Source organism: Oryza sativa, chromosome 3 (genome assembly GCF_034140825.1).
Source record: "Oryza sativa Japonica Group chromosome 3, ASM3414082v1".
Taxonomy (NCBI): Eukaryota; Viridiplantae; Streptophyta; class Magnoliopsida; order Poales; family Poaceae; genus Oryza; species Oryza sativa.
Window position 1 is genome coordinate 24,985,026 of NC_089037.1, and position 117,709 is coordinate 25,102,734.

General features: G+C 43.1%; 9 protein-coding genes and 2 pseudogenes across 16 annotated transcripts; 3 read left to right on the top strand and 8 right to left on the bottom strand.

The window, feature by feature from the left end:
- Positions 1 to 5,089: 5,089 nt before the first annotated feature.
- On the bottom strand, positions 5,090 to 5,668 carry LOC136355668 (uncharacterized). The gene has a single exon (XM_066308498.1). It carries the CDS (start codon positions 5,666 to 5,668, stop codon positions 5,090 to 5,092), a length of 579 nt encoding a protein of 192 aa, XP_066164595.1.
- Positions 5,669 to 7,683: 2,015 nt separating this feature from the next.
- On the bottom strand, positions 7,684 to 11,376 carry LOC136355669 (uncharacterized; annotated as a pseudogene).
- A 22,126-nt stretch (positions 11,377 to 33,502) lies between these two features.
- LOC136355670 (uncharacterized) lies at positions 33,503 to 35,050 on the top strand (annotated as a pseudogene).
- Positions 35,051 to 46,458: 11,408 nt separating this feature from the next.
- LOC107278290 (uncharacterized) lies at positions 46,459 to 48,817 on the bottom strand. Of its 3 annotated transcripts, none has more exons than XM_026024449.2 (3): positions 48,675 to 48,817; positions 47,713 to 47,744; positions 46,459 to 47,625 (listed from the first exon to the last, which is right to left on the bottom strand). In XM_026024449.2, exon 3 carries the CDS (start codon positions 47,548 to 47,550, stop codon positions 46,876 to 46,878), a length of 675 nt encoding a protein of 224 aa, XP_025880234.1. In that variant the 5' UTR covers positions 47,551 to 47,625; positions 47,713 to 47,744; positions 48,675 to 48,817; the 3' UTR covers positions 46,459 to 46,875. The 3 variants fall into 3 exon arrangements, with proteins under 3 accessions (XP_025880234.1, XP_066165010.1, XP_066165009.1); XM_066308913.1 differs by having other exon boundaries at positions 47,713 to 47,792; positions 48,675 to 48,749; XM_066308912.1 differs by having other exon boundaries at positions 46,459 to 47,744; positions 48,675 to 48,781.
- Positions 48,818 to 52,118: 3,301 nt separating this feature from the next.
- LOC9271374 (E3 ubiquitin protein ligase DRIP2) lies at positions 52,119 to 58,258 on the bottom strand. The gene is made up of 7 exons (XM_015777789.3): positions 57,755 to 58,258; positions 56,381 to 56,480; positions 55,204 to 55,534; positions 54,629 to 55,044; positions 54,463 to 54,513; positions 53,696 to 53,768; positions 52,119 to 52,687 (listed from the first exon to the last, which is right to left on the bottom strand). The coding sequence occupies exons 1-7, from the start codon at positions 58,140 to 58,142 to the stop codon at positions 52,514 to 52,516; spliced, it is 1,533 nt and encodes a 510-aa protein (XP_015633275.1). The 5' UTR covers positions 58,143 to 58,258; the 3' UTR covers positions 52,119 to 52,513.
- A 9,257-nt stretch (positions 58,259 to 67,515) lies between these two features.
- On the top strand, positions 67,516 to 75,204 carry LOC4333510 (F-box/LRR-repeat protein 17-like). Of its 6 annotated transcripts, none has more exons than NR_184571.1 (12): positions 67,516 to 68,236; positions 70,417 to 70,518; positions 71,018 to 71,162; positions 71,243 to 71,427; positions 71,562 to 71,666; positions 71,793 to 71,890; positions 72,000 to 72,235; positions 72,313 to 72,379; positions 72,465 to 72,550; positions 73,488 to 73,570; positions 74,681 to 74,779; positions 74,856 to 75,204. NR_184571.1 is itself a non-coding variant. In NM_001417733.1 (11 exons), the coding sequence occupies exons 1-11, from the start codon at positions 67,620 to 67,622 to the stop codon at positions 74,916 to 74,918; spliced, it is 1,803 nt and encodes a 600-aa protein (NP_001404662.1). In that variant the 5' UTR covers positions 67,516 to 67,619; the 3' UTR covers positions 74,919 to 75,199. The 6 variants fall into 6 exon arrangements, 4 of the variants coding, with proteins under 4 accessions (NP_001404662.1, XP_066164260.1, XP_066164261.1 ...); XR_010739777.1 differs by having other exon boundaries at positions 67,557 to 68,236; positions 74,703 to 74,779; positions 74,865 to 75,013; NM_001417733.1 differs by lacking the exon at positions 73,488 to 73,570 and having other exon boundaries at positions 74,856 to 75,199.
- A 578-nt stretch (positions 75,205 to 75,782) lies between these two features.
- LOC4333511 (auxin-responsive protein IAA11) lies at positions 75,783 to 80,113 on the bottom strand. The gene is made up of 5 exons (NM_001417717.1): positions 79,527 to 80,113; positions 77,846 to 78,039; positions 77,353 to 77,473; positions 76,872 to 76,933; positions 75,783 to 76,753 (listed from the first exon to the last, which is right to left on the bottom strand). Exons 1-5 carry the CDS (start codon positions 79,817 to 79,819, stop codon positions 76,722 to 76,724), a joined length of 702 nt encoding a protein of 233 aa, NP_001404646.1. The 5' UTR covers positions 79,820 to 80,113; the 3' UTR covers positions 75,783 to 76,721.
- A 10,233-nt stretch (positions 80,114 to 90,346) lies between these two features.
- Positions 90,347 to 91,711, top strand: LOC4333512 (auxin-responsive protein IAA12-like). Its single transcript, NM_001417732.1, has 3 exons — positions 90,347 to 90,689; positions 90,792 to 91,181; positions 91,291 to 91,711. The coding sequence occupies exons 1-3, from the start codon at positions 90,487 to 90,489 to the stop codon at positions 91,376 to 91,378; spliced, it is 681 nt and encodes a 226-aa protein (NP_001404661.1). The 5' UTR covers positions 90,347 to 90,486; the 3' UTR covers positions 91,379 to 91,711.
- Positions 91,712 to 93,023: 1,312 nt separating this feature from the next.
- Positions 93,024 to 97,242, bottom strand: LOC4333513 (protein OSB2, chloroplastic). Its single transcript, NM_001417725.1, has 5 exons — positions 96,849 to 97,242; positions 96,004 to 96,142; positions 95,839 to 95,920; positions 95,022 to 95,173; positions 93,024 to 93,613 (listed from the first exon to the last, which is right to left on the bottom strand). The coding sequence occupies exons 1-5, from the start codon at positions 97,199 to 97,201 to the stop codon at positions 93,404 to 93,406; spliced, it is 936 nt and encodes a 311-aa protein (NP_001404654.1). The 5' UTR covers positions 97,202 to 97,242; the 3' UTR covers positions 93,024 to 93,403.
- Positions 97,243 to 97,865: 623 nt separating this feature from the next.
- LOC112936010 (sec-independent protein translocase protein TATA, chloroplastic-like) lies at positions 97,866 to 100,074 on the bottom strand. Its single transcript, XM_026024266.2, has 2 exons — positions 99,628 to 100,074; positions 97,866 to 98,200 (listed from the first exon to the last, which is right to left on the bottom strand). The coding sequence occupies exons 1-2, from the start codon at positions 99,997 to 99,999 to the stop codon at positions 98,060 to 98,062; spliced, it is 513 nt and encodes a 170-aa protein (XP_025880051.1). The 5' UTR covers positions 100,000 to 100,074; the 3' UTR covers positions 97,866 to 98,059.
- A 4,053-nt stretch (positions 100,075 to 104,127) lies between these two features.
- Positions 104,128 to 105,733, bottom strand: LOC4333514 (CBL-interacting protein kinase 7-like). The gene has a single exon (NM_001418370.1). The coding sequence runs from the start codon at positions 105,661 to 105,663 to the stop codon at positions 104,320 to 104,322; it is 1,344 nt and encodes a 447-aa protein (NP_001405299.1). The 5' UTR covers positions 105,664 to 105,733; the 3' UTR covers positions 104,128 to 104,319.
- Between the last annotated feature and the right edge of the window lie 11,976 nt (positions 105,734 to 117,709).

A 117,709-nucleotide genomic window follows, 5' to 3' on the forward strand; every position in this document is an offset into this window, starting at 1 on the left:
CAATCTCAACTTTGTCGCCTTGCCATTGAATCAAGCATTGGTGCATGGTCGAAGGAACACAACAATTGGCATGAATCCAATCCCTTCCAAGCAACAAGCTGTAAGAACCTTTCCCATCGATGACAAAAAATGTGGTAGGAATAGTTTTACTGCCGATGGTCATTTCCACGTTTAGAACACCCTTTGTTTCTGATGAATTGCCACCAAAGTCCTTGAGCACCATGTTCGTCTTGATGAGATCCTCGGTATTTCTACCCAACTTCCTAAACATAGTATAAGGCATCAAATTTACCGCAGCCCCACCATCGACCATTATCTTAGACATTGGCTTCCCATTGACATAACCATTTATATACAATGGTTTAAGGTGCCGATTCTCTGTCCCTTTAGGCTTCTCAAAGACTGCCTGTTCTGACGATAGAACCAACTTAGCCGATTCCTCTTCCACTTCATCGACATCAGCCTGATCGATCCCAAATTCGACTGGCAAGGTAAAAACCATGTTAATTGATGCTGTTACCACACTTTTCCCTTTTGCCAACATCTCTGCCTCATCGGCTACGACATCATCGGCCCCAAAAGCTTGACCCTTAACACGCCACTCCTGCTTCGGTTTTGCCTTCCTTAGCCGATGATTAATTTCTTGCTCGACCTCCTGAAAGCGTTCCCTGTTCCTCAAGCTTTGCACCCTTCTCTTCTGATTCTTTGTAAAAATACCAGAAGGACACCACTGAATCTTCCTATCTTCGTCATCCTCCAAGAAACTATGTTGGTTTACCGGGCCCAACCTTTGATGAACAGGGACTCTTGTTTGCTTCAGCCGATTATTTCTATTGTATGATCGGCTCGAACTTTCCGCAACATCACCGCATCCAGGACAATCCTCAATAGTTGGTAACCTCATACCCTCATTCCAGCAGAACCTAAAGAACTCACAGCCCCAATGAGGATCGAAACTACCATCATCCTCTTCATAACACCTCTCTTGCTGCTTGTCGTATTTTCTCTGATACTTATTTATAACTCTGGTCGAATTCATCTGAAAACCTCTCGTACGTCTAGCATCGGCTGTTCGGCCAGCTGTGTGCACCATGTTAACTGGAAAAGGATTACCATCAACCTTCATCAGTCGCTTGGAATCATCAAACTTGATCTTGCCTCCCTCAATGGCCACCTGAATCTGCTGCCTGAACACTTTGCAATCGTTAGTAGAATGAGACCCAGAATTATGCCATTTGCAATATCTCTTCTTGCCCAAGTCCTCAGCCGATGGAATCGTATGACCAGGAGGAAGCTGGATCTACTTTTCTCGAAGCAGTAGATCAAAAATCTTGTCAGCCTTGGTAATATCAAAATCATACCTCTCTTCTTTCCCAGAATTCTTCACCCATTGGCACGGTATATCCTTTTTACTCCTTACCCATTCGGCTGCAGCTATCTCAGAGTCATCATCATCATCATCCGATCCGTACATGAAAGGACACACATGATTAACCTTCTTAGAGTTCTTCCTAGCTTCCGCAAACCTCTGTTCATGCAATGTTACCTTCTGTATAAGATGTGACAAGCTATCAAAGTCCTCAGATGAGAATTTCTCCTTAATCGGACCAATCATGCCCTGAAAGGCTAAATCGGCTAATTGGGCATCAGTCAAACTCAAGCTGAAGCACTTATTCCTCATCTCCCTGAATCTTTGAATATACTCATCCACAGGTTCATTATGTCTTTGCTTAATCGCTGTCAAATTGGATAATTTCATCTCATGAACTCCGCTGTAGAAATAGCTGTGAAATTGTTTCTCCAAGTCGACCCAACTGTTTATTGACCCATACGGCAAAGAAGAAAACCAAGTGAAAGCCGAACAAGACAAGGACAACCGGAACAACCTAACTCTCAGAGCGTCCACAGCCGATGCCTCACCACATTGAGCTAAGAATCGTCTAATGTGTTCATAAGTTGATACACCATCTTGTCCCGAAAACTTGGAGAAATCTGGAACTTTAAATAGGTTAGGAAGAGGAACTCTTTCAAACCACTCAGGGTAAGGTTGCCGATACAAGTTTCCAGTATCCTTCGGTTTAAGCCCAAACTGCTCCCTCATCACGTCAGCAATCACATCGGCCCATGGTCGTTGCTGAGCTGCTCCTTGCGATTGTTGCTGCGTCGGTTCGAACTGATTATACTAAGGAGTAAGCTAAGGCTGGTTTAGCCCCTCTTGCTGATATTGGACTTGTGGAGAAGGAGGTCGATATTGATAACTCAAATTGCCTCCTTGGTAATTCTGGTAATTCGGTTGAATATTCTGCACCAAGTGCTCAGGTACAATCTGAGGCATTGCCGTAACATCTGGCTGCATATGGTGAACCAAATGCTCTGGAACAACAACCTGAGTCAAGGCATGTCCAGCCGATTGTCCAGCCGATTGATTCATCAAGCCTTGCTAGTGAATCGGCTGGATGGTTTGCTGTCTTGTTGGTGTTTGCTGAATCGGCTGTGTAACCTGGTGTCTTGGCGGCGTCTGTTGAATCAGCTGTTGCTGGACTGGATCAATAGTAGGTTGAGGACGTAAAAACATAGCAGCAACCTTGTCTTGTGTCAGCTGATTTGTCGCCTGCCCACTATGCTGTGGCTGCTCCCTCATCAATAGTCGAGGATTAATCGGCTGTCCTGGTGCCGATGCTGCTGGAGCAGGTAAAGGAGTCAACGGTGGTGCTGTCGGCTGAGCTGAAGGTGCAATAGGAGGAACTGGTTGTACAGACGGTTGAGCGCCGGTGATCAAAGGCCGATAGTTTGGAAAGACACCTCCTTGTAAATAAATCGGGCCTACAGCCTGATGCTCGGCTATTGATCCGTCGGCTATTGACTTCATCATGTTTGACAAGGTGTTAACTAATACTCCAGACTGATTGATCAAAGCATTGTGCACGGCATAATCCACTCGATCTTGAAAGTTGTTGAAGAAATCCTGTGTTGTCTCGCCGTCTTGATTAAGATTTCCTCCTTGCAGCCCATGAACACCATCACCTTGAACTCCATGTACCCCCTGAGAGTTGTCACCCTGATTCTCTTGAGCCGAGCCGTCGGTAGCACCTTTGTCACTTGGTTGAGCCGATTCTGAGACTTTCTTCCCTTCTCCTTCCTTAGAAGTACTGGTCTCAGGTTCATCAGGAACTACTTTCACCTTGTATTTCTGAACAAATGTTCCCTTGCGAGTCTGCATGAATGAGTTTAAGAATTGGTCTCGCGCTTGTTGCATCATTGCTTCAAAATCCTTCTTTTGATCAGGTGTGAACTTTTCTGGGTCAACAGTCACAATGTTTCCTTCGTTGATGTCCCCCAAGCCTTGCCTCTGGATCTTTTCCTTAACAATCCCTGGGCTAGCCGAGGATGGTGAAGGTGGCAGCTTCTCAGCCACGAGGGAAATTGTCTTCTGACTTCTAATCGGTCCCACTGGGCGTGCCAAAAGCGTGTTGACGTAAAAATCGAACACGGCGGCCTGGGAGATCTGCTTAACTCCAGTGCAGGTCCAAAACTCGCCTTCGGGTGTATGAGCATGCCAGTTGATTTGATCCTGCAATCAACAAGAAATAAAGACAAAGAAACCGCGATTAATCCTATAAACGATAGCCGATTGGCTAGGTGCCGATGACATATCATTTATCTTTGAGCCGATGTCATATAGGCATCGATCGGCAGTCATGAATAAATAAGAAGAAACTAAACCTACTTGATCGGCTGTAGATATTAATGATATATACTCCCTATATCGATATATACTTAAGTCAAGTGATTGGGATAGATCGGACGCCATGCCGAGACAGTATAAATCACTTAGATTGAAATATATATTAATAACAGGGCTATATATGTTTATAGCATAGCCGATCAAATAGATCTAGCATGTATCGGCTAATACTCCAATACTACTCTATATCAAGATATTAAAGCAAGTAAAATATATCAAACAGAAGCCTAATATACTCGAATGCAATGAGATCTTAACATAAAGGGCGGATTTAACGTATCAATCAAGCATATAGAATAAAAGTAGTTAAATCAGGCAAGATCGGCTGAAACCCCGATACTACCCTAATCGGCAACCAGAAGGCAGGCTAGAGATTGATATTCTAAGCACGACTTAATAAATCAAACTCAACTGATGCAGCATTAAGTATGAAAAGAAGAACAATATCTAGACAATCAAGCCGCTGGAAGTTTCATAGAGTGGTGGATATCCTATATAATCTAAATCAACGTCAATATCTAACCGAATCGGCTGTACTCCACCGACAGATACTAGCCGATTGTAGGTTAGATAATGATATTGCTAAAGATTATGTAAGATATATGATAACTCGACGGATTACACAAACAAGATTAGAGTGTCATAAAGATGGAAGCACTAATCCCGAGAACGCAAACCGCCATAACAAGTAAAAAGGGTGGCAATGCGCCGAAGTTGTATTGAACGTGTGTTTTCTTTTACATAAGGCTCGGGGTCTATTTATACCCGAGAATTACAAGATATGTCCATACCGGACACGACTATTATCTCTAACAAACTCTAAGATACCATAAGTCTTTACGGCAGACTTTTGACCAAACATATCTCTAGGTAAATTACATAAAATATCCTAATTAATAGATACAATTGCCTTCTCAGGACTCCATCCTTGCGCGGCAATCACCGTGAAGCACATTAACTCAATTCGACGATGTACACCGAGTCGTATTGTCGGAATCGGCTGCATCGGCTCTCCCTTTCTGACTCGGACTCAGCCGATCTGGTTGTAGCCGATTTGGAGTCCAGCCGATCCTTGCTCTGTTTCCGATACGATCTCGAACTTGGATTCCACTTCGATCTAGTCTTCACCTCCGATACTTAGATTACCAAATTTGGTTGTTAACACATAGCCATTGTCGAAGCTTTACTATTGCACTTTCTAGGGACGATCGACATATGGAGGCGGTTTCTGAACTAGCCACTTAATTACTTGTATATGCTCGGACAACCCACGAGTCGCTCACGCGTGCGGTGGCTCGGGGGCAAACCCTAGCCGCCGCCGCCACCCACCCTCCTCCCCTCTCTCTACCTCGCCGCCGCCGGAGTTCGCCGCCGGACAACAGGGCGGGGAGCTGGGATGGCGGCAGTGGGGCCATACCGCGGCGACGCGTCGCCTCCAGCGTGAGGGAGGTGGGCAGAGCGCGGCGAGCCGGGCGGAGTGTGGAGTGCCGGTGGCCCTGGAAGCGCTCGACGGCGAGAGACGCCGGGGATCCGGCACCACGGTGGCCGGATCCGGTGTTCCCGCGGCCGGATCTGGCCGTGCGGCGCAGGGCTACGGCCGAAGGCCGTCGTCGTCGGCGGCGGTGGCGGTGCGAGGGCCACGCGGTGGCGGCGGCGGCGACGCGAGGGCCGCGTGGCGCAAGACTGCGGCTGAAGGCCGTCGGCGTTTGCGGCGGCGGTGGCGCGAGGGCCGCGCGGCGCAGGACTGCGCCCGAAGGCCGTCGTCGTGAGTGTCGGCGGTGGAGCGACGGCCGCGCGGCAGCAGAGGCGGCGTTGGCGCATGGGCCGCGAGGCGGTGGCAGCACCGGCTCCAGTGCGAGATCGAGGCCACCGCGAGAAGACCTTCTTCGCCTTCGCCTGTGCGCTTGTGGGCGCGGCGCTCATGGTGGACAGTTGCACGGCTACCTGTTTCTGTGGAGGGCCGCGTAGCGGCGGTGACGTCACAAGGCTAGTGTGTGCGGGGAGGAGCTGTGGGGTGGTGAACTGGGCCAGCTGGTGGCTGAGGAGATGACGTGGTGGTGCGGCAACGGTTATTGTGTGGGGGTGGTGGTGGTAATGGATGAAAATCGCTGGCGAAAGCCTTGCTTAGCCCTTGGCTAGCGTGACGACAACGGCGTCTTTGGCGTCGTTCCCTTCTTGGAGGCGTCGTGATGGCGTTTTTCTTCGTCGCTACCAATTCTCCAGGTGAAAACTGTGTTCCGGTTCCCGTACAGGCGGTGGCAGCGTTTCACGTCATATCCTTTATGGGGGCATCGTCTTGGAGAAACTTACCCTTGCATTGATTGCTGTTGGTGGACTCCCGCGTCAGCTCGAAGCACTAGATGCCTAGGTTTTGGCGAGGCCTTCTCCTAGGTTCCTTTCTTGTATTGGTGGCATCCAGCTTCTTCGTTTGTCTCTGTCAGATGGAGTCGGAGCTACTATGTCGTTAGGGTGCGACAATGCTTGGCAACGATAACATTTGCAGTTTCTCTCAAGGAATGTTGGTGTTGCCAGTGTAGGTTTTGGCGCCCCAGGGGCTTTGGCTGATGTCCAAAGTGTGAGCTTGGTGTTGTTTTGCTCGTTTTGGCGGTACCTCCAATGATGTTGTGATCGCCGTGAAGTCGGAACTGCTTGGTCGCTGGGCGGCAAGCTTGGCAATGATGACATGTGCCTTGTGATGTCAAAGCCGTGTGCCGTTTCTTCAGCATCCTGACGTTGATGCTCGCCTTTGGATTCCGCCGTGGTAGTTTGGCTAGAGTTGTGTGGTGCTCCGTGTGCTATGTGGTTTGTACCGGCCGCGGTTGAGGGACTTAGCGTTCTACTCATCGAGTGGTTGTTTTTTTCTTTTTCTGTAACCCTATCTAGGTTTTTACTCCTGCTTAATTGAAATATAATAGGTAGTTCTCTTGTTGGTTTAGTTTTTAGAAAAAACATATGGAGGCAGTTGCAATGGTGGACGTGTACTGGCACTGGTGGAGAAATCGTTTGTAGTCCCGGTTCGTAACCCCCCTTTAGTCCCGGTTGTCCAACCGGGACTACGAATCCGGGACTAAAGTTAGCGATCTTTAGTCCCGGGTGAAATAACCGGGACTAAAGATCTATGTACCATTTTTTTATTTGCATGGCCCTGTTTGCTACATGGTTGATTATATATATATATATATATATATATATATATATATATATATATATATATATATATATATATATATATATATATATATATAGTAAATTTGTTTGGTGCTCCATGGTGCCCGGGCACCAGGATTGAAATTTACTAAATTCAAACTTACTTTTGTTAGATTTTGATCCTAGGTATATAGCATCCAAACATATAATTAGTTAGGTATGTAATAATGGATTGTGAAATAAAGTTAAATTTGAGTTGTTTTGTTGCTAGGTATAGGTATGAAATGAATACTTATAAGTAGGTATATACTCACAGTTTGAAAATTTTGAAACATTTGGGCGAATTTGTGTATTTCATACCATGGTGCCCGGGCACCATGGTGCCCCATATGAGTGTCCTATATATATATATATATATATATATATATATATATATATATATATATATATATATATATATATATATATATATATATATATATATATATATATATATATATATATATATATATATATATATATATATATATATATATATATATATATATATATATATATATATATATATATATTATGCATGTATATAGAATACATATATATATATATGCGTATGTATATATGTATAAATACATATATTACACACATATTTATAATTTAAAGCACTTAACATTTTATGTACATATATGTTACCAAAATATATATTAACACTAAAGTAAATGTACTTACATATATAAATATATATATATATATACATGCATGTATAGTACAATTCATTTGCTCGCTAGCTATAGCTACGACTTCAACGCCTGCGTTACGTCAGAAGAGGAAGGACCGACGTTACGAATTGTCGATCCGTCGTAGTAGAATTCACCATCAGGATTAAGGACTTCTTCGTTGATGAACCCCATCAGTTGTTCTTGAACAGCCGTGATAAAATCCTTGTGTGGGAGTTTTTCCCTCATGTGAATACGCTATCATTCGAAAAATAATGACATATCAATATATGAAATTAATAAACAACTTAACAAATCGATACACAATGAAATTTTGAATGATTTATGTATACGTACATCGAGCTCTCGTGTGGTGTATATTTGGTTTGATAGGCAGTGGGCAAACTCGCATACGTAGTAGCCACATAAGTTAGTTCCCTTGTCCTGCTTTGCACACTATATGAGAAACAATGAGAGATTTAATATACTCTTTATATTAACTGTAACTAGAGATTCAATTCAATATAATTTTGGATCATGCATGTACTCACTGGAAAATGAAACCTCCATCCAAGTTTTTCTTTCCAAGTCCCGCGGACCAATTGACGGAACCGATCCCAAGCCCTACATGTGCAGTTGCAAGCTATGATTAATTAAATATTACCCGAGATCAACATAATAGCAACAGAGTCCCGCGACTTTGGAATAGATGGCATTATATTACCTGTCTATCAGTTGGAAGACCTTGTCAAAAACCTTCTCCTCTTTATTCATTGAGTCATATACAGTGACTCTGCGTGCGTCCAAGTCGAAAAAGAACAGGACCCAGTGGAATCTGGAATATGCGTGAGATGAGATAAATATCAGAATGTACATGTGATATGTATGGGAATGAAATTTGTTCGAACGACAATAAAAACTCACTCTGTGTTGTACGGCAATAGTATGAACGTCTTGTAATGCTGCTGCGTTAGGAGATGGACGAGATTGTCCTCTGTGTCTTTTTCGTACTTGTCGAGCATTTCGGTGTTGATTTTTCGAGGGTCGATGAACCCAGTATCGTAAACCCTCCGCCATCGGGCCCTTTGAATCTCCATTCTACAACAATGAAAGAAAATTATTATTGCTTACATATATGCCAGGAGCTAATTATTGAACGAAACAAATCGAACTCAAAGATACTTACAAAATCCATGCGCTCAGAAGAGAGACGTCGAGGGCATCCCGATGGTACAGATCGAAGACATCCTTGAAATGGATCCATAGAACATCTTCTCCTTGCAAGAAGTCGGGGTTTCTGATCCTCGCTTCGAACATCTCTCTACAATTGGCGCTCATTTCCATGTACCGTTCATGGAATTTATACATTTGTGTCGGTAGGGACTGTAGCTGCTCAGGCCTGACAAGCGGTTTACCGAGCTCAAACTTGTATGCCACTTCCGCTTTCGGGATTGGTGCGCCTCCATCCAACTGAGCCATGGTTAGACCGGTGTCCGAAATGAAATCCGTTATGCCAAAGTCTTCGCCGGTCACCAACGGCTCGACCACTTGGTGTGGTTGTTCTCCAAGTTGAGGAACTGGTTTGGACTTCTTGTAATAGGCTTTCCTAAGTGTTCGGTCATAGTCCGAGAGCTTTAAGGCCTCCTTGTTTGCGGTGGACATTCCCTTCAAGAAATTCTTCACGCTCGGGTCAATAGGTATCTTCTTTTCAGGACTCTGAGGCTTGAGTTGCCTCTTCACTTCTCCTGCCACATAAGCGTCAAGCTCCTCTTGACTGCAACCGTACGGTGGCTCCTTGTTTTTGGTGGTGTCAACTTTGGCTTTCTTCATTGCCCTTGTGCTGGCTGGAGGTGGAGCTTGGCGAGACCTTGTCTTGGGAGGTGCAGGCGAACACGGTGGAGGAGGAGGCGGAGGAGATGGTGCAGGAGGAGGTGGCGGAGGAGCCGGAGGAGATGGTGCAGGAGGAGGTGGCGGAGGAGCCGGAGGAGATGGTGCAGGAGGAGACGGCGGAGCCGGAGGAGATGGTGCACGAGACGCCGCTTGTCGCCCAGGGAGGATGATGTACCGCTTGCGCCATAGTATAATGGCGTGGCTTGTGTCTCATAGATGCGTCTCACCATCTCCTCCTGGGTAGTCCAACTCGAGGTCCTCGTACACGGCTTCCACCAGCTCAACTTCGACCCTCGAGTATCCTGCTGGAATCGGTCTGCAGTGGTAAGTCCCTGAAATGTCCGTTGGGATGGCCATTCCCGACGCCACCTTCACGTGATGAGAAGTTATCTATTAGTAATCAACATAAGCAGCAACTTGCGGAACGTACGAGTCAAAAATCATATATTACATCGAGCATACCTTGATTGATAAGTTCTTGAAGGGAATATGCAGCTCACATGGTGTCCGATGCGTGATCTCATCAACGGGGCAGGTGGTTTCATCCTGGGTTTGCATGGCGTCCATGCTATGTGATACTACCTGCCCCGTTGAGGCGCAGCTGCTATGATTGCCTGATGGGCTGACCATTGGAGGAGGTATGTACGGCTGGGGATCGTGTGACCGATGTGCTGCCATGCGTTCATCCACCTTCCGGGCCACCTCCTCTTGCTTGCTGAGCTCATAGCTCGATACCCTGTACTCAAGATCTGCAATCTTCGCCTCAGTATCTCTCTTGCTCCTCATCCGACTCCTATACGTGTGGATGTCCTCCTTGAATCCCATCTTCCAGGGAATCACGCCTTTCCCTCGTGTTCGTCCTGGATGCTCGGGAGTCTGTAGGGCGAGTGACAGCTCGTCCTTCTCTCTGTCGGGTCAGAACGTGCCCTGAGAAGAGGCTTCGACTGCGTCCGTTAGTCGATTCGCAGCCTCGCGTATCTGATCGCTGAAGACCAAGGAGCCATCAACTGGGCTGAGCGTTCCACCGTGAGCATAGTACCAGAACTTCGATCGATCAGGCCACTTAGCGGTGGTCGGTTCGATACCCCTCTCAAGCAAGCTTGCCTCCATCTCCTCCCAGTTTGGCATCGCGATGCTATAGCCGCCTGACCCCAAGTGGTGATGGTACTTCTTCTTGGTGGCATTTTCTTTGTTTCTTTCCATCATCGCCTGCCCTTGTTGACCTGTCTTGTAAGCAACGAACTCGTCCCAGTGATCCCTTAGCTTCGGGAATACGTCGAAGTTCGGTGTCTGCTCCTTCAGGATGTATTTCCGGTACAGATCTCCCTTGAAGGTCTGGAACTGTTCTGCCATTTTCTTAAGAGTCCACTGTTTCACTATGTTCTCTGTACCCGCAGGGAGCGTGAACGTCTCGAGCATTGTGGTCCACAGCATCTCTTTCTCTGATTCCGGGATGAAGCTGTCATCACCCCCGCGTGCCCTTGTTCTGCGCCAGTACACCTTGCTGACAGGCACGTTATCCCTCACAACCCAACCGCTGTGGCGTACAAAATTCTTGGCTGCTTGTGCCGGGGCACTAGGTCGGCCGTCTGCGTCCACCTCAGTTATGATGTGCCGACCCTCTATCTTCTTCGCGGCACCTCGTTGTCCGCGTGCCCTCTTCTGTCCAGCGGAGGGATGACTTCCACTAGCCTCCTCCTCGTTCCCCTCCGCATCCCTCTCCACGTTCCCCTCCTCGTTCCCCTCTGCATCCCTCTCTGCGTTCCCCTCCTCGTTCAAGTACTGGTTTGGATCTTCGTTCCCCTCTTCCTCGTTCCAGTACTGGCTGCTTCCCGATGCGATTATATCGTACAGTATCTGTTCCTCATCGCGATCAGCCATCTGTTCATAGAAGAAATATTTGCTAAGCGTAATATTAACACTCTACTAATCTTGTATTAAAACTCAAATAATCATATATGCTAAGTCTAAGTGTCATGTATTTGTATGGTAGATAATCATATATGCTAAGTCTAATTAAGTTTCGAATATTACATCTCTAATAATCTTATATTAAATCTCTAACAATCAAATATGTTTCGAATATTACATCTCTAATAATCTTATATTAAATCTCTAACATTCACATATGTTTCGAATATTACATCTCTAATAATCTTATATTAAATCTCTAACAATCAAATATGTTTCGTATATTAAACCTCTAATAATCTTATATTAAATCTCTAACTATCTCTAACACTCAAATATGCTAAGTCTAAGTGTCATGTATTTGTACGGTAGATAATCATATATGCTAAGTCTAATTAAGTTTCGAATATTACATCTCTAATAATCTTATATTAAATCTCTAACAATCAAATATGTTTCGAATATTACATCTCTAATAATCTTATATTAAATCTCTAACACTCACATATGCTAAGTCTAATTAAGTTTCGTATATTAAACCTCTAATAATCTTATATTAAATCTCTAACTATCTCTAACACTCAAATATGCTAAGTCTAATAATCTAATAATCTCTAACACTCACATATGCTAACTCTAATAATCTAATAATCTTATATTAGAAATCCAACAATCTTATATTATATCTCTAACAATCACATCTTTACATCACTTGCCTGCGCGAATTCCTTCGAGGGCTAGCTACCACTTCGGCTTGAGGGACGACGACGACGTCGTCTTCTCTGCAACATGCAAAAAAAATGTATTAGTCTAAATGCAAAGGAACATATAATGTATTTAACGTTTTCAAGTATATATAATCATATATATATGCTAAGTTCAACAATAGTTTAATTATCTCATTCGTACACATTTCGCTCGCGTTCGTTCTCACACTTTTAGTTCAAGTGCATTCACGTTCGTTAACGTTTCAATCACGTTCGTTCGCGTTTCATTCACGTTCGTTCACTAACACTCACATTCGTTCACGTTTCAGTCACGTTCGTTCACGTTCGTTCACGTTTCGTTCGCGTTCGTTCACGTTTCTTTAACGTTTCGTTCGCGTTCGTTAAGCGTTCGTTCGCGCTTGTTCACCTTCGTTCGCGTTCGTTCACTAACACTCATGTTCGTTCACGTTTCAGTCACGTTCGTTCGCGTTCGTTCACGTTTCTTTAACGTTTCGTTCGCGTTCGTTCACGTTCGTTCGCGTTCGTTAAGCGTTCGTTCGCGTTCGTTCACGTTCGTTCACGTTCGTTCGCGTTCGTTCGCGTTTGGTCACGTTCGTTAAGCGTTCGTTAAGTGTTCGTTCGCGGCGGCGGCGTCTCGCAGCGGTGGGGGCGCGGTCCGGCGCCGTGGGCCGGCCCGGCGGCGTGGGGGCGCGGCGGCGGCGTGGCAGCGGCGGCGTCGTCACGCGGCGGCGGCGTCTCGCGGTGTGGGGGCGCAGCGGCGGCGGGCCACGGCGGCGGCTTGGGGGTCCGGCGGTGTAGGGGCCCGGCGGCGTGGGGGCGCGGCGGCGGCGGGCCACGGCGGCGGCATGGGGGCCCGACGGCGTACGTTGGCGTCAGCGTCGTCGGCGTTCGTCGGCGAAAGAGAGAGAGAGACAGAGAGCTACATCGAGAGAGAGAGAGGGCGGGGGCTCTCACCCAAGAGACGCGGCGGCGGCGTCTGCGGCGGAGGCGGCGAGGACCGCCAGGCGACGGTGAGAGACGACGGTGGCGTCGGCGCGGGGTTGCCCTAGGCAGTGGCGGCGAAGGAGAAGCCGATGCTCGATCTCGATGGAAAAACGTCTAAGTGTTGGTGGAGAAGACGAGGGCGCACCGGGAATATATATACCCCCGGATCTTTACTCCCGGTTGGTGAGAAGAACCGGGAGTAAAGATATCTTTACTCCCGGTTCGTAACAACAACCGGGATTAAAGATAAGATCTTTAATCCCGGTTGTTGTTACGAACCGGGAGAAAAGATATCTTTACTCCCGGTTCTTCTCACCAACCGGGAGTAAAGATATTTTCCCGCTATTTCCAAATTATTTTTTAAACCCGGTTAGGGTTAAGAACCGGGACTAAAGTTAATAGCACTGAATATTAAATTTCGTTGCATATGTGTTTCTAAAATAGTAAATAATGCATTAAAAATTCTAATTAACATATGTAAATCCCACATGCATGATTTAAAACTTTTAAAAATTCTAATAATCATATATAATTAGCATATGCATGATATTAAATTGTTAAAAATTGTAACTAATATATGTAAATCCCACATGCATGATTTAAAACTTTTAAAAATTCTAATAATCGTATATAATTAGTATATGCATGATATTAAATTGTTAAAAATTATAATTAATCATATATAACTAGCATATTCAATACATCCAAAATAGTTTACAACAATTACGGCAATAGATCGGCGGTGACGGTTGTCCGCACGTACTTTCTCCTCACTATTGTTCCTTCCTTGTGATCGCTACGTGAGTAAGGGGTGTCTTCGTTTGATAGGAGGATGCTAGGGTCAACCATCACCGTGAAAGGGGGTTGCCCATCAAACTGATCGTAATCCTCGTCAGTCTTGTCCTCTACTCCGACGATTTTTCTTTTGCCTGGGAGAACCACGTGGCGCTTCGGCTCGTCAGGCCCTTTGCCCTTCTTTCCTTTGCTAGACATGTCCTTCACGTAAAAAACTTGCGTTACATCATTGGCAAGGACAAAAGGTTCGTCCGAGTATCCAACCTTGTTAAGGTCAACCGTTGTCATCCCACTGTCATCAATCGTTACGCCTCCACCAGTCAACCTAACCCATTGGCACCGGAACAGAGGGACCTTGAGAGGTCCATAGTCAAGTTCCCATATCTCCTCGATGGCACCGTAATACGTGCCAGTTGTACCATCGTGTCCCATGGCATCGATACGAACAGCACTGTTCTGGTTCGTGCTCTTCATGTCTTGGGCTCTTGTGTAGAATGTATACCCATTAATCTCATATCGCTGGAATGTCGCGATCGAGCCAGATGGACCCCTCGCCAGGAAGGCCAGTTGCTGGTTAATCGTCTCGTTACCCATGAGATATTGTCGCAGCCATGCGGGGAAAGTATCAATGTGATGCCGTGTAATCCATGCATCGGACTTACCGATGTTTCTAGCGCGAACTAGAGCCAAGTGCTCCTCGATGTAAGGAGCCACCAATGAAGATTGTTGTAAAACCGTGAAATGGGCTTTACGGAATAAATTGTTGTCTACCGTCATTATTGCTTTCCTTCCGAGAGTCCCCTTTCCCCGTAGTCTCCCTTCATGGCGTGATTCAGGTACCCCGATTGGGCGAAGGTCTTCAATAAATTCTACGCAGAATTCAATGACCTCCTCTGTTCCATACCCCTTGGCGATGCTTGCCTCTGGACGAGCACGGTTACGAACATACTTCTTCAGAACGCCCATGTACCTCTCGAAAGGAAACATGTTGTGTAGGAACACAGGCCCGAGAATACCGATCTCTTTCACTAGGTGACAAAGCAGATGCGTCATTATATTGAAAAATGAAGGTGGAAATATCAACTCAAAGCTGACAAGACATTGCACCACATCATTCTGAAGGGCTTCTAACCTATCCGGATCGATGACCTTCTGCGAAATTGCGTTCATGAAAGAACATAGCCTTGTTATTGTTGCCCGGACATTGTCTGGGAGGATACCCCTTATTATAACTGGTAGCAGCTGTGTCATCAACACGTGACAGTCATAAGACTTTAGGTTTGTGAACTTCTTCTCCTTCGTGCTTATTATTCGCTTTATATTCGTGGAGTATCCAGACGGTACCTTGATGCTCTCCAAGCATTGAAACATACTTTTCTTCTCTGCCTTGCTAAGATTGTAGCTGGCTGGACTCAAGTAATGGCTGCCTTTCTCCTGTGGTTCCGGGTGAAGGTCGCCGCGTTGTTCCATATGCTTCAGATCATTACGTGCTTCCAGTGTATCTTTCGACTTTCCATATACACCTAGGAAGCCAAGAAGGTTTACGCAAAGGTTCTTAGTGAGGTGCATCACGTCGATTGCGTGGCGGACATCCAAGAATTCCCAATAGGGTAACTCCCAAAATATGGAGTTTTTTTTCCACATCGCCGCGTGACCATCTTCGCTCTCTATAGGCTGGCTGCCAGGCCCCTTTCCAAACACTACTTTAAGATCTTTAACCATAGCAAACACTGTTTTCCCGCTGCGATGTTTAGGCTTCGTACGATGGTCCGCCGTATGTTCAAAGTGCTTTCCTTTCTTCCGTACCGGGTGGTTTGCTGCAAGGAATCAACGATGACCCATGTACACAACCTTCCTACAGTGCTTAAGATACGTACTTTTTGTTTCATCCATACAGTGAGTGCAAGCCTTGTACCCCTTGTTGGACTGCCCGGATAGGTTGCTAAGTGCAGGCCAATCGTTGATGGTTACGAACAGCAGCGCTCGTAGGTTAAACTCCTCCTGTTTGTCCTCGTCCCACACGGGGACACCTTCCTTCTTCCACAACAGTTTAAGATCTTCGACCAGTGGTCTTAGGAACACATCGATGTCGTTACCAGGTTGCTTGGGGCCTTGAATAATAATCGGCATCATTATGTACTTCCTCTTCATGCATAGCCAAGGGGGGAGGTTGTAAATACACATCGTAACAGGCCAAGTGCTATGGCCGCTGCTCATCTCTCCAAAAGGATTCATGCCATCCGTACTTAAACCAAACCGTATGTTTCGTGCGTCCTTTCCAAAGTCTTTAAATTTTCTGTCGATGTTTCGCCACTGCGAACCATCCGCGGGGTGTCTCAGCATCCCGTCCTGTTGACGTTCTTCAGCGTGCCAACGCATCATTCTAGCATTCCCCTTGTTCCTGAACAAACGCCTTAGCCGTGGTATTATAGGGAAATATCACATCACCTTAGCAGGAATTCTCTTCTTCGTTAGCTGCCCGTCAACCTCACCTGGATCATCTCGTCTAATCTTGTATCGTAGTGCTTTACAAACAGGGCATGCTTCTAGGTTCTCGTACTCCTCACTGTGATATAGGATACAATCATTCGGACATGCGTGAATCTTCTGAACTTCCAGTCCTAGAGGGCAGACTATCTTCTTAGCCTCATACGTTGTCTCGGGCAATTTGTTTCCCTCCGGAAGAATGTTCTTGACGAGTTTCAATAAATCGCCAAATGCCTTGTCACTAACACCATTTTTTGCCTTCCATTGCATGAACTCTAGAGTGGTATCCAACTTTTTGTGCCCCTGCTCGCAACCTGGGTACAACGACGTTTTGTGGTCCTCTAACATCTTGTTAATTTATGGGCCCCCTTTTCACTTTCGCAGTCCTCCTTGGCATCCTGCAACATCTGACCAAGATCATCCGCAACGTCGTTATAATCAGCATCTATGTCCTCCTCGCCCGTTTGATTTCCTTCAAATCCAGCGTACTGAGCAAAGTCTGGAATATTGTCGTCTTCCACTTCATCTTCTTCCATTTCAACCCCTTGCTCTCCGTGGGATGTCCAATAATTATAGCTTGGCATGAACCCTGACTCAAACAAGTGGAAATGAATAGTCCTGGATGCAGAATACTCCTTCTGATTCTTACACTTATTGCATGGACAACAAATAAAACTCTTCTGCTTGTTAGCTTCGGCCACTCTCAAAAAATAATGCACGCCGTCAATAAACTCTTTGGACCGCCGGTCAGCGTACATCCATTGCCGATCCATCTACATGAAATGAAAAAAAAATCGTACACAAATAATCATTCGTACAATAATAACAGTCATACAATAATGATAAAATAATCACAAACTCTTTCAACAGTCATACAATAATGACATATCATTATTCATACAAAAATTATAAAATATTCCACCAAATAATTCTTATTTATTATTTTTTAAGTTTTAAATTCTTTTAATTTTCAATTTAGTTTGTTTTCTTTTATTTAAGATTAACTTTCACTATATTTTCCTACTCAACTATTTTATAAAACCTTATTTAGCAAATAAACAAAATTTCTGTATATTCTTTCTTTTCCCACACAAATTTTCTCTCTTATCAACTTACAACAAATTTTTTTAAACAAAAAAGTGTGCAAAACATAGCTCCAAATGTAATATGACCAAAAAAAACATTGGAGGATGAAGTTGCTAACCTTTTAGGCACCTCCGATTTGTATATAATCACCAAAGTAAATTCACTATAAATTTTGGCATGACCTCCCCTCTTTTTTGAAGAAATTTTGAAGCTTGCTCGGGCTGGAGGAGGAAGAAGACATATATAAAGGGGTGGGACTTTAGTCCCGGTTGGTGTTACCAATCGGTACTAAAGATCACCGGGATCTTTAGTCCCGGTTGGTATACCAATACCAACCGGGACTAAAGTTACGATCTTTAGTCCCGGTTGGTAACACGAAACGGGACTAAAGATCCCGGGGGGGCCTAACAAGCCCTGACAGCATTTGAACCGGGACTAAAGATAACTAAAGATCATCTTTAGTCCCGGTTGGTAACACCAACCGGTACTAAAGATCAAATATGCCCGTTACCCTTTTTAACCGGGACTAAAGATCATCTTTAGTCCCGGTTTTTGTTGCAACCGGGACTATCGTGGAATTCGGCCGACCGACGAAAGATGGTTTCTCCACCAGTGTGGGCCAGTTTGTCCCTGGCAGAGCTTCGGCAGTTGTCCATGCACATCGTGGTAGGGCCCTTGTCGACATCGGCCTCGCCGCACCATGGGCTCCACTCGTTCGGTCGTTCCACGCGCTGGCGAGCGTAGTGTTGTCGCATGGCTGTGCTCCCAGGGCTGTCTAACACAGAGCAAGCGTGCGCCGAGACTGAGATGGGATTCATGTTCCCACCCGATCTACGATCTACGGGCGGTGTTCGCCATGGGGCTCCCGTCCATGCCTGGGTTCCATGACTAGCAGACATGCGTCGGGCTCCGGTTGGGTTCAACCTGCCCATCAATGCCGTCGCTGCAAAAAATCATGTGTTGTTGCACCTCAGGGCATCTAGCGTGGCCGTGTGGCCATGGTGATGGGACCGAGTCCGACTGACCCCAACAGGGTGCTCCTTCTCGTGTGCTCTGTTGTGGCCTCAAGTTGTGATGAGATGATGGAGCTCAGCTACCCATTTCCCTATCGACTGCCAGCCCACTGCCTTGGAGGCTGGGAAGAGAGGTAGAGGGGAAACGAGGAGGAGGAACAATTGGAGGGGAGAGAGGGGAGAGGGAGGAAGCTTACACGTGGGGTTTAGGTGGGTTTCACGTTGACTCAACCATCACGTTAGCTAAAACCGGACAGTAGTACCTAGGATCTCATGTACACTGTGATGTGATGTGACCATTAAGTATATGCATACATCCAAGCATGAGAACTATAAAATATGGCCAAAAAATACATTGAGTGAACAGAGGATTTACAAGATATTAAAGTCCAATGAGTTTTGGAATCCAGTTCGGCTTCTGGAGACAGCACCGACTTTAAACGGATCTAGCGCTTTCATGCCAACTCCGATTTGAGTGATCTTAGACTTGATGGAAAGCTTATCTTGCTACCTTTCAAACGCATCCGGTCTCATATACAAATTCATTCCGAGTCAGCAGGAATCGTCAAAACAAGGCATTGTTGTTGTTGAAACCGAAGTTGGGCCTTAGGCCTTGTAATACACTAGACCCATATCGGAAGTGTCTTCCTCCACCTCCACGAATTAGCACTTAATCCTAGATATATTTTTCTCTATAAATGTCTATGTACACCCTCTAGAACAATTGGGTTTTGTTTAGTTGAATTTTGCCAGGTGCTATTCACCTTGTCTATACTCCTCATTCGATTAGTCGGCGACTTTAGATTTAGAGCCCCCAATAGTTGTGTCGATTTGCTGGGTCGATTAGATCTACCACTTCAATCGTAACTATTCCTTTGTTCTTAATTACATATTCGCAATATTTTGATTGCATTTTATCTTGTTTTTACAGTGTTCTCTCGTTTGCATTGCAGGGATCATCAACCGCGTGTCACGGTTGATCTGACATCGTTTGCAGTGTAGCAATTGCACAGCGTCTTGGACTTGTTCTGGTTGGTCACAAACGTCGCACTCGATCAAAGCGAGAGTTATCCCCTCACCAGAAGATCGGGCCACGAGAGAGTGTGTCATTAGTTGGTATTAGAGCATCAGTTGCCTGGTGAGGATTTTAGTTTGCAATTTTATTTCATCTACCCATCGTCTACCATATAGCCACACTATTTTTTTCCATCACCAAACATTAGTTTTGAGCCACGCAATTTCATTCAGTTTTTGCTTTACTGAGTTTTGATGCACTGTCGAGTCAAGTGCTGGTTTAAGCCTAGATTAGTCTTGGTTTGAGTTTGCAAGTGTGCGTCGCCACCGTAGAGAAAGTTTCGCAGAAGATTGATGGGTAGCAGATTGGTTTGCGAGCTGAGGTTCCGTTCGCATCTGAGATTATTTTGTTCTCGGTTGCATGTGCCAGATAATTAGGGAAAATTTGTTTTTCCTTGTTATTCCCTCCGAGATTTTATCGTGCAACCAAGTGAAAAAAAAACAACCCAGATATATTTACCATACTTTAAACCGAGCTATCCTACTTCCTCCGTTCCATAATATAAGGGATTTTGAGTTTTTGCTTATACTGTTTAACCATTCGTCTTATTAAAAAAATTTAGAATTATTATTTATTTTCTTTGTGACTTACTTTATTATCCAAAGTATTTTAATCACAACTTTTTTTTTATATTTGTACAAATTTTTTGAATAAGACGAGTGGTCAAACATTGCATAGAATATTAGGTGACGGATGGAGTATTTTATTGCGCATGTGTTTCCTTGATGGATCAGTTGCTTGTTTGATTCTCTCCTTGATTTGATGGGCATGCATGGGAGAAGTTAATTCTGTACCGAATATTGAGCCCATCTTTCCTGTATGTGCATGCAGACTAGCAAGTTTTGCTATTTCGTTCTTTTTTTAGTGTGAGTTTGCTAGGTGGTCTGTATTTTTTTTGTTTTGCCCAGCTATTTTGTGTAATAGCTGCCGTTTGTTAAAAAAAACAAAGAAAAAAATATAGAAAAGGCAGAACGGTGCAAAAAAAAAGAAAAAAAAAGCCGCACAAAAAAAATCATAAAAAGAATTTAGAATTATTTTTTTTAGTTGTTGGATTTCTTGGGAGAGCTTTGTGATAAAATCTAGTTGTTTCTAGTCTGAGTGGTGATCATTTGTTTGCTTAAGTTGGGATTAAGTCTAGGCTAGGCCAGCAATTTTGACTAGTACTTTGGACTATTATTTAATTTCGCAAATCTGTTTAGTTAAGCCTACCAAGATCCAGATACTACTAATCTTTACAAGTCCGACTTTGCAATCGCTCCACTCATCAAACGTGTCATTGTGCCACAAATCAGCCATGGTAATTGATATGTTTTTGCATTATTTGAGAACATTATGAGAACTTGGTATATGCTACAGTGCTGAGCGAATTGCAACCCCACAAACAAAATATTGTTGTTAATAAGAAGTTACATGCATCTGTTTGTTTTTCTTATTTGCTACCGACAATGACAGAAGTGTACAAAGAGAATGGGATTGAACAAATAAAACATTGGCTTTCACAACGAGAAGAGGTACATGATGAGGTTTGTGAAAATAAGATATCGTTGCCTTTATTTGTTGGTAAGTTTAATCCTAGGGACTATATTGATTGGGAGTTAGTAGTAGAAGATGAACTTGAATATTATGAATGGTCCGAGGAACAAAAGATTAAGGCAGCAACAAGTTCTTTTACTTCTTTCGCATCTCTTTGGTGGAGTGATATTTGTCTTATCGGCAATAAACCTGGTTCTTGGAATGACTTAAAAACAATGATGAGAGCTAGATTTATGCCCGGTTATTATATTCGTGATTTACAAATGAAAATGCAAAATTTGAAACAAGAGAGTAGAACCGAGAGAGTACCACCGGGAGTTTAAAATTTGTATATTGTATGCTGGTATAGAGGAGTCTAGAGGAGATACAATTAAAAGATTTTTACACGGGCTTGATTTAAAAATTCAGCATAGGCTTGAAAATAAAACACATAGCCATCTTTTTCAGTTACTTCTGCTTGCTTGCGATATTGAAAGTCAGATTGAGAAAGAAACAAAAATAGCTATGATACATGACAATATTCCTGTGCCTTCTATTATATCTAACATCGTGCAGGAAGGTAAAAACAATTTTGAAGAAAAGAAGAATGAAGCACCTAAATTTGGTCAAGAGAGCGTTTCAGGTAATTTAACTGATGGTCAAATGGACCAAGGTAAGAAAGATTGTGATATGCTACAATTGTCCACTAATTATGCTATGTTAAGCAACCTCTAGTGGAACAGATTTCTAATTTGCCTTTATCACAAGCTAAAAATTCAGATTGTGTTGATATTGATAATGCTTGTAATCAGGAAGAGTTGTGCAATGCTTCACTTATATACATGCCACAACTAGTGAAAGAACACGTTACTTCTATTTCTGAATATTTTGTTTCCACTCAAAATAAACGTGTCTTTGTTATTGCTGATGACTAAGAAGAGCTGAAATTATTGTCTTCTTTATGTACTTTGGGTTATATCGAATTTGATGTTCTTTGTGATCTAAATACCTTAGAGAAGAAAATTTATGATTTTCCATGTTATTCTTGGAACAATTATCATGTCATTGGTAAATATAATAATAGAGGGTGTTATATGGTGCATCGTGTTTATATATGTTTAGATATGAATCCTCCTTTAAATATGGAAAAATATGAGAAACCAAATGGATTGCACAACGTTGATGCTATTGGGATAAATTCACCTAACGTTGTTTTAAATATCGATGACAATATTCAAGAAGGTGAGTGCTGTGCACTGTTAACTTCGAAGGTCAAGTCTCGCTATCATTTTAAGACATATTCATTCAGTACGGTGAGTTGGTTTCCTCGTGATGTAAATTGGATTTATAAGGAACAAATGATGCTACACAATGATTGCTTGTTTGATATTTTTTCAATTGATCTCTCCTATGACGACAATTGCAATAACAAATCGATAACGGTTTCCAAACAAGAAGAGGAGGATAATGTGACCATCAAGTATATGCATACACCCAAGCATGAGAAATATACAACATGGCCAAAGAATACATCGAGTGAACAGAGGATCTACAAGATATTAAAGTCCAATGAGTTTTGGAATCCAGTTCAACCTCCGGATACAGCACCGACTTCAAACAGACCTAGCACCTTCATGCCAACTCCGATTTGGGCTATCTTGGACTTGATGGAAAGCTTATCTTGCTACCTTTCAAACGCATCTAGTATCATATCCAAATTCATTCCGAGTCAACGGGAATCATCAAAACAAGGCAGTGCTGTTACTGAAACCGAACTTGGGCCTTGGGCCTTGTAATAGACTAGCTCATCTCGGAAGTGTCTCCCCCCACCTCCACGAATTAGCACTTAACCCTAGATATATTTTCCTCTATAAATATCTATGTACACCATCTAGAACAATTGGGTTTTGTTTAGTCCTCGTTCGATTAGTCGGCGACTTTAGATTCAGAACCCCCAATAGTTGGTGTGTTGATTTGCTACCACTCCATTCGCAACTATTCCATTGTGCTTAATTACCTATTTGCAATATTTAGATTGCATTTTATCTTGTTCTTGCAGTGTTCTCTCGTTTGCATTGCAGAGATCATCAAATGCGCGTCACGGTTGGTATGACATCGTTTGTGGTGTAGCGATTGCACAGCGTCCTGGACTTGTTCTGGTTGGTAGCCACATCGCAAATGTCGCACTCGATCAAAGCAAGAGTTATCCCCTCACCAGAAAATCGGGCCACGAGAGAGCGTCATCACACTGGTACACCGGTATTGTAATTTGGGAAACGTGTAATATTTGGTATTGTTGTTTAGGGACGTGATTCAAAATCCACATTGAGAGACCTAAAGTGGACTTATTTCCCAGCAAAATCAGTCGCTTCAACTTCAACCAATGACATTTTTAAGTTCATTTTTTAACTTAGCTGTGCACCTTTTAATATTTATTTTCCAACAGCATTGGCGATTATTTTGTTACTTTTCCATAACTAATGTTTCCATGAAATCAATGGTAGGAGTAGTCAACACCTTCCAACTCTAGCTGGCTTCAGAGGCCACCAGTAATCGTTAGTGTGGACAGCTGAGTAATGCAAAGATGCAAGGTGGTGCCATCTGAACAGCAAATGACAGGGAAGAAAAGGAACAATATCACGCTCTACGTACTGCTTAATACATAGCCATTCAATAAATAAGTACCAGACTTAAGTTTAGAGATCCAAGATACAAGAATACTCAGGGATACATATGTAGCTGCTACCTACAACTACCTACAATTAACTCAGAGATGCATAAGGCAGCAGCTACAATTCAGAGATACATGGATCGACCATCGACCCCAACTCATATATAGATCCAAGAGTTCTAACCTCTTACACTTGACGAGGAATATTATTCCGTGCAAGGATTGTCGGCAAGCAATTTACTACTTCTCGAAAAAGTGCGTACACGATCTGAAGTCCAGTCACCACCTACAAGATTGCCATAACGTACCAATCCTAGTTGCTGAAGTTATCCACGGGATCAAGTACCAATCCCAGTTACTGAAGTTATCCACGGGATCAAGCATCACCTTAGGCTGCTTCACTTTGGCTATGCCAACGCCATTTCCAGCCGAAGGCGAAAGATTTGGCTGCTCGTCTTTTGTTTCTGCACGCGTGAAACAGTGCCAGTTTAGTACTAGCTAGCATGCAAAAGAACACATTATTTGAAATTTCATTGATTAGAGAACAGCAGAAATATTTTAACCATTGAAGCCGTAGCACAGGGCTGCGTCCTTCTGTTTGAAGGGACAGGTCTACAATTTTCTCGCAGCACTTAATATCGGGGGAAGACCCATTCATGCAAGAATCAGCTAGCTGTGATGCCAGCTTGTCAGCTTCACAAGTTAATGCTCATCCTGTGCTGGGAGGGAAAGATGAGGCAAAAAGAGCAAATGATTTCAACAGCAAATAAAAGCACAAGCATTTCAACTAGATGTCTCATCTTACAAAGCATCAGCAGAGATTCCAGTCAAACAAAAAGCATCAGCAGAGACAGCGTTTATGGCAGCGTTTCGTGGTAGCGCAAACCAAGCCCAAATACTCTAGCATAGTGTTGGCAGCGAGCAAGGCCATGCGGGCGAGCAGGCGGGGCGTCGTGGACCACCACTCTCTACCTAATCAACTCTAATAGGGCTTAGGGTGCTACCACAAACTGTGATTTGAGTATCTTGGCTTTGGGATATTGCTATTCACTGTAATCTAAAGAATTGAATGATAATATCAAAATGGGATGATCTGATGATGTGATTAATTAGATGACTACTTTTTTTCATTTATTTGTAGATTTGTAATAGAGAAGAAAACAACACCGTTGAACTATTTTACATGCGAACCAGAAAATCAGTGTGCTGTTGGCACGCTTGCTAGTCAGAATATATATATATGTGTGTGTGTATATATATATATACATATACACACACATATACTTATCACTCAAAAACACTACATGATAAAATTTGTGTGCTCCCTAATTTAAAATATGTATATAATTTTTTTCTTATTTGAACCACTATTTTAGTTTTGACAAATGGATGTATGATATTAAAAAACATTTATGGATTTACAAATGATTTATTTATTATATATACAAGTGAAAAACATATTTTTTATAAAAAAATTAGGACTTATATGTCATGTCAAGCAAAAATACCAAATTTAATGTGTCATTTTATACATAAATTTTGATGAAATCCAAATAAGTAAAATAAATTTTGAGATTAATCAAAATTAATTGGTTTTAATTATATTTGCTTGTGGATTTGAATTTTTTAAAGATCAATCATTTAATATATTCATAGTTTTTAAACATATCATGTTTAACAAAAAAACACAATTATTTTTTTTAGCTGAGGAGGTATTACTGATCCTATTCCGTGATATATAAAAACAAGGTTGTCTTCTTTCTTTTTTTTTTTTTTGCATAATAATTTTGGGTTTACTATATATATTCTAGAGTTATATGAGTACCGAGTAGGCATAGAATATTTAAAGAATGATAATGAATGTAAATTCGTTGTTTTATATTTGTTTTTTGCCTAATAATTTTAGGTTTACTATATATTTTAGATATATTTTAGAGTTATAGGAGTAGTATCGAATAGGCGTGGTATATTTATAGAAGGCAAAGGAGTAGAGGTTCGTGTGGTTGGAAAGGAAGATAGTTTTAGAAGCCTTTGGAATCCATATGTGATATTTTTCTCTAGATTTTTTCTCACATATGATTGTTAGGTGTTTTTTCTCTAGTATAAATTTATAATTTAGAAGGGATTTGCGGGGGGACAAACTTAGAAATTGGGAAACGATTCTTCTTATCTAGGAACATTTGAATTTAGATGACAATTGTACAGATAAACTTTGGTGGACTTTGTCCAAAAATGGGAAATTCACTGTGAAATCATTTTATAGGGCTCTCAACATGCAACAGGTCAATTATCCACATAAAAAGATTTGGAGTTTTAAAATTCCTCTGAAAATTAAAATTTTCATTTGGTTGTTTACCAGAAACAAAATACTCACCAAAGATAACCTTTTCAAAAGAGGTTGGAGGAATGCCTTTTTTGTGATAAGGAGGAGACAATTCGGCACCTGTTTATGAGTGTCCTTTGGCCAGATTGTTATGGAATGTCATTGCTGTTGCTCTGAATCTTAAGCCTTGTCTAAATAGACATAATCTTTTTGGTTATTGGCTCAATAATATAGAGAAGTTTACAAAAAATCTTGTATTTGTAGGATCGAACAGCAAGAACTAAGCTAACCAAAGGGGGGTGAATGGTTGGTATGCCCAAAAACCAAAACTTTTAGCGGAAATAAAAGTTACCCTCAAATTCGACGGATCGCGGTCTGACCGAAGTAGCTGCGCCGGTCTGACCGCCTGATGAATGTCGGTCTCACCGATATAGATCAATCGGTCTAACCGCCAAAAATCGCCTGCTGCTGCTTGTCGCCGCCGCTGGTCTGACCGCCGCGATGCCGCTAGTCTGACCGCCGGTTGGACCGCCGCACCCGAGAAAACACAAATCGAAGACGACTTTATTGATTCTCTCTGTGTTTACAAAGTGCGCCAACAGCACACCTTACAAAAATCTCGAGTAAACTCGAAACCCTAACTAAACTATCAACTCAATTGCTCTCAAAAGCAAGGAAGCCTCACGCTCCCCCTCTATTTATACCCGAGGTAGGCAGCCTAAAGTCACGAACCAAACTCATACTAGAAGTCCTAATCCCCCTAGGAAACCTTCTCGTACAAGAAACAAACTTTACATAACCACTCATACCAAATTTGGACTCCTTCCAAATTCGACTCCGCATCCCAGCACACAATACCTCCATCGTGATAGAGGATGTTATCTGGACTATTTGGAAATCTAGAAACAAAGCTTGTATTGAAATGAAATTTCCTCATGATCCTAGTGACTTAGTGTATATGGCTTGCAATCTGGTGGACTCCTCGACTTGTCTGCAGAAACAAGAAGCAAGTTGAAGAAGTTTGCAGCTGGGAACCAGTGTACTAAGACAGGTGGCAAATGAAGTCTTCAATTCAAGTCACGGCTGGCGAGGAGGCATCAGAAGAATTGGCTTGACATAGTCCTCTTCGGCAGCTGGGCCTGTTTTGTTACTTCTGTGCTGTGTCAAAGCTTTTGGACTGTCTGAATGGTTTTAGTTCTATGTTACTGGGTTCTATGTTCTAGTCAGGCCTGTAATGGTTAGGCTGCATGTTTTTGCTGTCCCTGTTATATTCAGTGGACCGACTTTCTTTCTTTTTTTTGTTTTTTTTATTTCAAGACTATCTGTAATGACTTTCATTTCTAGTAAGAGAAATGGGGGCCTTGCCGCCCTAGTTAAAAAAAAGTGGACCAATGAAAAGCTAGCAAAAGAGCCAGCTTTAGATTAGGGTAACCCTTTAGATTATTAGATTGAGTAAAGTATACGGGCGGTCCTTAAACTTATAGCAGTGTGCCATATAGGTCCCTAAACTCTTAAAATTCATATCCAACTCCTAGAATTTGTCATAGTGTGTCATCTAGATCCCAAATCGCCACAACCCCTTCAAGATCCTACGTGGTGTTGATGTGGCATGCCACACGGAATGACGTGACATCATTTTGACTGACAAATGGGTCCCATTTAAATTTTTTCCTTTTTTCTTTTTCTTCTTTTTTTCCCTTTCTTCTCCTTTCTCTGTGACCCGAGCAGAAGAAAGGAAAAAAAGAAGAACGAGAAGAAAACGAAGAAAAAGAAAAAAGAAATGAAGAAAATAAAGAAAATGGCACGTCACATCCATATGGCATGCCACATCAGCGCCATGTAGGATCCTAAATGAGATGTGTCGATTTGGGATCTAGATGATACACTTTGACAAGTTCTGGGACCTAGATATGCATTTTGAGAGTCTAGGGACCTATATAACACAACCCTACAAGTTTAAGGACCGCCAATGCACTTTACTCTATTAGATTTAAGTACACAAATCAACTATATAGAGGCCTAGAGAATAGAGAAACAGAGTGCCCCCACGTCGCTCTCACGGGCGACACGGGTAGCGACCCCATCCCGCGCCGCCGCCGGTTTCCTCCCTCCCCTCCACTGCCTTGCCACCGCTAGAGCCAGCTCCCGCACGTCCGTGCAGCGGCGAGGACAGTGGCAACGGGGCCTCTGCCCAGATCCCAACTTCCTCTCCCCCCAGCTCGTCTCTTCCTCTCCCCCCCCAGCTCCCAGATCTGGCCATGCTGCCGCCAGAGCTGACCAGCGGCTAGGACAGTGGCGGCGGGGAGGTGGCAAGGCATAGGCGACGGAGTCTCTTTGACGGTGCTGGGGGCGGCGGAGGATGGCGGCGGCCCAACGGCTCCCGTCGGCGGAGGGGGCCTTAGGGGCTGTGGCGGCCCAAGAAGGCAGCGGCTTCCGTTGGAGCCGGTGGCCCTAGGGGCTGCGGAGGAGGACGGCGGCAGCTCCCATCGACGCTGCGGCGGCGGTGGTTCCCGTGGGTGCTGTGGCGGCGGTGGTACCCGTCGGCGCCGGCAGCCCTAGAGGCTGCAGCGGAGGACAGCGGCGGCTCCCATTGGCGTTGGTGGCCCTAGGGGCTGCGGCGGCTCTCGTCAGCGCCGGTAGCCCTAGGGGGGCTACGATGCAGGACAAGGACGGCTTCCGTCAGCGCCGGCGGCACTAGGGGCTGCTGCGGCCTAGGACGCATCGGCTCCCGTCGGCACCGGCGGCCCTAGGGGTTGCGGCGGCTCGAGACAGTGATGGTTTGAGCACTTTGGATAGTAGATGCCTAGAATCCGGCGAAGTGGAAGCCGATCCCGTCGGTTCGTGTCTAGTTGTCTAGTTCCGACTATACGACGAATGACGGCGGTTGAAAGTGGGCTAATAAGCGGCGCGTGACGTCAGCTTACCTGAAATTGATGAAGATGGCACAAATGGAGGTTTGCATCAACGGCACACTAGGGGCGGCCGTTTCAGGAGAATATGGCGGGAGACAGAGAAGCAGGATGTGCCGAGGTTGTTTGTTTTTTTTTTTGTGTTGTGTTCTCCTTGTTGAGATATGAGTCTAAGTACTCTTGTTTCCTTTTGGCTGTGTATATCCTTCGTGGATATAGAGACTGGATTAATGAAAATCTATTATCTAAAAAAAAAAAGGGGCCTAGAGAACAAATCAACTACAAGTGTTGAACATAACAGTACCATATAACACGGCTCTTGCTAATGGCTAAGGTCACCTCATGGCCTCATCCAGGGAGGTGGAGACGCGCTGGTTTGGCCTACTGGTCTAAGATATATGACAGAGAAAGAACACAGAGTTGAGGGAGGCATAATACCATCCATGGGGTACACAGCTGCGTGATGATCCGGGCGTGCGACAGCAAGGGAGTGCTCCTGAGCAGGGTTAGACATTGCGGATCGAAATTTCCGAAATTTTGAAAATTCTGGTCATTTCGGTCTAGAGATGATAATGAGAACCCAATCACCGATTCCCCGCGGTGAATTCACACATTAGGGGATGGGAATGGTTGATATCTACCATCCATGGAGAATCTAATGGTCCAAAACCCATCACCATCGGGAATAGCGGGGGCGGGGATGGTGCACCACTCCCCGTCCCCGTCCACCGCGGTGACCCGATTTCACAGCAGCTAGGACCTGTTTTAGACTTTATAGTCGTTTTGGCGCAACAAATTGAAGCCCAATAACCACATGTATATATATTCCAACCCTAGTCAACCATCTCCCTCTCCCCTCCAAAACTCCACGCCGCCCACACAGCCGTCGCTGCCGCTCCAGAAGAACGCGCCGCCGCGTCCCCTCGCGGGCGCGATGTCCCGCCGAGCACACCGCCTCATCCAGTCCTCGTCGCGACACCGGCCGCCTCCAGCCCTCGTTGCGCGGCCCGCCGCCATCGCCTCCAGCCTCGTCGCGCCGCCCGCCACCTCCAGTCGTGGTCTCTCCGCCAGCCGCCTCCAGCCATTCGCCGTCCGCCGTCCCTTCTCTGATTCTCTCTACGGGGTAACCACGGGGATTAATTCACCGCGTGGTGACGGGGGTGGGTGAAATGTAGCCCTGTGGTGATTCGCGGGGACGGGGACGGTGAAATTTTAACACTGTGGGGACGGGGACGTGGATGTGACCCCGACGGTGAATTCCCCGTTGCCATCTCTATTTCAGTCCCCTCCGATACGATATTATTTCGGCTGTAATTTTTCAATTTTTCAGTTTTTTCATAAATTTGGGTAATATTTGTTCAAATTCAACTAAATTTTGCTCAAAATTTCGGACCGAAATTTCCGAAATTTCTAAAATTTCGGAATTTCGGTGACCCCGATATAAAAGCACAAACCGATAAAGTGAACCCTGCTCCTGAGCAGCGGATGGCATCTGCATACGAAAAGAAAGGGTAAGAGTCATATATTCCAAATCTAAGAAAATAACGACGACATTGTTTCAAAAAAAAAATCTTTCAACAACGACAGAAGAAAGAAAACAGCTCGATCGTTACCCGGTAAGACAGGTGCATGATGCTCCGGGCGTGCCGTACGACGGCCCACACTACTTAAAAAAAGTGATTTTTCTATACGAGACCTCTTGATTTTTACAAACGGACCACAACTAGTGGCGTCTGCAAAAATCGATGGTCATTTTTGCATGCGGCCCCTTAAGTGGTCCGTATGGAAAAATCGATTTTCCCATACGGGCCTCTTAAGAGGGCCGCATGCAAAAATGAGCTCATTTTTGCATGCGGCTCACTTAAGTGCCCGCATGGAAAAATCGATTTTTCCACACGGGCCACTTAAGAAGACGTATGCAAAAATAAAATTTGAAAAATTTAAAACTGGTGTATCTCACTCATATGAACTCCAAATTAGATGATTTTTTTTCTAAATGTTTCTAAAATCATCCTTATTGTGTTCTTACTGCTATTATTTGGCTTTTTTTTTTCTTGTGACTTTATTTTATCAATTAAAATTTTGAATTTGAAAACTTCAAATAATATTTTGAAGCAGTAATTGATTTCAACTGAAAAAGTCATCAACAACAAAGTTGTATAACTCATCAAGATATATAACTTCTATTTTAGTTATTTCTTTATCCGATAAAGTTATTTATAAGATTGTTCACAAAATGTACATCTCTCTGATATTTTTATAAACTATATATTTTTTATAAACTATATGATATGCACATTTCGTGAACAATCTTACAAATCACTTTATCGGATGAATAAATGATCAAAATAAAAGTTATAGATCTTGTTGATTTATACAACTTTGTTATTGATGACTTTTTCAGTTGAAATCATTTAGTATTTGAAAATGTTGTTTGAAGTTGTCATATTTTGAAATTCAAATTCAAACTGTTGAAACAATGTCAAATATAAAAAATGACAAAAACAAAAGTTGTAAATCTTGATGAGTTATACAACTTTATTATTGATGACTTTTTCATTTAAAATCATTTACTACCCGAAAAATTATTTGAATTTCTTATATTTTAAAATTCAAATTTTGTATAGTCCAATCAAACTCGGATGGAGAAATGACCAAAATAAAATTGGTAGATCTCAATGAGTTCTACAACTTTGTTTTTGACAACTTTTTGACATGAGTTGATTTAATGTCATAAAAATCAATTTAAAGTTTAAAAAACACATGATTTTTGCATGCGGACGCTTAAGTGGTCCGCATGTAAAAATAAGTGCTCCATTTTTATATGCGGGCCTCCTATTTCCCTCTCAACCGTTCAAAAATATTTCAACTACTACTTCAACCGGCCTTATCTACTACTTCTCTCTCTCTCTCAGTCCTCATCTCTTCATCTCTCCCTCTCTCTCAAATCCTCTCCTCTCCACGCACAGAGGCCGGCGGCGGCAGTGGCGGCGGCGGGCTCGAGAGGCGGCACGCGGGGGGCGACGGCGGCGGCCCTCCCCCGAGCAGATCAGGGGTCGGCCGCCCTCCTCCCACGCGGATCCGGCGCCGGCGCCCTCCCCCACGGCGATGACGAGCTCCCCTCGGCGACGACGAGCTCGGGGGGCGGCGGATCCGGCTCAGGTGCGGCGACGACGACCTCCCCGCGGCGACGACAACCTCGGCCATGACGACGGCGGCGGGTGGCGGCGGCAAGCTCGGGCGCAGCGGATCCGGCTCGGGTCCGGTGATGACGACCTCGGCGACGACGACGGCGGCGGGTGGCTGTGGCGAGCTCGGGTGCGGCGGATCCGACTCGGGTGCGGCGACGACGACCTCGGTGACGACGACGGCGGCGGGTGGCGGCGGTGAGCTCGGGCGCGGCGGATCCGGCTCGGGTGGGGCGACGACGACGGCAGCGGGTGGCAGCGGCGAGCTCGGGCGCGGCGGATCCGGCTCGGGTGCGGCGATGACGACCTCGGCGACGATGACAGCGGTGGGTGGTGGCGGCGAGCTCGGGTGCGGCGGATCCGGCTCGGGTGCGGCGATGACGATCTCGGCGACGATGACGGCGGCGGGCGGCGGCGGCGACCTCGGGTGCGGCGACGACGGCGGCGGGCGGCGGCGGCGAGCTCGGGCGCGGCGGAACCGGCGTGGTGGCGAGCGGCGGCGGCGAGCTCGGGCGCCTGGGGCTAGGGTTTTTTTTGGGATTTTTATTTTTTTCGCGATTTTTTGTTTTCGCATGTGGCCGGCTTAAGCGGCCGCATGTGAAAATCCGATTTCCGCATGCGGTTGTGCCGGCCGCATGCGAAGATCATGATCTTTGCAGACCTTCTGGCGCATGCGGTCCGGCCAACCGCATGCGAAAATGCATTCTGCCCGTTTGCAAAAACGGTTTTTTAGTAGTGCCAGCGGTGTGGCGCATAGAGGGCGGGTACCCGGGTGGTGGGAGTGGGACGAGTTTTTCGTCTTTTTGTTCTTAACAACTATACCATCAGTAATCCTCCCAAAAAAAAAACTAGAAATGCATCCAGCCAGACATTCGATCAGTAATCCCTTCTTGCTCCTGCGATCGGAATTGAGGTCGCCAACATCGAACCTGTCGCGGTGGCAGCACAGCAGGCCGCCTGCTCATGGCTCCATTGGTATCGACGGCGCGCATGCATGCATGCAGCAGCCGTCCAATCTTTTGTTGGCTTCTTCATGCTGGGTGTTAGTATTGCAGTGGTCTTGTGCCCAAGTCTGGGAGCAGAACGGATTTGCGCCCAAGTCCAACCGATAAGAATCCCTCGATCGACTCCGTATGTATCAGGCAAAACTCTCACTCCAGCGCCCAGCGCGCGCTTTACTCGGAGTGGAAAACAAACGCGGAATCGCGCTTTACTCTCGTCCATAGATTAACAGACCGCCCACAAGTAGGAGGTACGCGTACACGCACCCAAAAACCTATCGAGCAACGAATTAATTGAACAGAGAGAGATTCGATGGAGGAGCTATGCACCACGACGTGACGCAGCTCCTACCGGACGACGTGCTCGCGGACGTCCTCGGCCGCCTCGCCCCGCGATGGCTCGCCGCGTCCCGCTGCGTCTGCAAGGCATGGCGCGCCATCATCGATACCCGCCGCCTGCTGCGAGCCGACCTCCTCCCTCTCTCGCTCGCCGGCATCTACATCAACTTCCATGAGATGCAGCATTCGGTGTTTTCCTATCCCGTCCCAGCTCCACACACCTCGCCATCTCTGGCTTGTTCACCGACTACACGCCCGACGACAACCTAGTCGAGGATCACTGCAACAGACTCCTTCTGCTAGAGTCTGGCGTGGCTAACCCTGCTACCCGGCAGTGGACGCCTTCTCCTCCAGCCCCACCTCAGCCCGTCTAGATGAAGGACTTCTACCGGTTTGACAGCTATCTTGTGTTCGACCCTACCATATCAACACACTATGAGATCTTCAAAATCCCACGAGTTCCGAGTATAGGATTTCGTGTGCTAGATCCTATGCTTAAGAGCTTGCAACGGCCACCATCACTATGTGTGTTACTATGTGTGTTGCAAGTGTTCTCATCAAGGACTAGGCAATGGGGAGAGCGATTGTTTGTACGAGACGGTGCGGCTGCCTGCACAGTTACTGATATGGCATTGGCTTTTCCATATGATCATCATAATGCAGTCTATTGGCATGGGACACTTTATGTACATTGCCAGGGAGATTTTATTATGATGTACAAGTTCATCATACTTTTATCGTGCTTATATTGTTTTCTCTTCTTTCTTTATATTTTTTTCAATGGTTTTATTTATGACCCATATATTGTTTTTTTTCTAATGCAGAATATCCTTGTCGAATAACAAGCACCAAGTACTTGAGTTACCGATGAATACTAAAGTATGTCAATATATAAACCATTTTGTCGGAAGATCAATGAGGGGTGTGCACTATGCATTAATCGATATTGAGCACCGACTACGGGTTTGGTTCCTCAATGAGTTATATGGTCAGATGACATGGGAACTGAAGCATGACAATGATCTTAGTTTCCTTCTAAGGTGTCAGGAAAGCTGTATACAAAATGATGGTCCGTGGACTTTGCACTACCACAACTACTTTGGATATCCCAGTCAAAATGACATGGACAACTATTATGAAGCTTAGAAGAAACACATCGTTAGGAAATATCACTATGAATAATATGAGAGTGTCTGGTACAAAAATCACTAAGATATCAAGAAAGATGTGGTAGTACGAGTAAATAAATTTGAGTGGGACTCCGACAACGATGACATTCTTGACACTGCAAATCCAAATGAAGGAGGATGCCACGGATATCTTTCAATTTTGGGATTCCATCCTTATAAAGAAGTTATTTTTCTGAACCAAAATAGGGAAACAGGACTTGCCTATCATTATCATTTTAATAGCTCGAAAGTTCAAAATCTGGGTAGTACATTCCCGAAACCTTATGATGATTTGTATATTCAAGGCATGTGTGCATCTTTTATATATACACCGTGCTGGATGGAGAATTATGAAAGCATGTAATTTAGAGTAAGTTTAATAGTATAGCCAACTACTAGCTCCAAATCATCTATAACCAATGTAATAGCCAATTCATACAATAGTTGCTTCCTATACTTTTAATAACTGCTCCTACGTGTTATACACGTATTACGTCTTGGAGTTCGTGCTATAACTGGCTATATATCTATAGCCCGCTGCTCTTCTCTCTTCTCTTTTATCTCTTTAAAATATGTTTATAGCTGGATTATAGTCTGCTATTGTACCTGCTCTTAGGAGATTGTCTTATAATTTAGCATGTGTATGGTGTAAGTTGTGTGACGACCTAAATAAATATGTTATCTTGAGATGAGATGTTAAGAGACAATTATGTCGATTTAATTGTACATGACATTGTCATTTTGTATGCGTGTATAGTTGATATTTGTGAAGCATATATGGTACCGACCAAAGTTCATGTTTGGCTGGAGCGTGCCTGCTAGAAAATGGCGCATGTATTTGCAAAGGATTTTTTTTATTATAATACCAGAACATAGTATATCGTTTATTTACTTTGTCAAATAATCAGGATTGCCTCCGAAAAAAAATTGCTTGCCGATGCACTCTAGTTCATAAAATTTTAAATGTGGATAGGATCTTTTGTTTGGATGGGTTCTTTTGAACTTTCTTTCTCATAGCAACACTAGCAACAAATTAGACTTTCCCAGCTAAATTAAGAAAATCGTATATTTTCAATCTCGTATAATTACCTCCAATCACTGAAGATAAAACGTATAGTAATAGTTCATAATCGATTTGAAATGTATTTTCTTTTCTTTTCTTTTCTTTTTTTTAACAACTATGACATCAGAACATGTAACAAAACCAGTAATAGCGCAGTGCTACCCTTTTTCTTTCTTTTTTTAGAAAGAAAAAAGTATGAATTACCTCCCCCACTATCGCAGTTGACTGAAATACCCCCCCCCCCCCCCCCCCCCCCGAATCACAAAACGGGACATCCTGCACCCCCAATTATGCAAACCGGACAAATACCCCTCAGCTCAATCCGCGATGGTTTTGATTCTACGTGGCAGTCCAGTCAGCATTTTTTAATAAAAAATCAGCGGGCCCCACCTGTCAGCCCCACCCGCTCTATCTCTATCCCCAATCTCTCCCTCTCTCTTTCTCCCTCCCCTCACCAGCTCACCAGCATGGCGGCACCGAAAACAGCGATGGAGGAGGAGTGAACGACGACGGCGGGCGAGGAGGGCGGGGGCATGCAGAGCTTGCTCGGACGCTGGTGGCGGAGGCGGAGGTTGCTCGGGCACCATCGGAAGAGGCGGTGCTCGCTCAGGTGGCCGGTGGAGGAGGCGGGGCTCTTTCGGGCGGCAGATGGTGGCGCGCGGGGACGGGTGGTTGGCGGCGGCGCGAGAAGAGGAGGGGGAACCGGTCAGCGGGCTTTGCGCAGGGAAGGGCAAGGGGACAGCTGTAGCAGCATCGCCGTGTCCAATTTCTTCAACCCCGACATGTCCGAGCTCCGCGTAGCCACGACGGTGGGGAAGGAGGATCCCGCCGCCTCGCTCCACGTCTCGTCGCCCTCGCCGCGGCCGTGGCCGCCATCAGAGCCGGGCGAGGGCTGCCCCGGCGTGTAGTACGTACGCTGCATCCTCGTCGGGCGACCAGCTGCCTCCGCTCCCCATCTGTCACCTGTAGCTACCTCTGCCACCTCCAGCCCTCCTCGGCTCCCCCTGTGTCACCCGCAGCTACCTCCGCCCCTCCGGTCGCCTTCCTCGACACCTCGCTCGCCGTGAGCAGTTGCCTCCTCCCCTGCCCGCCGCCATCCTCGGCTCCTCGCCTGCCGCCCACAGCTGCTTCTACCTCTACTCGCCGCTGTCCTCGGTGCCCTCACTATTGGATTGGCCCTGGTCCCTGCCTGCCGGTGCTTTCTCCTCTTTTCCCCGAGAGAGAGGCAGAGAAGGAGGAGAGAGAAAAAAGCGCTGACAAGTGGGCTCCACCGGTTTTTATTTGTTTTTGCTGACTGTATCATCACGTGTGTGCGACGTAGGCTGAAAACCGCTTCGAATCGAATTAGAGTGATAATCCGATTTTAAGAGTTTGTGATATCAAATGTCCGGTATTGTATTTAGAAGGGTAAATCTTATTACCGTAATAGTTCGGTAGTAATTCATACTTTTTGACTATCGAATCCGGCGCAAGGCCCCCGGAGCGCCAGTTTCCGCCTTCTGGATTTTTCACATTTTGGTCCTTTTGAAAAACTTATTTCGCAAATAGACCCCTAGAAAAACTTATCCCAGAAATGGTCCTTTTTGGGGCGCCAGAGTAGCTGGCGCCGTCGTCCAACTGGACGGCGCCCGCCTCTCTGGCGCCGACCCCCTGCCGACGTGGCAAGGTGATGCTGAGGTGGCTAGGGGGAGCGTGCCAGAGTGGCCGGCGCCCCCCCCCCCCCCACCCCGAAATTTTTTATTTTTGTTTTATTTGTTTGCTATTTTTTTCACACTTAGGGATACACAAGAACCAACCATAGAAAAATTGAACTCAAATGGACCTAATATGTGACCTATAGAATTTTTCCTCTCCTCTCCTCTCTCCGAACTAGTGCAGAGGAGAGAGATGTGCAATTTTTTTATTTTTATTTTATTTTTTTGATATTTTTTCACACTTAGGAACTCACAGGAATCAACCATATAAAAAATAAACTCAAACGGACGAAATATGTGGCATGTGGAATTTTCTAAAGCTATACCGAAAAACTTCTCTCCTCAAAAACACAATCTTGCAAGCGGAATTTGGAGGTTTTAATATTGCTGAACTCGGATGTAACTTTTTCTGTAAATGTCCGTGCATATATTATTTGCCTGATTCCGAGTCCGTATGAGAAAGTTACGCCTATTTTAATAGATGACATATTTTATCCGTTTCGGTAGAGTTTTGGAAAATTCTACAAGTCACATATTTTGTCCGTTTGAGTTTATGTTTTATACGGTTGGTTCCTATGTTCTCCTAAGTGTGAAAAAAATATTAAAAAAATAAAATAAAAATAAAAAAATTGCATCTCTCTGTACTGTTTAACTTATATATGTCATTTCATGTGGTTATATTTTGAATTAGATTAAGTAATTTCATATAGTGGTAGAGTGCATTATGTTTAACATGCTGATCAAAGGGTTTTACTAAAGGAGTTATGGTCTAATTTTAGTGAAGGTGCAACTAAGTGGTATGCTAGCTATTTTCAGACTTAGCTAAGTGGTAGTTCGAGTTTATTTTTTTTTTGGTTGGTTGTATCGTGATCCTGAGTGTGAAAAAACATCCGAAAAAATAAAATAAAAATAACACCGTTGCAACTTCATACAGAGAAACAGGAATGGAGGCGGGTGAGGGGGGGCGGTGCCAGCCATGCTGGCGCCCTCCTCCCTAGCGCGGCGCCAGCATGGCTGGCGCCCTCCTCCTGCCACGTCGGTTCGCGTGCGCCACGGTAGCAGGAGGACGGCGCCAGAGAGGCTGGCGCCGTCCCGTTGGATGACGGCGCCAGCCACTCTGGCGCCCCAAAAAGGACCATTTCTGGGATAAGTTTTTTCAGGGGTCTATTTGCGAAATAAGTTTTTCAAAAGGACCAAAATGTGAAAAGCCACTATGATTAAGGTGGATTGACTGGTGCAAGCGTTGGATTGCCAAGGGGATGACGAACAAAAGGAAACAAGTATGTCAAAACGGCGGTCCAATGAAAAGCCACGGCACCTTTATCTCGTCCTGGATGACTGGTCGCAGGGTTGTAGCATCCGCAAGATGAAGCTCTCGCACGAAGACATCAATCCGCCGCTGATACCCGCCGACGTCGCGCGAGGAGGAGATGATCATGTCTTCACCGGCAGGCACACCCTGCCATCCGCCTTGCTCCGCTTCGAGGCACGGCGCGGCGAGCCTAAGTCCATCGTGGGTGCTTTCGACCACAAGATTCTGGCTACTCCTCCTCCTGCTCACGGGAAAAAGAAGAAGAAGAGACTTATTGTGAACATCGTTGACGTTCATGCGCGGGCCTTCGTTGTCGGCTCTTGGCCAATGCTGCAGGATGTGCTGCTCGACCCCATCATCTACATTCCCATTGATGAATACAGGTTGTTTACTCTCGGTAGCGCCTCCTTTGACATGCTCTACATGCCACCACCGACATATGATGATGATGATGCTGATGATGATGCCAACTGGAAGAAGAACTTCTCGTGCCTCAATCTCCCCAAGCCAGCCTTTCAGTGTGACCTTGTCACCTCCTACGCTGTGCACCCTGACAAACAAACCATCTTCGTCAGCAGCGTTGAGCAGTCACCTGGCGTCGTCGTCCCTGCCACCTTCAGCTTCAGAACGGCAGAGCCGATGATGTGGAGGCGACATGGCCAATGGCAGCTACCCTTCACTGGACGCGGCTACTTCGACCCAAGGCTGGATGCCTGGGTTGGGCTTTCAGGTGACCTCAACACCGTTGGCCACATCTGCTCTTGTGATGTGGTGTCTACCGACGACACTGTTGCTAGCCGCCCCCCAGCCCTGAAGATCAGCAAGGAGAAGCTCTTCAGCATGGTCCCAGCTGAGAGGCACATTGGTGCCACTCTTGTCTACATGGGTGGTGGTGAAAGCAACTTCTGCCTCCTGGAGAGTATCCACATCGAAGATGATATAGTAGCTGATCAGTTGACTGATTCCGATGAGACGAATGAGGTTTCTTCTGTTGATGAGGTGAATGAGATCGATTTTGATGATTCTAATGAGGCGAATGACGAGGATTCTGCTGATGAGGTGGGTGAGGAGGATCAGCTAGATCCGAAGTGCTTTCTGCGATTGACGACCTTTTCGCTGCAGTATGATAGGAATGGAGCCCTGACAACTGGTAACAGCCGCCGGGTTTGGTACTACAGCATGCCTCTACAAGTTACTGAGGCAATGCTTAAGTACCCCGTGGCATTCTGGATGTAAACCGTGGTATGGATTGTCAAAATAATATTTGCATTATGTAAACCATTCCCCGTGTGCATGATATGAATCCTGTAATTTTCGCCTCCATGGACAGCAAACCTTGGGGTAGTCTGGGGACTGTAGAAATTTGAGATAGTGCTGCTTTTTGGGTGGTAATGTACGGCGGCTACTATGAAATTTGCTCAGTTTTTCTCTCTTTCTTTTTTAATGGAACTAAATCCTCAATATTTTTTATTGCCATTTGAGTATCAGATGGGCATCACAATCATTTGTTTGCATCCATTGTGTACATTGTAGGCCATATATAGTTCAGATTTTTAGATTTCTGTATATTATTGTAGGCCATATGCTCTGCACTTGTACATTAAGACGTTGGTTCAAGAAACTACATTCGCATACGAAGTGCAGAACTTGTTTTTATTTTTAGAAAATTCCTTATATGTCACTCAGAGTTCACAAGTTTCTTTATATGTTATTGGTTGATTTTTTTTTCTTCACGTATATGCCATCCATGTTAAGCAATGCGCAGATGCAAGGATGCATGGTACGAAAAGTGATAATTTGGTTACTAACCAATCCAATTATATATACAAATTTTCATGAGAAAATAAATAATAAAAACAAAACTTGTATGATCATATTTTCGATCAATATGGCATTGGCATGTGGGATACGGTTGTTGTTAATCAATACGATTATGTTTAAAAGCTTTCATGATCAGTTAATTAGTAACACAAAAATTTGTTACAAGTTCATACCCACCTAAACAAAAAAACTCCAACAATATATATAATGTTTGTTGATGGCATAAACCCGTGTCGGATCCGTGCCAAACTGAAGGCACTTACGGGGAACTCTTAGGCCATTTACAGTGCAACGAGCTGGCATTCGGCCTGAGCTTCCACGTTGGCGAGTAGCCCAGATTCACCGCCACGTTACAGCATGGGCCCACAAAACTCAAGCGCGGGTGACCAAAGTTGGTCACCCGTTCTTCGGCGCAATCGAGACTGGTGGCGTGGGAAACGAGGTCGCGGTGCCGTGCGGGAGGCCTGGCTTCGCCGTGAGAACGGAGAGCGGCGGCGGCAGCAAAGGAGAACCGAGAGCGGCGGCGGCGATTGGGTGCAGATCAGGTTGTGAGAAGAGGCCCGCTTGCCTTGTCTCCCGAGCTCCGGCCATTTCCCCCTCCCGTGCCGCCGACCTCGCCGTGTCGCCGAGTCACGCTCCACGCCGCCGATCTCTTCGGCGCGCCGGCCAAGGGAGTGGAGAGCGCGAGGAAGACGAGGACGGATTAGCCGCCGAGCCGGATCTGGCCGGCAGAGGAGAAGAGAGGGGACGGCAATGGAGGAGAAGAGAAGCGGCCGGCCGCACGGAGGAGCTCGTCGTCGATCCGCAGCCAGCCGCATGGAGGACCTCATCGTCGACCCGTAGCCGGTGCCGATGCCGCTCGTGACACCCCGCCGTCCGCCGCCCAGCGCGGCCCGGCGAGGAGAGGAGAGGTGGAGCCCCCGGCGCCGGCGCCGCTTGGGTCGTGCCGCCAGAGCTCCCGCCGCATCGTCCCCCGTAGGCGCGCCGCCAAGCTCCCGCCGCACCGTCCGTCGGCGGGGATGGAGATGGATTCGCGAAGGAGGGCGCCAACCGACGCAGCCGCCCAACGCCGTCGCCGCTCGGGCCAGAGGAGGAAGGCGGAGGCGTGGAGGCTGGACGCCGCTCGTCCGCTCGTCGCTGTCCCGTGCTCCAAGTCGGGCGTCCGCCGCCGACATACCGCCGCCGTTCGAGGTCGATCCCTCGATCCGCCGCCCGGCCGGCCCGCCCCGCCCCCGCCCCGCCGTGGAAGGCCACGGCGCCGCCGCCGCCGCGCCCCGACGAGCCGACGCCACCTGACCCCCTTTGTGACCTGCGCTTGAGCCGCCGCTCCGCCCAAGTTCCGGCGACCTGTCTCCGCCCGGCTCTGTGGTGGGGAAAGAAAGAGTTGGGGGAGAGAGAGGGGAAAGTAAAAGGTGAAACTGTAAAAGTAGTAGTGGTGGGACCCACTACAAGCTAGTACATGTATGTGGCCTTGTGGAGTTTGCACTGTGAGATGTGTGGCTAATACAGTTCTTGGTCTACGTGGCATGTAAGAAACACCAAAACTTGGTGACGCACTGTGAATGGCCTTACTGAGCTGGGGAGTATGCACATGTAGCAACTCAAAAACCCGTGTCGGATCCTATTCTTTTACTTTCACTATTTTTAATTAGTTCTCCCTCTATTTTTTTATGTATATATGTCGGGGATGACTCCCGGTCGAGCGCCCGATCGGGAGGGGTAAAATCGGGCGCTGACGTCAGCGTCCGATTTACGTGCAAAATTACTTTAAACGGTTTTATCTCTTAAATTACTTATCCAAATCATGATCCGATTGCACCATTAAATTCGTTGTAATTAAATCTTCAAAACAAGACCACACATGAATATATTCCGACGAAAAAATTTTTTAGCTTATTATTGAATTATTTTTAAATGTTGCACGATGTTCCACCAGATATATCGGAATTGTTTCACTAAGTATATCAAAAATGGTTCACTCGTTTAAATCGGGTGTTGTTTCACCTTATATAAAAACAATGTTTCAGCAAATAGCGAAAGAATATTTCAGTTCACTGCAACATTAGATCTATACATAGTGAAACATTATGAGTACACTATGTGAAGCATTTTTCGGTGGAACAAAAACTAAACCAAATTCCCTTAATAGGGGTTTCCAAGATATGTGGGTTTTTTTTGTTGCAATAGAATGTTTCGTTCAGTGCAACATTAAATCTATACATAGTGAAACATTGTGAGTACACTAGGTGAAACATTTTGGGTGGAACAAAAAATAAACCAATTCCCTAATAGAGAGTTTCCAAAATATGTGGGTTTTTTTTTGTTGCAAAAGAGTATTTTAATTCACTGCAATATTAGATTTATAAATAGTGAAACATTGTAAATACACTAGGTGAAACATCTTTTCTAGAAAAAAGGGGAGCAGAAATGGTTGGGCCCAAGTAGGCACGTGGGGGGAGGGGGCGCGGGGGGAGCGCCCGATCCGGCTCCCCCCAAGCCGGGCGACCGGCGAAGAGCATTTCCGATATATGCCGCTGTTTACTTTTTTTATACGTTTGACCATTCGTCATATTAAAAAAATATATTATTATTATTTTAGGCTTGTTTAGTTGGAAAAAAATTACCCTTGCATGTCACATCGGATATACGGACACACATTTGAGGTATTAAACGTAGTCTAATAATAAAACAAATTACATATTCCCCCAGGAACCTGCTAGACGAATTTATTATGTCTAATTAATCCGTCATTAGCAAATGTTTGCTGTAGCACCACATTGTCAAATCATGTCATAATCAGGCTTAAAAGATTGGTCTCGCAATTTCCTGGCGAATTATGCAATTGGTTTTTTTTCTACATTTAATACTCTATTCAGGTGTCCAAACATTCGATGTAACAGTGTGAAAAATTTTGTTTGAGAACTAAACATACCCTTATTTTAATGTGACTTGGTTTATCATTAAATGTTCTTTAAGTATGATTTAAATATTTTTATATTTACAAAAAGAAAATTGAATAAGATGAATAGTCAAGTGTTGATTAAAATATCAACAGTGTTATACATTTAAAAAATGGAGGTAGTATGTCATGTGGATTGCTATGTTTTCAGAGTATACATGTATGTTTTGAGAGTACTTTATCTTTTCCCTATTTTGATATGTTGTTTGTTCTAGTCATTTACGTCGTTGACCATCATCTGATGTGTTTCATCCGTATAATTATCTCCAATCTACACATGTAAAATATCTTCAATATATCGGGGTGAGATTACAACACCGTACAGCGGCTTACAAGAGGTGTATATATATGGTGGAACCCTAAAAGGGATGACGATCCGTACCGCGGGGGCTCCGTCCCCGCACCCCTGGGCATCCGCTTCACTCCGGCAAAAGCTGGCCTTTATTAAATGTAAATAAATTTGGATCACAAATTTCAGTGGTAGGCGACGTACCCGTCGACAGCGAGGCACCTGTGGTGACTTCGTCAATCTTTTCAGAATTTACTGGCCCAGTCTTCGAAGATGCTCATAGGGGTAGGGTTTGCGTGCATGTGTTTATATGGGTGAGTGCGCGTGCGTTGTAAGTGTCTGTGTTGTACTGTGTAATTCTAAAAAAAATTTAGATCACAACTCAACAAAAATCGGTGATGGTGCTTGTATAGTAATTCCTATTACGTCACATCCGGGACCAGCGTGTGGGAAGGCCATAGCAGATGCTATGGGGAGGCCGCGGTAGCTCCGACGCAGCGCATGGGCAGGCAGCGAATCTGACGATGCGAAAAGGGAAAGGGCAGGGTGTCTCGGTTACCCGCAGCAGGGACGGCCGTTCCCCTCAATGGTGGCGAGCAGCGAGCAGCTTGGCGCCGCAAGCCGGCAACAACGACACACTGCGGGCGGCTCGTCCACAAAGACGAGCGATGTCGTTGCCGTTTGATCTTCTTTTTCTTTTTTGCCATCTCACAGTATTTGCTATTTGGTTGGAATTTGTGATGAATCTTTGTAGTGAAGTTTTGCAACCGTACAATTTGTGTTAAAATGTTGTCAAATTTTGTCAGTGTTTAGTCACATTTGAAATGCATGCAAATTATACAAAAAGTTAGGAAAATGCCCAAGGGTATAATTGTCCTTTTATGGCTGAATTGACACCGTTAAGTTATCTTAACATAATAGGGGTAGAGTGAAGGTGCATTTGAAAAAAAACAAGGGTAAAAACATAAACCATAAAAAGGTGTAAAATCATAATTAAAACATAAAGAAGGGGGGTAAGAACGCACTTGCCATTTTGCAATGGCAGAGAAACCTGAATTTTCTAGGTTAAGCGTGTGGAGATTGAGTGGTCTCTTTGAATGTGGGGGCTATATTAAGGTTTTATTATAATAAATTTACATTTAATGATTATTTGACATTATTTTACTTAGTATAACTTTAAGCGGATACATATTTTACCCCGTAGCAAAGCACGGGCACCTAACTAGTCTGGAGAAAGTTCAATCACTCAACCCAAAAATATTGGGATTGAACCTTCAAAGAAGGATATGTGTCCTCATCCTGTATATGAAGAAAGTTACCCCAAAAAATTGGGATTTAACGAGCTTCAAACACAATAAGTTGGCTAGCCTGAGGCAGGTAAAAAAACCGCAAGAATTCAAACCCTACCAGCTTATCGCTCATAATTCAAGCAAAGTCGGAGTCCTCATCCTATATCTGAATTTCAACACAAATTTAGAAGTAGCAGTAGCTTACGCATACCTTCAAAAAGCTCTAAGATTAATGTAAAAGAACCATTAAGTTTCAATATTGTGATTAATGTTAAAAAAAACAATTAAGTTTCAATATTGTGAAAGCGTTTCAAAAAAGTCAATACATTGGTACAATTCATATGCGATCTACCTAGATACTGGTTCAGAACATTAATTAGTACAATAGGTACAACCAAACATTTTTTAGGCTTGTTTAGTTACAGAAAAGAAAATTTTTAGATGTCACATCGGATATTTGAGCCTAATTAATCCATCATTAGCACATGTGGGTTACTGTAGCACTTATAGCTATGGCTAATCATGGACTAATTAGGCTCAAAAGATTCGTCTCGCCATTTCCCCCTAACTAGGCAATTAGTTTTTGTTTTTATCTATATTTAATACATGTGTCCAAAGATTTGATGTAATGTTTTTAGGAAAAAAATTTGGAGAACTAAACCAGGCCTTAGAAATAGTAGGAACAATCACCAGAAAATGTAACAGTCATCCACCCACAACAAACCACAGATAAAACTACTGGTTTACACCAAACACGGATACATGGTCCAACTGCAGGTTTACACGGCTGCCTACGGCTCGGGCGCCCGACGATTTCAAGAAAAATCGCGTCCGATTTACATGCAAAACTACTAAACTGATTTTTCTTCTAAACTACTTATCCAAATCATGATCCGATTGCACCATTAAATTCGTTGCAATTAAATCTTCAAAACAAGACCACACATGGATATATTCCGACGAAAAAAAGCTTATTATTGAATTATTTTTAAATGTTGCACGATGTTCCACCAGGTATATCGGAATTATTTCACTAAGTAGATCGAAAATGTTTCACTTGTTTAAATTGGGTGTTGTTTTACCTTATATAAAAACAATGTTTCAACAAATAGTGAAAGAATGTTTCAGTTTACTGCAACATTAGATCTATACATAGTGAAACATTGTGAGTACACTAGGTGAAACATTTTTCGGTGGAACAAAAAATAAACCAAATTCTCTTAATAGGGGGTTTCCAAAATATGTGGGTTTTTTTGTTGCAATGGAATGTTTCGTTCACTGCAACATTAGATCTATACATAGTGAAACATTGTGAGTATACTAGGTGAAACATTTTCCAGTGGAACAAAAAATAAACCAAATTCCATTATAAGTACACTTGGTGAAACATTTTTGTGGAACAAGGGGAGGGATAAGTGGGTGGGTCCAGATGAGGAGAGGGGAGCGCGCGCATGCGGGAAGAGGGAGCGACCGATTTTTCCCACCTCCCCCGATCGCCCGATTTTAATCAATCTCGGGTTTACACCGACCACAAAACGTTCATATGTAGAAAGCTACGGGAAACCGACAGGCAAAATAACTAACATCATTTGCAGGGGCATAATAGTATCGCACCCGTCGGCTGCGACCAGTGGTTAGGTGTCCATCATCATCATCAAACTTCAGACGAAAAGTCGTCAGCCGAAACATGTAGCGAAAAAACGGACCCTCAAGCTTGAAGCTGAAAACCCCCTCCTGACATAAGTAGTTGACAGCAACAGACTCAACCAGGCAAAATCTGCTTCTCTGTCCCATGTAGACGAGGGTGGCGCCTACGCGCGTCTCGGCTGAACAGATTCTCCCTGCAATACTTCACGTCCGGGCAGTGATCAGACACCAATTGGCCGGAGCAGATGCGTCCATCCATCGAGAGCCCGATCATGGCATTCAGCTTAGGGTCAAAGTAACCGCGGCCATGGAAAGGCAGCCCCCAGTTACCAAGGCATTTCCAGGCTGAGCTCCCGTCCTCCGCAATGCGAAAGCTGTAGGTGGAGGAAGAACTTGGGGAGAGGAACCCAACGCCGACGAGGATGGTCTGGTCTTCTTGAGGGAGAAGCACGTGAGAGAGAGCACGCATGGAGTGGAGGAAGGGCGGCATCGGGAGATCGCGCCATGACCATTGCTGCCGCCTTGTACTTCTAGGGTCGCCATCCAGCGCCAGCGGCAGTAGGTCAAGGAGCTGGAAGCGGGAGCACCCTAGCGTGAAGAGCCTACTGCCGATCTGGAAGTATACTGGGTCGCCGTGCTGATCGCCGCCGTGCCGAGGGACGAAGACGACGCACCCGGTGCGGACGTCGAAGCAGGCGCCGCCAACGTCGAGGTGATCAGTATCCCTTTTTTCTTCCATGGGAGGCATGGCCAAGATCTTGGAGCCGATGGCGACGAAGTGCAGGGGCATCCCACGTTGTGCATTCCAGCGGAAGAAGGGGGGTGGCAGGGAGGAGGCGGCTTCCCTCGCGATGCCTCCAGGTACCTGCCGCCCATCAGGTTGGTTAGACGACAAATCAATCTTGCGGAAGATCCAGTCGTCCAAGATGAGATAAAGCATGGACGTACTTACTGCGTCCAAATCGCCTACTTGACGTATTCCTTCTGCAATTCGAACTCGAGTTAAATCAGAATCAATCCATCCTAATCAACCTTAAATCGACAAGTCATAAGATCTGATGAACTCACTACCACGCTGAACAAATCCTACTCCAACTTAATCAATCCATCCCAAATCCTACCTCAAGCGCTTTGATGAACAAAGCCCAAGATCCGATGAATCCATCGCAAAATATGAATCAGTTCACCACCCATCACAATCGATAAATTCCTACTAGGACTTAAATCGATCATTCCTACTAGGACTCAAATCGACAAATTCCTACTAAGGCTGTGTTTACTTCTAGGGATGAAAAGTTTTGGCGTTTCACATCGGATATACGGATAAACATTTGAAGTATTAAACGTAGACTAATAATAAAACAAATTACAGATTCCTCCTGTAAACTGCTAGACGAATTTATTAAACCTAATTAATCCGTTATTAGCAACATGTTTAATGTAACACCACATTGTCAGATCATAGAGTAATTAGGTTTAAAAGATTCGTCTCGTAATTTACACGCAATCTACATAATTATTTTTTCGCTTATATTTAATACTCCATACATTTGTCTAAATATTCGATGTGACAGGGTGAAAAATTTTACTAGGGGATTTAAACATGCCCTAAGATTTAAATCGACTAATTCCAGGATACGAATAATCCATGGCAAAATAATAATCAATCCATCCCCAATACTACTACTACTATTACAAATCGAAAAGACAAATCATGATACTATGAATCCATTGCAAAATATGAATCAATCCACCGTAATCCTACTACTTACGATTTAAATCGACAAATCTCAAGATCCGATATAAAATAACAATCGATACATCCCAAACAACAGGAACTTGAGTCGACAAATCTTCAAATTCGAATCCAAATCGGGGGCAAGGAATAGAGCAAAGGAAATCGCATGTACGCACCTCAAGCCGCGGCTGAGACGAAGGTGTGGGACGAGACGGAGAGATTGGTGGATAAAAACGCCCTAAGGAACGAAAAAAGTTCACTTCAAATCCCTCATCTTGTCGACGAGTTTTAAAATCATTCCTAAACCGAAATATAACACATCCCTAATATTACAAAACAGGGTTATATTAGGTCCCAAAGAAGTATTAATAACGGTTTTGAATGATGTGGCGCTGACATGGCAAAGAAAAATAACGAATAAAAACCGACGTGGGACCAGTATGTCAGTGAAAAAGATATAATCTTCCTAGCTTGTTCATCTCTCACCATCCAAGCCGACGGTTAGGCGGCGAGGTCGCGAGGGGCCGACGAAGCACGGCTTCGTCCGTGGCCAAGCGTACGCGCTCGTAGCCGGCAATGGCGTCGTCGTGTGACCCAAACTCTCCGCGACCCGCTCGTAGCCGGCAATGGCGTCGTCATGTGACCCAAACTCTCCGTGGCCAAGCGTACGCGCTCGTAGCCGGCAACAGCTTTGTTTGTGGTTGCATCATCCTGCCTCCTGATCTCCTCGTGGCGACTTACGACTCCTCGTGCGTTCGGCTAGGCTAGAGCTCGGGCCAGCCTTCGGGCCTTTTTCGTGCTGGGCTGGCCCAAGCATGACCCAATGGCCGTGCTGTGCCGTGCCGCCCAACGTGCCTCAACTTACGGCCCAGGCACGGCCCATAGCCGTATCGTGCTGGGCCGTGCTTTCCTTCGTACTGAGCCATCGTGCCTTGGGCCGGCTCGAGAAAGCACGGCCCAAGTCCCAGCTCCCTCGCCGCCTCGCGACCTCGCTTTACAACCTTCGAACACGTGATGGTAAGAGAGAGGAAGGAAGAATATATTGTTTCACTGACACGTGGATCCCCATATGATTATTGTTTAAAAAAAATTAAGCGTCATGTCAACGCCACATCATTCAAAACCGCTCTTAATACTGCCTTGGGACCCAATACGATCCGGCTTTGTAAGATTAGGGATACATTATATCTGGTATTCCGATTCAGTGACGATTTTGAAACTCGACGACAAGATGAGGGACCTCAAGTGAACTTTTTCCCCTAAAGAAACCTTAGGATATCTGCCATGATGGGTCTTGGAGTCTTGAATCGCACAGTTTCGACCCAACAAGGCCGAGGACAGTCACGTGGAACACAGTTGGGCTGGTCGGACACCCTCCGCCGTCAGGGAACAGCAGCACCCAGGGAACAGCAGCACCCGGAATAAGTTCATTCTAGTTCCCTCAATTTTTTTTTTTTGCTGAGTATGAAATTCGTCCCTTAACTAAAAAGTCAAATATATAATCGGTACCTCAATTTACAAAAACGGACTTAAACGCTCGGCTTTAGCTCACGTGGCAAGCTGAATCAATGTGACCCACACCTTGCCGTGCCGCGCTGCGCTGCCCTAGCCACTGTCGGGCGCCAGCCGCTGCCGCATGCCGCCGCCGAGCGCCCGCCTTGTCGCACCAGCCGTTGCCTACCCGCCGCCGCGCCTGTCGCGCGTTGCCGGCGCTTGCCTGCGTCTGCCACCACCTACTGGCCACGTGCCGTTGTTGCCGCCGTGTCGGCTCGTGCCGTGTTGCCGCCAACTGCCCGCCGCCCTAGCGTCATGTCGCCCTGGCCATTTCCTGCCATGTCGTTTGCCGGTCGCTTGTCGCACATCGTGTTTCCCGTGTTTTCCTGGCTCGGCCGTGCCGAGTTGCGTCACTCAGTCAGTTTCGTGACCGACCCAGGCCGCCGGTATCGTGGACCAGCAGTAGACCGCCCGCATGGCCCTGGACCACGGTAGGTCGGCTCAATGAGCCGCTGACCCATGAGGCCCGCTTGCTGTTGTCGTATCCCCTTGTTTTGTCCGCCCACAGGCGTCAACACGTAATAATGGAATAAGGATTTTCTGGTTTATAGTAAATACACAATGAATATTCTAAAATTTATATCTAATTCATCTGAGCTTCGATTTAATCCATTTAAGTCTCAATAAATTCATAAAAATATCTAGAATCCATTAAAAATGGTTTATTTTCCTATTTCAGTAGACTTATAGCATGTATTGCTTGTGCTTTGTTTGTCGTGTAGAATTTGGCAGTTCCGAAGCTCCCATGTATTTCGAAGTGGTTGCATATGTCTCTCCAGCTCAGGAGCAAGGCAAGTCATACATACATATTGATCATATTGTACCTATTTTATAAATTCCCGCTTTCTTCTTAAAATTGTATTATTTTATATGTTATGTGGGATGGATACCTATTGTACTCAGCCATTTTTAACCTATATCTTTGATAGCTGGGATATGAAATGATTAGATGATTGGTTTAGATGATGCTTAGCCATGCTTAGATCAATTAGCACATTATGGGTTTCACATAAATTATTAGTCCTTAATTTAATGATGGATTACCACCATGGTAATAATTGAACTAAAATATGCTTAAATGGTGGGTTATGGGTGCTTGGTTTTGCTAGTCGCACCCATGACAATTAAGGGGAAGTTCTTGGGAAATCCTGGAAGAATTACCCGTACTTACCACAAGCCAACATGGCAACGGCTGGATCTGTAGTGTGGCTTGACCTAGCTAACGTATCCGAGCAAGAGTGGGCGTGATGGAGTATGGATGGGCCCTGCGACAGTCTATGCTTCTTCCGGGTTTATCTAGGTACAAGAGGGGGCTGCCCGCTGCCTGTTGAGGAATGGGGGCGAAACCTGAGGTGCGGTGTGATTGGTTAGGGAGGGTTATGCGAAGGGTTTAATTGCAAATTGTGTGGAGAAGATGAAATGGAATGCCAGCCCTAATTGCAAATTGTGTGAAGTGGAAGATGTAGACCATCTGATGTTTAACTGTGCAATATCCAAAATCATGTGGTGCTGCGTTAGAGATGCTTTTGGATGGAGTGGCATTCCTAGATCAAGGGGGGAGTTGATGGATAAACTGAAAATGCAAAGTTGTGATTCAAACATTACTTCCCTTTCATTGTTTGCTGCTGGCTCTTGGGCCATTGGCTTTTGCAAAATGACTGGGTTTTCAACAACAAAATGATCGATGATGCTTCTCATTTACCTTACAAGGTTGTTTCTTTACATTTACAGTGGAGAAAACTAGCGCCAACGAAGAAGAGTACTCTGGACGCTTCAAGGGACTTACTGCTTGCCAGTATCCGAAAGATAGCAGGCTTAAGTATCTGATGAATTGAGTAATACTTAAGTGTCTTTGGTGTGTTTCCTGGCTTGTTTTTGAGCTGTGCCAGCAGCTATAGTGCTCTGTTCATGTTAAGCTGGAATCCCCAGGTTTTTGCCCCTTTTTACTTTTATCTGTCTTTCTTCTCTTTCTCTGCTCTGTAACGTACTCTTATGCTTTGAATGAAAGCTGGGCTCTCCAAAAAGAATAACGATCTAGTAACTGTTACAGCAGTCCATGAAACGGCTGGAAGACAAATTTTGCGATCCACATCCACTTTATCTAGTCATCTCATACATATAGACTCTTTATAACCAACCTAAACAGCAATAATGACTACAGGTATACAGATAATTCACAACAGCCTTTTTTCTGCTAATCTTTACACACCTTTTTGTATAATATAAATAATGAAGAAAAAGACAATCTTAATGGAATCGAATAACATCAATGAATGCATATGAATGTGACGCCAAGGGCTGGCTGCCAAGTGAGCCAACCGCATTGTGACTTGTGAGGCTATGTATGTATCAAGGAGGTTTATCTCGGATCACCTCTTCTTCCATGGGCCCAATAAAATGGCAGGAAACGGGACCCGCCTCTAGGCGAAAAATGGCTTGAGCCTTGTGTTTGTGGTGCCATTCATGGCGTGATGGCCTTTGGCCGCCCATAAGTTAGCACCATTACAAACTCCTTGGCAGGGGAGCCTATCATGGTCTGTGTTGTCTGTGTTGATCGCCCCCTCAACCACACCTCTACTAAATTGCACAGGGGTTGTGTAGGGTTCACTGGCTGCCCGCAGCAATTTATTTCGACCTGTAAATCCAGACAAGTCGATATTTTCAGATGACCTTACAGTGGATCTTCACTACTAAGTAAAACAAGTTCCATGATAAAGAAAATGTTGCGACAAGTACAGCGATGTTTATAGGTGTGAATCTTTTCAGGAAGTTAAAAATGCTCCGAGGTATTCTACTATGGGGAGAGGAAAATATATAGTACTTTCTCCGTTTCACAATATAAGACTTTCTAGCATTGCCCATATTCATATAAATGTTAATGAATCTAGACATATATATCTAGATTCATTAACATTTATATGAATATGGGCAATGTTAGAAAGTCTTACAGTATGAAACGGAGGGAGTAACAATTAGTATCATGATATGCAGTCTGGATATGGTTCGTGGGAATGGTGGTTGCGGCATGTCTACATTTGGAGAAGGTGGTCAAGGAGTTTTTTACCCAAGGATATGGATGGCGATCTAGTCTTAGGATTGGTGGCTCTTATGCTTTTGGAGGAAATGGCCAAGGAGTTGTTCATGGGTGGCAATTTAGTCTTTGGATTGATGGTCCTCAATACTCCATGTCATTCTTTTTTCCTTTTGAGTGTGGTTTTGTATGTTTAGCTGTGTGCATCTTAGTTATGCAGAGGCCGGAAGTGTTCTCAAGATAATTGTATCACCTTGATGTAATTGACTGAGTTCAATAAAAGTTTCCATTATCTAAAAAATGATATACAGTCTGGGGACGATTAAAGAAAATAGGAAAATGACAGTTTTGGAAAAACAAATACACAGCAAACTGGAAGTTATGGTCTTATGAATTAAATTGACCCATCATCAACATGACATGGATTCTGATAAGCATAATTTGTAGCTCAAATTGCGAAAAGAGGCCCATAACAGAAACTAGAGCAGAAATGAAGCAAATCTGCAGCCTGCCGTGTCCAGATGAGCACAAGAGTGTCCAAAAGATCTACTTCAATACCAGTCACACATGATAGTAATCTAAAAAAAAATGCGAGGCAGATATAGCTCTTACCTCTGCCTCGTTAGGAAGGCCAAGCTTCTGCATGAGGTACTTCTGGATTGACGAGGCAGGTATGTTTCCATCTCTATTGTAAAACACAGTGTGGAATAGCCATAATCAGATCTGCCAGCTAATATCAAGTCGCAAAATAATATAATGACCTAGATGTTATACAACTGAATCTGCATCATACAACACTACTATAGACCAGCATATCTTCCAACTCTTGAATGCAGCCACACTGTCTAGCACCTAGCAGAAGTTTGCGAGCAAAATATATTTTCCAACTAAAAATTAATTAGACTCGAATTTTAGCACGATATTTGTAGTTAAAGAAACAGTTTATCAACACCAAGATTGTAGCTAACAGACTAGCAGAGAAGTGCAGAAGCTGGAAACACACATGTTGCCAAATGTCAGACCTCGGCTCTGCTGCCTCTTGAATCAGGGTCAAGTATCAGTGGAAGATCAAAGTCCTCATTCACAATAATTTACACTGAAACTAACCAAGTGACTTCTATCTCCAATCAGCTCAAGTATGCAAAGAATTTTCTTTTATATTATCAGCTTGCACCTAGTCATTACAAATCATGTAAGTATCTCTTTCTTTTGTTCCTCCCTAATGCATTTTCTTTCTTGGATATTGGTGTTGTTATCATAACATATCTACTGACAGTCCAGTGTGATAAATCCAAACAAGATCTATATGAAGGCCATGTACAGATTAAACTATAATTTTCATAAACCTTAAGGAAACGCTGGGAAAGATGGGAGCTCACTTTATTCGCAAATAATGGGAAGGTATCTGTGGTAAAGGTGGGTCTCCTTCCCTGAAAATAATCAGGAAAAAAAAGGAACAGGATCAGATAAAAGTTCATGGCAGCAATTCTTTTTTTCCCTAAATATTAAACCAAAGTTATATTACGATGAATCGCCAATTCTTACTGTTCAAATGATGCAACAAGTGAAAACCATATAGAACTGAATTTCTTTTCGTTTTGTGTAGCTGCAGCTTCAGGCTTACTATCAGATTGGGCATGAAGTTCTCTCCTCCGTCCAGTCCTTTGGTTTTTCCTTTTTAGCAAAGGTACATCTTTCTTATCATCCTCTATTTTGGATTTCTGCATATATTCCCTAGACTTTGTTTTGTTAACAGATGTGCTCCCAGGAGAGTCACTAAGTTGCTCTCTCTTAACAAATGGACTCTGTGAACTTGATCGGGAGGACTTTGTCCTGTTTGCAGCTTCTACCAAACAATTTAAAGGTCTCCAGAGCTCATCAGTCTTATCGGCCAGGTCCTTGCGATCACCTTCGGTATCTTTATTGGAGGAATGGTTCGATGCCTCTGCGTTTGATGACATCTGCATACAACAGGATCAATTTTTGCTGGCATGTGCATTCTTCTAGCTATTGTAGTTTGAAAACTTAGTAATTAGTATCACTATTTCACAGCCAAGTCCAATGTAACTTTCATTAAAGTGCATGAGAGATGGGTACCCCATAAGGTGTGGTCTGTTTACCTGTCTTCTTGTTTGTGGCACTTTGCCCAAATTAGTGGGCAAGCTTGAATTCTGAGCATGCTTTTCACCATTATCAATTTCCTTTTTCACAGGATCATCAATACCAGGACCAAGGCCACGCAAGGCAGCAGCTTTCCTGGTAACTGCTCTTGTCCGTCGCCCTGTCAAGCCTGTCGGTGTTACTGTAGGCGTATCAACTACCAGAGAAGAGATAGATCTCTCTTTCCTTTTACTGGGAAGTAAAACAGGAGCTGCTACTTCGTCAGCACTAATCTTCTTTCTTTTGAATGGAAATATTTTTGACCTTACATCTTGTAGATTGTGATCAGCCCTGAAGTTGGAACATAAAGAAATGAGTATAAGTAGGTGTAGGCCACAAACACCAGTGCAGAATCACATGAATAGAAGTACGTCAAATTTATTTTCCAACTAAAGGACATATGCAAAAAATAAATCAGATGCATTTTCAATGATAAATACTTTAATAATGCAATTTCACAGGATGCAATATAAATCATCAAACAAGTACCAATGGCTTCACAGGCTACAAAGTACCCATACAGTAAAATGAGAGCAAACCTTTGGGATCAGTACACTCAACAAGGAACTACAGAAATAAGAGCAGGAAAACAAAATTCTTCTTTAGAGCATATGAATTTACAAGAGGCAGAATATCTGTTCCAGATTACATTCTGCAGAACAAAAAGCATGAAACTGAAGTCAACAGAATCAACACTGTACAAAATAGTCCTGTATGATTGCTTACTGTATTACGTAGAGCTTAACTAAAAAGTGTCTAAGATTCCATAATATCCCAGGTGATACTGTTTAAACCCTGAGGTACATATTTTACTCAAATAGTGGGGAGCTACTTGGAGTTAAACAAACAGTCACCAAGGCATTCAGGATGTAACATTTCTACTTTTTTCCCACTGTATTACTTCCTAGTGTTTTGTTTATTAAGGAAATCTCAATCAAAGTACCAAGTTGACATGCTCTATTCATACTATGCCCCACTTGGTAGTCATATCATATAGGAGTAATAAATAGAAGATGCAGGAAATTTAACAGTACAGTCAAAATTGAAGTGCAAATACACAGTTATTTTGACCTTACAAGCTACAGGGACAAGCAATCTCAATAAAATTTGAGTGCATATACATGATGATAAGCATACCTAAGCTTTTCAACTGGAGTGCAGCCAAGATCAATTTTACATACTGGGCAGGATTCTACCTCCTCATCATTCAACTTCTCATATATACACTTTCTGCAAACTGCATCAGGGTGAAAAAATTAGAGCTGTGGAATCTATGAGCAATCAAATATTGTGTTTTTTTACCTTTTTTTTATCAAATTAAGTCAAGACGCATAACTGGTTTTCTCACTACTTGTACTATTGTGTTGTAAACTTAACTGTGAAATTAGTGATAGGGTCAAGAATCCATAGAAAAGGTAGCACATAAGACCGAAGAACCACTAATAAAACTACAGTTATCCCAAAAAGAGGCCAAACAATGAAAGTTCTTCCAAATGAACTCTGAAAATATCAAAAGGCGAATTCTATGCTGACCAGATGTGCACTAGCAGCACTGTTCCAATTGATTAAAAGTGGAACGAATAAGTTGGCAATAGCGTAATAGCGGATATGTAACATCTGCCTGAATTCAACTCCAACTGAAAATATACTATCGGTTACCAAAGATATTGGGGCATGTCATATGTAGATTAGGAGGATAAAGTATAAATTTGAGAGCCGAAATTATCTCATAAAGAATGCAAGTAGCAGCACAACTGGATTTTGAATTACTACTAGTTACTAACAACATTCAACCCAGGATCTACTTGTGTCGTTGGTGAATGACGTTGGTTGTTAAGTTGCTACTGTAGCATTTCACTCTGCTTTATACAATGGACAGCCTAACATTAATTACTTGAGCAAAATGTTTCCAAATCGACAACCCGGAAATGCATGCAGCATTCTCCCGAATCTTAAACAGACGCTAGCATTTGCTTGGGGCCACATAAAAGTAGCATATTTAGGCCAGCCTTGTCTCCCGAAGATGAATAGTGAGCTCATCCCAGTCTTGGTAGATTACCATGCTGGAGCACCCGAGCTTTCAGTAAGACAGTTAGTGAATCTGAGCTGCTTAACTATCTCAATCAAAAAAAGGAAAAATGGCAGAGCTATCAGCGATCCATGAGACGGGTGAATGATTTACGTGAAACAACACGGCATTCCCCTCCTGGAGTGCGTGTTACGGTGTTACTAGAAAAGTGGAGCAGGTAGCTAGCACACGGGAAACGTTGGAAATCGGGTCACGCCTAGCAAGGCACAGAGGCATGACATGAGGGCATATCCTCCCATGAAGGCGAAATCCCCGGCCGGCCGCGACACGTCAACGCGCGGGAGCCACGGCGACGGCGAAATCCCCACGTACGGCGCCGAATCGGGGACGTGGGAGAAACCGGATCCTAGCTCAATTGAATTGAATTCAACACGGACGGCGTGGTGGGAGGAAGGTAGGAGGGAGGAGGAGGAGGAACTGACAGGTGTGGAGGCACTCGGAGACGGTGGTGGCGTCGCGGAGGAGGCGGCCGCAGAGCGGGCACGTCATGCACCTCGCGAGCAGCTCCCGCTTCACCATCACCACCCCTCCTCTCGCCGCCGCCGCAGCCGCAGCCGAACCACCGCCGCCGCCGCTTCGCCTCCCCCTCTTCCTCCCCGGCCTGCCCCTCCTCCTCCTCCCCCGCTCCTCCACCTCCTCCTCCTCCACTTTCTCCTTCTCATCCTCCCCTCCATCCGCAGCCGCAGCCGCATCGTCGTCGTCCTCCTCCTGCTGGTGGTGCGGCTCCTCCTTCACCACGGCCCTGGAGCACTCCTCCTCCTCGTCCTCGCCGCCGTCGGCCTTGGGCGGCGACGCGGGGGCGGGCTGCATGGCCAGCGGAGGGGAGGGGAGATCGAGGTCGAGGTGGAGGGGGGAGGTGGAGAAGCGCAGACGCGCTGCGCTGCGTCGTGGCCTCCTTCCTCCTGCGTGTGGGTTCGTGGGCTCGTGGCGAGAGCGACCAAGCGAGTGCAAAAATAAAAGGAAAAAATAAAATAAAGTGGGCCAGCGATGGTAGCGCCAGGAGGTGGTTTGGTTGGCGTGCCAGCCGCGCCAGCTCGCGCCCCCCCCCCCCCCCCTCCGCGTCCACGACCCCGACCGATGATGAGTGTGATGGGACCACATGTCAGTGACCCCAGGGGGAACCGGTTCCGTCGCCGACGTGTCCACTCCGACCCACCCAGCCGGCCCGGCCGGTTTTGTACGTGCAATACTGGTATGCTCTGCTCTGGTGTTTCTTCTACAGCTCAACCAAAAGATGCGGGCGAGGATTGATGGGTGTGTGTCTCTGCCGGTGTGAACCAACCGATTTGTACGTTTGTTCTCTTTTTTTTAATAACTTAAACAACTTTATTACCCAAGATAGAGTTTACGGGATACATCCTAGTAGGGTAGAGACTAACCAATCTAAGAAAGCAAACTTCCAGAAGAGACTAAACAGCAGTAGAGTATCATATCGATTGAGTTTCTTGGGCCTCCATTTACATGCTCACCGCTTGACGAACCAGAAAGCTCTTATGGCTGTCACCACGGAATGCTCACCGCTTGACGGACCGGAAAGCTCCTACGGCCGTCACCACGGAAATGGCACCAATTGGAGGTTAGTTGCTGAGCCGTAGATCTTGATGTAGGTGTCACCGGACTCAACAAATTAGTTCCACGGAGTTTTCCATTAGATCTGAGGAGCATAATTTGCTCAACTCGAACTATGCATGGATACTACTATTTTGAAACAAAAGGAAGTAAGATTCCAAAGAACAGGTAGCCAACATCACAGGAATAATCAGATGGGTGCAATAGAACTTCTCTTTGCAGAAGGCTGAGGATTGCTGAAGATTTGTAAAAGCACTGTGAGCTCAAATCCAGCAGAAACTGAAGTAGGACGCGACAAATTGAGAGGAGCAAGCTGCCAATGAAGAAGAGATACTCAGATTGGAGAAAGGAGACACCATGGAAGATCTTCACCGTTACCGAAAAGTAGCAGTCGGAGGCAACAGCGAAGCCATGGAAGCTGTGGGCCGCGCCGCACAAAGCACTGCCGCCTAGAGCTCCATAGCCATCAGCCACATAGAACAACGCCGCTACACAGAGCTCTCAGGCCACCTCTGCTACACAGAGCACTGCCGCCCGAAGCTTCATGGACAACGCCGCAGCCGCACGGAGCAATGCCGCCCAAAGCTCCAAGGCCAACGCCGCGTTCACATGGCGCCTGTAGCTAACACGAGCACAAGAAGATGTCTCCATCCCTCAATTCATTAACAGACCTTCGCATCTCACAGCTCCACCTCTGGAAACCATCACCTCCACCATCCACTTCGGCATCCCGGGTCCTTCGCCAAAAAGAAATCACACGGGACATACCCAAAAGCATAGTAAGAACCTGACGAAATACTACAACCTAGCTACACTATACTAATATGGGAGGTGGCTAGACTCCTCCTCCAACCCTCACCAACGGTCGATGAAATGCAGGTATTTTGGGGGAGGGGCGGAGAACGGAAGATCTACTGTAGCAAGGGGAGGGGAAAGTTGACAGGGCTCAAGAGAGTTCTCCAGATCATATGTTTGTTTGTTCGACTTGGATTGAATGTACTATTTTCGGTGTTCTAAATTAACTTTACTTTTTAAGCATATATACACGATTTGTCCCAAATATTCATTTCTTACTCTTTACCTACTTTGATATGTAAATAGATTAGTTTTATCTCTTTAATATCTCTTACTTATCCACCCACCGATCCTATTTTTTTCATTGATGAAGAACACTTTAGCTTTTTTTAAAAAAAATCTTAATTTGTGTTACTATGATTAAATATAAAGTTATTTTAGGACCGATATACTACATCTAGGAGTACTTCGAATTTGATGTACTTACGTATTATGTACATTCATATCTATTAGCAAAATTCCCATATTTTGCTATGGGTAAAATGCACATGTTTATTTAAATATATGTTATTCACTTTATTCCAACAGACATTCTACTGCATAATATCATACACTAATTTGTAAAACAAGCAAAAGTTAGTGTACATGGGCTGATCATTATTGTCTTTTGTAGTACTAGTATAGATACTGATATAAAAAAGGAGGAGTTTCATTCTTTCTTACATGTTTCCAGTGAAACGCATAGACAATTCCCCCCCCATTCATTCCGCAGTTGTCGGGTTCTTCTAACTAATGGCTTCATACATCCATAACGGATTGAGCCTATGGATCATTCAGTGAACTCACTGACCCCACGAGCTGATGCGCCGAGTCCCGCCACTGCAAAATCATCTACGCTAACCCAGCCGCCATGCCATCCTCTGAGCGATGATGCCTCCTCGCTCCTCTAATAACATCGTTGCATGTATCTTCTCTCTCTCTCTCTCTCTGAAGGTCACATCCTCCTATCGTTGTCACCACTACGTGCATTCTCACTCCGCTCCATCGCCTGTCATCCTCGCTGGTGGCGCCCAACTTGGAATTGTCGAAGATTTCTCATACACCTACGCCGAAGCCCTTTCCTCTTTCTTGCACAAAACAAAAATATTGCAATGGTTTGATCAATGAAAAGCGGGTGATAAATGTTGGTGACTTGGTGTTTGACTTATGCCCAGTTACCCACCTTGATCTTGTGTCTACCTTCAAACATGAAGCCTCACTATGATTGTTCACCATTCTAGCTATATTGAAATATCAATCTATTCTGTAAGTTGCCTTTACCAATTATTACTCTTTGTCGATAGTAATGTTCAGTGCCATTGAGCTTCTTCTTGCTTTTAAATGTGGTGCTGCTATCATGAATATTGATAAAGTCTGCCATCTCTTCATGGTATGTTTGTGCAGGTCTCCCAAATTACACATAGTTCATTGTGCTTGGGACAGAATAATACAAAGGTTGATATAAATGTGCAGAAAAAAAACTAAAAGAAATTTTGGATTGCTTAATATTTTGATGTGAGTTGATCACTGGTGCATATTGGAGTGACTGAGCAATGATTCTCAATGGTAATGTTTTTCTCCTAACTTCTACTTCCTTCGGTTTATGATATTCCTTTCTTACGAATGATATACCTCCGTATTTAAACAATGTTTTATATATTTTGCAATAAATATTGTAGAGTAAAATACATGCAGGCTCATCCAACTTGTTTAGATGTGTCATATAGATCACTCTACTTTCAAAATACACGTATGGATCACTAATGTGAGTTAAGTGAGTAATTATTTAGCCATCTAACTATCCACATGTCACATAGTGTCAAAGAAATGGGAACCGGGTTCCTTTCCCCTCGGGTCATCAGGGCGCTGTGGTACACATCACGACGTATAAGATCTACATCTTCAAGATACTGAGACAAGTACAAGCAATCAAGGGCCTCCCTTGTAAGTTGTGACATCATGAACTCTTTCATCTTTGATAATTTCGAGAAGCTCGTCCAAATTCGATGAACAATATATATCTAGCAATGGGAACGGCTTGGGTGCCCGATGCTGCCCCGAGTACGTAGGGTGCCCTAAGCGTGATGAATCCAAAGGCGAAGCCCAATCGTCTTTGGGACTCGGGCAGCGGCCCAAGCACTCTTCATGCCTCGAGAGGGGGCCCGAGTGTGCCCATTGCGAGCGCGATGGATCCGGAGGCGAAGCCCAACCATCTCCGATGTAAGTTGTTTCCCTTTGAGGAACGTAGCCACATCGAGGGAAAGCTGACAAGGCGAGGGAGTTGCTCCAACCACTCCCCCACATTAATGTTAGTATGCGCACGTCTTCTACACATCTCGTCGATAACATGGGGAGCGTGAGGGTGCCTATGCAGCGTGCCACCCACGTGGGGGTAGCTGCGCCTTTTTGACTATCAGCGCTCTCCCTCCATTAGCCAACGGGAGAAGCATTCCCCGACCATCTAGAGGAAGGCCGTCGGGCAACCCCAATGCTCCCTTCCACTGAAGCAGTGTGTGGCTCGGGCTGCCTAACCCTTTCTCCGAGCCTCCAGCTGGTTCAATGGCCGGCCAAGTTTCAGCCCAACCTGCTTGAGAAGTATGATGGCCCCGTCGACCTGACGGAGTACCTCCAGATATTATCACCGCCATCCAGGCAGCCGACAGCGATGAGAAGGTGATGGCGAACTACTTCCCCATCGCTCTCAAGGCCCAGGGGAGTTCCCAGATGATGAACCTCCTCGAGAGCTCAATCTACTCCTGGGAGGATCTTCGCCACCAATTCATGGCGAACTTTCAGGGAACGTTTCCTCTTCCCGGAATGGAAGTGGACTTGAACGCCCTCCGCTAGGGCATGGATGAGACCTTGTGCCATTTCTCCAACGATTCAGCCAGGTCTGCAACACCATCCCGCACATCGCCCACCATGTTGTCATACACGCATTTAGGTCAGGCGTTTGCAACAAGCGCATGCTGGAGAAGATGGCTCTGATCGTGGCCCAGCTCTTTAGCCTTGCCAACCGTTGTGGCCAGAAGGAGGTGGTCCGGTGTGGAACAAGTCACGCCCCAAGCAACCCCTTCACGCCTGATGAGCACGTCAGGCAAATGGAGCATATGCTGCTGAAATGGAGCAAGTGAGGCAAATGGAGCATGTGACATGCATTTCACTGATGTGCTGCATTTCACTGCTATTGCTGCATTTCCCTGAGGTGCTCCATTTCACCATGACATGCTCCATTTCCCTGATGTTGCTCCATTTCCCTGATCTGCTCCATTAGAGAGCCATATGCTCCATTTCACCGTCACAAGCTCCAGTTTTGGTAATCTTCTATTTTGGTACTTTCTTTTTTAGTGGCAGAGACATCAGCTCAATTTCCATTTTAGCATCAAACATCCATTCTTGCATCCTCCGCTTCTAGTATCTTTGGTCCCATTTACTGCCATGTTTTCCATTTAGGCACGAAATGCCAATTTTCATACAACTTCAATTTAATCCTAGCGGCAGTTATTGAAACATCGCATTTGAGTGCAAAACATCAGTAACATCATGTAAGAAGCCGGCATTGGATAGCACTGAAGCCAACAACATGGCGTGACCATGATAAGGTTGACACAAGAGTTATTACAGATGGAGTTTTAACACATAGAGACTAACCAACGATATAGTTCAAACACAAACTGGGACTGCAGAAACTAACTGGGACTGAAACTAAGATAGTGAAGAATGATAACTAGCAGCGGTGCAAAAGCATTTTCGAATAGCAGAGATTGGCAACAACATCTCCACATCTCTAAGGCTGAACATCCTTCATTTAAAATTGAGGTCATTTATCAGCTCACCCAAACGGATTTGAATACCTTCTTCCTTAATCTTTTTTTTTCTTCAAGCTCAGTCACCAAGAAATCCACCTTGTTCATCAAATTGCGGTTCGTACCACCGAAAGAAATCGCACCTTGTCTCATTCTATATGCAAACAAAATATGAACATATTAGAAAAAAAAGAACAACAAAAATTGACAAGAATCGATAGCTAAAATACTTGAAGTTGAATTGTTATATCACTGAGAAGTTACCACACATATTTGAATAATAGCTCTCATCTATCTTACAAGCCTACCAAAAATAGATTTATCTCCTTTTCTTTGGCTAAAATTTACTAAGATTGCTGATCAATAGCAATTATTCAATAGATAACAAGGAAATTGCTGATCAATAGCAATTATTCAATAGATAACAAGGAGATTGCTGATCAATAGCAATTATTCAATAGATAACAAGGAGATTGCTGATCAATAGCTAAAATTTACAGCAAGGGTTAGTGTTAACTTACCCTCTTAGGACAGCAACCATAGAATCTCCTCCCCAGGTAGCTCTTCCACGATATGAAGAGTCCGGCCTTCCGTTTGCAATGGGACAGCACCGATGGTTCGTAGGACAATGGAGGCTCGCGGTACGGTACCGGCGGCCCAGACCTACTCAGCGGACAGAAGGGGCGCCCGGGCGTCATGCCATCCCCTATCGGCGCCGGGCGCATCCCTGCTGCCGGCGACCGGTGACTCCACACCGAAAGCGTCCGGTGACTCCCCGCCTTTAGCGACTGCGGACTCCACGATGGCGACCCTTGCTGGAAGGCGCCTCCCGGTGACCAGGAAACCGGCGATTGGCTCGGGCCAGGCCCAAGGCCCAAGGCTCCAAGAGTAACAAGCACGTGCAAGGCCCAAGGCCGATCTCAAGTGCTCAAGGGTGAACTCTAGCTCACAAGCACTCAGGCCACCAAAATCCCACAAAGATGTGCCTCAAAGCTAAGAGAGATGGAGAGGGGGAGAGCACCAAGAGAGAGAGAACACAAACGGGGAGCTAGAGGGGGAGAGGGTGGTGGTTTGCCGGGGGGGTATAATTACCCCCACCAACCAACCACTAGCCGTTGAGAGGCTGACAGCCCGATCTCGAAGTATTTAGGCTTGAGCCTCGGAGCCTCCAAGTGTTGCTGCTGTGGCCGTGAAGTGGATCTCGGAGATCCTGGAAAACAACCTCTAGACACCTGAGGAGGTTGTCTGGAGTCTTTGGGATATCCACCTAGATTCTCCGGGACTACAAGCTGAGTGTGGCTCAGACTAGCCCGAGGTCCCCGGGATCGAGGCTCCGGGCAGCGAAGTGGCTTATGGGTGGCTCCGAGATAACTCCCAGAGTCTTGTGGACGTACTACAAGAAAGATGGCCCCAAGTCAAGGTCGGGGCCTTCGAAATAGGAGCTCTAGGCACACGAAAAGCCTACCAGGAAACTCATGGTAATGCTCGGGGCCTCGGGTACTCCAGGTTACCAGTTAAAGCCCAAAACAAGGATTCAAGGGTGTGGGACTTTGACATTTTCAACACAACAATTAAGAATGTATTTTTGAACACTTTTGATCATTGTCTCGCATTGCACACACCCCTCTTGATAGCGCGGCATGCCTAGACTCTGAAAAAAAAGGAACATGATAAAATTATGATGGTTCATGCTCCATGGACAGACGGCACCTCGGCAGCTCCAAGCATCACCCATGCATGCATTGTAAACAAAAATGTCAAATTCTATACAGTGTCGTTTCCTTATCTTTTGTAAGGGTTACCATTGCAATTTCTTTTCTTTTCATTTTGGAAATAACACATGTTCAATACACTTTATGCACACTTAGTTCCCTTACGATTTTGTCATCAATCGTCCAAAACCCCAATGGGGGCCTAGGTGCACTTTTACATACACGGTTTTGTGGCATATTTTAATGTGTGTTTTCATTGTTTTTCATAAAAATATATTTCAATAGTTTATTTTTTTTGCCATGTATAACTTAATAACTTAATGTTTCACCAATGGTCGGTAAAGTATTGGGCGCCCATGCCCCTATTCTCTCTCCTAGCAATCTAGCATACTACTTATTCTGTTTCTACTCCATGCTTGTATAGATCTTCAAAATTATTTTTCTCCTAAACTACTTATCTAATATTTATAACAAGATAACACATGATTATATTCTGCTGAAAGAAAAACATATGTTGCAATTGAAACTCAATGTTTCATACGTGATGGCGACATGTTTAATGTGTGTTTTCACCATATTTCATTAAAATTCTAAATGTTCAATAGCTGATTTTTTATCATGTATAACTCGATGTTTCACCGATGGTCAACTCAACATTTGACCGCCTGTAGTTTCCTCCATCCTTATAGCTCCCAAGGTAGAGTCTAGATCCCTTACTTGGCTGGGTATTGTCTACTTCCTTTCTCAACACCCATCTCGATCTCTCATCCCTGCACGTCGCCCCATTCCCGCCATTATTCATCGCGCTCGTATCTCGCGCCTTCGTCGTGTGCTCGAAGTGGTGCCTCCCTCGCGTGGGAATTGCTAATGTTCTTCCTCGCTTGCCTATTCCTGTGAAAACTCCATTCTCCTGTCCACACTTTCTCTCCCTCAACGATTTTGCGCACCGCTAGTCTATCTCCTTGCTAAATCCCTACCCTAATCTCCCGTACTTCCACCCCAATCTCTACTAGATGACATCCCACTACTCATCTCCTACCTTGGTGAAGCTTTCTATTACACAAATAGGTAGTTGTGGGAGGGTGAGTAAACATAATGAGGAAATGTCGATGATGACGATACACTTGGGGAGCAATCCCCCTCGATAGACAACCCGCCTTGATGATCCATGGATAGATTGGATGCATGTGCCTGTTCTACTTAATGGAATGCAGCTTTTTCACTGATCCGATCACATCAACTTAGAATGTTGTCAAGGGACGACTACCTAAATAACTATTTATTCGAAGTTGATAGTACACACAGATGGACACATTGACTAAAATGATATAGCTGATCCTCCTATACTTGTTTGTGAGTGGAAAATAGTTGTTTAATTTCTCGTCCAAAGACACTAATGTGGAAACTATATATGCGTGGTGAAATAAATAGATAATTATATCTATAGACTCGATGAATTGGGAGTGTCCTAACATCATTTTTTTAATCACACAACAATTTTAAATTTTTGGAAACGAACAACATTTTCTAGTAGGAACTAGGAAGTTAAAAGTTCACTAAAGAAGAAATTTACACAATCATCGTTTTTGCTTATTATTATTATTTATCACCAACCAAAAAATAAATTTTAAATAAAAATTTATATACATTCTTAATAATTTAAAAGAAAATGCTAGAAATAAACTACGATGAAAAAAAAACTCAAAATTAACTTAAAACTAAATGTAAAATTCAAGTTTTATCTTGATAGTTGTGTTTGGGAGGAGAGAAAAGAGAAGATCGAAAAGATATGTAGAATGAAATGATCCATTAGCATATGATTATTTGAATATTAACTATCTGTTAATATTGTATTTAAAAAATGAATTAATATGTTTTTTAAAACATTTTTATAAAAAACATATCATTTAACAGTTTGATAAGAGCACATGGGAAAAATGAGTCAGGGTAAGTCGAGGAGTGTAAAAGCGATTGTCTGAAGGAGGGCGATAAAAAGATAGGAAAGTGATGGGAATTTCCTCCAGGCACTCCAGTGGTAAAAGAAGAAAAAAAAAGAAAGTATTTAAACATGAAAGGCAATTCCCCGTTCCCAAAGCCATAGAAAACCTAACATCCATTTTTTTTAAATTTTCCTTTTATTTTTCACTGCGACTGGCTGTCGAGAGCGAGAGGTAGAGGCGCGTGTGGCGTCGTGGCGGGCGGTGGGTCACTCGCGACCCGAAAAATGGCGCCAATCCGTCCCCAATCTCCCGCCCTCCTCCCGAGCTGCTAACTATTTCCCCTCCCCACCCATCCATCCATCCATCCCCCACCTCCAACAACAACAGCCGCGCGAGCAAACCCTAAATCCAGTGGGGGGCGCGCCCATGGCGTCGCTGCCCAAGCCGCCGCCTCCGCCGCGCCCCAAGACGCGTGGCAGCTACAACTGCGGCCGCTGCGGCCTCCCCAAGAAGGGCCACGTCTGCGCCGCCGGGGGCCCCGCCCCCACCCCCTCCCCTTCCTCCTCCTCCGGCGCCGCCACCACCACCACCAGCGGCGGAGGAGGCGGAGGAGGGGAGGGGACCAAGCTCCGCCGCGCCCTCTCCTTCGAGGACGCCGCCACCGCCTCGGCCTCGGCCACGCCGTCGTCTCCGGAGAAGAAGCCGAGGGTGGTTCCCGATGCGGATGCGGTGGGACGGGGCGGGGAGGGGGAGGTGGAGATGGTGGAGGGGCAGGGCGGCGAGGAGGAGTTGAAGGAGGAGGAGGAGGCGGTGGAGCTGGGCGGGAGGGCCGTGCCGAGGGAGCTCATGGCGGAGGTGCTGCGCCGCCTGGGGCCCAGGGGGGTCATGGCCGCCGCCGCGGTCAGCCGCGGCTGGCGCGACTGCGCGGGGCGAGTGTGGCGCGCGGCGGAGGAGCTGCGCCTCCGCGCCGCTGGGGTCAGCCTCGTCGGCGCGCTGCTCCCGCGGTGCCCCGCGCTCTCGCGGCTCTCCCTGCGAATGGAAAGGTGAAACCCCCAACGAATCCGGTTCAAAAACGATCTCATTTCCACGCCGATCTGCTCGGATTCATGGCCGGATCTCTCATCGGTGGCTGCCCAGGGCACTGTAAAATGCCTTCTAAATTATTTGACTCTTAGGGCCAATGAATTTTGGTTAAACTCCATAGCACAATCACACTAACTCGTCGAAAACGTGAGATTTCCCAAGGACAACTGATGGCCGATCTGTCACTGCTGCTAGAAGATTTATCGCTAGTCGGCATGGCACTGAAATGCCATTTCTATTCTTACGACACCGGAATCCCATGGACTTGCGGTCGGATGTGCTGAGGTGGTAAATCTACCAAATGGTGTTGGCACATGAAACTATTTTATTGGAATTACTAGTGTCAAACTGTTGGGAAAATGCTCGTCATTTCTGGCCTTTTAGCTTTGGATGAGAAAACCTCGTGTGTTCTGTTGAGGGGTTCATCAGATCTTGGTGTTTGGAGATTTAGTTTGCACAACACGATGCTTGTCAGTGTCTCACTTCTCAGTGCAGCAAGGTGAAAATAATGGGGAGCATGCTTAAGACATGTCTGTGCTGATATCTCCCTCTTTTGGACAATCTTTTGATATAGTTGCAAGGGTGGCGTGTATAACTTTCACAAGTGATCGACTAGATTAATTTGTAGGAAATGCACATGTAATGTGTTGTTTATCGTTGATGATGGACTGACATAGAACTAGCCCTAGAATAAAATCTGCTAATTTTGAACAGTAGAAACTGTTCTCTTCTATCATAATTCATATTATTTGAGCCTGTGGCCTACACCAACTATTTTTAAAAACTTAAAAAACAGTATTAGTTCATTCTGCCAGTACCTACGCAGTTCAGTTATTTTATGTTAAATAACATACATCTATTTTCAGTTGTGAAAATGGGGTTCTTTACATTTTTCTTGGCTCCACTTTGCCGTGTTAATGAAACTTTATTTTCATCATAATTTTTAGTTATATTGACTGATTCTACAGTTGTGGGACATGTTATTCTGTATGCATGGTCAATTGGATGGGCGCAGATTAGGTAGCATTTTGGTTGGTAAAGCAAAAGGACAATTGAACACATGATTATCAATGACCTGCTGGTACAATACATTGAAAGGTCTCTGTTGCGAGTGAGGGATTATCTGTTTTGGAACATTAGAGGTAGTGGACAGCACTCATAGCTGCTCTATTTCTCAAGGATCTATGCTTCCAGTTTGGACTCTTTCTAGGTCCAGTGCGATAGAGAAGCTGGCAGTGAAGGGATTGTAGCATAGTTGCCTTTTGTTTCACTTGTCTTATCTTTTTCATCTGTTAACCTTTAAAGATCCCTTCCTTTATAAAATATAAAGTGGCTAGTGACCACCAACTAACAAGTCTATTATCATTTAAGTAACTGTAATATTTGTCCTAAACAAATTAGAAGTATTCACATCGTAAAGGTTTTCAAGCACACTAACAAATGTAGAACTGGTCTTACACCTTTTGTGCTTACTATCCCTTTTTTTTTTCTTTTTTGAACTTTTTAAATTTTAAAAATAAACCCTTTCAAAACTTATTTCCAAAATCTGAATCTTTTGGCCACACCAGCCCACCTAGCGTGGCAAAACAACACTGACACGCCACACACTGTAGGCGCGATAGTTTTATCTTGCCACGCCAGCCAGGGTGGTGTGGCCAAATAACGCTGCCACGCCAGCTAGACCGGCATGGCTAAATACGTTGTCACGCCAACCAGACCGGCATGGTAGTATTGTTTTGCCACGCCAGTCCGGCTAGTGTGGCCAAAAGGTTCAGATCTTGGAAATAAGTTTTGAAAGGTTTTTTTTTTAAATTAAAAATTTAAAAAGTTCAAATAATAAAAAAATCTTTTCTTTTTCCATCAGTATAGAGATTCGCTCAAGCCTATCAACAGTGAAATTAACTTGTGCGCTTAGATTTACGTGAATGAGCACAAGTAACTACCTTTTTTTGGATCTGGCCACTGTGGTAGTCAATATAGCTTTGACGCTGTTTCTGTTATTTACACTGAGAAGAAGATGCTATGCTTATTACAGGGCATATACACAGTTCTTGCGGTTTCTGTTTATTGCGCTTTGAAAAAGATGTTGTACTTATAACTTATTATCACAGGTATCTAACTATCTTATTGTTTTATGCAGTGATGTTGATGCCACTATACTGGCCTGTCTTGCTTTTTCCTGCCCAAGTTTAGGAACTCTTGAGATCAGCATGTCTGACAACGCAGTCAACAGGATGACTGGGTACGTTCAAACGTTATCACTTATTAGTTGTTGCATACGTGATGTGGTGTTTACTTATGTATCTTGACTTTGTCTTTTGGTTCTTTAAATTTCATTATATTACATAGAGTGGGCTTGCTTGGATATAGTTTGAATAGCTCAAATTGACATGTATTTGTTTGCAAGTGCTAGCTTCCCATCTAAAAATTGCCATGTAAAATCAAGGTTCCTAGCAAATTGGATTCTGCCAAGCCAGGATTTGTTCTTCTTTACAATTCTACTATTAAAAATGCAATCTAGTTGGTTCTTTCCTTTGCTGATAATTTTTGTTGTCCCTAATCATTTTCTCGTGTTATGTTATGCTTGCATAAACCAGTTTTTCTCCTGGGCTATATTGCCATTATTGGTATCTTGAATGTTCAATACTTATTGATTTTACATAGTTTTAAAATAACTGCAACACTATTAGCCTCCCACTTCCAGGACCTGTTTCAAATAAAGCTGTTTCTGTTCTCAACAGGGAGGAACTAAGTCGGTTTGTTTCGGAAAAGCATTCTCTCTCAGTTCTCAAAATTGGTGGTTGCTGTAACCTTGGTTTTCTTAATCTAAACTCCTCAAGCCTGTCAATTCTTTGGCTGTCAGATCTTTGTTCCCTTTCAAAATCGGTAATATTTTGTTTTAATACTTTAACAATTTAACAGCTTCTTTTTCAGCTATAATTCATTGGAGTGTAAATGCCTTGTAGGTCATAAACTGTCCTAACATGAGCGAAATCTCGCTGTGCTTCACACAGCAAAGTAACGACTGTACTGATCTTGTCACATTGATGGATGGCCTGGGTCGTACCTGTCCTAACTTAAAAAACATGCACATATCATCTGCTCAGTTATCCAATGAAGCTGTGTTTGCTCTGGAGGGTGCTAGCCTCAGGTATCTTTCCAGCACACCATGCTTTTAATGTAATCTTGCTGGATCTTTGAGCTATAATACAATGATTATCATCACAAATTTCTAACTATGTAGCATTTCAACCCTTTGATCTCAATCTTGTTATTATGTCACAGGGGCTTGTGCATGCTATCATTGATTCTAGGGTCAAAAATAACAGATGCAGCTGTTGCATCTATTGTTCGATCTTGTGCAAGCTTGGAATTGCTTGATTTAAGCGGGTAATCACTACTTTATGTCCTTAGAAATAAATAAAATACGAAGTCATCATAAAGCTATTGATTTATTTCCCCTCTAATGGTTTTCAAAATTAACTGATGTAATTAGCTATTTTGATTATACTCCAGATCTAGTATCAGTGATAATGGTGTCGGGATGATCTGCAAGGCATTTCCTCATACTTTATCAAGGCTACTCCTTGCTCTTTGCCCAAATGTGACGACGTGTAAGACAGATTTTTTCTCATGGTTTATTATTCGTGCTCCATTATAGATGTCCACCTGTATGTGTTTACATGATCCAGCGTAAAAAAAACTTATCTTGTCTTTTCATAGGTGGGATCCAATTTGCAACAGCACAATTACCACTTCTTCAGCTAATGGACTGTGGAATGACCTTATGTGCTAGTTTGCAGAATGAAAAACAGGGGCCTTATTTTGGTGAAATTAACGGTGCCATTAGATTTTGTCCAAAATTGCCCACCTCGAAAAAACAGTCTACTAACCAAAAGCTTATCATTAAGCATGGCAATCTGAAGAAGCTCAGTCTATGGGGCTGCTCAGCAATAGATGTAAGTGTTTTGGAATTTGCAGGCTTTGATTTATTGAAATAATCATTCATATGGTTTACTAATTTCACATATGGCAGGCTCTATATCTAAATTGTCCAGAGCTGAATGATCTAAACCTCAACTCCTGTACAAATCTAAATCCAGGTCTTATGTCCTTTCCCCTTTTCTTCATGTTGTTGAGTATGTTGATAGTAGCCATCGTTATTAACCATCTAAATATTTTGCGCAGAACGGTTGCTTCTTCAGTGTCCAAAATTAAAGAATGTGCATGCATCTGGTTGTCATGATATGTTGATTGGAGCAATCAGAAACCAGGTAAAGTTTACGAGACCCTTTCTCATGCCCATGTGAATTTTCCTTTTGGATAGAACTTTCTTTCACAATTACTCAGTTACAAGTGCACTAGGTAAAATTCAATGTCGCTGGATTATTGCATTTTTTAGGCCCCGTTTAAAATGGAGGATAAATATGGAATTTTGGACAATTACAATCCTTCTGTAAGAAAAAAAAGTCCTATGGAGGCCTTTGGAACAAAGGATTGGACTCCATGATTTCCTTTGAAACTCCTAATATGGTAGACTACTCAATATGGGCTTTGGAGGAATATTTCCATATCTCATGCTTCTGTTTCTGTCTCTTCCAAACCTACAATTTTCTGGTGTTGTATCTAAACACCTTTTGAAGTTTTCCTTTGTTTTTCAGCTGCCGTAGGACTTGATTGATCATGACACTCAATTCCTGCATTTTTCCTGTTACTGTGTTTTGAGTTTCTTGTATTTCAACTTTCAAGTAGGCTCATAAGGTGACAAGCATCAAATCATTCACAATGGACAACAAGTAATTGGAATTCTTGTAGAATGACTAGATATTTCTGAAGAACACACTTCACATGTGTGTTTTGCTTACCAATAACTGTAGACATGTGCCCTTGTGCAGACTGCAGAACTAGATTGGTCCTGATAAATTGAACTAACCATAAGCTTTCTAACTTCAAATTTAGTTTGTATTAAGTTGGAAAATGGTTCTCGTATCTAATCTGATGGAAAGACATTCTAATTTTGCTTTTGGTTTTGGCTCATTTTTACCCTCCAGAAATTGATAAACTAAAAGACACTCCTGATAAATTGAACTGAACATAAGTTTGCTAACTTCAAGTTTAGTTTGTTTTATTTGGAAAAAAGGTTCTTGTATCCAATATGGTGGAAAAACATCTAATTTTGCTTTTGGTTTTTGGCTCATTTTTACCCTCCAGAAACTGATAAACCGAAAGACAACATAACGAAGAAAAGTGTTTCAATTGGAATCTACAAAGGAGTAAGCACCAGCAGGCTGAAGGTATACCAGACCATAGGCAATACATAACTTAGATATAAACCATACAATTGGATGCGGTGTGTGTACATTGTGATGGTTGATGCCCCTGCGTCATGTGACTGATGTTGTAACTTGAGATTTTCTTAACTAGATTTTATATATAAGACACTTCTCACAAAAATCTCTGTAGCAGACTTCCCTCCCTTAAAAAAATTATATAGTGAACTGGAGTGCCTTAGTCTAAGGCCCTCCAACTCAATGAGTCTTCAGGGTTCAGGCCAAATAACTCAGACCATTGGCGAGCAATAGAACACCTATATACTCTATACACTCATCAGTCTCCCTGTGTCTGTATTCTTGCTTCTAAAGGGTTGGCTCTTGATCAGTTCATGGTGTTTGTCTACCTTATGTCAATTGTCATCATCTTAGGAACTACTGACATCCAAGTTGATGTGTGTGGTTCATCCATCTTGTCCTTAACTGCTGGTGCATTAGGTTTTCATTGCTTTGTTGCTTTGCTATCCATTGCTCCTCACGAATTTAGAGTTGAGCGGTGACTAGCAGAGAAGGTAAACTGAAAAGACGCCTATGTATGCTACTGCTACCAGCACTAATTTTGAGAGAGCATAAGGTAGTTGGCAGTCGCCAGTTGGCTAGTTGCAGTTTGAAATGCTTTGCCTCTTATTAAATTAAAAGATGAACCAGATTAGCTAGTAAACCTGACCAGCTTGCTGGTAACTGGTTGAGGTGCAAACCGGCCAGAAGACTTCAAATTCGCAATTGATCAAATTGCTTTACCCTCTTTTTTATGGCATAACTTTTGCAATAAACTTGTTCCTAAACATCATGTCATGTGGAACAAACATGTTCCTAGAAACTTCATATGCAAACTGTTGGATTTCACATTTTGTTGGGCAACCAGTGCAACTGACCTTTTACAGTTCTGATTGCAAAGACTGGTAGTTCTGGTTTAGGCACTTAATTTGTTGTACGGACAAATAATTTATAAAGCTGAGAAGCTGTTTTTTAATAGTGTCAATTGAGCCATCTTTTTATTTTTTAAAAAAAAGATCTGGAAAAGCATTGCCCCTTGCCTTTCATTTTCCAATGTATTGCCAAAATTTTTGCCAGGTTCTGAATGAGTTCGCTGCAGCTGAACCACATCTTCCATGCAAGCGGCTAGCAGATGGTTCAAAAAGGGTTCAACTTCCGCAGTTCGCACAGCAAGAGGTAACCTCATCCTCTAAATCCGCATAATCTCCTGACCATTACACCTACATATTGGGCTTACCTCTGAATTTCTCAGCCATCGCAGGACAAAAAGGGGATCGATTTAAGGCGGAACCAGTGCACCGTTCATCTTGATTGATAATAACGTAACCAGATGTAGAAACCTGAGCATTGTTATTGTACACATCCTAATTTTTATAGCACACTGCTGGGAGATTGTTAAGTTGTTGTGCATTCGGTGATGTCTCCAGAACTTATAGTATCTATGATGCGCTTGTTGTATAAAGTTGCTTTGGGCAACTGTTTCCATTGCTTATGATGTGTGTTTCCCTGGCCTGAGACTTTGTAAAACAATAATATGTAGCCATGACGATATATTCTATTCTATTCGGGAAAATAAAGAGCCTGTATCCTTTGAAATGTTATGCTCAGGAATGTTCAACTCATTTACTGCTTTGCTAGCTTAGCATGAGTGCCCTCAGTATAGGCAGTTACTGTGATACAAATGTTGTACTGTACTATTAAGTCTGAAAGAAATCTAGTGGTATAATTTTACTCTGCTATTAAGGTATGGAAGAAATTCTAGGGATAGTATTTTACTCCGTTATCAAGTCTGAAAGATATCAAGTGGTAGAAAATCTCATTGATGGATCTTCAGTGTGAATGTGAATACACATGCTACTCCAGTTTAGACGGTTGGTACTACCGACCGTACTAGCTATTGTTTCCTGATTCCTGTTTGTACAAGATTTTTAATATATGAAATGTCTCCTTGAGAGGAAGAAAATACAGAAGATTAGAACCCCTGATATCAGCATAACCTGTACTCATCTCTAATTTTGTTGGCATGCTGCAACTAACAACTTGATACAACTTTGTAAAAAAATAAATCTTTGATTCTTTTCTTGCTCTGCTGGAGCATTTGAAAACACCCGGATTGTTTGGGACGTGTCATCATTACAAGGGGACATAGGATCAACAAAAGATAGCTTAAGTTCTGCAATAGTTTAAAATAGCTTTCTCATTCAACCTCCTTTTTTGGATACAATATTCGCATACAAGTATACAATAGCATTGAAGCAGCAGCCTAAAGTTTATAAAAAAAAATAATGGCACTGCTTTCCAACAACCTGATTTTTTTTTCCTTTTTAGCCAACCTTGCACCCTTCTTATTTGCTTGCTTGTAGAACAATTCACTATTTGAACACCTTAGCACGTAATACAGATAGATGGAAAACAAAAACCCCAAACTCTTAACATCATATTATATTATGATGCACAATTTACCACTGGAAGATATATAAAAACAAGATCCCCCATCTCTATGCACATGGCATGTTTCCTCTCTTTAGCTGGCTGGGAAATATAAAACATTGTGAAGATACTAATGTTTCTTGTGTACACTACATCACAAAAGGATGCCTCTCATTCTCATCATTGAATCCAGAAACAGGTTTTTTAATTAGCACCTCGACATAATTAATTAAACAATGCAGCTAGGCAATTAATTATAATCTGTTGGATGGCCACGATAATTGAGCACTGCTGTACTAGTGTTAGACAAGCTGCAGGATCCCTGCAGAAGAACAGGTAATCACCAACCGCATTTCCCGCAAAAAAAAAAAAGGAACAGAAAAAAAAAACAGAGAGGAAAAGGGTGACGTAAGGATGACATTGTTGTTACGTATATATATACTCCATGAGCATAACAAGATGGAGCTAACCCACATGTAAATACATCAAAATCCCTTAGAAAAACTGAGATGACACAGGCTTAACTGACACTGAATTACAGTAAACTAATTACTTGATACTAGTATAATACAGGGAGGAGCAAAGCATGCATGCAATATAATATAATATAATATAATATAATATAATATAATATCCGTGAAAATTAATAAATCTGGATGCGGCGCTAATTAATTCTCCTTGATCAGCTTCAGCTCTTGCATTTCTCCACTGCCCTTGGTGCTGGAATCAAACAAACATACTATTTAGTTAGTGCCAAATTAGTATGAAGCATGTAAAAGTAAAACACATTTTGATCTGAAACTCTGAACTGAATTTCTGTTGAGACAATAGTACTGACCAAGGCCAATGGCTTCAGACCCTTTCATGATTCGGAGGCGTTTGCACGACTCGACGAACATCCTGCACGTATGTCAGTTTGCAACAAACAATTAACGACGAGATGAGGATTAAAGATCAAGAGAATTATTATTACTCCCTCCGTTTCAAAATATTTGACACCGTTGACTTTTTAGCACATATTTGACCATTCGTCTTATTTAAAAAAAATATAAAATATGTAAAACTATATGTGTACCTGAAAGTATATTTAACAATAAATCAAATGATATGAAAAGAATAAATAATTACTTAAATTTTTTGAATAAGACGAATGGTTAAACACGTACTAAAAAATTAACGGTGTCAAATATTTTGAAACGGAGGGAGTATTATTTCATCCGTTGATCAGTTACTCGATCGATCCATCCGATCTGCTAGCTTAGCTGATGGGGATTAATTATTAGAACTGGGATTATGCTTATCGCGACGGCGAGGCTTACTCCCACGGGACGTCGCCGACGAGCATCCAGTCGCCGTCCTTGTCCTCGTACGTCGGCACGTACTCCAGGTCATCTCTCAGCTTATTGCTCTCCTTCAGCTGCTGATGGGACCCACACTTGCCTGAACATGATCAACAACCACCCTATTAATTTTAACAGATGTTTTGCAATAGTTTCTCTTAATATTTTAATCAGTCTATATATATATCGTTCATCTTTGATTCTTTTCTATAATAATCTAATAGGTCATATTTTTGTTTATACTACCCCTCAACTGTTGATAATGGTAGAATAACTCATAAATCAATGGTTAAGATCGTCTCTATATGAAATAGAGTCCTCTACTGACAGGATTATGTAACGGCCAATGTCATTAGTAGAAACCGTTGATTTTATTAGTTCTATTACAGTGACAAAGAGAAACTTATTATATCGTGTGATCATGCATATATAGTTGAATATATATATATAGCTAGTGTATATATATATATACCGATGGTGAAGGAGGTGAACATGTTCTGGAACGCCATGGACAACTCCGGGTAGCTCTTGTACATGGCGACGTCGATCTTCCTCAGGTACGGCGCGCCGTCCATGCTCACCTTCACCAGCGCCGCCGCCTTGCATTTCTCGGCGAGCACGTTCTTCCTGAACGACCGGACCGGCGGCCACCCCACCACCTGCGCCCTGATCGACATATATGCATTCTGATTAATTAATTAATCAATGAAAAGTTGACATCATCGTCGCTCAACTAGTTAGGTTTTTAATGGTGAGATCTATCTAATCTGGATTGAAGTACTATGCTTATTACGACTATTTTTATTTTTTTAAAAAAACTGAGCCAGCCGAGCTAGTTTTATATTTAAGAAGAAGAGCAGGAGGACAGGGGTAGCAGAAAAAAAAGAAGAAAAAATTATAGCAGAGGATGTTATGGTGCTATTCTTGCAAGATTCTTTGCACCACATGCCATCCAAATATGGATTTCATTCAGGATTTTTGCCGCTAGTTGAGGGATGTGAAGCTCCCTGTCTTTGAACACTCGTCTATCCTTTCACACCAGAGGATGTTATTACGACTAATTTTTCTTTCAATGATAAACGAAGCATCTGTAGCTACGCCTCGTAAAAAAAATATAGAAAAAGAAAAGCTGACACCTTTTCTCCATTTTGTACAATGCTTTATTTTAATTTGCAAGCTTTGTGTAAATTAGTGCGACAAGCAAACTGCCATGTCTCTGCCAGTTACTGTGCACTACATAAATGAAAAATGTTTTTTCTTTAGAAAAACGGCTTTCCAAGTTCCAATGGCTTGTTGGTTTCAGATCAGATGGCCATTTTTCTACTGCTGCTCCTCTGTGTACGCACGGAAGCTATCGTGAACTTACTCCTTCCCTAAATATTACTTAGGATATAGCAACTTAGGATGGGATGTTCGGATACATTATCCTAAAATGGATCTCATTCCATTCTAAATTGCTATATTCTGAGACGGAGGGAGTAGTTAGGATGAGATTTGATCTATCGTCATATATCTCACAACAATGAATCTGGATTACTTCTATCCAGATTCATTGTTTTGGATGAGTCAAATACTATTCTATGTAGTAATATTTCAGAACGGGGATAGTACTCTACTGCTACATACTGGAAAGCTTGTTCTTGTTCGTTTATTGTATCCATCATCTTTTTTTGACTGAATATTGTATCCATCATTGCCAGAGTATCCAACTTGGGATCCTAATGTCTCTGTTCCCAAAACTACAGAGACCAAAAACTAGCTCCTGCCTAGCTGCCACTTGAAAAATTCTCCGACTTCATTTCGTTTTAACTTGGATGTCAAATTTGTTCTTCAAAAAAAAAACTTAGATATCAAATTACAGTCTTTTCCCAAAACTGCAGAAATTTATTTACTTCATTCCTTCAGGGCTAACTAATGGCTCTTCTTGAAAACACTTGCCAATATACTTTTGAATCGCTACTCGCTAGCTTTCCATTTATCAGTCCTATCTACTATGTGGATTTAATATCCTTCAAGAAGATGAAACAAAGAGCAAACATAAACTCTTCAAGGATTAAACTGTCTTTATACAAGAATTAAGACCACACAAGTTCATGAAAATAACAACAAAAATGGAGATTAATTAACGAGGAGAGGAGAGGTCGAGTGCGTACTTGGGCGCGCGCGGCTTGTCGGGATCGGGCTCCGCGGTGACCACGCTGCTCTGGCTCGCCGACCTCTTCATCGACATCTTCTCGTCGGCGGCCGCCGCCGCCGCGTCGGCATCTTCCTTGTCCTCCTGAGCACCCTCTTCCCCAGAGACGGCAGCAGGCGCCGCCGGCTGCAGCTTGAGCTTGAGGTCGATGGTCTCGGCGAAGCCCCTCTTGCCGGAGCTCCTCGCTGCCAGCTCGCCGGCGCCGGGAAGGCCGAGCCGGAGCTCGGTCTCGTCGAACCCGAGGCCAGCCATATTCGATCTTCTCCAATGCAGCAGCAGGTTTCAGCTAAGCTCCCGATTCTTGGCTAGCTAAGCTAGTGAAGGACTATAGCTTTTGCTTTTGCTTGGTGTTGCTGCGTTTGGGGGATTGGTCGTTTGTGAGCACTGACCATGCAGAGGGAGAAGAAATGGTAAGGAATGGCCGGTGATGAATAATATAGCAGTATATGCTTAAATAGGTCCTCTCTCACTCTCAGCCGCGAATCCAGAATGTAAATTAAAATGGCGCTAAAGCAAACTAGAGATATGGAAGAGTAGGCGGCCATAGCGGGATAGCATTGTCTTTGATCTCATGATCCGGGGCTTAATTGGTATTTCTTCTAAAATGGCGTGGAGCGAATGGGCGCAACCCTACGTTTCCACGGTTGACGAACAGAGGAATATCAGCTTAGCATTTTCAGATGAAATCCAAATACACATTATAAAATAAACATATTATCTTCTCCACTTTAATTTGTATCTACATTAATATATGTATTAAAAGTCTACAAATAAATTGGTATAGTCTATTCTGAGTGTTTTGCAATTTTAGGCACTAAGCACTTCAACTATCATCACGGGATCCCAATTTTATATTAATTACTAATTAAACTTAATGAGAATCATTAATGGCTAATTAGGGATAGGAAATGGACGTGGGGCTTGCGCACCAACAGTCCCAACAGTAGATCCGTCACTAGGCCCAATCTAGCTAGCTAGGGTCATGAAATTAACATGACGGAATAGTAATTAATTAAGCACTGGTAAAAATTGGGATTACATTCACTTTTGGTCCCTCAAAAATGGCCTTGGTCTGGTTTTCCTACCATAGTAAATCCGTTTACTATTGGTTTCTCAACTATATATCGAATTTTTTCTTCATATTTCATCCCTATATATACTCAAGTAAAGGTGATTTTCGATACTGAATAGCAAATATAGTATACGTACATGGGCAAATAGCAAACATACTACTATACCAATTAATAATAATTAAGTAACAAAAATATAGTATAATCCACGTGTCATCTTCACGCCTTTTTTCCTCTTATTTCCACCTCATATATTTCTTTTTCAAAATTTTAATTTGATAACTAGGATACCACGTGGTGCCCTCATCAAGGATGAAATGTAAATGTTTCTGATATGAGATTTGCCCCGGTCCAACAAAAAGTATCTAAAAGTGCCGGTACATCACGGTGCCAAATCGTTTCCGATCGTTGGATCTACCAATGCCCATCCTACCTAGTTAGTTCCAAAGTTCGAAAACGATTTAGCACCGTGAGGTACCGGCAATTTGAAGTACTTTTTACTAGACCGAAGCAAATCTCTTCTAATATATTTGAGGGACCGGTAGTAACCGGTTTTGGACCGAGGCATAGTTGAAAGAACAAAGAAAATAAGCTGTGGCTGAAAGCTAAGTAAATAGCTTCATTGAGTCAATTAGTTGTGTAGTTAATTAATTTGTGTCAGTTGCGAAATGAGCGTAGCTTAATTTCTGATGGTGGAATTTGTTCATCTGGGTTCAAGTTCATGATTTAGCATGTATATGCTCGTATTTATAACTAATTATTATTTTTCAATAATAGACGACATGCTTGTTGATAGCGAAGACGTATGTTGTAACTTTGTGAATCTCATGATATGTATCACTTTTCAAATAAACTTATAGGGTAACGTGTACATGTGTATATATATAGAGAGAGGTGAGTGTACGCATGCTTATAAGCGGTCTATGCTCTGCCCTGTGTTTTAAAAAAAAAATCAGCTCTAGTTTTTCCCGATGACTGATCGACAAGATGATAATTAAAGGCATGAGTTTGTCGATCGATCGGTGTACGTACGTTTCACGCACTGTGCACTGATCAGTGATTGGAGCGTATATCGGCAGAGAGAAACTAAATGGGCATATGCATATGCCCGACAACTTTTGTACGATCCATACATTAGTACATTACGCGATCGATGCAACTGCACGAGCATGGTGTGATATATGTCGCTTCGATCTCACGTGTATGTGTACGCATCGCCCGCTACATTCAGATCATTTTCACATGCATGCTTCACTGCATATGCATATACTATATGTTTGATCACATAGATATGTTTACTGGCGACTACGACTTCCAAGCCCTCATCAGTTGCTTATGGCCAATTATAAGACGTAACAATTTATTAGTGATCAAAAAATAACTTATGCGTAAAACTTTTATATATGTGTTTTTAGCAACTTAAAAGTCAATATTAAAAAAAAGATATACGTTGGAAAAACATCAAAATCAAGTTTTAAAATTTAAATTTTAGTAGCACACAACACTTGATGGACATCAATTTGATGGTAGAGAAAAGGTTGGATTTGGTGTGTAACTATCGTTATACTAAATGAGATAACTCACACGCGTATGGATACATAGGTGAAGAAATAATAGTATACAAATTCATATATGGAAACAACTCCATAAAGAAATATCTCTCTTGAAATAGATAAAAAAAAATATGTATCCAACTATCGCAAGATTACGAAGATCTACTTGGACTTAGCTAGGCACACAATGATACCAAAATTATCCCACTGAGTCTTGAACCTAGGACTAGGAGGGGGCTACACAAACAAGGAGATCCCCAAAAAAATATCTCATTGAGATTCTCGACAAGTTAGTCTCGACTAGGTCTAATTATTTCCATATTCTTGTACACATATATCTTTCATATACAAATACAACCAGTAGGACATAGGTTCATTATCCCTTAGGGGACAGGACCTATATAAATTTTCTTCATGGCATATTGATATACTCGGGAGAAAGGATATAATGCTCCAAGCCATAATTTAAACCTTGCCTTCTCAATAGGCATACATATATAGTTGAGTAAAGTCCATCACCGGTCCCTAAACTTGTACCGATGTGTCATCCCGGTCCCTAAACTCGCAGATCACTCGTTTAGGTCCTCCAAGTTGTTCAGTTGTGTCACCCCGGTCCCTAAACAGGATAGTCTAAAAACTTTATATCAAAAAATAATTCATAACTTTTTCATGTGAACTCTAATGAAGACAAACTTTATATCAAAATTGTAGCTCTCGACGCGACCTACAACTTTGTAGTTGAAAAGTTTTTGAATTAAAACTGTTTAGGGTCCCAAAATATTGTTGCATGTTTATAGATTTTGAAATTTTAATTTTAAAATTACATTTTGGGACAAAAAATGACTTAAAATAAAAAAAATTCAACTACAAAGTTGTAGATCGCGTTGAGGGCTACAAGTTTGTTATAAAGTTTATCTTCATTAGAGTTCACATGAAAAAGTTATGAATTATTTTTAAATATAAAGTCTTTAGACCGTCCTATTTGACCCAGATGATATTCAAATCCAAATTTAGGGACTGAGGTGGCACAACTGAACAAGTTGGAGGACCTAAACGAGTGATCTATAAGTTTAGGGATCGGAATGACACAGTCGAACAAGTTTAAGGATATGAACGGTCGATTTGCGAGTTTAGGGACCAGGATGACACAGCGGTACAAGTTTAGAGACCGGTGATGGACTTTACTCTATATAGTTCTACCTTAAGTTGGCAATTTTTGATGATCAAATGGTTAAAAATATGAGGGCAACCGGCTGACAGGTAGGTCTAGGTCGTAGAGCAAGCCATAAACTCGGTAGCATACGAAACGGAGCTAACAAAACTAGATGTGTTCTAAAGTGCTGATGGACGATAGCTGAAATTGAGTTTACATATCAATTATTCAAGGGTAAGACGAACAAATTAAATATTATGAAGTTAATAAATTGATTTAATTTAAAAGTATCTTAATAATAAGAAGCGATGATAAAGAAAGTTTTTTTAAAAAAATATTATTTGTGCGGGATCATATCTGTCAACACCGAAGTTGATGGGCAAACATTAATCCATGAATCCTTTGTAACGCGGAATCTAGCTAGCTTTTCCTAGCTAGTTTCTTTTACCCCATGCAACGTGTATATATTCTTTTTCAAAATATAATACAAACGTGGGAGCTAACAACACATACACATCCTACCCCTATGAGTACCTTTGAAAAATTGGACCAATATATCTTGAGATTGATGAAGTCACCACGGACGTCTCGTTGTCAACGAGTATGTTGTCTACCACTAAAAGAATAAATTACCATAAATGCGAGCATCCGTGTTAACTCTAGAACTTGAACCCGGCGGATTGATTTCACGAAAAAAAAACTAACCAGTTGAGCTATGCTCTATCATTTAGCCGTTTATCTAATTTCTGAATCTTTGTTTCAAAACAATAAAAGTTTCGCGTCCTAAATGAGCAATCAATAATCCTATGTACGTCTATCAAATTAAATTAAGAGCGTATAAGTGAACCAGTGATCGAATTAAAGAGAAAAGCTAGGGAGAGGGGAATGGCCATGCGTGCATGTGCAGGAACAGATGGAGTTGTTGCCATTTTCCCCATCATCATATGATCAGTGCGCGCGTGATATGATCCATCGCACCAGCTGCATATATATGCCTTCGCTAGATGATACTATATTGATCGATATCCCAGTAGTTCTCCTTACACGATGAATATAATGCATTGTCTGTCCTTTTGGTCACCATATCAATCGATCAGATTATATATGGACATGAGTGGTTGCATGGGACCACGTTTTGCATATCTGCAACTACATATATCTCATTTGCGATATACTCCTATACAATCTAGTACACCTTTGTTCACACACGGCCCGTGTGTTGAGATCAATCGACGTACTGTGATAGTGGTGTGGAGTGCTGTTCATATGTCTTTGCCTGTCTTTCATAACCTTAGGTCTCTTTTGAAATGGAGGCCCCTAGTAAACTTGGGTCTCTCTTTTAATTGATACTTGAGGAATTTCGTGGGAATTGCACTAAAATGGTGTATCTAGAGTTTTCAGTCACCTGAAAATACTATGAATTTTAGTCACTTTTGGATGATCCATACTGCGTTAAGACTAGTACGTGTATTCAACATTATCTTCTCCCCTCTCTCCTCCCATCAATGGATGTTGGGTCGCTTACCTAGATCAAGCTCCACTGTCACTCCCCCATGCCTCTGCACACCCTTCTCCTCCCTCCCCTATCTGCTCATCCTCTTCCGAGCAGCGGCAAGGTGTCCCTGCCCTACCTTATTCTCGGTCTTTGGGGCTCCCCTATAGCCGGAGACGGCACATCCCAATCACTCGGGATTCCGTGCCCTTATTATCGGCTATGCGCTCCAGTGTCCTTTATCTCCATGGCTTTGGTCCCTTTGCAGGCACCTCGCTGTCCACTTGGCTTTGAGCTATACACGTGGTTGTTCAGCATGGCAAAAGTGCCATGTCAGCAATGCACACACATGGGACAAATTGTGGGCTTCTCTCTCCCCTCAAATCCCTAAATTCCTCCCTCTCAAATACCTAGCGAGGGTGGCAGCAAGGCCTGCTTTTGCCACAGTGGACTGCCACGTGTGCAGCTCAAAGCCTAAACCACTCGAAACAATACTCATGGAGAGAGGAAGGGCTATTTCTTTACTTTGAATAGTTGAGGATGTAAGATATATGGTATTTGAGTTCAAGGGGTAATTCGGACGACCACAAATCCGCAATTGTTAGGGGAGATTCAGACAACCACAATAGTTTAGGGGTAATTCATACTTTTATTTAATTTGAACTAGATTACAAACAAAACTATATAAGTTCCTATGGGCAAATGCACTAGTTTTTTCAAAGATATATATCTCTACTACTTAAAAGAGGGAGTCCTCCACATCCACCTAAATCTCTTTCCACCCATAAAAACCGCCCAAAAAAATTTAAACTGATTTATCAAAAAACCAACCATTGTAAAAAAAAATCCCACTTAGTCTAAATCCTCCCACTAAACTAAATAAAGAAATCGTTACAACACGTGGGCCTATATATAACTAGTACCTCTAAAAATGGCAGCGAGTTCTCACTTTTAATTAAGAAGTAAAGAACTAACCTTGATTATGGAGAAAATCGGGTCCAAAAATTTTACAACTGTATGGTTCATCGAGGAAAAAAAAACCATGTGAAGAGAAAAAAAAACAAAAGGTTGTGACGGCACAAATACCGAGATCCATCATAAGCCATTGGTTCTAATCTTATCACTAGGTAATGATCAAGCGGCTCGGACCTCCTATGAAGATCAGTATCAACAGCCAAACACCCAAAGCATGGAGCATGATCTTTGATGCAAAGCCGGCCTTCAAAGAGGATACAACATCCTTATTATAATATACAAATGCTTGTGATGTAGCAGGAGGTCACTACAACACATATCATGCATATGCATGATCTTGTTACAGCATACAAATTAACTGAATTGGAACTTACTATAATATGCACTAATTTATTTGGGAACCAAGATGCATGTAGTATTTAGTACATCAAACACAACATGTCTAATTGCATTGCACTGCATCAGCACAAAGCACCGTGCACAGCTAGTCGGTGCCCTTATCAGAATAATCTCATATGCATAGCAGACCATATCTAGAATCCGAGGAATTAATTTTCTGTGGGCCGACATGGACGGTAGTACATGCACATATTAATGCATCTCACTGCTAAGCTTGAACATTGATCAGGCAACAACAATATTCCATAAAGAAAAAGAGAAGCAGTTGAAAAACACATATATAGTTTACAAACTCGAGTGTACATGATCAGCACAAGCACTGGCTTGTTATTTTAGGTTGTGTCTGCAGGAGGTTGCAGGAACAGAAGGTATCTCGCAATAGTCAAATGCTATAGCAAAGCTATTGACAAAAAAAAAAAAGCTCTGCATTGATGCAACCAATCATGCATGTATGGACGATAGCATTGTGACAGGGAATCAAGCTTGATTCTAGCGCGTTTGTTGAACAAGTTTATCAGATCAAGGGTGAAGTTTACCACCAATAAAATACTAGTAGCTTATTGGCTAGATTGGACTGTATTGATGCTGACAATAGGAAAGATATCATACACACCCAGATGCAAAAATAGCAAATTAATTGTTTTGATCATGGAGCATATTACTATGTGTCGACATCGGCAGGAACATCTCAAGTTCTCAGCATATAAAGAATTAAGAGAAGAGGTTAGATTAGATACATGTATATACTAGGTCAAGGCCTATATATATGGCTCATATATAAATGTATTGGTTATTAGCTCCATATATATAGGGTGTCTTGCTTCTCCATAATTAGCTTCATCAATTAGACCTTAATTAACTGTTGTTAGGCTTTTATATATGTATATGTTCTTGATATGAGATTCAGACAATGTATACATATTTTTAAGCATATATATAGTGAATGAAGAAGTTTCATTTCAAAACCCCAATGGGGAAATTGATTATTGTTGAGTATACGAACTAGCTAAGAAAGCCAATCGATATTGTCTTGGAAAGCGAATGGAAAACACTGCTTTGACATCCCTGGATGCTACAACTGCAATGCTTGATTTGTTATTGTTGATCATCAACATATGCTCCTCGATGATGTACACATACTATGCAAATTGCTAGTGTTTGATTTGCTGCCTTAAAAGAAAACTCTCATGCATTCACAAATTAATTAATACTAGAAATATATAAGTAACATAGTACTTCATGGTACTTGCTTAAATACTGTAAAAAATACATAGTGGAAGGACACTGTTTGCAAGCACCACTAGAATTTTATTATGAATTTTATTTTTCTAATTAATTAGTCCATTTTATTGGATTTAGGACCTTTTCTCTTTTTAGTATACAAACGCTAACGTATGCTCATGTACGTACATGGATGCACACACTCTATAAATACGTACACATAATCCTACTTGTATGAGCACCTCCGAGAAACTTAACCAACATATTTTAATATTGACAAAGTCACCGCAGTCATCTCGCTATCAACAGGCACGTCGATCACCTGCCACTAAAACAATTAATAGCTACAGACATGAGCGTACTCATGTCAAATTTAGAACTTGAACTCTTATCTAGACGAGCAGGTTTCATCACAAGAAATCTAAGCAGCTGAGCTACGCTAAATTCGTGAATTTGTAACTTTTGTAGTATTACATTTTTTTTAAGTATCTTCCGTAACTAGCAAGTTTGGTAGCTGTAACTGTTGTTTAATGGCAATATGCAGGAGAATTGACCCAGGGCAAAGTGGTTTCCTTTCTTTTTCTTTTTTTGAGTTTCATAATATAGTCTGAAAGCATCCCATGCACTTTAGCTTTCTAGAATGTGTCAGGTAAACAAGACTTTGAAAAGATATATCTTGCTCCAACTTGTCCCAATGCAACTTCCATGATATCTTCTGAGTTAATTAGCTAGCTAGCCAAAAACGTAGCAAGGGGGACCATTTGGTTCCCATCAATTAACTAACATATGTGTGAATACACACTTTTTTTAATTAGGATGTAACACAGTGCATCAATGCTTTGTGTGGAGGTTTTGAAACAAACAACTCCCACTAGTTTTTGTTGGACCCTTTCCCAACCAAAAGAAGCAAGAACAAGATCAAAAGGGATCATCCAAACAGAAGTATCTCATTTAGTAATGCGATGCACATAGTGAGTGGGGAGAGAGGGAAAGGGGAATAAAGTGAAACAACTTGTTGAGGAGGAGATCAAGGCCCGGGGGATTATATTGAGAGGGCTTAAGTAATGATAGTTTTTGAAAGGAATTAAGTAATGATAGTTATGTGTACAACAAATTTTATTTTATGTTATATATACTCCCTCCGTACAGCTCGTAAAGGAAGTCGTTTTGGACAGCGACACGGTCTCCAAAACACAATTTTAACTTCTTGTTTCTATAAAAATATTTATTGAAAAGTGATATATGTATACTTTTATAAAAGTATTTTTCAAGACAAACCTATTCATATAACTTTTACATTTTCAAACTCAATAACTTGAGAGTTATTCATAATTTATATTCCCAATATTTGATTAAACATTGCCTAAATGACTTCCTTTACGAGTACGGAGGGAGTATATGTCTAAAGTTGCATTGTTGGTTTTATTCTTTTCGATTTTTTCATCGTGAGGCGCCTTCTAGAGTCATGACGGTATCACATATATGTAACTAGATATTATTGTATAACAACAACTTTTTCTCCCATTGCACCACTTATATTTGTTTGTAAGTGAACTAGCCTGCATCGATTGCAGAGTGTTATAAACCACATATCCAGAGTGTTATAAACCACATAGAAAACCCGCATGTATGGAGTTTATTAAAAATTTCAGCAAAGCCTCCATTGTCATTTTGAAATATCTTGTTTGTAGATCATAGGGAGGCTTTGTTAATTAAAATTGTTAATAACCTTTTTTTGGCTTAATTAGTAGTTTTTCATGTGGTTTTGTGGCACCTTATGTATATATGTGGATACCTACAATATTAAAAAAAAGCTTAAAGTGATGGATATTTATGACACAAAATAGCTCGAGCTCGAAGTTTCAGAACAAAATTCCCTCCCGCGAACCACTTACATACCCTCCATAGAGAATATCCTCCTTGCTAAATTTTGCCAATATCTGCAAGTCCAAAATTTCTGAAAGAATTCGACATTGTATTGCGGAATTTTGCCGGCACTGAGTTTTGCACTATTTTTCCGATAGGTTTGAAACCCTAGACACAGAACAAAATATAGATGGATCCACTGTTCGATTGAGTCAAGTGTAATACACTCAAGAATGAAATGAAAAGAAGAGGTAGGGTGCACCAGAAATCAAGCAACGGGCCGGCAATATACGTGCCCACACAATCCACTCATGACTATATCTATCTATCTATATGTATATGTAGCTCCATTATTCCATATGATCAATAGGGCCGAAAGGGAACAGCACCGAATGTGCAAGAGATGCTCCCCCATTACCCTAATCATCATTCATTCATGTATAGCTCATCCTACTAATCATTTCACACTAGTTTTCTTTCTTTCTCCTACATGCCTGATCACTATGTCTCTGTATCAACAATTTTCCGGGTTACCGGATCTATCTATGACGGGGTGTGGTATTTCGACTAATTCGCTTGATCGAACACAAAAATTCCACATTACTAATTTATTAAAGCCAATTCCATGGGACATAATAATTTAAATAAAATACTCCACACCCTTATAATCAAGCCGGATAAAGTTAATTTTTTAAAAAAAGAAAAAGAAAACAGTGTAAATAGCCGATAACCAGTTAACATTGGCATGTGGCCACGCGGCGGGGGGAATAGAATATGAACCCGGAAAAGCGCGTAACGCGAGATCCTACTACAGCCTAGCATAGGGCTTGGGCCGTGGTGGGTGGGCCCCACACTAAGAAAAAACGCATGGGCTGCCACCGGATCCGACGGCCCCGGTGCGGCGTGGCCCGGCGACCGGGGGATCCGCGTCGCCGCCGCCCGGGCCCCACCTGTCTCCGCCCCACCCGGCATCCTGCCCACCCCGACCTCCATCCATGGCGTTCTCTCTCTCTCTCCCCCCTAGCTATAAAACTTGCACTCCTCCAAACCCTACCCCCTCATCTCATCACAGCCAACGCATCGTCTTCCTTCTTCGTCGTCGATAGATCGGCTCTCGAGCTCACAACCACATCGATCGTCTCCGGCAAGCCGACGTACGTACGACTAGCTAGCTAGAGAGGAAGCGAGAAATGGAAGCCGCCGTGGGGTACGCCGCCGACAGCCTCATCAAGGCCACCGAGCTCAGGCTGGGCCTGCCTGGGACAGCCGACGACCTGCCCTCCACGCCCAGGGGCAAGAAGCGCGCCGCCGCGGCGGAGGACAACAACGCCAACGCCGCCGCCGCCGACGACGACGAGCACGACGCCGTCGAGGCCGCGCCGCCGGTAGCCAAGTGAGTAGCTAGCTTTTCCAGAGATCATCTTTGACTTTTACGATGAAGCTAGCTAGGGTTCTGAGTTCTGACATGGCGACTGCCTCCTCCTCCTCCCTGCAGGGCTCAAGTGGTCGGGTGGCCGCCGGTGAGGTCGTACAGGAAGAGCTGCTTCCAGCAACAGTCAGCGGCGGCGAGCAAGAGCAAGGCCGCCGTGAGCAGCTGCAACAACAAAGACGAGCCCATCACCAAGAACGCGGCGCCGGCGCCGGCAGCCTCCTCGGCGGCGGCGGCCAACGGCGGGTCGCTGGTGAAGGTGAGCATGGACGGGGCGCCGTACCTGAGGAAGATCGACCTGAGGATGTACAAGGGCTACAGGGAGCTCCGCGAGGCCCTGGAGGCCATGTTCGTCTGCTTCTCCGGCGCCGCCGACGGTGCCAACCCGTCGGAGTTCGCCATCACCTACCAGGACAAGGACGGCGACCTCATGCTCGTCGGCGACGTCCCTTTCGAGTAAGTTCTTCACAAACTTTTCATCTCAACAAATCTCTTAATTAATTAGTAATTTGCTTATATATATATTTGCAGTCAAACTGATTAAATTTGCTGTTTGATTTTGCAGCATGTTCACCAGCACATGCAAGAAGTTGAGGATCATGAAGAGATCTGAAGCCACAGGGCTAGGATCACCAAGGCAAATGAAGATCTAATCTAAGAGCGACAAGAGATCGATCGATGCATTCCATCAACTTTTCATTTCTTTTTATTTTTTTTCCTCCCAAGCCAAAAAGGAGATGAGCTTGGGGGCATCAAAGCAAACACATGGATGTGCTTCTGCTTTGTTTCCATCTTTAAAAACTAGTAGGTTTTAATTTTATGATTTTAGCAGCACAAAGGAGATGTGGAGATTTGGGTTCAACTCTCCATGTGTATGTACAAACGAAACAGTTATTATATATTGATTGTTGGTTACTACTACTATACTACTTCAAATCATTTCAACAAGAGGCCGGGAAAGATGAACTGGTTCTCGTTCCCTTGCCCTTGATTATTGTGTCTCCTAATTGTGGATTTTACTATCGCTTCAATGCTTTTGTACTATACATATCGGTTGTTATTAAGATTTGTGTACTATATTGTGGTTGATATGATTCACCGTTTATGAGTCCAAATAATTAAACTGATCATACAAAGGGAAAACGGGAAAAGAAAATTGCAACCGGAAGCTAAGCTTCGTAAGACTCAAGACATGCAGCTTAAATTAATTTCCTTTTTGTTTCCTTGCTTCACTTGTGTTAATTGAGAAGACACATATGTTTCACTTTGTATACGTAGCACACATGGACGATTAACTTTGCAATCAACTTCTTGCAATTGCATCTGAATCTTTGAGCTCAGTTTGTTAGAACAAATTGACTTGAACTAAAAAAGCCTTAACTAAGCAAATGATTAACTTTACTACGACGTTTCCAAAGAACAAAACTACTTAAGTACTACATATACCATGTGCTACAAGATTAGTTAAAGTTTAGTCATGCCTGATGATCACTGGATCCAATACCAATTCTGACCTAGACCAGTAAAGTCAGAGGGGGCAAAGAAATGGGGATAATTGATAGCTTAATTAGATGGGTCATCAAGACCGGTCAAGAAACTAAGCACAGCCCATGCAGAGCACTCAAGCCCCCTGTATTTCTGTTTGTTAACACATGCAATGGTCGAACTATGGGCGGACAGCATACATGTGGTGCACATGCATATGAGGGAGAGATCAAAAGCTGTATACAGAAGCATCCATCCATTGGCACCATATATATGAATATATATGATATGCATTATCAAATCACTCAATCAGTCAGTCAACTGATTGTTCATCAAGTCTTTTAATCCACACAACAAATTGATGACAAGTCATTTTCCTACAGGAAAATATAAATCAATGCATGCAAGGAAAAAGAAATTGAAGGTAGTACTATGCAATGCTAACCTCTTTCTTCAGCTCTGCCTTCCAGGATGCTGCTGCGGTGGTTTGGTTGCTGGAGCTCTTGGAACGGCAGCTCCATGTGCTGGTGGACATTAAACAAAAATGTTGTGTCCCTCTCCAGAGATTTTTTTTTTCTTTCCTCCTGTGAGATTTCTGATTTGATGTCAGGTTTCAACTAGAAGGGTATCAAAAGCGGTAGAGATGTATATCTCGATGGTTCAGCGTATGCCTTAGCAGTCAGATATACAATACACACGACAGCGCAGCAAGATATGGATATGCCATACGGATAAAAACAAGCAGGATCGTGTATCTGTTGTACCTGGATATGTGGTTTCATCTTAGGGAAGCATAAGAGCACTCGGGCAATGTGAAACAAAAGAGAGCTCATAGTTTTTTACAGGTCACAACTCATGGCAGATATGATGATGATTGCATTGTTGCACCATCTAAGCCAATGAGCATGCCAATGTAATTAAGTCACTTGTCAGTTGAGGCTCAGCTGATGCAAACACACCAAGTGATGTACACCGTTTCTCAGGCAAATTTAAGGGAAGGCCATCCGATTCTTTACTACATCTGCATTTGTCATTACTACTGACTACAACAGATGGCCGCACGCCTCTATGGTAAACTTCACGATTCTACCTATGTACAACAAAATTGAAGGAGCGCAGGTGCACTATCGCAGTAGTACATTTTCTATCTAATACATAGTGCTATGATAAATCGGTGAATGGGAGGTTTCCTTTCACATATGGGCTTCAGTGTCGGTGTCAGGTGTCATGAAGTCATCAGCATACATAAAGGCAACTGGTTTCCTATCATTGCCTTGAAGAGAACCCATTCTCGAGTCCAGAATTGCCAACTGGGAGATAACCCAATTTGGATTGTTCCTCCCATCAACCCACAATGCTTCACCGGTGTGTTTGTGCTTGAAGTCTGGATACCTCGGGTTCTTCTGTTCATACATGCACACCAATCAGTGAAAATGTAGCATAAGAGGGACATTGTAGCCATAAATAGTACGTATTCATTATTAAAACAAATCTCCAGAACATCTTGAAAAAGACATGTATTGAACCTGAATTATTGACCAAACAAATAAATGCACAAATAAGAACTGCAACCAACTTCCATGATAAAGCTTTGTGGAAGAAAGAGGGCATGGGATTTCACAACCTGATACAGCATGGTAACCCTTTTGCAAGTTATCGCGAGACAAATGCAAGAAAAGTAGCTTCATTTGGAGATTCTCCAGTAATAAATCAAACAAAGTAGTCCCTATTACTCCCATGGCAATATTTCATAAATCATAAATGGAGAGTGAAAAGGCAAAAGAGGGAGTATAATTCCTGGACAGATATTTAATGCAAAACAATAGTTGACTGTAAGAATGAATTCAAATTGGTCAGCCAATCTGGAAAGCAAAATTAAAAAGAGTTTAAAATAGTACTGAGGTCAGACCACCATACAGATATCAAAATTAAATTCAATAAAAAAATTAGGAGAAACACAAACAGCTAAATTCTGACAAACTAAATAAAGGAAAAACTAAGGATTGACAATTCACAGCAAACTCCTTTTGTTTCTCCTAATACAAAAATTTTTTACTTCACAATTCACTATAGATTATCCATCTACTTATTTTAGAATTTCTTTGTTCCACTAGTGCCCTGACCAAAAGTGGTTGGCATGGTTGCACTGAGGCATCTAGCTATTAATTAGTCTGCACTAGTTGTGCCACACAACTAAAAATACTTTCTTTGGAGGGAATAACAAAGAATACTTTGAAACTTATTCTGATGCAACAAGAGCATGTTCAGTTTTATGGTTTGAAGCAAACCCATGTATATGACAAGCAGGTTTTTCAAGTAACCTACAGCATATATGCTGGCTTGATGGAAAACCAGATAAATATTTCATTTATACTGAACTTGTTTATAAATTCAGGATTGGGTGGTTTCTACAATTTTACAAGACACTAGAAATAACCCCAAAAAACAATTGCATGACTCAAATAACAATATAGCCACATCGCTATGCTGACTATGTTGCAACTTCCTTTTTTTTTTATCCTTCATGATTACATTTGAGTATTTGACACCTTCAATGTTTCTGTTTTACAATGTTCAGCCAAACTCCATGAACCATTAATACTTCATATAGTAGTATTTTAATTATCTGAGAAGTTTTGGACTATTAGAAGTGCTCTCAAATCTTTGCAGCAGTACTTAGTAGGATATGACCCTCCTAAAAGGAGGTAGATGGTTTACCCAAGAACAGAAGCCATTAGTCCGTTTATCATGTAATATATATTACAAGATAATGCATTTGAATGTCTAAATGAACAATAAGAAGAAAGTTACCTTATTTGTCCTGTTATCCCACCAGTCAAAAGGATTAGCAAAGAAGGCTTGCCACAACTGTTCAGTTGAACGGGAGGATGAGTCAACATGGTCCCTACTTTTACCCTCACTCGAGCCAGAGGTAGAACCAACATAATCTCCATGCTTTCCACCTTGGTTATACAGAAAAGAGTTAACTTCTCTTCTATATTTCTTAAATCACTAAAGTATTAAACAGCTACATAGCAGCCAAATAAGTGAAGTAACTTGTATTTGAAGAACTTACATACAGAAAAGTAAGTAAGTTAACTTGTATTTTCCACCATACATTTTGTTCTGAGTTTCAGAAACCCAGTATAAGCAAGAGCTCCACTCAATCCCATCTTTAATGAAAAAAGTTGTAGAAAATTCCATATTAATTGACCATGTATCACACATTAGACCACACAGACAACCCACAATGCAATTATTCTCCATTAGGGTTGTGTGAGAACTAATGCTTATATGTGGGTTTTCTGAAACTTCCGCACAAAATATTTGGGAAAGGAAGTTTTATGCTATGCATTGCCAGAAATTCAGAATGCAACAAACCTTTCATTATTTTCAAGAGTATTCAAAGACTGAACTAAGGCCTGCAATGTTCTGTGCTATTTCTTTACTTTTAGGGAAAACAGATAACATTAATTGAAATATTATTTGTTTACATATGTGATAGTATGGCCTTCTGGAACTGGTATTCTTCAACTAGTTCACTACTCCATCACAAGAATTTGAAACCCGCCGTTTTATAATACACATGATAGTATCAAAGATGTTACAGGCTACATAACATCCATACCTAAGGTATCCAGGCCTGCCTCTGGCTCATATAACTGCACTTGCTGAAAGGACTCAATGAAATTGAACTGTTGAACCACAACCTGTGAAACATATGATTCTTCTTATAAAAGCATGGAAAGGAATCAAAATAACTCAAAGAAAGAAATATTACCAGAGATTATACCTTATAATAAACCTGTCGTTTCTCAGGGCCCTCATCAACAGTGTCCGACACAAGGCGTCCAGAAACAAATATTCGGTCACCCTTCTTCACATGCTCAGAAGCCACAACCGCTAGGTCATCCCAAAATGCTAGAGTCACCCTAAAGCATCACTACAATCATTAAGCACTCGGAAACAATTTATAGTAATAATGAAACTTGTAATAAAACCACAAATATTTAAGGTGTATGACTCTGAAACGACTGCTAAAGAACTAGTCTTACATAGCACGAAGGAGGTACAGCTCCAAACCTCCAACTCATGCTTAGTTGGCTAATTATTTTCAAGAGGCCACAACTCATTTGTTGACCAATGTGTTTCAAAATCTTGTGACGTTATTTACTCCTATATCCTTTAGACAGCTAACCAAACAGACAGAAAACCAATGCTAAATGGGACATCTATCTTAAACCTTTGCTGCTGCTCAAATAGAGTGCTCTTTTCAATAACTCAATTTCAATTATTCAAGTCATTGTAGATAACAATTTAGTTCAATTAATTCTTAGTAAAATTTCACCAAACGTGCAGCTAGCAACCATACACAGACTCTTGCACATTGTATAACAACAACCTATTTATAATGCAAAAAATCAAACCCCATTTAATTATGGAGAGTTGGGCAAAACAGATACAAAATCTTCCTCTTCTGCATATATCGCCAGAATGCCGAGTTCATTGGCCACATGCTACACTGGCGCACACGGCCCAACACGTTGCCGGCATCCAATCCAACGACAGAGAAACTGAAAAAACGAGACGCATAGATGGAACCGAGGCGAGCGCTACGGCATATCACGGGGCGATTACCATGTGGTCTCGGTGGCCGACTTCCAGATGGCGAGGCGCCCCCGCGCGACGGAGCCGCCGCTGGGCAGCTGCCGCAGCTCCACCTCGGTGCCCACCGTCCCGATGAGCCGAACGGAGTTGCAGAGCTCCCTGCTCCACGGGATCTCCGTCGGCCGCGGCGTCGTCGTCGTCGACGACGTCGACGCCGCTGCCGCCGCCGCCTCGCGGTACCCCGCGGAGCAGCGGAGGTGGCCGCCCCGCGGAAGGGGCAGCGGGAAGCGGAGGCGGGGGCGGCGGCCGCCGGAGCTCGGCGGGCTCAGGGTAGGGTTTAGGGTTTTGTGTGGCCCGACGGCGGCGGCGGCGAGGAGAACCATGGCTAGATTTTTCGGGCGTTTGGATTTCTCCCTCTTTCACCCACTGGCCTGGGAGAGTGAAGCGGATATAGCACGTGAGTTTATTTTCCAAGCTGCGGTGACTGACAATGTGGGGCCCACGTAAATGGCACTTTCACAAATTCGTTCACCTGAATTCAGAGCTCCTCCAAACTGCTCGACTTGTATTGGATTTTGAACAAAATTTACCGAAATTCGTCATTTCGTTGAGGCTTGCATTTCAATAATAAAAAAAACAGTAAAAAAAAATCCGAGCTTATGCTCTTGTTTCCCCTTTTCTGCGCATTTTTTTCTTATCCCTTTCTTCTTAGTACATTCCAAACTAAGGAACTGTTTGTTTCAGCTTAAAAGGTTTTAAATTTTAAGGTTTGGTTTTTAGGAATAACTCTATGTACATTTTTCCTTGTCCTGAGAGCAATCTTGGAAAACGAGATAAGCACAAAAGTGGCAAAACAAACCCCATAAATTAGTCAATAAAAATCAAATTCTAAAATTCAAAATCAGCTGAGGATTATAGTCGACAGGTTAGCCAAGAAGGCACTTAAATTTGCACAAAAGAAAGAAACCCACCTGAACTTATGTTAATCAATAATAGCTCATCCTTCTGTAATGTGAGTTAGTGCATAGAGGTCATACCAAACTGATGTACACAATTATCCTCATAAATAATAATGGTATTTTCACATAAAGTTCTTCTTTTTCCCGGGTACAAATAACATCGCTACATCACCTGCAAGATCGTCATCAAAAAGAGAGGGAGAAATGTGCCGCTACTCAAAGGAACACACCATCCATACAATTGTACATACACAATTCTAACTCGCCATTCTCCACTGGCCCTCATGTACTCTCCTTGCTACTGGACGCCTCGAGCTCCTTCTCCTCGCCACCGTCGCTAACCGCCGTCTCGGTTGGAGGCGGGGGCTGGTCGCCACCATCATCAGACTCTTTCTTCAGCTCCGTTTCGAACTCCTTGGCTGCCTGAGTGAATTTGTGTAAATGGGTCAGTGAACCAGTTACAAACCGGAAATAGCATAATCTGCTTTCAAAAGGGTAGTATCACACCGTAACTTGATAAAGTACTGCACAACAGAGTACAACACTGGAAGCCCTTGGAGCATGAAAAGTAGCTTGAGCTATTGGCAAGTGATAATGCGGCTTAATAGTCTATTAGTCTTAGACAGGTACTTAACAAATTATATCAACCTAACAGTAGAAATCTGGAACTGTGGATACCTCTCAACACTAGTGATTTTTTATATCTAAGGATGATCAGAGATGTTCTAATTGTTCAAGTGGTAAAGTTCACCAAATGCTCCCTGAATGCAGCCTTACATGTTTCATCTATAATTCACATTGCATTTCTGATGACATTGCAAAAATGCAAAAAGAAATCTAAACATGTAGACAGAACTGGTCAAGTGAACATGTAGGCTACTCGGAATTAGTTATGTTCTTTCGCTACTTCACCAGACACAAGTGGTTTACATCAGAGGGATCCAGACAGAGGGGTAGCTGATCAGATAATGGAGAACCCAAATGATCAAATGTCAAGCAATTTGATTAGGACCAACATAAAAATAGCGTTAAAGCATGCTCCTACTGATTGCTATGCTTTTGATTGACTGTTCTATTGTATTGTCAAGGATTCAACAAGGAAACAATTCAGTACTATAATCATCTTAAATGCTGTAGCAGGTCCTAAATTTGCTAAATCAAGGTATGCCCAATTTCAACAACCAAAATAAACTGTATTTCAAAATCATTAAATCCATGATCATCTATTTCTAAACAACTGTGTCAATGAAACAGCTAAAACAAATGCACAATAATATGTTACTGTAGCTCTAAACAATTGTGTAACAATGAAACACAAACTTATCTTGTAGAACCCACATTTCCAACTCAAAGCCTACAAAAGGTAGCACATAACATAATTTCATATTCTTCATTCATAAACCCATGTATTTCCCTGAGCCAAATGCCACCTTTTGTGCTGTCACAACATTGGACAATCCACAAACTTCTGACACAAGGAAAAAGTGGCACATAAACAAACCTACAAATCCCAGATTAGCTTCAAAATATACAAAAATGTACTCACAAATCTTTGAGCTAGCGTGATATTCTTCCTATAGACGAAAACACGTAGTGCACTGAAAAGTGACCTGAACGGCTAAACCTCGCGTATGGGCATATTCAAATGGCAGAGTAGTGATGTTCTCTAATCACAAGAATCGTTTCAAATCATCAGAATTGTATCCATGGTTCTCGTTTCTAACATTGCAAATTAGCGCTAACAGAAATTTCGCTCGGAGTAACCTTGAGACCTCATCGTGTCAAGCAATAGGGGAGCAATTAATTGGTAAATTCATATATCTCTAAGCATTAAATCAGCGATTGCTTACCTGCTGGAAGCTCTTGACGGTCTTGCCGATGCTGCGGCCGATCTCGGGCAGCTGCTTGGGGCCGAACACCAGCGCGGCGACGCCCGCGATGACGACCAGCTCCGGGACGCCGAGCCCGAACAGGCACTTGCACCCCATCGCGCCTCCCCCACGCGACCCCGCCCCCGACCCCGCCCTCGTCCGCGCGGCCACCGCCACGGCGAGCCCCCCCGCCCCTCCCGTGACGAAGGAGGACGCCCTCGAGGACATCCCGGCCGCCGCGACGCGTGCCCGGCCCGCCGCCGCCGCCCTCCCCGCAGCCGCACACGGAGGCCGCGCGAGGGTGGAGGAGGAGGAGGAGGACGGGTAGGTCGCGACCGGAGCCATCCCCATGGCGGTGGCGGCGAGCTTAGCTTAGCTGCGGAGGCGGAGAAGGGGATTGCGGCGAAGCAGCGGCCGCGGGCGGATATTTTCGACGGGATAGGCTTAGCGTCGTTTTATGCCACGTGTCACTGTCGTCTCTCACGCTCGGCGACGCGACGCGGGCTGCCCCGTTTGGTCCAGATGGGCTGTTGCCGTTAGCTGCGAGGACGACGCATATGGGTCCCGGCCCATACAGATTTAGGCCTAAATGGGCTCTTGTTGTTGGATTTTTTTTTTCATTTTTATTTTTTTTAATATTTACAGAAATAGACCCTGCAGCCCTCCCCAAGAGCGGCAGGGTGACGTGTGTGAGCCGGCGCTGGAGGCCGCTGAGCAGGTGCATGCGGCGAAAATTGCATTTCACCCACTTGCTGCCCGTGCAGAGGGCGTCAAGGGCACGGCGCCGTGTGCCACGTCACCTTTCCGTCCTCCACTTAGGCGGTAGGGTCTATTTTTTAAATATTTTCGTCGATATAATTTTTCTGTAAATATTTAAAAAAATTAAAAAAGAAAAAAATCCTTGTTGTTGGACAGGTGTGGCCTAGCTAGTATTTGCGCTATTTGTGAAGTGCTTTGGAATTTTGGGGGGCTTCTATGGTCCTGTTTGGGGGAGCTTTAGATTCTGAGAAGCAGCTGTTTGGTAGCCAGCTTCTGAGAATCTGGAAAAGCTCTGAAACACAGTTTCTCCAGCTTCTGGCTTCTTAGTTCATTTTTCAGAATCTATAACTACAGATTCTTAGAAGCTGTGGATTGTTTGAGGTAGCTTCTAGCAGAAGCAGCTTTTGGGAAAAGCTGCAGCTGAGACAAGCTCCCTCTATTACTTCCTAGCTTCTCCATCTAATCCAAACGGACCAGTTTCTTGTACAATCTGAAAAAGCTGGCTTGCAAAAATTAGAAGCTAGGATTTTCAGCTTTTCTCAGCTTCCCGAGATTGTGAGGTTAGAAAGAATCTTTGCTAATGTTAGCAGTACAAATTATTCCCTTGTATTGTTACTTCATGGACGAAATGCTTTGTGATTGATTCCCCAATCTAGAAAAGAAAGGAAATAAGGGCTTCTTTGAGACGTAAGAATTAGTAGTTCGAATCTTGTACAGTTCATGTAAAATTTCTCCATTCCAAGGAGTTAAAGTGTACTGAAAAAACCAGCGCAACTCTAAACGTAATGTTGACAAGTCCACCCATGATTTATCGAGTAATCTGATACTGTTAGCTTATAGCAATGTATATTTTGTGCTCGACACATCCTCTACAGTCTACAGTACTGCATTTGCATTAGGTGTCATCCCATTCAATGTGTGCTTGCTTTCAGACTTGGGATACCAAAACCTCTGCAAATGTTCATCTGTGATTATGACCACCCCTGTTCTTGCATATTATTATGGATCACTCACTGCTCACCAGGGTTGAATCGAATCTTCACTAAGGTGCACGTCCGGAAGCAAATGGACAAAGAGATTCCGGAGTAATAGGGGTGTTCGATATTCTTCTTCCTCTTCATTCATGGTGTTGTTGGACTTTGACACTCCAAAGAAGGTGATACCACTAACTTGATAAGTATCGGTGACTTATCCGGGCAGGGCTCCTGTAGCTAGTATGACACAAAGATGTACCAGGAATAATATTTCTCCTCATCAAATCATTCCCTCGTGCTTAATTATGGGCTTATCTCCTTTCTACAGAGCTTATCATCATCATTAGAGTTCCTTCTTTTCTCTTCTATCTAACTGATTAAAGTCTCCATTCTTCAACACTTACATTAAATTGTTTGAACTTATTGTAACCTCTCATTAAAAGTGGTAGGAGATAATTAAGCACTACTGAAAGTAGTGGATACATAATTTCTTTCAAAAAGTTAAAATGAAAGTGAGGAGCACATTAATATAAGTCCGATACAAAAATAACAATCTTATGTGTGTGCTCTCTTTTGCAATATCTGTCGGTTCAAATTTAAAACATCCGATCATAAGAAACCAAACACAAATGTTTGCCTTCTTTTTCCTGCACACATGCATGTTGTTCCGTTTTTTCCTGCTGCTTCTTTTTTCTTCCCTTCTGACGGCCTAACCGGAAAATTCAGTCAAATACCTGCTCATTTTCATCACTTTACAGGTCAGTTTAATGAGGTTAGCATAGGAAGCTTGTAGCTAACAGCTAGCTCATGGTTTAGACAAATAATTTAGCTGAGATAGACTGCCCATACAAGTTACTTGCTTGTTTTGTCACCAAGCTGCTGGACTGTTCCTGAATTTCCCTGATCGATGTGTTCATGCATGCATGTCAATATCACTACTAGCTTTTTCTTCCCTGGATTTTTACCCCATTAATTAGCCCTAGTCTCCATCTATCCCTGTGTATCTAGCTAGCTACTAGTAGAGAGTAGATACTCCATTGGATGTGCCGATATTTTAACGATTATAAGCAAAACTTTCATATGTTTTCTGAAGTTTTGTCAAGTTCATTTGACTTGGTGCTTCGATGACAATTCTATCAAGCATTTTGATAAGAAATTGAAAGAAGCTGCTACATTGAAAATATGGTCAGCTGCCAGTCACTGTTAAAGACCAAATTTGCTGGCATCATATCTTCCTTCCAATTGATCAATCCAGAGTTGCGATGAACCATTCTATGAACCATCTGAATCGGTTGGCACAGTTTCTTCTCCATTTCCGTTTCTCATTTGCATTTTCTTCCACTTTGAAGAGGAGGCAATCACTTATCGGAATCGATTGCTTCTCTTATTGATCGCGACTTCCACTTTACCAAGATGTTACTCGTCGGCCCGTCGATCTGTCCACCAACCTAATTGGTGGTGTCATGGAACATTAGAAACAGCAACCATGTAACTTTCCCTAACTTTAGCTTAATCAATTAGATGGCATATTCTTTCAGGAAAGCATAGGCATATACAGATATAGGTACGTACACTACTACCACCTTAGTTGTTGGGTGGATGAAAATGATTCTGTCCATGGACAATGATTTAGTGCCCACTAATGGACAGGCACAAAAGAACTAAAAATTGGAAACTAGCTAATATAATACAGAAAATAAAATATTATGGCAGAAATTAACATCGGTGAAACAGGAACTTAATTTAAGTCCTTGTGTTCACTTTGCAAGCCTAGAGAAGCAAATTAAACACTTGATTATGGTATTAATATATAGTAATACTCATATATATATATATATATATATATATATATATATATATATATATATATATATATATATATATATATATATATATATGCATGGTGAATTATTAGCTCTATAAATAGCTCTCTAATAACCAATTAAATAAGGAACAAGCAGAGTCACTCTCAATATTGGAGAGAACTGTGTCTAGGTGGGATTCCGTGGTAACAGTTGCAATTGGATGATTTTTCTTCAGGTTCAGTAGCTATCAGGGAAAAAGAATGACAGTGCATGCAGAATGCAGAATGGAGAGATCTGTTTGAGTTGGACACTGTTTTGTTCAGCATTCACTTAAAGTTAATGACCTTTGTGTGCTTATAGGAAACAGCATGCGCTAGGCTATCAGGAAAACTGTGGTTTACTAACAGTATAGCCTTTTAAGTCCTACGTATTGCTGTTTTATACAGCCTACCTTTGTACTTCTGGTACCACAAATAATTTATAGGTAGAACTTTTATGTATAAGTTCTGCTAATGCTGAAAAACAAATTGTAATGAGAAAAAAAACCCCTCAAAATCAACTCTAAGATTAACTTTCAAAAATCAAATTTCCTCCTCGATTGATAAGGCAACAAGCAAACGATGTGAGGGAATAACCTCTATAGTAATTATTATCACCTTCTGAACACTTGAAAAGTATAAAAACCTAAATGACCATTTTGATTTAGGCCAGTAGGGATGGGACGATCCGTGTGTACGTACCATTGACAACAATCTTGTTGAGCTAAGTGAACTTATTAAATAAATAAATACATAAGACCAATCAGTAAAAGTAAAATTTAGTTGAACTAAAACTAGAATTGTCGAGAATCGAATACCATGGTTCAATAAAATTAAATTTAGTTGAATTAGAATGAGTTAATAATCGAGAGTACCATGGTTCATGCATGGGCAACTCGTGTTCATCACTAAGGCCAATATATGAAGTATTAACACTAACTTCAAGCTTTCACAAATGATCTAGATCCATTCCTACCAACAATTTAGTCACAAAACATCGTAATTAGATTGAACTAACAATCTATAATCTTTGACACAACAATGCCACAAAATCCTACTAATATACATCATCATACATGTGACAAAGTCCATGTCCTACAAAAGAATCCCTTCCTTGTCTTTCTTCCCTCCATCGCAGCCATGCCATGCCATCACCACGTCGTCGCCGAGCTCCGCCCTGAGCTCCTCCCACCCGAACTCCTCGGCACCGCCGTCGCCGTCGCCGTCGTCGCCTCCCTCCAGCCTCAGCTCGACGAGCATCATCGACGGCGACACCTCCGACATCTCCATGGACATGGCGACGAGGCCCGAGAGGCCGCCCAGGGGCAGGCGTTCGACGCCCTTCTTGCCCACCATGAAGTAGCCGAGCTTGGCGCCCGCCTGGCCGAGCCGCTCCACCGTCCGCTCCGGCGACGCCGTCGTCACGAACCGCTTCTCCCGGCGGCGCTTGCTCTCGCCGAACAGCCCGGACAGGTCGAGCCCCGGCGACATGGATATGATGTCGAACGCGTTCAGTGGCGGCGGCGCCTGGAACGCCAGCTCCCGCTCCGGCTGGCCGCCGAGGAGGCTGCCGAGCTGCGAGTCGAGGCTGAGCGAGCGCTTGAACCACGGGTGGGTGGCGAGCTCGGCGACGGCGAGGCGGGTGGCCGGGTTCGGGTCGAGGAGGCGCGACACGAGGCGGCGCGCCGGCTGCGACACCCACCGCGGGAGCGCGTACTCGCGGCGGTGCGCCTTCCGGCACATGTCGGCGATGTTGGAGTCGTCGAACGGCAGGTGGCCGGCGAGGAGGACGAAGAGGATGACGCCGCAGGACCACGCGTCGGCCTTGGCGCCGTCGTAGGCCTTGCGGCGGAGCACCTCGGGCGCCGCGAACGCCGGGGTGCCGCACGCGGTGTGCAGGCGCCCGTCGTCGCGGAGCGAGTCCGGGAGCGCGGCGAGGCCGAAGTCGGAGACCTTGAGGTTGCCGTGTGCGTCGAGGAGCACGTTCTGCGGCTTGACGTCGCGGTGGGACACGCCCCGCGCGTGGCAGTAGATGAGCGCGGACACCAGCTGGAGGAACACCCGCTGCGCGGCGTGCTCGGGGAGGCGGCGCGACGGCAGCGAGGCGAGCCTGGAGAGGAGGTCGCCGCCGGGGGCGAGCTCCATGACGAGGTACACCTTGGAGCGCGTGGCGAGCACCTCGTGGAGGCGGAGGACGTTGGGGTGGCGGAGGCGGCGCATGGCGGCGACCTCGCGGAGGACGCGGGTGGCCATGCCGGCGCCGGCGGCGGCGAGGTCGGGCTTGTCGAGCACCTTGACGGCGACGGGGTCGGCGCCGGGGGCGAGGGAGCGGGCGTGGTAGACCTTGGCGAAGGTGCCGCGGCCGAGGAGGCGGCCGAGCTCGTACTTGCCGAGGAGCGGAGCGCCCTTCTTGGCCGCCTTGCTCTTGGTGGCGGCCATGGCGGGCGCGCGACACCAACAACAAGGCAACACAAAGAAGAGGGCGGCAGCAGCAGCAGCTGGTTACTATGGTGGTGTTGGTTGTATGGTCTGGGTATATAAGGGGGAAGCCGGCCGGGCTGAGTTTGTAATGCTGTTTGGTAAACGTTTTTTAATGCTTATGCATCACTCGTTATTACACTTTCCATCTCAATTATGGACATGATATTCAAATAGACAGATTATTGGGCAGTACGAATTTAGACACATTAAGTACTAGGAGTGTTATATTTTATTATTAGAAATATAAAATATGGATGAGATATACATACTCAATTCATCAAGCCCTATATATTTTACATTTAGAACAAGATCCGAGTAAACCTTTAAAAGTTTGACCATAACTTTTGTACTAAAATAAGTTTATAAAATCTAATAATTAAGTTTACGATAGTATGACTATACTTTTCAAGACCAATCTACACATAACTTCTTCTTAATTTTTAACTAAGCATTTCAAAAACTATTAATATAATTAAAATTATAAATATTTAACTAAATTTTATTCGACAGCAAACATTAAATATTTATAATAAGAGAAAAAAATAATTAAAGTCAAGTAAATTGTTGAATACTCCCACCGTTTCAAAATGTTTGACACTGTTGAATTTTTAGTACATGTTTGACCATTCGTCTTATTCAAAAAATTAAGCAATTATTTATTCTTTTCATATCATTTGATTCATTATTAAATATACTTTCATGTACACATATAGTTTTACAAATTTCACAATTTTTTTTTAAATAAGACGAACGATCAAACATGTGCTAAAAAGGCAACGGTGTCAAACATTTTAAAACGGAGGGAGTAACAGTTACACAATGAGTGTATAGTATACCATCTTCCTTAGATACAACCTCTTAACTAAAATCTAACCTAGGGCCAGTTTGGTTTAGTGCCATACCAAAATCTTGGTAGTGCCAAAGTTTAGGTAACTTTTAGTACTACCAAATTTGGATGGCCAAAACTTTTACTATCTAAGAGATGTGTTGTTAAAATTTGGCACCAATCCAAACAACCAGAAACACTATTAAAAATTGCCAATGAATTGGTAGGGCACAATTTGGAACCAAACCAAACTAGCCCCTAGTTTTCTTCTTGCAATTTCAAGCACAATCATAAATCATACTTATACATCTTTCCCCGTATTAACTCTAAACACTGGCATGTTACTATGCGTATTCTTGTGAAAATCCCTCGTTTTTGGTCTACGGCTAATAAGCCCTTAAAAAATAAAGAAAGTACAATAGGAATAATTTATAAATAAACTTTTGTATCTATGATGAATATATCTCAAAATTAACTATTTCAAATTTTGGATACCGTTGATAAATGAATGAACATGAGAGGTGAACTGCCAAAAATACAACCCACTGATTGTGTTTCATTAATATCCCGATATTTATTCAATTTAGGTCTTTAATTTTAGTTCTGCTTGCACGAACTAGCAGACATGCATTTCGTTGATAATTAGGAGAACACCATTTCTTACACATGCTCAAAATACCAGGAATAATTCTTTTGATCATACAACACATTGACTTATTTCTTGAATAATGATGTATCACTGAATTAATTAATTAATTAATTAAACTAGTTTCTAAATAAAATAAATGAACTAAAGCCTCTTTGGCCCTTGATATTTTGGAGGGACAATGAGACAGGGCAACAAATTATAAGCGGCAGCTAGCAGCAAGTAGTAGTCCAGTAGTGGAGTATGGGTTATGCTGGATCCCAGGTGTACGCGGAGAGCGGGAAAGGGAGGAAGGAACGGGAGGGGGCGTGCAAAAATATCAGGAGGAGATAGCTAAGGTGCAGCTAAGCTAGCGACCCAACGCAACTTCCTTTCCCTCCCTTTGGTCGCGAAAGCGAATCGAAAGCAATGCTCCGATCGATCGATGAATCTACCGCCGTGGCCGTGGGAAAGGAGAATGGATGAGTGTATGGCGCGGCTGGCTCCAGCCTCCTCCGATCCTATGCAGCTATTAGCCGGTGGCGCCATCAATATATATATATCTCAGATATGTCAATGGATCATTCGTCTCGTTTCATTTTCAGATGCATGTGTTGTGTGCACGGCCACGGTGCGCGCGCGTTCGATCGTGTTCCCGTCCCCGCCGGCAACAGGAACCTTACCGATTGGAACGCGTACGGTACACGGGGTGGGATACTTTGCTACCTCAGCTGGACTGCATCTGTGAATTAATTAAGCTAGCCCCGCCGACCTGGGAATTAGTGCAAGTACTATGGACATCCAAGCACAATCTTCTAGGTGCCACGTAAGCTTAAATAGTGAGGTGGAGGAGAGAAGAGATGAGAGAGATAAAGAGCCACCTCTCATGTAAGAGGCAACTGCTACACAAAATTCAAGACAAAAGAAGAGAGAGGAAGAGTAGATTGGGCAAACAACCATTGGGGCTAGTGTATTAGAATTAGTATAGATGTGATATATTGTACATGTTACCTCTATATTTATTGGTTGATGATGTGGTCAAGATTAGATGCAATATCCACCTCTTCTATAAAACTTGCCCTTATGACACAGGCCTATACTAGCTTGTTCTTCTCTACAGCCGGTTTACACCACTTTACAACATATACAATAGCAGACTATAAGCCAGCTATAAACATATTTTTAAGAGATAAAAGAAGAGAGAGAAGAGCAGCATGTTATAGATTTGTAGCCAGCTACACCACGGACTCCAAGATATAATATGTGTATGACAGATGGGACCGGATATTAATAATGTAGTAACCAGCTATTTTATGAATTGGCTATTATATTGGCTATACATGATTTGGAGTTAGTAGTTGGCTATACTATTAAACTTACTCTTATTGTATCCGTTACTTAGAGCAAGATTAATAATACAGCCAGGCTATAAAGTTCTTTACAGTTTTCTCTCAGCCCACCTATATAACAGTTAGCTAATTACAATTAATATATGGCCCACTTGTTTCTCTCGTAGAGTTTATTGGTTCTTATGTCTAAGCCGGCTATAAGTTTACAGTTCGCTTCTCCTCTCTCTCCTCTCTTTTTTCCTCCACCTCAATATTTTGTCGGCTTACAGCCTCCTATTATACTTGCTCTTAGTAGTTAGTAACTAACTAATAGTGCTACAACTAACTCTGTCTGTGCGGGCGTGCACATGTAAATTGCTCACCACATGCAACAGAAACAGATTGAGCCCGTGACCATAGTCCGCTCTGTAATAAATAAACCGTCATGCATGGCCTTATATACTCTGTATAATTAAACGAGCCACTATATATTCTCAACCGTAAAATGGACTATTGAACGTAATTTAAATGAAAATGAGCCACCGCGATAATAGATCAGGGCACATTATTTTTTGTCTTATTTCATCTTTTGGATCTCTTAAGCGTGCATTAAGGGAAATGTACCTCGTGCATGGTTGTGTAGGCGACGTATATATGTATATATATTCATGTGATGCATGGTTTGTGTGTACATGAGCATGTGAAACTTTCGTGTGATGAAAAAAGGACTCTAAAAAGGAAGGAATGGAGTGTGTTTGTTCATTTCTTTTTGAGTGAATTTCTAGTTATAATCTTTTAGATTGTAATCTTGTAATTCTTTCTAACTATATTAATTTAAAATTTTGGACGGTCTACTGTACGGTTCGTTTCGGGAAAAAAAAAGAGACTCCAAAAGGAATAGACATACATGGATGAAACTTAATTAAGGGCCTAAATTGTATTTGTATGTGTAATGTTTGGAGTACGAGCTTGAACACGCACCTTTGACCTTACATTTTATACAGGATAAGGTAAAAAAACTAGCACTTTATATAAGATGGGCTACAAAAGATCTATTATATGAAACCATATTGTTGATTCCACATGCATATATATATATATATATATATATATATATATATATATATATATATATATATATATATATATATATATATATATATATATATATATATATATATATATATATATATATATATATATATATATATATATTATTTGTGTACATTGTAGTACAATTTATGCACTCTCTGGAGTTCTATATAATGGTAATGGTCCAATCAATTGTGTCTTAATTAACTAATGATGCACTAGACAGAAGAAATGAGTAATGAGTCAATTAATTTTGCCGGCTAGATGCACTAAATAGAAGAAATATATTAGTAATAACTTATGTACTAGACAGAAGAAATATAATGACTTATGCAGTGCATTTCTCAGAAAATGCTAACAATAATAATGGCCCACGAGTCAAATAGTTTTGCTGGTTAGATGCATATATATGCACGGAAAGAGTACAATAAATATCACATAAATATATGGGAATCTCATTAATTTGCATAGCTAGGAAATGAGAGAATGAAACTGCATAATTTTATCATCATCTGCCACAATTCATGCATTGCACATGCTTATTGACTTCTTTTTCTTAAAAAAGAAAAACAAAAACTACTAGCTACTCCCCCCGTTTCACAATGTAAGTCATTTTAGCATTTCCCATATTCATATTAATATTAATGAATCTAGACATATATATCTATCTAGATTCATTGATATCAATATGAATGTGGGAAATGCTAGAATGACTTACATTGTGAAACGGAGGAAGTAGTACGTACCGGCAGGTATTTTGTATATTATTTCGTCGAAGGTTGGAATAATGAGTATATATAAGAACGACAGTAGTTAGGATCGATTGTGATTATTTTCGACATGTTAATTCCAACATTGACACGTCCTTCTCCAAAGGCTGTTCATATAAACAAAGACCTTTAATTTGTAGTGTGCGTACGTGCAGCTTGCTTAATTATATATCTAGTGAGGTCGTCCGGTGCGTCATCAGTGTGGCGGCTGCTTTTCTGACATGTTATTTTCGTTCTAGCTAGCTTTTAGTAATTAACTGTAGAACACATCGATTTGCTTTGCTCGAAACTGACGTTGATTAGCAAGAACGAATTGCATTATTGAATATGTCGTGCCCAAAGTGACAAAGAAACGAGAAATTTCAAAAATTTTAATAATTTTAAATTACTTACTAATTTTAGACTTAAATTAAATTTCAGTCTTGTGCTATGTATTATATATGTATACACCATCGCTTCATCCAAAACCACTCTAAATGTGGATGGAGGTTCACATTATAATGTTTCTGAAATAATGAGAAAATCCGACGACTCTCGATTCTGATTAAATTCATAGTTTCCTCCCAAAAAGAAGGAATCAATTCATAGCTCCCAAAAAGAAGGAATCAATTCATAGTTCAATTCACAACTTTTCGTGATTTTTATGGCCTGGAGCCCTAGACCTATATATTTTCATGATATACAAAATTCTATCTCAAATGATTTTTTAAAATCATTTTTTTTAAAAAGATCGAAACCACTTTGCTAATAATAATCCAAAGCACCACTAGCAAACCTAATTAATTAAGACGTTTGATGTGATCTACATATACAAGCGACACGAATTAATTAGGGGAAAATTTGCAAAAGCCATCTCACAAGTTACTTGAAGTTTTCCCCGCAAAAAGAAGTTACTTGAAATTTGATATTCCACCCCATAAGCATTTTATTGCAAATACCCATTCACCTACTCAACTTTGTTGCAAAAACTACCATAATGTGCACGTGCTTAACTAATTAAGTTAGCCTATTATCGCTGATGTAGAGCTAGCGCACGCTAAACTAACCGAGTCAATCTTATTTGCATGATTGCATTAGATTTATTCTTCATGTTTCATTGAACTTTTTGTGCATATAGCGATACTCAAGTGCGACAATATTTAAGCTCTCATTAGCTTTTCTATTGGTGGAATCTTAAAAAAAGAAGTAAAGGCTACACTCTGAAGTATTTAGTTGTGTTAAATACTACATTGATAGCTCATAATTTATAAAACCATGTTTGATTCAGTTCAACACGTGCGCACTAGCTAGGGTGGTTTTTTCAACAATACGGAGTAGGTGGGTGGTACTTACAATAAAATAAACTACTGACTTACGGGGTGATTTTTACATATTTCCTAGGGCTAGCCGCCTTTTAATCCGGCACGTGCACATATGTCTGGATAGCATTGCAGCTATTCCATTGGATCAGAGTAACTGGCGGGCGCTTAATCTGCAGGTGTTGACTTAACTAATTTGACCGGCGCCAAGTACTTAAATTGGACTGACCGTCCGATCGACGGCTACGTACAGCCTAGCTATTGATAGAGATGCGTCTTGTGCCACTACCTCCGCTCGTAAATACTCCATCGTATCAAAATAAATAAACCTAATATAGAAGATAGTTGGTTATATATACCGTATATACAGAGATACTAATACCATATATGTATCATGTGTGTCTGCTTTACAAATATAATACAAACATATCATGTATATACTCCATATCTGACCGCAGTGAAAAAAAAGTTGAGATCGAATTAGAAAGAAAGAAAATAATTGATATCTCGAGGCCTCCATATTCATATTTACTGCTACCTCATATTCATATTATAAGTCGTTATTTTTTTAGTCGAACTTTATTAAATTTAAACATGTTTATAAAAAATTAGTAACAACTAAAATTTTAAATCAGTCTCATTAAATCTAACATTGAATATATTTTTTTATAAATTTGGATAAACTTAAATAAGTTTGATTAGGAAAAAAGTCAAACACTTATAATATAAAACGGAGGGAGTAACATATAAAAAAAATTATATATGCTCAATATCGAGTAACTGTACTAGAATTAGATGGATAGAGAAATTTGCCTAACTCGATCGACCATATACTTATACAGTTGATTCTTATCGATCCTGATGAGATCAGTTGAGCGAGATGGAAAACTAAACGCATGCAGTCGACAGATATTTTTCTGGCCAAGTAAGCTTAGCGTTGCACACTAGGCCATATCCCATCATCTGTGACGGGCTCTAACCCTCACCTTTGACGGATTTGGTTTTGGTCACAGATTAGTGGTCACTGATGACTACACCTCTGTTAACGACGAAATTTGGTAAATCATGCAACGGATTTGGAGTTAAGGCCGAAGCGGATTTGGGAGGAAATCGATAATGGAAACAGGGTATGAATCGGCTTCGGAACCGCATCGGCTACAGTGTGCATCGGCAGTTACCGAATCGGACAAGGCAAGCTGATGTAGCCGATTCCAGCAAGGTGATATTGGAATCATTGTCGGATTGAGTTGACGTGCTTCATGATGATTGCCACGTACGGATCGAGTCCGAAGAAGGCAGTTGTATCTATTAATTAAGAATAGTTTGTTAGTTTCCTTTTTATCTTTAGGAATAAAGTGTGTTTAGTGTCCTATAAGGACTTTATGTTTTAATTTTATCTTTGGGTGAATAGCTAATTTAGTCCCTCAAGTTTCAGCGAAGGCTTAATTTGGTCCTTCACGTTTCATTTTGTCCACATAGATCCTTCAAATATTTGTTTTGGCTTGAAATCATTCTTGGGTCCACTTAATATGCCATATGGCTATTTCTAGGCAATATTTCTATTAGAAAATATCAATTTTGCCCTTAATTTGTATACATCTATATACTAGAAAAGAGAAAGCCAACATGAATAAACAATATTACAGATCTACTTCCCATTATTTCAACATATACACATGAAACTTAAGCAATTGCTATCATATACACTTGCTAGTACATAATTTTTTTTCGTTTTACATAATATACTATGTATTATCTATAAAAAATTTAAGCATGCAATTTCTCTCTTATATATGTAAATGATGAGGGGTATAAGTGTCATTTATGAAAAGAGTTGTTGGTTCAAGGATAAGTTTGAACTAAAATGAAAACTTGAAGGACTAATATGGATAGATTGAAACATCAAGGACTAAACTGAGCCTCAGATGAGACTTGGAGGACCACTTTGGCTATTCACCCTTTATCTTTAGGAAAGTTTCTTTCTTGTCGTACAAGGACTAGTATCTACCCATGGGTATAAATATGTACACCTGGGGTCTATGTAATTTATCTTCACGATCAATATAATTCGGCGCATCGCCACCTTTTACCTTTTCTACTTTATTTTATCGTCCGACGGGACTTGACACCTGACACGGGGGTGCATCGGTGTTCGATCTCTGGCTAAAGGGTAAGTCCAATGTTCCGTCGGCCCAGGCAATTGTATTGTTTACGTCGGCGTTGTTTAAGGCTGCATCAATACATTCGACCTCTTGGATTGCTCTAGTTTGGATGACACATTTGCCTACCTATTTATCATATGTCTATGTTAATCTAGTCTTAGCATATCAATTTAGCTCTATCGGCTGCTTCTCGTTTTAGGGTTTCTGCCGGTATCGGCTAAATCGTGTTGCTAGATTAGATTAGATTAGCTTAGACATCTACCACCCTGAAAACTCAATCAACAGCTTGATTATCTAGATATTATGTTTCGTTTCATACTTAGTGCTACATCGGTTAAGTTTGATCTACTAAGTCGTGCTTAGAACCATAATCTCTTACCTGCTTCTTGATTGCCAATAAGGGTTTCATCGGGGTTTCAGCCGGTGAGTTATCTGGATGTTGCATCAGCTCATAAGGATTACATATACATATAAGTTGGATTTAGCCGATGACAACAAAGGTTTCACTGTTTAATCTAATCTTGTGGATTTCATGACGATGTGTGCTTTAACCTTCGGATCGATGCTTATTTATCATATCATTATTTGCCAATTGGTTTATACTGGATTATATTGTTATTTTATTACATCATCATCAGCCGATTGCCTTTATATCATTATCTACATTGGACATATAGCCGATTGCTTAAACCCTATCGCTATCGGCCGGTACCGGCATCGGCTATTATCGGCTATCGGCTGGAACTACTCTATCGGCTTGTCAGCCGATCGGCTGTTTTGATCTACTATTTGCATATCTTGTCAGTTGCAGGATCAAACTGACTGGCACGCCCACATCTCATCAAGATTTGGACCTGCACAGGAGCTAAGCAGATCTCCTAGGCCGGTGTGTTCGATTTTTTTCGTCAACAACCTCATCTCAAATGAGTAAAAGCCCGTTAATGATGATTGACACCTGTGACGAGTGGATCTTTTCAGCCCATCAAAGGTGACAAACACCTCTGACATGTTCAACTCACCACCCGTCACAGGTGTGGAAAATCAACGAAAAAAAATTTCAAAAGCCCTCAGCCTCTAGCTAGCTCTTAGCTCTCAGCCCTTAGGCCATATCTAATGACATGAAGAACATCTCAAGATCTCATGACACAATAACTTTGCATTTTATTCACAGATATGTTGACACATGAAGCACATTCACACAAGTAATATACATCACAAATCCACACAACTTTGAGTAATAAACTACAAATCCACACAAGCAACCATGAGTATAACCCAATCTGAAATTTGGCAATGAAAATTTGCACAACCGGTGAAGCTAGCGGGTGAAGGAGACGGTGGACGACGTCGGCGGTTGGGGTAGAGGCCGCCGGATCCAACTGTTGCCAGTGCGGTGGAGGAGGCTGCTGCCGGATCTGGCAGGTGGCGGTGGGGTGGCGGAGGAGGCGACTGGCGGTCGGGGGAGAGGCGCCAGATCTGCGTCCCCCAGACGTTTCGAGGCCGATGGTCGTGACGCGGGGGAGGCGGCGGCAGCCAGCGGTCGGGACGCAGAGAAGGAAGTGGCTGGCGGTGGGGGGAGAGGCCGCGGTGGCTGGATCCGTGCCCTGTAGGCCAGATCTGGCGGCCGACAGTCGGGAGGCAGAGGAGGAAGCGGTCGGGCTGTGGGGGCAGAGGCCGCGGTGGCCAGATCCGCACCCTATAGGCTAGATCCAGTGGCCGGTGGTCGGAAGGCGGGGGAGGCAGGGCCGGCCAGTGGTCGGGAGGCGGAGGAGGAAGCAGCCCACGGTGGCCGGATCCGCGCCCCGTAGGCCATATCCGGCGGCCGGCGGTCGGGGGAGGCGGCGCTGGCCGGCGATTGGAAGGCGGAGGAGGAAGCAACCGGCGGTGGCCGCTACTTGCGCGTGGAGTCGGAGGCCGCCGTTGGACCCGGTGCTCGGCGCGTGCAAGCTCGGTGCGTGTGGAGGAGGAAGAAAGAAGAAAAAACGATAGAGAGAGAGGGATGTATAAGGAAGAAAGAAAAAACGAGAGATGAGTGGTCTCGGACTGTCGGTGGGTGATAGATAAGGATTGGGTTGTGTCAAGGAGTGATCCTCTCTAGCGGGAGATCGTGAGATCCCCCTTTTGTGAGTTCCGCCGGGGGAGCGAGTGAGATCTGAATTTCCTCGAGACAAAAGAGACACAAGAGATTTATACAGGTTCGGGCCACTATGAAGCGTAATACCCTACTCCTGTGTGTATGATGATTCTTCTATGCTTGCAAAGCCTCTAAATCTCCCAAGTACAAGCTAGGGTTAGAGAAGCTTTAGTTTGGGATCCAGAGTCCGATCCCCCCTCTCACTAGGCATGGTCCTCCTTTTATACTCTAAGGGGATCCCACATATGCTACGAGTGCTACCTAGGGAGAAGGGAAAATATTCTCTATATTAATTACATGTCTTGCGCCTTAGCCCAAAAGCTATCTGCGCGTCGGCTGCTGCGTGGGGCCCATCAGATCATGCGGGGCGCCCTTGTCATTCGTTGTTTAATGGTTAAGGACTTCCGGGTTCCCGTTCACTCCAGGAAAAAGGTACCCGGGTCAGTTCAGAGTGGTTAGACCAGCTCTGACCGAGATAAGAGGCTGTGAAGCCCCTCATCATTATGATGGGACGGGATGGGGCACGCCGCACGGCGCCTGACACACTGACAAGGCGAAGGCACACAGTCGTCGTCCCATCGGTCATTCAACCGGTCACGGATCGGTCACAGATCAGTTGAGTGCACTGCACGCTGCATTAAATGTGGTGTGGCGCAACCGCTCAGGTCACCATGAATGCGGGTAGGTGGGCGCCTGGAGGCGTCCACCTAATCCATCGCACGTGGCGACCTAGAGAGGGGGTCGGGGGAGGGGGGAGCCCGACCCCTAGTCACAGGAGGGGGCGGCCACCGCCCTACCTCGGGCCCGATCCCCCCTCGGGGGAGGGCCACGTGGCGCCAGGGGCGGCCTCCTCCCTCTAGTCTCGGTCGGGACGGGCCCGACCCCCAAGCGAGGAGGGGGTAGCCGCCACTCCACCCCGGGCGCCACCCGCTCGGGGAAGTGCCACGTGGGTCTGGGGGCAGCCTCTTCCCTCCAAACTTGGGACCCTAAGCTGGGAGGGGGTGGCCGCCGCTCCACCCAGGCGCCACCCTTCTCAGGGGATGCCACTCGAGTTTGGGGGCGGCTTCCTCTCTCTAAACATGGTACCCCCGGGCCCATATCACCGACAGGTTGGGTGGTTTCCACCTATGACAGAAAAAAAAGAGGACAAATTAGAGATGGTTTCATAACATCTTTGACGGGTTGGATCTGTATGGCCCGTCACAGGTATCTAGTCACCTGTGACGGGTCGAGATTGGAACCCGTCAGAGGTGTTCGAGTCACAGGTCAAGAATGGAACCCGCCAAAGGTGTTCTATTCTCGACCCGTCACAGGTGACTAGATACCTGTGACGGGCCGTTGCCGGATGGCTCACCGATGACGGCATCCCGTAGAACCCATCAAAGGTGACTCTTATCACTGACCAACACTTATGCCTTCACAGGTATGCCGTCAAAGGTGTGAGGATCTGGCGTAGTGGCACCAGTTTATTACTCCACCGCCGTTGGCATCTTCCAATTGATTGGAATGGTATATATTGAAGTAAATTTTACTAGTGTTACCTTTAATTATTTTTTATTTGGCACATCCCAATCAACTTTTGATCAGCGACGACGCATATATATACTACATCGACTATTATATATTTTATCATGAAACAACTCCCATCAGACATTGCGAATGTTTCATATTGACATAGAAATTAATAAAAAAAAGATTACAACCCTAGAGATTATAATCAGGAAAGAGAAAAACACAAGCACATCACCACCACAAGTTAACAGCACAAC

Bases quoted from the DNA above. Each gene is read 5' to 3' on its own strand.
- LOC136355668 (XM_066308498.1), bottom strand. From the start codon at position 5,668: ATGAGCGCCGCGCCCACAAGCGCACAGGCGAAGGCGAAGAAGGTCTTC.
- LOC107278290 (XM_066308912.1), bottom strand. From the start codon at position 47,700: ATGCTTTATCTCATCTTGGACGACTGGATCTTCCGCAAGATTGATTTG.
- LOC9271374 (XM_015777789.3), bottom strand. From the start codon at position 58,142: ATGCAGCCCGCCCCCGCGTCGCCGCCCAAGGCCGACGGCGGCGAGGAC. The intron at 56,481-57,754 runs GTCAGTTCCTCC...ACCCTGATGCAG, and splicing joins CTCCGAGTGCCTCCACACCT to TTTGCAGAAAGTGTATATAT. The intron at 53,769-54,462 runs GTGAGCTCCCAT...GTTTTACAATAG, and splicing joins TCCCATTATTTGCGAATAAA to AGATGGAAACATACCTGCCT.
- LOC4333510 (NM_001417733.1), top strand. From the start codon at position 67,620: ATGGCGTCGCTGCCCAAGCCGCCGCCTCCGCCGCGCCCCAAGACGCGT. The intron at 72,380-72,464 runs GTCTTATGTCCT...TATTTTGCGCAG, and splicing joins CTGTACAAATCTAAATCCAG to AACGGTTGCTTCTTCAGTGT. The intron at 72,551-74,680 runs GTAAAGTTTACG...AATTTTTGCCAG, and splicing joins TTGGAGCAATCAGAAACCAG to GTTCTGAATGAGTTCGCTGC.
- LOC4333511 (NM_001417717.1), bottom strand. From the start codon at position 79,819: ATGGCTGGCCTCGGGTTCGACGAGACCGAGCTCCGGCTCGGCCTTCCC. The intron at 77,474-77,845 runs GTATATATATAT...GATCATGTTCAG, and splicing joins GTTCACCTCCTTCACCATCG to GCAAGTGTGGGTCCCATCAG. The intron at 76,754-76,871 runs GTCAGTACTATT...GTTTGATTCCAG, and splicing joins GTCTGAAGCCATTGGCCTTG to CACCAAGGGCAGTGGAGAAA.
- LOC4333512 (NM_001417732.1), top strand. From the start codon at position 90,487: ATGGAAGCCGCCGTGGGGTACGCCGCCGACAGCCTCATCAAGGCCACC. The intron at 90,690-90,791 runs GTGAGTAGCTAG...TCCTCCCTGCAG, and splicing joins GCCGCGCCGCCGGTAGCCAA to GGCTCAAGTGGTCGGGTGGC. The intron at 91,182-91,290 runs GTAAGTTCTTCA...TTGATTTTGCAG, and splicing joins GTCGGCGACGTCCCTTTCGA to CATGTTCACCAGCACATGCA.
- LOC4333513 (NM_001417725.1), bottom strand. From the start codon at position 97,201: ATGGTTCTCCTCGCCGCCGCCGCCGTCGGGCCACACAAAACCCTAAAC. The intron at 96,143-96,848 runs GTAATCGCCCCG...GTGATGCTTTAG, and splicing joins TCGGCCACCGAGACCACATG to GGTGACTCTAGCATTTTGGG. The intron at 95,921-96,003 runs GTATAATCTCTG...TATGTTTCACAG, and splicing joins AACGACAGGTTTATTATAAG to GTTGTGGTTCAACAGTTCAA.
- LOC112936010 (XM_026024266.2), bottom strand. From the start codon at position 99,999: ATGGGGATGGCTCCGGTCGCGACCTACCCGTCCTCCTCCTCCTCCTCC. The intron at 98,201-99,627 runs GTAAGCAATCGC...AAATTCACTCAG, and splicing joins CCGTCAAGAGCTTCCAGCAG to GCAGCCAAGGAGTTCGAAAC.
- LOC4333514 (NM_001418370.1), bottom strand. From the start codon at position 105,663: ATGGCCGCCACCAAGAGCAAGGCGGCCAAGAAGGGCGCTCCGCTCCTC.